This window comes from Chelonus insularis, unplaced genomic scaffold (assembly GCF_013357705.1).
Source record: "Chelonus insularis isolate UGA/USDA-ARS -01 unplaced genomic scaffold, ASM1335770v1 contig_25_pilon, whole genome shotgun sequence".
NCBI classification, from domain to species: Eukaryota; Metazoa; Arthropoda; class Insecta; order Hymenoptera; family Braconidae; genus Chelonus; species Chelonus insularis.
In genome coordinates, this window is record NW_023276451.1 from 25,274 (window position 1) to 158,381 (window position 133,108).

Below are 133,108 nucleotides of genomic sequence, written 5' to 3' on the forward strand. Positions count from 1 at the left end.
CTCTCACTTTCGCTGAATCCCGATAATTTTCTAGGGTTAACCTGAACCAATCTCTGAACTTCAAATTGTTGATTCCGCGCATCTTTCATACTGTTACTGCGTTTTAGCATCCAGGGATCTTTTGATGGCAGTGGCGGTAATGGTTTGTTAGCATCATAATCGATATCGTAAATGTGTTGTTGTTGTTGTTGTTGAAGAGAACAAACACTTACATTTCCATAAATATTGATATTGTTCTGATCCTCGGCATGAAAACGAGGATTTTGAACACCAGCTTCAGGAAGAATTTTCTCTTCAGTTCGATGTTTACGTGTCGGTGGTTCTGGCGCCATGCCGTGTTTAGTCGGCCAGTTGCCAGACCCAATTTCTGGTGAATTTGACTGATTTGAAAAACTCACTCGCTTTGGTCCCATTGTATTATACTCGACAGAGCTACTAGAGTTACTGATAAGACTGCCACGTTTAAAGATTGGTGGCGGTTGTTTCTTATCTATATCGGTGTCATCATAAATCGAAGACGTTGATGATTTTCTAGTATCGTCTAAAGTACTTCCTGACTTTCGTGGGATCTGAAGGCTACGTCTTTCATCATTTCTGACAAAATAAGGTGAAAGGTTTTTAGATTTAGATGAATCTTTTGATTCCTGTTCGATAAACTGAACTTGATTTGATTCTCGAACAGCTTGTTGAGGCCTCACTACTAGAACCGGTTGATTCTGACCTTTCTGACCAGCAAGAGGTGGTTTTCCTGACGGATTTACTACTGGAGATGATTTATTTCGCCAATAAATTTGCTCACAGCTCTCAGAATGATGTTCGATCTGTGCTTGAACTTGAGAACGATTAGGACTCGATAAACTTGGAGAATTCTGCTTCATCACTTGTGTAGTTGGAGAAGGTGATGAGCTCTGTATCTTTTTCTTCCAGTAGATAGGATCGGATTTTTCATCGAATTGATTCCTTTCATAAATTTTACGTTGTTGTTCTTCATCAAGTTTTTTAAGTTGCTGCCAATAAATGGCTTCTCTAACTTCAGGATTGGGAACGGAAATTTCTTGGCATTTATTTGGTGAATTTCCAGAATTTTTCTGTGCTTCCAAAGCCTTCTGTTGCCAATAAAAAGCTTCTAAATGTTGCATCATTTGCTTTTTCGAAGGAGACAATTGTTTATTTTGTCCATAAATTGGCTCAGTAACTGTTTGACCATAAATTTTTTCTTGATTCTGATTTCTCTGAATATTTCCCTCAGGCATTGACTGACGTCCATAAATTGGTTCTTGGTTTGGACCACAAATCTCTTGCTTAGTTACATAAATTTGCTGACGAGGTTGCTCGAGACGTGCTCCTTGATGTTGTTGACTAACTACCTGATGTTTTTGAGGATGCTGATAAATCGGAGTCATCATGTGGTCTGGAACAGGTGATGGTTGAACTCTTTTGACATAAATTGGTTCATTAACTGTATTCTTTTCTCTAATTAAATTATTTTGCTCATCATAGATAGCTTGTGGTCTTTCATGATAATAATTACTATCTTTTTTTCTGAGCTGAAGTTTCTCTGCTTGTTCTGGAGAAGAATTAATCAATTCTTTGTGTACTTGTGGGCTCATTGGCTTTGGAGATTGAACACGATGTTGTTCTTGAGTACTATTAACACCTTGTAAATTTTTTGCAGCCAAGTTTTCTAGAAGTTTTGATGGAGATAATGAAATTGAATTGACGTTGTCAGGTCTCGCAGGAATCAATAGCATATTGGCTTTGCCTCCAGCTAAAGATGTAGTCCTTTGATCAGATTTTATTGCTAGAGGTGATATTGCCCTCTGGGGACTTCGAGTACAATAAATCGGTTCGGGTCTTTGAATTCCCTTCTCGGGGATTTTTTCACTTATTCGAGGGGACATTGGTCGATTAGATTGCATCGGAATCCTCTGTGGCTGATCTTGAAATGCCTGCGGCGGTGGATGCTCACACATTTCCATGATAGGAGATTTAGCGCGGTCTAATTCAGCAATATTTTGTCTAAAATTAGGTCGGGGGCTTGATATACGGCATGGAGAATCTGCCATAGGCACTGGAGAATCGGGGCATCCAGCTTCCAAACGACTTGGTGGTCGATGAGGTTGAGTATCATAAATTAATTCTCTCTTAGGAGAAGCAATCAAAATTTGATCTGTTGGTTGAGCTTTCCTAGGTTGAAATGTGGACATTGAATTACTCGTCACTTGGTTAATTGTTGAAGGTGATATTGTAAGACGAGAAGTTTCTTGACTTAGTGTTAATATCCTTGCTGGTGACATAGACCCGGAAGGTGTAGCGGATCTGCTTCTGTTTATTCCGTTTGGTGACATGGTATTAATACAAGTCGTCGGACTTACTGGTGTAACGACAGTCAATGGAGAAGTTACTCTCGGAGCATTTGATAGTGGAGACTTTGCTAAGTCTCTTTGGCTTGGCGATTGAATTGACAAAGTCGAAACTTTACTACTAGCTACAGGCGAAGGTATTTGCGAACTCTGTCCTGCCCTTCCATCAAAGTTTCTTGGAGACTCTGAACGCGATGAATTTTCAACGTTAGCGCGAAGTTTAGCTAAATTGGATGATAAAGGGATATTGGGAGATCCTCGTTGTCCATAAACTGCTTCTGGATTGTTGTTTTGTACTTTAGAAATCCCTGAAGATTTGTCTTCTTCAAAAGGTGACCTCGGTGTTTCATCGTAGACATGTTCATCTTTATTCTGAACTCTAATACTTGAAGGTACTTGATAATTTCCATTTTTCATTGGCTCATGATCAATTTCATCTCTTTGATCATTGAAATTATCATCAGGTGACATTCTACTACTGGTTCTAGGAGAATTTAAGTAATATTCTCCACTTTTTGAACTACCTGGTGAAAATTCACTTTTCTGACTTGAATTAGGTGTATAACTGGAATCAGCATAATCTCCAGATTTTTGACTGGAACTGGGTGAATATTTGGGAGACCTTCCATGATTAGAGGGTGTTTTTTGACCATTGTTATTATTCATATTATTATTCTGATTAATTACATGATTACGATTCATTTTCATTTGTCCTGATACAGGTGTGAGATTAAATCCTGAATCAATGCTGTAATTCTTATTAACTTCTGCCTTCTCAATGTGATTTCCATTTTCAAATAACTCTGCTTCATTAGCATAATTTTGATTATTTGGATAATATCCTCCCATCTGATAATTAGTAACCTCTTGTCCAGTATAATTATTTGGAACCTGGTGAATTTCAGGATGATTTTCATAATTAACGTACTCGACTTTTTGTGGAATAGCAGGCAAAGGTCGATCGATAGGATGAACTGCACGAGGTCTGATTAAATATCGTTCAGACGGTGGAGCAGAAATTCTACCAGATGGTCCATGATTTCTTAAAAATCGTGGTTGGGATTCTTGAAGACTATGCTTTCTCTCTAAACTACATTTACTCTCATTATCATTTCTGATGTGTGCTTTGAGCTTTCTCATATCAGGAGATCCACTGATAATATTTTGATCGATCCATTTGTCTTCTACTGCAATAGAGCTGAGTGAAGAATTGGCTGTATAAATTTTCGGAGCTCTCTGACCTTGCATATGATTACGATCATTTTGAATAAAATGATCTGGAGTACTAGTTGTCATTCCAGGTTCTGGAAAGAGCTCTTGTTTTATTTCATTTAATCTCTCTTCAATAATAGTTCCATTTAGACTTGTATCTAAATTGACATTTCTTCGAATATCTTCATTTAAATGCATCGTATCGGGTGACCTCGTATAAATTCCATTTTGTTGATATTGACTGAAATGCCGCTCGTCACGTTTCTTTCTTTCCTTCTGTTCTTTTTTATAATCTTTACGAGAATCTTTTGGAGAAAATAATCCAGGAAGAAGTCGACGAAGTCCACCTTTCTTCTTCTTTTCATCTTTACTCTTTGACGACCCCGGATCCATCGTAATTTCTTTTATTAATTCAGCGTAGCCGTCACTTTGCATACATTCACCTTCTTTCTCTGTAACTATTACCCTCTCAACCTCTGTACATTCCCTTTCTTCATCTATAAAGTTCGACTGATCATCCGTTTCACAGTCTTCTTCTTCAGTTTCTTCGTTTATAAAAACTCTTTTCAATTCTATTTTCTCACAGTCATTCGATTGCTTTTTATTTGTTTCAATATTGACCTGTACTTCTTCAATTTGATAACACGTATCAGTAGATGATGATTTCTTTAATGTACTGTCTCTTGATTCACTTTCATCATGATTTTTTTCAAGTTTAATTGATTGATTGATATCTTCATCAATTGCTTTAATACGATCTTCTAAGCATGACGTTGAATCAACTGTACTAACAGTATCTTCAAGAATTTCATCGATTTCTGATTTTTTCAAGTCTTCATTCTTTTTTCTCACATGCAATTCTGATCGTTGATTGCTGTTTGCATGAGAATCTTCAATAAAACTACCATGAGATGAAATACTTCCAATCTCTTCAATATAAGAAGATTTAGACGAACCTGAAGAATTTTCAAATTGATTTTCTAAAAATTCTCCAGACCATCTTTTCTCAACTTCTGATACTTCTCTGCTGTACTTCGGTTTATTAAACTTACTATAATTAAGTTTTTCTCCATCTGGTGCATAGTCGAAATCAGTCTCTAACAATGTTTTATCTTCTACTTTAAAATTTTTATTAAAATCATGCTGAGGTAAAAGATTTTTATCAAACACAACTCGTGTGATATTTTCATTAAGATCTAGATCTGGACTAGTTGAGGTCTTCAACACATGTGGATGTAAAATTGGTAATTTCTGTTTGAAAGATTCAATTGTAGCTGAATTAACCTTCACTAAATTTTTCTGAAGCTTCTCAATTTCATTGTGCGTCTTTTGTGTAATTTCGCGACATTTTTGAATCACAGGTTCGGTTTTATTGTCCCGTACATCTTCGATTAAAATGTCTTGAATAAGCTTTTGTGAATTGTTTGTTAAATCCGCTTGATTATTAAAATCCTCTCCTGAAGCTGATCCTTTTTTATTTGTATTAGCTTTAATCTTCTTTAAAGGCTCTGGAGAGATTGTTGGGGAAACTTTGCAAATTTTCAAAGGATTTAGAATTGAAGAATGAGAATTTAATTGACTTTCTTCAACTAAACTTTTATCGAACTTAACTGATTTAGTTCTTATTTCATTGCCAATATTAGGACTCTTTATTTTAGGCGATCTCCAAACTGGTAATTTTGAAAAAGATATCTTTTTCTTGCAATTATCTGCATTCTTCAATTCCTCAGTTGATTTTCCACTACATTTAAGATCTTCATTAAAATTAGAATTAGTTAGATCTTTTTTATTTTTAAAATCTTGCAACTTATTAAAATTTATTTTTGTAGGAAACGTCTTTGTCGACTCAGATAACTTCTTGGAGCTTTCACTCTTTGTAAAGAGTACTTCTTGTGAGCCAGCTTTCTCCAAAACTATCTTCTCAACTGTAAGTTTATCCACGGATAGTATCCGTACATCTTTCTCGTCTGTTGTAATGACTCCCTCAATAGTTTCATCTGTTCTCCTGTTAACTGGACTTTCATTATTTGAATCACCAGTGTCCTTGAATGGCTCCTCCATCCTTCTCAAACCATTGGCCGCTTTGAGACGCCTGCAATAGTTATAAAAATTATTTTAAAACTTGAAAAATAAATTGCATACTTTATAGAGTAATATAATATATATATGTAAATTTTAAACTACATGTTGTCGACTAATTAACACTTCAAAGACAACACATGGAGAAGTGTTTATTTATAATTAAACTTGTTTTTATACATCTAAAAAATGAAATTTGCTAATCTAAAAGCTTTTTCATCAAAACAAAATAAAATAATCAATTTTACATAAAAGGAAATGAGACGTTTAAACACCATAAATTAACAGTAAAAAATTTTTTAATTGTAAATAAATCTACTCAGTGAAAAAAAATTTATTATGGAAATAACCGTTTTAGCTTATTTGATTCTTCATAAAAATAATTAACTCTATTTATGACTTTCATACTCAGCTTCGTTCCATTTTTCATCCTTGATTGAAATCTATACATTTTATCGTTATTGGAATGCAAAGTTTTTTATTGTTATGATCCAGATATTTCATTATTAACGTCAGCCAGAAGAATTTTGTATTTTTATCCAATTTTTAAAAAAAATACTCGATATATTTGAAACTCCCTAGAGGATTTAAAAAAAATTTTTACCTTTTTTGTCAATGCTCAATTTACACATAACAATGCTTTTAACATACATATACTTTTTGATCAAGCAACAAATTTGAAATTTTTTAATATTACGTAGTTTTATAAAAGAAAAAAAATATTCTATTATAAAAATAGTATTTTCAGTAAAAAAATAAAATCCTAATAGAGATGAACGATGTTAGTAGTGAACAGATTTTTTTGAAATCACTCATCGGTAAGAAACACATGCGTGTAATGATTGAGTAATTAGATGAGGGACATGTGGCGTCTTGTGGTTATGGTGTAGTAAACTAGAAACTGAGAAGTCTTGTAATTTATGTGTTCGTTAACTTTCAAGCCAGTAATATAATACGAATCCACACTGCTTAATCTTTATGTGATATATTTTTTATCATTATATAATATTATTTAATTTTTGTATACTCAATTTATTTATTAGTAACCCCAGAAAAGCAATGTATTTTATACTTCAAAAGAATGCATGAATGAACTAACTTCCGTTTGATAATGCAATAATGTATTACGTGATGACATGTGTAGATGTAGTGTAAATATGGTAATTTCGTATAAACATGTACAAAAAAATTCTTTTTATCGTAAAGATAAAAAGTGTGTCGAGATTTGCTCTTTAACATGCATGTGTGAAAGCATCCAAGTACCGAAAAAAAATCTTTGGCACGTAAAATGCAGCAATTGATGCGAGAATGTAACGGCGCTTTTCGCGAAAGTTCAACAAAATAACGAGAGCGAATCGCCGGTTGTATTCAGATTAATGGAATCGTGTAGCATTAGGAAAAAAGTAGAGTTTGCCAATCAATTTTTATGCATGGGTCATTAATTGATTTATCACAATCATAACAATTGCTTCACATAAAAAACATTGTCTGAAAAATTTCAATAAAATACGTTTAGTGCAAGGATATATTTCCGTTAGTAAATAAAATATCTTCTGATAAAAGCACTTTTTATTCGAGACGAAGGCAAGTTCTGAAGTTAAGTTAATAATATATAATATTTATCGATATATGAACTGAGAGTTAAAATAAATATACAAAAATAGCAAATAATAACCTTATGACATTCAATTTTTTGCTCTGTTTCGTATAATTCATCATGACCTGAGTCCATTTTAACACAACAACCATTGTATAATAAAAAATTTTTTTAATGATAATTATAAATATGAAAATTCTTCTCTTGTAGTTATTTTCAGAGACAAATATTAGTGACAAAACATTATAAAGAATAAAAAAAAAATATTCTCATCAATTATTTTAAAGCTCACTGAAAAAATTTAATGGATTTTATTACAATGTACCATCACATATAAATTGGTAACAATGTAATTATTAAAAAAAATCTTGTATGATATGTCATTGTCCTCTATATGACTTGTACTTTTCTTTTCGTTGTCTTGTTATTCTTTCATTCATTCATTAATCTCCAGACTAAACAACTTTGTATGCTTCAATTCTTAAGACATATGAGCATCACTGAAATTAAAACCCGATTTTTTGCCTCAATACTCTTTAAATTAATTACCAATTAAAACTTTTTGTACCAAAAAACACTCTAATGACATCATTTTTTAATGAATAAATAATTAAAAATTGAAACGATAAAAAAAAATTATTCAAATATTTTTCGATTCAAGAATTTTTTCTCTCACATTCGCCATTGATTCTATTAAAATTTTTTAGACTTTGGCGCGCGATCAAACTATCGACATTTACAATCTTCCGACTAAGATACAATCTCGCAAAAAATGTGACCTTTTTAGAGGCCAATGCACCGTAATTTTTAATTTATAATATATTTACTAAATTTTTTGTGACAAATCACTTCAATGACTCGTTTGAATGCTACTTTTGAAAAACTCATTAATTCAAGGATTACTCAAACCAGATAGCCGATAATTAATATTCAATTAAAATACTAAGTTTCAAATATTTCAATGATTAAAATATTTGTCTCTATAATTATCAACTTAACTCTGCAAAATGATAAAAATCATCAAGAGCAATGTATAATTTTTTTTGTGTTTACCACGTGGCATGATTTAATGCTCACGGATGACTTATTCTGAGAAATGCAATATTCATAAAAATAACTAAGCTACAAGTATTGCCTTACCTGTATTCTGTCTACATTATATTTTCTAGAATAACTATAACCAAGAACTAAACACATATTATGTAAATCACGTTCCATTTTTACGAGTGAAAGAATAAAAAATTACAAAGAATGGTCATTATATTTAATCAATGTGTCATTGCTCGTGTGTTGGAGAACAAGGTGAGGATGTTAATTACGAATGAAGTACTAGGTCGTCAAAGTAAATTGACGTTTCAGATAAATGCTACAATAAAACTCTATTAATTTTATCAACTGTCACTATCAGAAATTAAATAAATACTCAAAAATCATGCACACTTGATTCAAGCTCAACAAGTACAGACGTTTAATTGAAATAAAATTTCTGCAAAAATAAAAATAAAGGACGATGCAAATTACCGAACTTTTGATCCTAAAACACCACTTTACCATCTGCAGATAATTCCAGGAGATTATTTCTTATTAATTAATCCAATTGCACATCTTCTTATGATCACAATTTTGCAGTTAATCTGAATTAAAATCAATCACACGATCATTCAACGTTTCTCTCAAGTTTCTTTGTCCGTATCAAAGAAAGTCATTGAAAAAACTTCACGATTTCTGTGAATTAATTGGAAAAAATATCACCATTACCTTAAGAATGAGTATAAGTATGAAACTTTTTCGTATAATTAAAAAAGAAAATAAAAAAGCGAAAAGTGACAGAGGGAGACACGTGTTGTGAACGAAGTCTCTGTACTGACTGCGCGAACAGTTCGTATAATCGCGCTTCGCGAGTATAAGAGTGAGAGAGAGAGGGTCCTGTGGAAAGTAGAAGGGGTCGCAGAAGACAGAAATGTAAGTGAAACAAATACAAACAAAGTATAAATATATAAGAGGAAGTGAGAAAAAGACAAGTTGAATGTTAGTTTCGATTGTGTGAGGGTGTTAACGCTGATAACGAGTTACAGGTATGACGGGATGTCTAACCGCGGTTCTCAACATCATGTATCTATGTGTTTAGAACTGTTTTTGTATAATAAACTTGGAGAAAATTTCATAAACTGGAAAATGGATATTATTATTCATCATCTATTCAATTTAAAGTACCAGAAGTAGTTTGAGTGCATACTACATTTGTAATAATATTTATTAAATAGTTTTCAAATAATAATGTTATATGTGTTTTCATGATTGTATCGAATCTATTGTGAATTTTAGAATATATTCCTTCTATTAATTTTATGATTTTTTGAATGAATTTTTTTTTCAATTAATCACAAAGATGTATGTTTATTTGTATTGTATTACCTGAATTATTTATGTATTTTTGAAAATTTATTTATAATAGCAATGAAAATACACGTTATCAATATCTGCTATTAAATTTATTACGGAAATATTATTTTATGAATATTTATTACCAATGAAATTTATTTTTTGGTCCACATAAAAATCAGTTATAAATTATTTCAAAATTTTATAACCTTTTTCTGTAAAATATTTTTTGCCATATACTTTATTGTCTTTGAAACAACAATATAAAATGTCTAAATTAATAATTTTGTTCCAATTAGTCTCTGAACTCTTTTAATTATCCGGAATATTTTCAATAATCCAGTTTTCACTAATGATTGGTAAAGTTTATGATCAGTATGTTTAGCTTATCACAGTAATATGCAAAAATTTTATGAGTCAGAGATAAGAGAATATCGTTACTATACAGGAGTAATCGATACTTATTGTAATATTAAATTCCAAAGAAAGAGTTTTTTTACGATGAAGGACACGGAATAAAAGCTTCGGCCTAGAAATTAATACACAAATACTTTAGTATTTAAATGTAAAAATAAATTTAAAGTACGAGAATTATGAGCAAAACAAAAATGAAAAGATCATTACGTAAAAAGACGTTGGAGATATTATCGAGAATCAATGGCATAACTGTGTACCACTATTACTCAAGGAATTCAAGTCTATTTTGCACTTCATTGTTCTATACGTATTTTCTGTTTTCCCTCTGTTAAAGCGCTCCGAGCAATGAACGATTGTCCTTCATCCCATTGATTCGTGATACAGCTCAGTGTCCTATCACACCAACAACTTTGATAAGCTACATTATCAAAAAGGAAATAAAACAGAAGATACAATGTTTACCTTATGTCAATGTATCTTTACTGTTTCCAAAAATACTTGAGAATTTTTTCTTGTCTCCTGATAAGAACAGAATATTATCTGAACTCAAGTGTTCAATTGAATATTTTTTTCTTTTTTTTTACCATAAACTTTCTTCTAATATTCATATCAATAAATAACCTATCTAAATACAATACTTCTTTTAATACGATGATAACTATTAAGTGATCTTATTTATTAATGTGAATCATCATATTTATCGTTTTTTGAGTTGAAAAAATGAATACCAACAATAGTTTATTAAAACCATCAATTAATTGAGAATTGATGAAAAAAAATTTTTCAAGTGAAAATCATCATCTGGAGACACGCCCACATTATATCACCATCAGCTAATTAATTGACTTTCAATGTAAAAATAAAAAACACAATTCTCGGACACAAATTAAAAGCAGATGTATCGTTGGTAATAATAATTATAATAATTGATGCAAAATATAATATAATAATAACATATTCATCATGATAATTGAAGTAACATATTATATAAAATAATAATAAATTATAGTTCATAAAAGCTTCAATTATAACTTGCTCATTTAATAATTATATTGCATATTACATACATCAAAGACTATGCCATAGTTCTCAGGATTTTAATGATATACATAACTCAAAAAAGTTACAAAATTATAATGGTAATTTGTTATTAATTTCAAACTAATGTGGATGTTTTTAACAATAAGTTACTTTGAATAAATACAAAAAAATAATATCACTCAGTAGAAATATAAAAAAAGCAGACCGAAAAAAACGATAAAAGATAAGAATACTACAGTTAAAACAATGGAAATTGGAACAAGTTGAAAGAGGGATGAATACCAACAGAAGTGGATGTTTCTAATGAGCCGTACAGTATACAAATACCACAAATTTTTATAAAAAACAATGATTTTGAAAAAGTGGTAAATTTATTCTAAAGTGCTTTTCCAATTTATCTGAGTTGTTTTGTAAATAAAAAAATTACTATCAATTTCTTCAAGGCTCAAGGAGTTTCATTAATGTGTAATAACATTTTACTTTCACGTTGTTTTTAAATCACTATAGAAAAAGAATTTTATCTTATTTGACTAACAAAAAGAGTTGACTGCATTGAAGAAACAGGATGAATAGCTAATTTAAAGGTTGTACTAGGGAATAACCAATTGAATGGTCAGGGATAAAGGGTTCAAGATAATTAAAGTATTTTTTTTCAATCTTTCGCAGACCAATAGTTGGGTTGTAATAAAAACTACACATTTTATGTTCAATTTTTTTGTGTAATAACGATTAGAAGTTAATTGGAGCATATGTATGTTGGAGTACATGTGTAAGGTATATGATTTAAAATTATCTTTATCAAAAGACATTATAATTTTTCAGAAGGATGTGACTATCAGAATGTTCTTGGACCATCTTTTATATGTTTCTTATCATATGTCGTTTAGTAGACGCAGCTTACCGACTAGACTAAACGTTATGTGTTTACTAGTTCATACTGTAAAAGTAGAAGCAGCTGGGTGTTACGTTCACACCAAAGAGAACTACTGATAGAGTTGATATTTATCGATAACCTAGGGAGCATACGATCTCTATAAAATGAACGCTATAAACTAAAACTTGCATTTAAATTGAAAATTACACTCATTAATTACACGATTATTGCATGCAAATTATTCACAATATATTTGTTGCTTTTTGCAGCTTATCGAGTGTGTTTTGAAGAAGTAAATATTTGCATTTGAGGAAAAATTGAAGTATCAAGGGAATTAGAAATAATATTTACCTCATCTTCGTAATGACTTCAGCTGAATACAGATATCTTTTGTGCAAATAATTAAATACTTGAATAATTTTTCATCTTAACTAGAAATTTATTTTGCTAAAATTTTTTTTTTCTGTCTTGAGATGATTTTATCTAGATTATCCTACATTGCTCTATATTAACTGCTGACCTTTTTTCTTTCACTCATTCCTTAGATAATTAACATTTTACAAAAATAAATAATTAAAAGTACCAAGTAAAACATTAAAAAATAAGCAAGCAAAACCTCCTCAATATTCCTAAGTGCTTTATAAGATCCTGTTACATCTACTAATCTCAGAAAAGTTGTATAAAGTTTCAGCACGTCTGCAAACTTAAATTCTAGTCCAATTCCTTTCAGATTCTGGTCAGTACGCTAGCTATGATAAATTGTAACTCTTCTGTATACGAGGCTTGATGTAAACTTAAAATCCCTGGACTTAACTTTGGAGCAGCTGAATCATTTCTTCTGACGTGTTTTGTGCTAGAGATGCATAAAATAACATATTGAGAGAGCTGTTATAAGGTCACGTATCTGTAAAAATGAATCTACACGAATTTCAACATATCGTCATGAAATCTTCTTCAGCAAAGAATTCTCACGAAGAAGTTTAAGATCATGTACATATATAAATGTAGAGATATCAAGTACTCAGAGATTTTAGGATAAATTTTCGAGGACTTCTGGAAGTAACGTTTTGAAGCTCAGTGTCACATCTCTGTTTTATGAGAGTTGAAAGAGATATGAGACCTCGTTTCTTGTCAGTAGAAATAAAACGACATTATCCGGGTTCGTTAGGGGAGTCAATACAAAACTGCTTTCTCTTTTGAACGTGAATGTTCTTAAGAATTATACCGAATTATACGGGTTTATACAACATTTCTTTGTTTCTCTTAAAGACATCTTTTTTTTTAATTGGAACAAAATTTCTTTTTTATAATTATTATCTTTTTTTATAGATTATAAAGAACTGAAGATTTTGACATCGATAAAAGAAGAGATATTGGGAAGTAGTGATAATTTTAATTGCCTAACGTTTCATTAAAAGTAGCTATGAACGTGGAATTATGCAAAAAAATAAAGGACACTAATGTGAAGTACTATTATTTGGCTGAGAAATTTTTTAACCATTTCCATCAAAAGATATAATTGAATAGTTGATTTAAATAGGAAAAAAACGTAACAAAGAGTTCCAGTACAAAAGAGGCTTGAATGCTAAAAATATATTAGAGTTTAATGCACTTTCTTCGAACCTAGACATAAAAATTTCAACTAAAATATTTCATTTAAAGTGTAAATAACAAATCACATGATGAATAAGAATTGATTCATGTTACAGTAAGTCAATAATTTATCGTTTAAAAAAAAATAAGCTTTTTGAATTGAAAATATATCCTACTGGTACTGTTGCATAATTCAAATAACGAATTCTTTCTCTTGCAGAAATATTTTTTTCCCCGAGTATTTCATAAAATATTTATACAGTGAGTCTAATGTGTATCATTTACTAAGTGTTATTTATTAGACATTTCTGCATAGACTTTAGAAAAATATAAACTGGTGGGTAGACCACAATGACAAAGGCGTTTAGATGAAACTGACCTTAATCCTGAAGAATGAAACTTCAGTATATTGAAGCAATGCGGAAATTCCTGTACACTGAAACGGCCCGGATACTTTTACGACTTTTAACTTTATATATCTTTCTTGCTAGTACTTCTAACGAATTCCACCGATGATTACTTTCCTGCTGTTTTCAAGATATTCTCAATCTGAGTATCAGCGAGATAGTTCAATGACTTTTGACCTAGTATTAAAGTCACGAATGAAAAAAAATCGTAAGCATACAGAAAATGTTGTGACAGCTTGTTGTGCTACACAATTGCTCTCGAGAGAAATGCACGAGAATCTCCAGGTATCTATAGCACTAGACAGCTTGTCAATAAAAACAAAAAGTTACTTTATATGCTTTTATATATTTGTTTTCCAGAGTTAAGTCATTAACATATTTTTTTTAAGCCACCAACTGGAGTAGTTTGACCAAGTTTTATACAGAAAAAATACAAATATACTTTATGACCAAGTTTCAAAAATATTACAAATAGTTCAATCTATTTTTTATTTCATTTATAGTCTATACAGTTAAAAACAGGATCTCTTTATTAGTCATAAACTGATTTATTAGTTGAAAATATGCAGGAATATAATATATTTGCTATTAACATAATTTAGTGATATGCTACAAATGTTGCTTGACTTGAAGAAAAATAGAATTTATTTCAGCTGACTTTTTTTTCCAAGAAATAATTCATTTTCCGCTAATAAATCATTGTTGAGAAAGTCTCATTTATGCACGGAGAAAAAATTCCGTTAATTTTTATTTAAAAATCCATACAAAAATTACCGTGCTGCTCAAGAATGTGAGTTCAAACTTACTGAAAAGTAAAAAGTAATGATCAACATACAAAAATTATAAGTTACATAAGAAAATGTATCATTCAGTTTTTTGAAAATTACTTTGGCAGCACCAGAAAATTTAGTGTTCCACAGCACCTGAAAATTTAGTAACGTTAGCTGTGATAACTACGTAACCGACAAACAATTTTATTTAAGTTTAGTGATAATTTTTTTGGTTATATAAACAAATAAATAAATAAATTAGGTTCATTGATAATTAACTTTCTTAACTAATTAATTCGTTGGAATGAAATACGGCACACGTTTTACAATACTGCCCCCCCCCTATCCCTACGATCGGGATCTTACGCAGAAAACCTGTGTCGTCGATACAACCACCCGGCTCTCCGAAGAAATCTTCTTCTCCCGCTCACGGTGGCCCGAGAAAAATCATATAAATGACTTTTGTCTCGGCCGGGACTCGAACCCGCGACCCATCGTGTGTCAAGCTGACGCTTACCCATGAGTCCACCGCGTCAATCCGTTTAAGCTTATCATAAATTGTTAAGATATAACGTGTTGCCGCCAATATTGAATCGTAACGAAAAATATGAATGTCATCTTTGTTTACAATATGGAAAAAGTAACTATAGCACTGAGGGTGTTCACACAATCAAAAACAAAAGCCGTAAGATGTACGCATGCGTACAAACCAATTTTTAACTTATTATGATGTTAGTATGCACGCGTACGTCTTAAATTGTACGTTTTACGGCTTATGTTTTTGATTGTGTGAACGGTCTTACAATACAAAGAAAGATTGTGTTGGACCGATAATTCGAAGATTCCCGACCCAGCACGGAAACTCTCGAGAATAGAAAAAATTATAGGAGAGCACCCGAATTTTTCCTACCACACGGATCATAATAAATTATATACAGATTCTCATTTTTTTCTAGTCACTTACTAATTTTTGTTTAAAGTTTGAATAAAAATTAATATTTATCGAATATTACCGTGCTGCATAAGAATTTTTACTTTTACTCTTCTTAATAAATATTGAATCTATAATAAAAATTTTAAAAGGATTACTAATTTTTCTTTGAAGGTTGTCTTAATTTTTTAGGGAATTGACATTTGCGCGTGGATTGTTGTGCTGAGCACGGTAATTTTTATTGGAATTTTTTCTCCGTGTGTTTACTATAAATACCAACGTAATTTTCTTGAACGAATCATGACAATTGACGCAACAATAAATTATTTTTAGATTTTCTGATCCAAGTAACATAACTTAATTAAGAAGTCATTACTTTAATATTCTCATTTTATTTGACTTTCGTTGTCGTTATTACGTAGTAGTCTATCTTGATATTTCATTTCGAGTCATCAAATCTAATAGAAATCTTTTATTTAATTTACACTTTCATTATTATTTTAATAAACTGTGATAGTTGATAGGTCTAATTTATTTGTTATTATTTACAGCTCGTAAAAGTGATGCGAAATTAAAGAGGATGGAGAATTCACAACGAATAAATTGGCTCATTAGAGTTTAATGAGACATTATTGCCGCTACAAGATTAATTTACTCAAGTCTGAGACATTACAAAAGTACTGAGATAATAAGATGCATCCTTTTCTAACCTTCTACGCTATCATCCCTTTAGCAATATTACATCATAATTTATTATATTTAAAAAATTAAATACTTTATGGCAATATTAAAATTATCGATCATTCATAAAAAAAATATCGTTGGCATTTTTTACAGACTAAATTATGTTATTGCATCATTGTTGGGTGTGAAGAAATTTTTGATGACCCTGAAAATAATTTAAACACTTTTTTAACCCACCTATAAAGATACTTGATTCCATTTGCTGAATTTAACGCAATTTTTTATTGGAATAGTCACTTCAAAGCGAAGGCTGCTTATTTTAACAATCACTAAGAAGAATTCAAAAATTCTAATGGCCATAATTTACCAAGAGAATATCATTAAAAAAAGAATTTTAAAATATCAAATACAAGTATTTGAACGACTAAAAAATCTATATGTTAATCTTTTTATGAACTATGTCCACATGGATGGATGAGTTTATTGAGAGGCTAAACCTTGCGCAATGGTTGTTGGAGCGAAAATCTGGGATCGGCTGTCTAGACTTTAACCCGTCTCTCTTACAACCGCTACACTAAAATCGTTAATATTTATGAAATTTCAATAAGCTAAATAAAAAAAAAAAATATTAAAGGGAAAAAAAATCAACAAAATTAAAAAATTTGCACGAATATAAATACATTGATAACAAGATATATTCAGTGTCAATGATGTAACAGAAAACAATGAATAAAATTATGTAACTAAAATCTATGATGTTTAAAAACAAGTATATAATGGAAATAAAAAAATAATTCTTATTTAATATCATGAGAATATAACATCTAAGGAAGTCATGGTCATTTTATACTAGTATATGTGTGTAAATGAATACTCAGTATGCCGACTCATGATTTTCTTGCTCTTCGTCTTCTCCTGACAGCAAAGGCACCGTCAATCGTCTCTGCAATAACTGAACTATGGATTATGGAAGTGTATGTTGTAAAAAATAGCTAATGCAACGGTATTCAATTACAGTTCGTCTAATGAATATTTTTAGACATAGATTTTATTACAAAGATAAATTCTACAGAAAAATTTATATTTACTTTAGACTCATTCTTTTCTGTCTTTATTCATTTTTAAATTAAAATAATTCATCCATTCTAATATTTACCCAAAAATTTCTTAAATACTAATATTCAAAAGTAAATAATTCAATTATTCCTTATTGACTCCAAAATTCAATTTACTTTTAACTTTTTTCCTCTACTTAAATTAATGTTATGTTATTTTACATAATAATCTAAACAACTATTTATTTAAAGATATCTTTCTTAAGAAAAAATACAATCTGATGTTATTCGACGCATTTAGCTTAATTAAAAAAACCAAAGAAAATGTGCGAAAACACCTGGATAAGAATTATGAAGTTCTTGCTAACTGGACAAACAGAACGACCACCTACGCGTGTAAACTATAGGATCGACGACCACGTGACTTGTTTACCGTGTAAGAATGAACTTTGATCCTACACTATGAAAGTTGTTCCATGTCTCAATTTTTTGACCTGTCTACCATCTGTTTTTGTTCTTCATCTCTTGACATTTTTCATCTGCTTTGCTTTTGTCTCGAATATTACATTCTCTATTCTTTAAGCTAAAACTGACCTGGTCTATTATAAGTTTTGTGACTTTGCCATTTTTCTTTGCTCTTTCTAGGTTCCAGATTTAACACTTATAATGAAGGGTAGTCATTTTTTCTGTTATAATCTGTTTTAATCTGCTGACAGTCGTGACGAAAATTACGAGATGAATCTTAAGATAACTATCAATGATTGATTAACTAGTTATCGTCTTAGAAAATGTTTTAAAAATTTAGTTAAATAAAAAATAAAATGATGTTGTTTTCAAAATAACTATATCAATAAAAAAATTTAACAAATTTATTTTTAATTTATTCTCAAAAAGTTTGTTTTTGAAGTTGTTAATTTTATTTATTTTCAGTAGCTATTAAAATAAATAGGGTGTCGATTTTTACTATGACTATTAATAGTTTCACAACTCTATTCCACAATGAATACAAAGTTGAAGATTACGTATTAAATGCTATTCAATCGAATGAAGAAAATGCAATAAAAGTGTGATGAGAAAGATTAAGTGAAATTTATGTTAAGATAAGTTAGAAAACAGGTTTCCGATACTAATTAACTTATTTAGCTCAGAATTATCTCTTTCAACAAAATAAAATCCTTCATAAATAAGTTGTTATTTATGATTATTGATTTAATTCATAATTGATAAATAAATCGCTTAGTTGCGTAGAAGAAAATGTTAATGTATTTTTTATTAGGTCACAAATCTTGAAATATCAATTTATCAAATACAGGCAAAACACCTAAAAAAATATTCTTCTATGAATATCATAGACTCTTCAATTACTCAAAAAAATATTAATAAAAACATTCCATTAATTTTTCTATTTATCTGTATTTCAGTACTTTCAATTTGACTCTATTTGAAATATTTGTCTTAAAAACTTAAAAAGGTATAAAAATAAAAAAATTTCCTTAGAGTTATTTAACAATCACGTAATTACTGTTCCAGGAATTTTAACAGCACATAAATTATTGAAAAACAAAAATAACATGTATTTTTAAATTTATATTTATGTACTACATCTCTGTATTTTTTTTTATAATTGAAACGTGTGTTACACATTGAGATCTGTATTAACCGGCTAAGCTTTCTTTGAAGCCGATTTACATGCCCTCTTCATCACATAAAAAATCTACGGAAGTAAACTGTTAGGTGTCAAATTAAAGGATATTATTTGGAGGAATGTTTTGGCATAAGTCGTATGTCATCTCTGAATTTACGAATAATAACGAGCAACATCCGCCGGCATGGAAACTATTCCACACTCCAAGTGTATGTTGACGATGCAATTCGGTAATTGCCGCGATAGATGTAGATTTACCGCCTGTAATCTCTTTGATAACGGCAACAATAATGTGATTTATGACTTTCGGATATTGCAACGATTTTCATCGGATATGCTACAATAAATTTCCTAGGGCTTATAAATATTTAAATGTTCATTTAATTCATTATGTATGCCGTGAAGATAAATATCTAACCCATTTGAAATTGTCACCCTTTAAACTCAAACCATTGAACTCCTTTAAAGAGATCCATTCATACTTGAATATCTCGGTTATCACTAATATTAAATTAGTAAAATTTCATTTGAAATAAAGATAAGTAAACGACAAAAGTTGTCATAAAAGTTTCTTGTAAAGCATTCGAATTTCAGGCCTTGACATTATGCTCTGTGAATGAATTAACAAGAAACGAGCTCTCCTCCTCTTACTCTCAACTGCCTATTTTAGTCCAGACGCAAACGGCTCTTTTCTAAAGGGGAGAAAATTATTTCGGGCACGTGCGTGGTTTTCCCACAAGAGTAAAGCGAGCAATTTGCCCCACGTTTAAGAGTGCATCGTTGTAAGCATTCATACCCGTTGGATCTCATGAACCCGCGTGTTTATATACTGACAGTTACAACCGGATATTATTTTTTTTGTATTTTTATCGCTTTATGTATTTAAGAAAATTTTTATTGAAGATAAATGCAGATTTCTTCACACCCTATTTGCAGTGATTTTAATTTAATTTAAAAGATCATTTTAATTCGTAAAATTATCATGAATCGTTCCTTAAAAAGATAAGAATTTAATTTCTATTAAAAATTATATAAAAATATGATTTCTAGTTTAGTTTACATATCAAATCTAAAAAAAGTTCTTTTATACTTAAAATTTTTGTAAATCACTACATAAAAATTTTGATATCAATTTTCGAAATCGCACACAGTTATTATTCAGTCACGATTCGATACAAATTATTCCCGCACCTGCATATACCTGAAAAAAACACCTATACCTGTATACACTTGAAAAGAAGAATCAAACAAAATAAAAATACGGTGATTACTACCCTTGAGTTAAATTTACGTATGAATTACGTGTAGGCGAGGGTGCTTTGAAATACTACATGAATACTGTTCGCGTAACGATCGCCGGAAGGCGTAAAAAAATTCATTCGCAGACCAAGAGTGGCTGCTGACAGTAAAGAACTGGTTTAGAACTCACGAGGCTCAGCAACACGTGAGAGGAAGGAACAAGAGAGTAACTGGTAAAAGTGCGAGAGGTATATGAAGATAAGAGAAACAAAAAAGAAATAGTGGCTGCGTGTGCAATCGCGTGGATCAAGAGAAGCGCGTCTTTGCGCGTGCAAGCGCAATCACCAGAGACTAATACAAGAGTACAGAGAGTCGACCCTTTGCACTTGGAGAGTCGCGTTGCAGAGAGAACAGCGGATGTGCTATGAATACGAAGAATGTTTAAACTTGTCTTTCACTTATTCTCTTCTTTGTTTCTTACCACAGTAACATAGGTATATTATGTATTATATACCAAATCTCAGATTGCATTTCATTTTTGTATTTTTCACTCTTCATTACTCATTGAAAAATTTTTTTAATATCTGGTTAACATGGCTTTAATAAGAATCTAGTGGTTTCATATTATTTTTAGATCAAATAACACTACTGAATGTTTACAACACGATTGCTATTACACATTTTCAAATTAAAAATTCAATTTTTATTTAAATCATTTTTCTCTTTTAAATATATCTCTCAGATTTTTTATCTTCTTTTAAAATCATTACCATTTTTTCATGCCAAGATCATACGAATTTATCTTCTGCTCAACTTTCCAGTAATTTATAAAATGTTACATTTTTTAAATAAGCTATATAATTTTATAGAAAATTGCATCGTAAGATTTATTTCCAGATAGGGGGAGAGTGATTTTTAGATCAACCGATATCATTGAAAATTCAATTAAGCGAAATCAACTGAAATAATTACTTTAATATTAAATGCTGGCAATCAATCTTTATTGGTTACGCCAATTCCTTAATAAGTTATTATATAAGCATTGAAAGTGAAAAAAATTTATTCTTAAAATATATATCCTATCGATCTACAACCGTAAAAATTGGAACAAAAAAAAATAACTTCAATAAATCGCAGACAAAAAATAATAAAAATGGATTATGTATTTTTAAATTGAATTTTTTTTCTTAGTAGGTATTTTTGTAGTTGTAACGGACGAAAATTTTGAATCGAAGAATGGTAGAGGATATAATTTGCCACAGGTATCCTACAACTTATAGCAATACACGCAAACAACAGATGCACGAAGAAGCTCACCTTGTTCATATACTTATTCTTTTGCTTCTCCCTGTCAGTACCTACAATTCATACCTGCGATACACCGTTAAGGAAACTTTGTGGGATTTCGGAGCACAAAAGATTGCTCTGTACAGTGAGGACCAACCGACTTATATACGAGCAAAAAGAACTAATGTAAGTTGGATACTATATAATACATCGAACACCAAAGCCGAGAATTTTTTACGTTGATTTATAAAAATTTGTCTTGTATTTTTAGCTCGGTTCGTAAAGTCTTTCCACTCAATCGCATTTTTAAGATGAATACCTTCATTACTCTGAAAAATGCCTAGTAGCTATTACTGAATTTAATAAGAAACAAACAAACTACAATTTTTTTTTGCTACTGTCCTTGATCGAATTTTCGTGTGTCATAATAAAGAAACGAGTATTTCTTAACGGCTGAACTAAATAAACACAAGGAGGCTTTAGAAAAAATTGATCCAAATGTCAAAAATTATTTAAAATTTTAAAAAATATTTACTCACCATGATGTTTATAGTATAGGCAACAAATTTCAGGTGATACAGGATCCTTAAATAAAATCCTTCAACTTCAAAAACACGATCACAATCACTTAAAACACCAAAAAATTCACTAAAAATATTCACATTCACTAAACACTCACACAATTGACTGGTTGATTATTACATTTATTCCGATATGATAAATTCATTCGCGAAAAAATATAAACTTTAACGCGATTTGTACTTAATAACAATATTTCTTGCCGCAACTCGATTTGCCGGACGACAGGACGGCGGCAGCGCAACAAGTGATCCATGGGGACAAATTTAAGTTTGTAGTTCTTTGGTAAGCCGTGTCCCTTCATATCGATGGCGCTAAAATCACAGTTCATTGTCTGTGAGACGCTTCGTTTCACCATTGTTTGTTTTATGAAAATTTCTCAGATTTCTATGTACATTTTTTTGAAAATATTTGTAAGAAATATTCTAATAAATAGCTACCCAATTTCCAGAAAAATTCAGCTGTTACATTTGTACTTAATTTACTTTATAGTTAAACCTAAGGACGCTATGTCATTACTCATAGTCCCTTAGCGTTAAATTTGACAATGTCTTACCGAATTGAAGATAAATGGCTATTTTTCTCTGATTTGTGAAATTATTTATAACAATTCATATGCCGTAAAATGACCTTTCATAAAATCATTAATAAGTCATAGTTATGAATCATTATTATTAAAAATATCTTGTTTTATTTGGAAGGACAGTAGAGATGTAATTTCTCGATGGATGGCGTCCGACTGAATGAGCAGTTCTTCATTTCGAGAAGTGAGGGAGCCACTGATTAACTTCTCCGGTGGCGCGAAAAAGACTGATTACGTTCTCTGACGTATTTTTATCGAAGTAAAAATTAAAAAACTGTTTCACTCTCTTATTGATAAAATAGATGTTCTTCAAAGTCCTTGTTTATCCATGACAATAGTTCGTTTATTTTCGTGTTATGCGGGTAATAAATACACGTAAAAAATGTATTTACGCAATGTTAAGTGTTTTATTTCAATAATAATCACTATATTAATGACTAATTACGTCAAATCAACATGTATTGAAAGTAAATCAGTGTGCACTTGCATTCGGTCTGATGGAAAAGGTTATGATTTATCGCCCTTAAAACATGAAAGGTCAATATTACAACATTTTAAAGACAATATAAATCATAAATAATCTTATTAACTACAATATTTTTATATAATTTACTTATCTAATAAACATTGAATTTATTTTTCACAGTCCTATTTTTAGTGCTCTAAATAATTTTGTGTTCCAACCTTGTAAAAATATTGATTTGACGTTCAAAGGTTCAGTTAAAAGCGACTGTAAATCTTCTTCAGTAAGTTCAATTGTCATTTTTATGATAATTTATTTTGTTTTTGTGTACATTACAATATGTCTATATGTGACACATTATTATAATAATTGACTTCTTTATTATTTCCAGGTGTGTATGAATAACAAAACTGAATCTGTAAATCTAGGAACAATTGAAGAGTCAGAATGGGAATTATCTAATGATAATGACGTATATTTAGTATTCAAACATGGAAAATATATCACAAAAATAAATTTAGTATATTGCCATAATTGTAGTTCTACGTTAATTGTTCAAAATTCTTCTCTCTCAACTTATGTAAGCTCATTAGCTTATCTCTAAATAAGATTGATTATGTACTATCATAACACGTCTATCATCGTTTCATAAAAGTAAATTAAAACTTAATATAGATACTTATAAAATTAATTTTTTCTTTCGCAGAAACTTGTTCTTGTATCGCCAAAATGCGGTTTAGTCATGTTAAGACCCAGAGGACTTTCTACAGGTTCAGTTCTGGTTATTTTATTCCTTGTATTTAGCAGTCTATATTTCATTGGAGGTGCAATGGCACTTAAGTTTTTCCGAGGTGCTGTCGGCTGGGAGTTAATTCCGAATTATGACTTTTGGTCTGATCTTCCTGTACTCGTGAGGGTAATTTTATGATTTTACCAAACAATTTGTTATATTCAAATCAAATTTAATTCAAAGAGAGTCATAGGTTAATTAACGTCAATAGCTCAATTATTACTTTTATCAATATAAATTTTATTCATGCAATAACAAGCTATTGAAAGTCGGGTTATTGCATTTTGTTTCACAACAGGAATATTGAAAATTATATTTTTCTTCCAGGACGGCGTAACTTTTACTCTTAGCGGTTGTACAGCTGTGAGTTATGAAAGAATATAATTATATATTTAAAAAAAACATTGGAGATATTAACGTAAGTTCCAATAATTATTTTTTTAATTTTTCAAAAATATTTTATAATATGTAAAACTGTTACTTTATTTTATGTCGTTAATAGATTTGATACATTATATTGAGAAGTAATTAATTTTTATTATACTGGTTTATTAGTGTTTCTCTCAAGTCTTCTTTGAAGTTTAAATGAAATTTTCTCTTCTGATCAGAGCTGTTTTAATTTAAATCACATGGATTAAATACTTTTGATAAACACACAGAGGCCTTCTTTTTCATATACTCAACAGTAATTATAGCTCGTATAAATGTGTGAAACTATCGATAAAAGATAGGAGAAATTGAAAGCTATCTTTGAAGGGTATAATTATCGAATATCGTATTCAATAATGTGACTTTCGTACTAATCGTTTGGAGTGTATGATACTCTTGGAAGTAGTTAAATAAAAATGAAAGTAAAAAAAAGAAATAGAGCACATAATTATTAAGTTGAGTTACTTGATGTTTCATTATTTGTAATGAAATTATTTTTAACAAATTATCGTTGTAAAAGTCGTTTATTATAATGTTTATATGAAATTTTTATAAAAAATAAACTAATTACAATGTATATGAGTTCATAGACATATTATATATATATATATATATATATATCTTTTTATGAATATTTTTTCTCTTTGTATTTTATACAAAAGTTGAAAAATATATTATTTTTAAATTTTCATTGAAGTACAATTAATAGATTATTCTAAAAACTTACAAAACAACATATATTTGTGTTTATTAAATTCTGAAATACTGAGCAACAAAAGTATCATTTTTTGCACTTATTGATTCTAATTATAAATTCATAAGATTTTACTTTTTTAACTTTTAAGTTGACAACAATTATAATATTTAACTTTTCATGTATAAAAATTATCTTTAATTTATAAATCTTAATAACCCTGAATATTTTCAATTAAAATTTCTATCTCTTCATTTGTTTCAATTACTAGCCAATTATTGCTCACATTTAAACTATTTATATGGATTCCTTTAGTGGAAAATGCACTGACTATTGTGGCAAGGTCCTGAGGTCCATTTGTATGGTAAAGTGAAATGTAGTTTCTCAAAACAATACCATTGTTGAATACAGCATCATCAATGGATAACAATAGATGTTCATCGTTTCGAACTGTCCCTAAAAAACAAAAAAAAACGCACATTGTATTGTATAAGAAATATATTTTTGTTAAGAGTCTAACTGTCATGAATATATAAAGTACTAGATAATAAGTAAATATATCAGTAACTAAAATTATATCAAGTCTTACAAGATTTTACATTTTCAATGTAATAAAAAATTAGTGTCGGGTTCAAGCCTTATAAATCTTATTTTTTCTATACAAACATTTAAGAAAAAAATTTTTAATTCATAATAAGGTGATAAGTATATATTAGAATCTGATAAACCATAAATTAATAAATTTAATGTAGTCAATTATAATTGAATTAAAAGACCACATCTTTGTTCATTAAAAAATGTAATCACTTGTAGAATATTTTTCAGTATATAGTAATATATATAATCTATGACATGACATAATTCTATTTTTTAGTTTAGTAACTTACCTTTAATTTGGTGTGTACCAACTCTAACAACAACTGCATCATATTCTCCATCTCTATGACTTTCTGTTATTTGAATACCAGCGTCTTTGGCTAGTGTAGGGGCATTAACTAAGTTCAATCCATTTTTAGTTTGTCCTGCAAGTACTCCTAGAAGTACTGCGGTATGTAAAAACTTCTTATTTAACATTCCAGTTCCGATAGTTTGACTTTCCATGGAAGCAGTCATGTTTTTCTTGAAAAATCTGGCACCTATTTGACCTAATTTTTTCGCCAGTTCTATCCATATTCCGTTGTCGCCCGACATAGTTGCTGCTAGTATGGGTGCATTCACGATGCCTGTTACAGTGAATTTATCCGTAATTCCTGAGATAGCAAGAAATTGCTCGGCTATTTCAACTGCTACTCGTTCTTGCGCTTCTGCCGTACTAGCCCCTGAAGAATAATAAATTGTAATGATTACCATATGAATCTTTTTGAAAATTCTACTACCAAAATTTTATTTCAGTTAAAAAAATTTAACTCTCAATGGAATTGGTAGAAAATTTTATTACAGTTTCTTATCAAAATAATTTGTATTGTTTAAACAAATTTATGAAGCAAGCATGATTTTAGTATTAATCTTTTACAAAGGTCTTGGCATTGATTAGAATAATTTTTTATTTCAATAAATATGTATTGGTTCTCATAAATAATTCAAAGGGTACTTTAAAATAGTTCAGTGACCTGCAATATAATTGTATTTATTGAGTTTAAAATAAAACATTACAAATTTTTACTTTATTGTCACTGCCAAGACTTCAGAAAGTCAATGTTAGTGATAAAAATAAAATACTATTTCTTTCGTTTAAATTTAATTTCTTTTAATTAGTCGAATTTATTTTAATAAATTAAATTATTGCTCATGTTTCAATTAACAAAAGACTCATGAATTAAAGCTTGTTTCAATAATTGTGCTTTTCTTTTCCGCTTTTTTTTTATCTTTGAATTAATTTTCTTTCCTTGGTGGCAAGAAATTACTACTTCCTTTTTTTCGATTTTTCTCAAATGAACTATAGACAATTAAAATTTATTAATGTTGAAAATAATTAAACCTTTAATAATGAATATTGTTGTAATGTAATGTACGTAGTTATTTTCAATTTTATTAGGATTAAAAGCTTACCTAAATGAGGAGTAGCAATAACTTTAGGGTGTTGAATGAGTTCGACGGTAACAGGATGTTTAGGTGGCTCTTCTATAAATACATCCAAAGCTGCACCTGCACAGTGACCTGACTTGAGAGATTGAAGGAGTGCTTCTTCATCAATAATTCCACCACGAGCTACATTAACTATCCTCACACCTTTCTTGCATTTTGCTAATGTAGCAGTATTTACGAGGTCTGTAAAAGAATAATAAATATCATTAATTGATGAGTTTATTATGTTTGTTATAAGGATCCCAAAATACTTTATAGATAAAATACTCACTTCTTGTTTGTGGAATAAGTGGAGTATGTACTGTAATGTAATCAGCAATAGGCCAAATTTCATCTAGTTCCAGTTTAGTAGCACCAATACTAGCAGCTGCTTCAGCAGTAATAATTGGATCGAAACAGACAATCTTCATTCCGAATGACTGCATTCGGGTGGCTACTTCACGTCCAATACGTCCAAAGCCAAGAACAGCTAAGGTTTTACCATGAAGCTCGAAACCAGAATACAATTTACGATCCCAGCGTCCTTCTTTCATTGATTGAGTTGCTTGAGGTACATGTCTTGCGAGGGCTGAGATCAGTGCACATGTCAATTCACATGCACTTATACTGTTACCACCGGGGGTACTAGAAAAAAAATGGAATCAAATGATGATCTCTTTCTTCATAGCTCTATTCAATTTCTACATTCTATCCTTACTTTGACAAACACTTCAAAATATCATTCCCTTTCATACTTCAGTTCATTACTTTAACGGTTTTTTCTCTGAATGAAAATGATATGAAGTTCAGTGTGAAATAGTTCCACTGATCTTTTAAAAAACTTTTTTATCTATTAGGAAGAATTAATTTTCGATAAGCATTTATTCTAGTGATGATTAAAATTTGATTTTTCTTTCTTATAAAGAAAACAATTTTTCCTCTTTCTTTCTTCCCGTGGGTGAATTCATAATATCTTATAAAATTGAATTCAAAATTGAAGATTTCGATAGAGACCGATAAAAAGAATAATTGCTTTCTTTATTCGATGAATTTACAATTCTAATAATCCTCTTCCTAAATGATAAATATATCAGAAAGATTTACTAATTTCATTAACATTTTTAAACATGTTTTTTATCTCTTGAAATGGCAAACTACTCCAACTAAATAAACTACAAAAACTGATAAGATAGTATTGGCATTCATTTTTGAATTGATATTCCACTTTGATTAAATCTCTCCATCTATTAAAATTTCAATTTTTTAACTAAAAATAGTAGTTGTACTGTGGAGATTAGTCTTCATTATTTTTGACTAAAATAATATTCCATTAAAAGAGGAATTGTTTACACAGAAACTATGATTTTAATTAATCTATCCAGAAATTAAATTCCATCCTTTCTAAGAGGTTTTAACAGAAGCACTATCATATTTTTTAACATTCAATACATCAGTTTTTATTGATATAAATTCAAGCTATATAGATTTATTACTTATTGTGATGAATTCTTATAAAAATGAAAAAATTTCTGAAATTAAAATGTTAAAATACTTACTTAAGAACAACAACTCCATTTCTCGTAGCAGCTTGAAGGTCAATATTATCTACACCAGTACCTGCTCGACCAACAATTCGAAGATTAGGAGCCGACGCAAGTATTTCCTTCGTAACTTTGGTCTCTGAGCGTACAATTAAACCGTCGTGTTTCTGCACAAATTAATTGTTTCGTAATGCAAACTGTTGTGAAAAGTTTCTTGATAAAATAAATATTACTAGATATGATGTTTCATATTAATTTAGCAAAGATAATTAGAAAATCTAATATAGGTACCGGAGTATTCAAATATGGTTTAATATTAATGACTGTTGTATTTTTTATTAATTTATAAATTATTATTAAATTCCTTACAATAAGTTAAAAGCTTCTCACGTTAATTGAAACTCATTATCTATAGCTTTAGCTATTATTTTTTTAAGATCAATAGGTTCAATTATAAAAAAATATAGTGGATCAATGAAACACACCAAGAACATCTTCAAATAAATATGAGATTAAAATTGTTAAATTTTTTGAAAGATAAAATTGACTTGATAATTATTCTTTAGTTGGTATTATTTTACAAATATGTTAATAAATTGAAAATGTTTAAAAATTTACTTCTACATAATAATGATATTTACATATTTATTTTATTTGTTAAATCAGATAATATTTTAATTTCAGCAGTTTAATTAAATAAAAAGAATAAATTTACAAATAAAAACAAATATTAATTACTTTAATGATAAATATTTACGCAATTTCATATTTATTCGTTAAAATTTAACTCCAAATTATGAAACAATAAAAAATTTAACATAAACATCACTAAATTTCCATTTATATTGACATTCATATCACAATATGACGTCATATTTTTAATACTTTATCATTCATAAAAATACTTTTTTTTCCTTATTTATTGATCAATGACAATATATCAATGCTTTATGAATTTTAATTAAATTTTCTCATCTTGAATTATTTTTAAAATTTCCTCTTGATATACAACTGTCTCGTTTAATGTAAAATTATGATTCCATGACCAAAAAAAATATTGTGACCGGAATCGATGGGGAAAACTGGTAAAACGAGGTGGTAAATGTATAGGGAGTTGCAAAACTGGTTACCACTGTTTCACTGCAGACAAGCAAAACAGCTTTAGTGCAATATTAAATGAAAAAAATTGCTAGCCAGTACTCGAGACTTGCTTACAAAGCTTTTATAGGCAGGCTAGTTATTTTATAGGAACCAAAATTTGTACCACATGTTTATTGCATAAATAAAAAAACTTGATAATGCTAAAAATAGTATAGCCTCTGTTAGACGACTTTTGACAATAATTTATTTGGTATGTCTTACTATTATACTGGTCAGAAGTTATATCAGCACTAAATATATTGACTTCCATTCTGCAGATATAATTAAATTTGAGATCAAATCAAATTTACCTGAATTTCCTGTATTAATTGATCTTTCGATAGCTTGTACTTGGTTGTCACTGGAACTCCATAGCTCGTCAATAAGTCAGCACACTTAGAATCGACAGGATCGCTGATAAGGACACTACTGAGTTTAATTGACATGATTATCTAAAAGAAAATAATTAGTATTAACATTTGAATTTAAACATATGTGTATAAATATCACCATTAATTCACTTTTGTAATTTAGGTTTGAGTGACGCTTCAACTTTAGAATTTTGTAGGATGATATATTATGTTACAGAGAAAGACAACAACTTTTACTCATGCTACTTCAGTGTCATATTACTAGCAAACTTTTGTATGAAATGAAAGATGAAACTTTATTTCAGATTTAATTGAATAAAACCGCATGTGAATGTAGTCGTAAAAGTATAAAGATGAATAATGTGAGTGAGTCTATATGCGTTCCATTTTATCATATAGTAACGAATTATAGAGTGATTTAGTGACTTCAAGATATCGAGTTATTATACATTGATATATAAGATAAAATGGTAATTTTGATTTTTTGCTTCATAAGCATGACATGAAGATTTTAATAGCAACTTTATTTTCGGAGTTTATTGGAAAATAATGAGAATCAACTTACTCACCGATTTCTTTTTCTTTGATATAGTAAGAGTTCTATAAATTATTAGAATGTCCACTACACACACACGGGTCGAGTGTTTCAATAAAACTGCTCGTTGGTGTCAGCGCTGCTATTCTTATAGAGTTGATTCTCATGCTCCCACTCTGCTGGTTGAACAACTCTTTCATCGCCTGATTCATGGATTCTCGTCACATGTATGAGATGTTTGTTGAATTTTGTTATTTGCAGTAGAATTCTTTTTCGAGACTGACTATTTAACATTTAAATACAAAGAGTTACAGAAGATATTTTTTAATCACTTTTAATTCATCCTCAATCGACAAAAACTTTTTTTGAATAAATTATCAATATTAAAAGTTTGTTATATTTCAATTTTTTGAAATAATTTATTCATTGGTTTCTATTCTACAAATTTTGAATTATTTAGATATTTTTATTTATTCAACTTCAACAGTTAGACTTGTTCTTCAAATTATGACTGTTACATAAACTTCTAATGTCATTGAGCACCTGTTGATACGCCTATCAAGTGCATTATATAAAAAAAATATTATAAAATTCAGTCAATTGAAGAAATAAGTAGTCTCATGATGATTGATAAATTATATTCAATAAATACTGTTTAATCATTCATGGCAGTAAATAAATGCATCAATAAATTTTTAAGAAGTTCATTAATTTAATATCCTTCAATAATTATTATTTGCTAATTTTTTTACTGTTCCAAATTAACATAGTAATTATGTAAATGTTCAAATTATTTGTTTGTTGAAATTTAATTATAAACTATTATTGAAATAACAAGTAAATGTTAATTTTGTTTTTAATTTTCTTATAGATGATAAAAAAATAGATTAACGCAGATAGTGATTATTTATTTCCAGTTAATGGAAAATATTGTTGATCAGGGGTCATGATGTTGAGTGACGCAAATTCTGCTGGGGGTCTGAGAACTAATACCGATTAACTATACCCACTAGATATTCATTCTCATTAGTTTTCCTTGCCCCTGATATTTTGCTTGAACTTTTGTGTATTTTTGTTGCACTTTTTGCCCCTTCAGCTTCCTATCATTCTACTGATGCAAACACTTCAACATATAGCGTTAGATATTGCTACATTTTCGTAGAACATGCAAATAACATGCAGTCCTCTCATGAGATTGGAAAACATGAGATACCTCCTGCAGACTCGGTTATCTAATCATTATCAGTGATGCAAATTCATCATCTTACAAATATTTGTTACATAACACAAACTTTTAATCAATCGACTTGTAGACTAAATCGAATATAATAAGTTTCTTGATGCGAGGATCTAAGTAGTTTTGAAAAGTTCATTTTTTTTTTTTTTTTTAGAATCTTCTTTTATCAATACGACTTTGTCACTGTTCTTTAACAATAAAAAGTTATTTCGAAAAAGTTATAACATAGCTTTAGGTCTTATTCCTATTGGCTTCATTCCTTTTGATTTGTGAACCCTATTTCAAGAATGATATTGCTGCAAAATATAAAAGTAAACAGGACAAATGGTTATGTATTTTACGCAAGGAAAATAGTTTAGGATAATGATATGGATTACTAAGTTTATCCTAAAAAATAAAAATTTAAATTTTTTTTTTTGAATACATTACTTGCAATCGTTATATAAAAAGCACAAAAATATTTTTATTATCAGAGTAAGATTGAAATTAATATCAGTCAGTAGATAATCAAGAGTTAAGAAAGAAAATAATTTATGTTACTGAAATACCACCAACGAACTTTGATAAATCTTCAAGTATTGCACTCGATTGCGGTTGAATAAAGTGTATTGATAATTGATAAAAACTTTCATAATTCATAAACAAGTCAGGAATATCTTGGAAAAATAATTATTTTTACAAGCGAGTGCCATGAATACAACTGATTGGTTTGGCAAAAAAAGCGTAATAAAAATTAGAGAAATAAAAAAAAGTCAATGTTAAAAGAGGAAATTGTGGAAATTTTTCGAAACAGAAATGAATATTTATTTAAAAATTTCTCTGGATATTTGGTTAGTTCAGAATAAATTTTTTTTCATTAATGAATCTAAACTTTTTCATGTGAACTCAAAAGTTGTTGGATAAAAAAAGACTAAAATTTTTTCTCTTTTTCGAATTGAAATAGTTTTTAGTTAGAATTAAAACATTTGTTCCAAACAATTTATAACTAAGGAAAAACAAGTGAATCGTCTGAGCCTTGGAGACTTAAAACTTTCTTGTTGAATATTTTTGGAATTTTTTTTAGATAACTTATGAGTTACTCAAAATATCTTACTCCAAATCTCATCAGTTAAACTCTAATCCAATGGTACAAATCATTTGAACTATTCTTAGAATATCTTGAGACAAATCTTAATGTAGTGTAATTAGAACTTTCCTAAGAAGTCAATATTAAGTAATAAAACTAAAATTAGCAAATGTTAATGGTGGAACATAATAAATGGCTTTATAAACGAATCGTGTCTGACTTGACCCCAACAAAGATCCCTTACAAGATATTCTGTTTTAGCAGAATATCAAAAATCACTTTGATTAGATCGATTGATCTTTGAAGACTACATTGGGTCAATATATTCCAGAAATATTATTAAACGAACTTTGTTTTGTAGAAAGCGAATTTAGGGGAAAAGTTATTGAATTGAAAAAATAGCTCTTTTTCAACCCCACATATATTTTATTGTGCAAAAAAAGTAAAATATTAAACAATATTCTAAATAATAGGTACTTTGAATGACTAAATATATCCACAACCTATCACTAAGTTAGCATATCATAGACGTAATTATTCTTGAAACAATACAGAAGATAATTATAAATAAACCATGTTACTGAAAAGTCCGGCATCTGAATTGATAAATGTGTTTTGTTGTAATTAGCTGATTGTAATTTTTAATACTTAAAACTGGTTCGACTCTATCATCTATGAGCAAACTAGTTATTGGCTGAATTTGTGAAGAAATTGATCTTCACTGGACTTTGTAAGTGCCACAAGCATTATATGTATTTTCTTTGTGATTCACTATTGTTTAAACATTTTTTAGGTCATCGCGATCGATGAAACTTTTCTTTGACACTATACATGATAATAAAAGAATTGTACTATCATGCATATGTTTATAACTAACAATAATGTGTAAGTTTTTCAGTTGATAATGGCTCTATTCTCCTTTTTTTCTATTTTGGCAAATGTGGTTTCACAATGCGTGTATGTGTAAGAGCTACTAGATGCATCGTCACGAATTTTCTGCTTTGCTATTCAGAATGTTTACTCTATTTATTTCAACATGAAAAATGTTGGTCCAATTATATTGGTAATTAAATTGCATTAATTTTTCCACGTGAAAATGGTGTTTTTTGGTAAATTAAATTGTAAGGATGATGAAAAAAAAAAAAGAAAAAAGGAAGAAAATGTTTTTACTCTGTCGTTCGTACAATCAGCTTGATGAGGATTTCGTAAACAATACGGAAAGGGTATCAGTATGGTGAACTGGTCAACTCTTGACTGTTGGTGGTAAAAAGAAAACATTGAGCTGGAATTAACTGGTTAGAAGACTAGTGAACCCAAGACCTCTACGATAGGGTCGATAAATAAAAACGTATATGGCTGATAAGAACAGTTCACGTGGTCTTGAGACATAACGCCCATGTATTGCAAATACATTTCGATCATTTCCAATTTTATTCTAAGTAAAATAAATGACGTAAAAGAAATATTGTTATAAAGATTAGCTGCTGTTCAAAAAACAAATAATTTTACAAACAATTAATTATTCCAATTATAAAAATGTGAGTTTTAGGCCATCTTGAAGAAAAGTAATAAAATTAACTTTTGAATGTCTGCAATTCTTGTTTTTGTATCTTAAAGTATAAATCCTTTGAAAACTTAGATTAAATTTCAGTTCATTAATTTAATTATCATTTACATTTTCTAAGGACTTCTGTCATAAATTTTCTCCCAACTACCAATTGTTCGTCTTTCATCTTTTCTTAATGTTAAAGTTTCAGTAATTTGCTAGTTGAATGAAACTAGAATTGATAGAGCTATGAGATCATTACATAATATGATTAAGACGAATAATCAACATAAGACTATGGTGTTAATTTAGCAATGGTTACGTTTATTAATGAATAGTTAAATTAAACTTCGCCACAAATGTTAACAGTGAGAGAAATTTATATAGTTGTGGTTGCTAGTTTATATTATCACTTTATTTGAAGACATCAACTACTGCAGCTTATTTGAAACTAGCTGTTTCCAAGTTTCAACGACTAGCAATTCTGTCTCTGACTCAACTTTGAAATCGATTCACTCTTTTCATCATAACTCTTATTGAATCAGTGTCTAGAAAAAAATACTTTCTGATTAATGTTTCATTTTCAACAGTCGAGTTGTATTAAACTAACTTGCAATATCAATTACTCAATTTGTAGAAACTAAAAATAGCAATATTTTTATTCTATAAGATTGAATACTTTGGAGCATGATTCGTATTTGTATACCTTAAAAAATCAATTATACAGCATTCGATGGATTTAGCATTCATTACATAATGTTTTCACATTCTTCAACCACACAGCGGTCCAAAACAAACATCAATGTACGCAGAAGTAAATAGCTACGTTTAAAGTAGGCTTTTTTTACAACAAAATAACTGGATCATCACACGTACTAGTATAAGCAGAGTGGCTTTATATGCTAGTTTTTACTAGCTGATGGTTGATCAGCAATTTACTTAAGCTTTAAAAAAGCATTTTATTTTTACCTCTACCATCCACATTCAATTTTTTTTACTTTCAAGCTGAATAATTATTCAATTAAATGATGGCTAAATATGTAGTTACATTTTATACAAGTGAAATTAAAGATTGAAGTATTCGACACTTAGGAAAGTATTCTATAGTATTTTTATCAGTGCCAAAAGGTGTGGGTATCATTTAATCAATTTCTGCAGGATTGTGGTGTCGGATTGAATTTACTTTAAAACCCAATCGAATTGGTTCAAGCCTCTAAAAGCTCTGTTTTTCCCTTGCTTATTCCAACGGTGAAGATTTATTAAATTTAATTCATTCGCATCAACTTTAATATTTAGACCAGGAGTGTCGTCTTTTACATAAAATTTCGAAGAGTTCAAAAACTTTCTAAATTTTTATGGTTATAGATATTTTTCTTCAACCACTGTAATATTTTCATATCGCTGAAACATCCCTATTTATACATTCGATTATATTTTCTCCCTTTTCTCATTCCTTCAAAGAATAGCATTAGAAAAAAGACCAAGGTAATTGGTATACTCGATCTGAGCACGCATTAAATAAATTTCCAGCAAGTTAATCATTCCACAGAGACTTGATGTCGATGCAAAGCATAGCATTATTCCCAGAGAGATATCTTCCGACTGCCTTTAAACTCTTGTTTGAATTTTCACCTCGGTCAACCACTAATATAGTGCGGTTTGTCGCTCTGGGACGATAAATCGAGATCGAATATCGGAGGAGCACAGATACAAGAGCTGGAGTTCAAGAGAACGAGAAAAAAAAAAAATAATAGGAAGAAAAACGACTGAGCTCTGGATCAATGCCAGACCAAGCGGAAACTCTTCTGGAATCATTCTAACAACTCGTGTTCTGATTTCTTGATTTTATCAAGCTCTTTAATTTTTTTTCATATTTATAACTCCATATTTATTCTTGCTGCAACTCGAATCGATTTTTATTTACTTTATGATTGTCTGCGCTCAGATATCATTGGAACAAATAGTGTATCGCCCGATTTTTATTGAAACGGATATATTCTCCAAACGTGCGGTTTTTATCTTTCGAATAATGCTTTGTAATTTTTCAATTCATTATTTTTTCTTTATCTTAGTAGTGTAAGGATACAGCTTTTAAGCACTCTTACTTTTTGGAAGAACAGACTTTTTTTTCACTCTCTTGATGTAATAAACTCACAAGTAGCTCTGAGGAAATATTCTTCTTCAATTTTTCATGCTCATTAGGTTTATTAATTAGTACTGGAATTCATGCATCAATGAAAATTGCATTGGAAGAAAAAATTAAAAAAAAAAATTCTAAGTGAGAAGATATTTGTGTTGGATCGTTACTCAATAGCAGATCTTTTTGAACAGCATGAGAATTATCGGGGATATACTTTAGGGAAAAATCGTCAGGGAAAAGAAGAATGATTACTATGCATTTTTCTTCTTTTCTTTCTAGAGCTCTAGAGCTGGATCAAGACATGTTAAATTGGTGAAATGAAAGACATTCCTGATAATATTACCAAGTCAACTGAAGTAAACTAAATTGCAATGGCAGAATTTTTCTCACAAACTTTCCTGAATGATATAAATACTCAGAGTGATCTTTGGTATTGACATGATGCCAAATAACAGTCAATGCCAAGTTTCAAATGATTCTCAAAGGTCTCTTGTCTCTACTGACCCTTTAATAGTGTAGTGTTTAATTACCTCAAGGGGTTTGAAATTTCCGAATTCATTAATTTAGCAGCGTAAATTATCAAGGGAGTTTGTATTCTGATGGACCTAATAGAAGTGATATTCTAAACTCTCGAAACTGAATGCAACATTTTCGGTATTCATTAAGTCTATTTATTACTTTCCATCGATTCATAACCACTTTGAAGACTCATCGCAATTCCGACACCAAACTCAAAACGTATGGATGAGAAACTTGTGACATTTTATCTAAATGTTTTGATTAAACTGAACAAGAGTTTTGGTGGATATAGAAGTAAGTTTCAGAGTTAATAAAAGAAAAATGTCTTCGACGTTTAGGTACAAATCCAGAACTTGTTACATTTTCCCTCTTGAGTTAAGAAAAGTTTATATAAGTATATTTGGGAATACCAAGTGCAAAAAAACTCATCTGCTCTTAAAATTTTTGCACTTGTGAGATTTCTTATGATGAAAGGTCACGTGTATATATTCACGTTCATGAGTAACAAGCTTGAAGTTTACGACAATAAATGTTCTTTTATGTTTGCAATGAGCATAAAGCAGTGGTTAATTAACTTGAAGCTAAAGCTGTCTTGGATTTATTAAATAACAGGTGTTACGCAGGGAATATTTTTTCTCAAGGTCAATCTTTTTCTGAACGAAAATACTTTTCATTATAGTTGTATATTTTTACATTTTTCTTTCTATTTCAATAAACCAGTTAATTTGAGGGTAAAAAAATTAGTTTTTGTTAACAAAACGTAAGTAGTTGAAAGAAGCTTTAGTTCTGAATATGTTTTACCTCGAAAACTTTAAGTTAGCATCATAATGTCACGACGAGCAACCATTTAGGATATGATGATTTTGCATACAAAGTTTGTATGTGAGTTGCAAAAGAAAAAATAAATGAAAAGTAATAGAGAATCTGAATATAATGAAAGACACTTGAAAGAATATGCACAGCGCTAAACTTTGTTCATCATTTCCGGAACTTCAAAAGATACGAATATTTATGCGGAAATAACAAGATGCTAAGTCACAGTGGCGTGAGTTGTTGAACCTTACTTTTATCTCATAAAGCTTTCTAATTTTGAAAGCCACTTCTATGAAATAATATGATTCTGCTAACTTTTAGAATTTGTTTACTATTTGTACTTCGTTTTTACCAAGCGCTTTTTCATATCCACATTGACTAGTAAATCATTAAAACTTTTTAAATGAAATTCATCAAATTCATATATTTAAAAATTTTAACAAGTCTCTACAGGAATAAAATTAAAAAATTACAATGAAAGACTGAGAATTTAAAAATAAAAAAAGTTGATGTTTAAATAAGCATTATAGATGTAAGCCATAATTAGTCTACATTATTATCTACTTAAATTATCGAAGGGCGTGTTGAAATAATAAATGTAGAAGCCGAGAGATAGCGAGCTATTTTCGGACGAAAATACTTGATGGTAATGAAAAGGATTTAATTAAAGCGATAACACCCTTAATTTAATAAAATTAAGATTACATATTTATTTAAATTGTTAGTCCCATCATTGTGGAATTGAAAAATAACTCTCATTGAGTTTTACAATTTAATATACATATTATTTTTATTTCATTTAACGGTGTGAAAATTATGTATTGACTGGAATTTACGGAGGTGAATGGATCCCATAATTTTCAGCTTTTTAGCCCAATAATGCTGTTGAATTATTCAAGGAGTCAAATTGTTCATACAAAAATTCATTCTTATATTTGCATGTATAATATTAGATATTCATAGCATGAAAAATTGTTTCGTATTTTGTTAAAGTTCAATTAAGTTTTAATAATTAGAATATTCACAATAATGAAAAGCATGAAAAAATAATCCATGATATCTTTAATTATTTAACATGCTGTTATTTTATTTCTTTAATGTATTAAATATGTATCTTGGCAATAGTAGATAAAATATGGGAAAGGATTTTCTACCCTGCTTTTCCTCAGGCTTTATATGTAAATCGGAAATACCACCATTTGAAATCTTTTATTTTCAGTCTAAATACATTTTTTAGTTCTATCGAAATATTGGCTTTTAAATTGTCTCCGTAAAAAAATGTTTAAAAAAAATTTTATCATAAAATTTTCATCCTCTTTTATTTAACAATTATATTTTAATTCCATTATTTTCATTCATTATTTACATATAAATAATTGATAATATTTTCTTTTATTTTTTTATCATTTATAAATATTTCTTCTTTATAAAAAATCATTTATTCCAATTGTTTTAACATACATTAATAAATTCTTAAAACCTAACATATACTGGCATATTCACTTAAATTTGCTTTCAAGTTATTCAAACGTATTTCCATTAGTAATATACATATTTTTTTACATTACAATAAATCATCATCTATAATATAATTAGCATTAATGAGTATTTTCAACTAGATAGTAAAATATTGAAAGCTTCGATTTATTTGCAATATTAAATTGTCGAAAAACATAGATAATTCAATTTTAAGGAATATATACACCCAGAACATGAAAAAATATACATTGCACAATAACTATTGTCTTTTTTAATGTTTGATAATAGTATTTGTAATATGAAAAAATGGATTAAAAAATAATTGCAAAACATTTAATGCAAGGAAATGTATTTATCAACTTTTCCAGGTGTATGTCACTCCTTAAGAAGCTTCTCATCCTTCAAACATCTATGTATACCATCATCATCATAATTAAATGTAAATAAAATATTTACATTTAATTTAGTTTAACATTGATAAAGTTTACTCTGTAGATTTGTATTAAGCTCTAAATAGTACCATAAAAATAGCTCTGAGTTAATAAATGAGCAATAATTAATTAGTGAAACAGATTTGCTAAAAAAACTAATAAACAAATAATATAGTTAACTAATCATTTATTGCTCATGTATTTCTTTAGTATAAATATTCTCTATTTAAAGCATCAATTTTTAATACGTGTAAATGGAATATTAAGTAAATGGCAAAATTTTTTAACTAACAATAAGACATTTAATGGAATGAAAAAGAAAAATCGTCACTGCCGTCAGTCAAGATTGTTCTTTGTTGATGTGCGTGCAAAGCAATGAATCTAAGAACAAGAAGCACGCTTTATTCAGCAAAAAAAGGAAAAATAAAAAACGTCTGGTACAATTCATCGAGTCCCATTCACCTTTTGAGGGAGGACTTTAGTAGTATTGTTACACTCTCGACTACAGTTGATGTTTTTTAGGAAAGAAAAGTTGCCCGCCGGTGAATAAAGGTCATTGGGAAGGTTGAAGATATTTTTCATCATGATAATTTATTAAGTTTTATCCTGACACCCTATCAAAACTGCGTCGAATAATACAATCTTGACATAAACTTTGTTGCAAGATGATATGTGAGCTAAGATGCTTGGATAAGGGGGTTAGGATTATAAAAATGTTTAACTTTATCAAACGATCCATTGTTGCTTTGACTTTTTATGAGAGGTAGATTGACTTTTTATGAGAGGCAAATATTTTGCTATGATCACATGTGAATACTAGATATCTTGGTATCATTATTGTACCAATAATTTCACACACAGCAAAAAATTTAATGCACACAATTGTTAAAAACGGTCCACATTTACACAAGTGTTTATCTTCTTAATTATTTTTTAATTCTACTGGCTTTTTAAGTACATGCGATTTTATATAGATATATCGTGCTTTTATGAAACAAATTTGGAAATTTTTCAACACTTACATCCTGGAAATGAACACATTTTCATATATGCATAATAATAATAATCTTATTTTTATTTTCAAATGCATCATGAATACTAAATATTTTAAATAACATTAATCTATCAAATTAATATATTGCCAGCAATATTTTAATATTTTTTTGGATCAACCAAATTCACGTTAAGTTAGAGAGAGTTCTTACACGAGACATTAATAAATATTAATCAATATCGCACATGTAGAAATAAAAATATATTGAATCACTTAAATTTTACAGATCTTCATAAATGTACTGTATACAGTACGAATCCTATTTTTTTAACATATTTTTTAAAGAAAACTGAGTCACGTAATTTTCTGACATCCTTATAGATCATAAAAATGATTTTTGTCCAAACTAAAGGACCGTTTTCAACATTCTTACTGCATAATTAAATCCACAGTATTTATTTCCTGTGTATTGTAAATACGTATTTCATATGTCGACTGTATCTTTGAGGATACTGAGAGGAATAAGATCGGCCGGTGGGCCGGATAGTGAAGTTCACGAAGGTTTAACGTACGTGCTTTGCCTGGTAATAGTATGAGTAGTACAAGGACTGTCATGGGCTGAGCTCAAACGTACAACAGAGCTATGAGGAACATGGGCATTATTGCCACTTTCTAAGCGTGCCGCACCACCAGCAGTAAATGCTCGAGCAAGACCTGGGCCTTGACTGCGAGTGCGGCAAACAAATAACTCGCACATAGCTTTGCGAAAATTGTGTGAAAGGAAAGCGTACAGTAGTGGGTTTAGACAGGAATTTATATAAGAAATGAGGAACGTTGAAACTGTGAAAATTGTACTAAAATCAGAGCTACGATCATAGTTTGGATCCCAGTGACGCCAGAGGATTCGTGCTTGTTGTGGAAGGTTACACACAGCAAACATAACAACTACAGCAATGAGCATCCTATAAATAAATAGTATTGATAATTTATCGTCTGAGAAAAAGGGAAAAATTTTAAACTTACCTGATAACTCCACGACGTGCTCGAAGAACATTTCTACTAGAAGCACGTACATGATTGACTGTTCCGTTTCTTGTCCTGGCAACTAGACCCGGTGCATTAAATGCAGCACCGCTCTTCCAAAGTCCCACAGCAATTCTCGTATAGAGACAACTCATGAGGAACAGTGGTATAAGATAAAGAAAGATTAAATTGATGGCATCTAGAACCTTTTTATTATGTTTCTCCATGTTTGCTGCACAAATGATGTCAACAGTTCCAGAATTCAGCACATTACTGATTGTTTCAACATAAACGAATCTCGGGGAAGCATAAACTGCTGCGAGAATCCAAACAATTACTACTATTGCCCTCAGTCGGCTTCTTGTGAGCATTGATTTGCATTTTATTGGATGAATTATCGCCAGATATCGTTCCACACACACCAGCACTAGTATCATGATACTTGCAGTGTAAGAAAGAGCGTACACAAACATGTAAGCTTTACACAGGAAATCACCCAAAGGCCAACTGCTCATTAGATAATTTGTCAGAGTTTGGTAAACACAAAATATCCCCACACAAAGATCAGCCACTGCCAAATTTGCCAGGAAGAAGTTTGTTATTCCTCTCATTTTTCGAGAGAACATGACCACGAAGATAACCATTAAATTACCTGCAAGCAAAAAGATAAAAGTGTGAATTTTCTGAGTTACTTATTTCATTACTTTTGTGGTGAAACACCTCTGTTTCGTTTTCAAAGTATCTCTGAATAATAAAGCCTGACTAAAATAAAAGATAACTCCTTAAATATAAACTTGAAGTAGTAAAAACTAATTGCTTTTTGAAGTAAATAGAAAGCAATGTATAAGCATTCTTAATAGTGTGAAATGCGGAAAATTCTAGTGGAAAAAATCTCTATGAAAAATTCTCACTCGAGAAAGAATTGCAATTATTTGCACATTATATATTTATGTTCATATCGTGTTGAAGGGAAAATTGAGAATAAAATAAAAATAGTTTTTGTTTCTTAAATAAATTTTTCAATCCTTTTATAGAAAAAATATTTTATATTCATACTTGAATATTTTCTATTTTATAGCTTGTACAAAAATAATCTTCAACAAAGATTTCTTATTTATGTTAAGCTCTAAAAGCTTTGGATCTTGTCCAGGAAATTGGAATAAACTTGTCTAATCAGGAAGCAGAGTGAAAAATAAATTTCCAAGGATGTATATTAATTTTGTTAACACAAGTGAAAATTAATTTTATCAGAAATTTAATTAGATTATTTATCATGAGTTTATAAGTTGAGTTCAAATTTATCGTGGTCGAGAGTACAATATTCCTTTTACTTCCAAACCATTACAAATTATCAGTGCATGATATTCATTGCGACCAAGTATCTGCAGTCATTTTTTACCCTCCAGAACTTCATAAAAAAATTTCACTCGTTAGCTCAATTGATTATTCTATGGACTAAAATTAATTTTCCAGGAATTAGACAATTATTTCGAAAGGGGATATTAAAGAAAAATCATGAGTGACATGAATTATTGAAAGAATTTCTTTTTTATTTATTTTGATAGAAACATCAGCGCTCTCATTTTTCAAGTTCAATTGAATACAGATAAATTTTTATTTTGCGTGTTTTCAACACATTTTGTTCACCACACTCATTACTAAGATTTATCAAACAATGTTTTTTGAAGTAGGAAAAAGATTATAGTGATGAAACGTATCTTTTTATACAATAAAAATAATCATAGTAAATTCCTATAAGATTCTTATATTTTAGATCTAAAATAACAAAGAAAAAGGATCAAGAATTCTTTGAAGTTTCACAAAACTTTTGCAAGCTACAATTTTTGAGCACAATAGATGTTCCATTTTGTACAATCTAATAACGAAAAGATAAACGTCTGCAGCTATTATACATTACATTCTTTGCATTATCTTTTCAATACTTGCATTTCAGATTCTCATAAAGTAAATTGAATTCATATGAGTAAAAAAAGCAGTTGGTATGTACTAATAGCATTAAAAAATTCAAATCACGTAATTGGATTCTAACAAATTAAATGATTCACAATCTTTGTCCGAGAAAATTTATCACATTATATGTAATTATCAGTTGATTAAATACATACGACTCTAACAAACGTATCAATGAAGAATGAAACATTTCATTTGTCTGTCCGAAAATAAAAAAACCATCAAGTTTAAACCATTTTCATTACATTATTAAAAGCAGGAAATTCTCGTTAAATTGAGTTAACCACTTCAAGGGTCCAAGGATTTCAAACTAATGTTATGTATATATTGGAGAAACTTCTTGGGTTTAGAAACACAGCTTTACACCATCAATAGAAGGTTTATTGGATTCCCTCTAGATCCCTTAATCATCAAGCCTCTAATTATCGCATGTTTATTATTCAATTGACAATGGACTAATGTTAACAAAAATTATGAAATTTTTTTATGAAGAATTGTCAAGTACTTTTTCTGATCTAAATTGTCTGTTAATCAAACTTTTTACTTGCTATAACTACTTAGAAATTTTTAGCACCAAAGTTTCTCAAAATTCGTCAGGTTTACTTTCTAATAGAAGTTAAAATCTGTTTATTTGAATATTGGCAAGATTTCAATTTATTTGACATTAGCATTGCTTTAAAGATAAATGTAAGTTTCTCCTTCAAATGTTACATTTTATGCCTACATATTTTTACCTCACATTTACTAAAAATAATCGTACATTTCATTAATAAAATAGAAACGAGTAGAGCATTATGAAACGATAGACCATTTTGAAGTTTTCTTTTTTATTCTCGAGCAATACTTGATACAAGTAATGAATAAAAAGTTAGTGTTCAATGAAAAAAAGTAAAATACTCTTGCTATATTGAAGAAACCTGGCTATCTACCTTATAAGAGTTATATTTATCTGCCAATAAAATATTGATTGACTCATAGAAACCTTATCTATCAAAAAATCTTGATTATCTGATTCCTGTAGAGATTACTAAATATTAACTGAGATCTATAACGAAGGATAAACCCTATATGTATATTCGGTCAGAGAATAGACGAAAGCCTTTGAGATACTCTAAGAGTAATGAAGAGCATAAACTTCATGTAGATGTAATTTCAGTTTCCATAAAACATAGTAGATGTGCTTGGGTAATTATTTTATGAAATCAATTTGACAACGAAACAGTTCAAAAGTTAATCGAACAATTTAGTTCTGAATAGGATAGTCTTCATCATTGTGAATACAGCAATTAAGTCGAACAAACAAATAAAAGTAAAAAAAATTTCTTTATTTTAAGTATACCACTACTCATAAATTTCATTTCATTCGAATCGATCTTTGACAAAAATTTCCAACTGATTCATCTGTGGTAGAAACTTTGTTCCATTGTTCGTTGTAAGTTGTGGAACGGGTGTTGTTCGTTGAATTTTACTGAGCTTAATTTAGACTTGCAGTTTGTATCTGAATGTGCACATTAAAATAAAAAATTGTGTTGATGAATTGTGATTTTCTTGGCTTAAATTGATTCAATAATTTAAAAAAAACAACCTATAATTTTGTCAGTCTGTAAAATTATGTGATGTTCTAGGTTTATTTATGAAATTTTTTTTCTCTTTTAAACAGTAGTAAATGTCATTTTGCTTTGTCTCCATATTTTTTAACTGTGCTGGCATGAATATTTTATTTAACAAATAATTAAAATTTATTACTATGTATCCCTCGCTAGATATGCAGTAGAAAAGTTTCTCATCGTTATTTATGATTCCAATTAGCTAAATATGGTTACAAAAATTTTAATATACAGTAAATAGTTTTGAGACAGAAAAATTCACAATAAAAATATTTTTATTACAATAACATATTTATGAAAAATTTAAACGATGCAGTGATGGTAGATATAATGAATTCAAAACTTGAATTAAATGAAAAAATTTCATTAAAGATGTGATTTTAAAAAGAGCATGCCATGTCATAGAAAATTAAAAAAACCATTAATTGATTGTCAATCACTACTACTGAGTTCAATACCTTCAAAAAGATCAGTTACTTAGAAAGCTTTTAAGTTTGAATAAAAAATAAATTTTCCCTTGACAGCATTTATTTTCGCTTGAATGAATTTTTGATTATCTCGAGATAATATAAAATAAAATGTACAAAATTGACGAAGTTTCATCTTGCCTTGGGTAACTGGTCAGCACAGATTGTAGTAAAATTTCCTTCAGCATCGATATTTCAATACCTAACAAACTTAGTTAAACAAAAATTTTCCATTGAAAATTTTATCATAATTAGTTAGAAAATTAACACCGTCCGACGTTAATAAATTATTCGATTCTTTTTAAAAATTTCGTTTAAATAAACAAATAGAAACCATAGAAAAACTTCAAACACATTACCGATAAAACAAAACAAAAATCATTCAGAAGTAATTTTTGAAAATTTGCCAAAATCGTTCTCAGAAGACAGAGTGTATTGACATTAGCAATAAAATCGAAAAAATCAATCACAGTCTTAACACTTTACCAAAACAAAGACTTTATTTTTAGCTTTAGTTTAAAATAGAACAACTTTTGAGTCTTCATTACAAATTTACTTAAAATTAATAGAACATCGAGGGAAAAACTTCTATATAATAAATTAGTTGTCAATTAATTCGTCAAATCCCAATCGGTTTATGGGATTGAAAATTTTTCAACGTTTCAATATTGAGGTATGGATAAACGTATCAATTAGGACGACCTTGTATCGATTAAGGACTATTATAAACTACATGAAAATGTCCTTAATGAGGTCCATGTTCTTACTATTGATGAAAGGATTAGATCCAAGGCCATTGGAGATAGGTATTAATTCATTTATTATACAACGGTTAGCTTATTAACTGATGCTTATGTCATTATAATTTTGTTAAGATTTCTTTTCTTTGAATGAAAAATATTGATCTGAATTAACATTCAGATAATCACGTCAAATAAACATCGATTTATCAAACAACTTTATTAAATATTTTTTTATATTTACTGAAAAAAGTCATTCATTACAAATCATATGAAGATCATGATAAATTTTATCATCACGTATCAGCTCAGCGGAATAGAATCGAAATCATAGATGTCACACCTCGAAGGCAGAAAGGATATGTGACTATTGTGAGTTACCGAGTGAATTTTTTATTTTCTTATCTATAGATATTTTGATTTATACAATCTGGAATTTTATTACTTTATTGTTAACGGAAAAGGAGATAAAGCGGAACACAATACATTAAGCGTTATATTAACAAATGTTAATAATTTTAAATGCATTAATAAATTGAAAAATTGATAAATAAAAAGTGCAATAAGCGTTTTTAAACTTATTTTAATATAGATTAGTACATTGTCTCGAGTGTTTCATTTTGTCCACCTTTCCCCTATATGTTCTAAAAACATTCTTGCAGTAGCTTATATGGTTTTTATCTCATGATCATGTTGATAGCTTAATAAAATTACTGTATATAAATGTGAAACATTATCTATGATGCTATGAAACTGTATCACTCAATCAGATTCTCCATACTGTCTAGTATTCTTGTTCACAGCGCAAATTTTTACCAGTTTCTGAAGTAAATTTGGGGATGAGATCTTATAAGAATAATGTCAAAATATATCTTCATATTTTCATCTTCCCTTAGAAATCTGTTTGAAACTTTAACTCAAAATTAGAGTATTCATTGAAAAAAACTTTGATAAAAATTATTTGAAAATTTTTATGAATATTAATCTACTTTTTCTTTTGCTGTTATCTCTTTTTTATTCATTCACATGTGCAAATTTATTAGTTCATGGTAATTCCCGGGCACTCATTTTTTTCTCAATTTTTATGCGTGATGTTGCTGATATTCAATTCTTTTCACTCTTACTTTGTTGATATTTGATTTTCATAACAATTCAGATCAGTACAAAATGGTAAAACAATTATTCTCAATTACAAATACAAGAGAAAATTAATTAAATTTACTGCACGTGAAAAATGGTTTTTGATACTGTCGTCAGTCCGATAAATATATTTAAAAAATTACTGTTCATATGTTGATTTCCATAGAACAAAAAAAAGCACATAAATATCAATTTTATTGAAAAGTATTAAGTGATTTTATAAAATTCTACTTTTTTCGAAATATTACAATACTTCATCTCAAATTTTTTGATATTCGTGATACAAGTAAAGTGTAATATCATGTTGATAAAAAAAATTGAAAAATATATTTAAAAAAATCCATTACTTGTTTTACAAACATAATAAAAATGAACGGAGAGAATAGAATTTCCTGATCTCTGAGCAAACAGATTTAGAATCCTGCCTTGAATATTTTTATTCTCGTTTAAATTTTATCAAACAAAATTTTATTGTATGTAAACAAATTTCTCGTCGACGATAATATCTAGAGAACACTTAAAAATATTTTTATTCGATAAATGTCTTCTTCAACATGTCTGGAAGTAACTCAGTATTGAGTTAAATTTCTCAAGATATTTCTAATTTTATTTAATAAAATAAATGTAACTCAATATCACTGCAAATCGTAGTATTTAATTTAAAACACTTAAAGTGTTTTAAAATGACGATACCCATTTGATTAACATTATAGTCACTTTTAATGTACTTGGAAGTGTTTGGGATTTGCAGTGATTATCACTGGAATATCACTTTTTAAAAAATAAGGGACAAAAATTATATTATTTTAAGACAGTGATCCTTTAATACACAAAGAGTTTAATTTTTGATAAATAAAATGACTTCTATTCATAATACAGTTTTTCATAACTTTTATAATTAGGAATTAAAGCAAAGTAACTTGATTACTTTTGTAATGAACTCATTTCTCGAAGTCCAGTAAACTGTTTCCAACATTCCAAATGTTAATTCATAACAAAAATCCTTATTAGTATCAATGAAATTATATTTATAGTCTATTACAAGTTTAAATTTAAATGAAATTTTTGAATATTTTTCAGCATAAAATTTTAATCATTCAACATATGTTACACAAATAAGTGAAATGTTACTTTTCATGTGGATGCATTAATTTTCACGGGATGTTTTTTTCCCGCTTTCCTGCTTTTTTGTTTCCGGTAAAATTAAAATATCATCTCCATCCAAATTTCAATCCAGCGTGAGAAAGAGATAAAGTTCATAAAGGTCGAATTTAAATATATGTATCTAAAGTAAAACTGAGCTATGAGAAACTCTTTTCGCAAATGGGTTTCATATTTGGGTTCCATTCGACTAACAAGGCTTCAAATTACTTTTACGAAATCTCAGGACGCCAGAAATATGTCTGATGTTCATGATTATGAATCATTTGACTTCTTTTATTATTTATTTATCTTCATTGATAATATCTCAAGAAATGAAACAATTGTTTTACAATTTACTTATTACTAATGCAAAACAATTGGATCGTTTGTTTCATAATACAGTAATTGATGAATATGTTGATGATTTAATTCAAGTGTGCGCTATATGTTGATATTTTTAAGCCTTTTTCTCTAACGAGTAGATATTGAGCTCTCGTAACACGTTTAGGGATTATTACTACATGGATAAATTCGTCCTCAATCCAATTTAATTGGCATTATATCAATTAGTATTAGTTGATAAAATAAAAATTTTGACATCCCAAACTAAAAGAATATAAGCTATTTCGTAATCTTACGTATTAATTAGATTTCATCTATTTTTTAAACTATTCTCATTAAAACATTCAAGAATAAAAAACTTTTTATATTCCATTTATTATTTTTGAAATTTAGTAAATGACAGCCACTGAATTAATAGGCTGTTTAAAAAGATTATAACAGATAATTAATCACGCAATTAATTTCCTGTCGAATATTTCATGGTAAAATTTCCGATCAATATTTATTAAAAAGAAAATAAGAACATATGTTGTTGTTTTATTTATTAACTATGATTACACTTTAAATTGATAAATTGTTCATACAAATATTTTCATACATCAAATCATACAATTGCGGATTATTGTTTTCAGAAATTTTTTCATCAAATTTAACTATGTTAGTTGGATATCCAAAATAATAATAGTAATTTTTAAATTCACGATAGCAAGAATTTAATTTTAGAAAATGAACGTTGAAATTTCAGTCACTTATCGCAAATCATGCTTAGTACAACCACTAGTGAATATATTTGCAACATTCCATAGATACCAGTTACTCGGTCAACTTGACATCGAACCGTTTAGGAAATGCTTCATTATTATTTGAATATAATAGCTCTCTTGGCCACTTACACTATTAAATTAGAGCTGTCGAAACTTGAGTATTTATTCCTTCATAACAACATCATCAAAAATATACATTATCCCAAGAGGAGATGAATTATATTTTTTGTGTAACAAACACTCGAATAGTAGTGGTAAAAGCCGAAAGATGAACAATAATGATAAGAATATGGTTTTTTGTTAATTATAAATAACAAACAATCTTAGTATATATTACTTTTAGCTGTTCATTAAGCAAAATCCGTATAACCTTCACTTGTATTTAAAGTGTAACTTGAATCTCTATCAAAGCAAGATGCTCTAACAATCCCCAATCAAGTTTAATGAGACCAAGTATGAAAAAGAATAAAAAAAGTTTTAGTTCACAGTGTTTTTTCCAATTTCATTAAAATTAATTTTATGCATCATTCAAGAATTTATATTCAACACTATCAACAATTCAAAATATAGTTCTCTCGAATTAATATTAAAATTTATTTATTTTGATTCAAAGTAACTTCGAAACGGAAATTCATTAAACTATTGAAAAAATGATCTGAACAAACCTGACATTTGTAGCAGATGCTTACAACATACACTGCAAATGAAGATATGAAAATAATGGTGAATAAATAGGTAGAGGAAGGTGGGGTAAAGTGGAACGCCAAGAAAAAATTTAAATCAACCAATTAACCACTATGTCAACAAATGTTAATAATTTTAAATGCATTAATAAATTGAAAAATTGATAAATAAAAAATGCAATAAGCGTTTTCAAACTGATTTTTATAAATTAGTACATTGTCTCGAGTGTTTCATTTTGCCTCTGCGTTCCACTTTACCCTCCTTTCCCTTCAGTAGCTCTAAGTGGTTTTATCAGTGAATTTTGATAGGAATTTCATTTCCTGTCCAATTTTATCCTCCATATTACTCATCAATCCATTAATATGAGTTCTTCATCTACTGAAATATTGATTTTATTAAATAGAACATCAATTTCATACTTGCATTCCAGATTTATTATAAAATCTGAATTATTATACATGGTTATTCATTATAATACAATTATCAAAGTCATGTTATGTTCAATCTATTTGCAACCAAGAAGGAAATCATTTGCCTCTATTTGCATTAATAAAAGTGTTTCATTGGGTGAATGAATATTAACTAGGCTTCATTGAAGTATTTTGTAATCGTGGAATTTATATCATCCATTTTTTGCCTTATTGAAAATAATTTTTTGGATCAAAAGAGCAGAGACATGAAATATAAAAATAAAAGCATAAAGGCAAAGCGTATGAGACTTGATGGTAAGACGATGACGCAAATGAAGATGACGTGACGATACTAACGAAAAGCCGCGAGCATGAATGGTAAGGGGTTAGTCTTTGACAAACGACTCATTAAGACATACGTGTCTCGAATTGAGCTTTTGAATATTCTTATGCTGTCCTTTTATGTTGTTAACACATATGCCACTAGACTTGCCATGAATATTTAATTTCCATTTTTTTCAGTGTATTTTAAGAAATATAATATAATTTTTCATAATTACAATTTTTTATTGATCAAATATGGCAAGTACTCGATTGAAATATTGATAAAAACTTTCAAATTGAAATATCTAAGGAAGGAACAACTGCTAGTCAATCACTTTCTGGCAAAAAAAAGATGTATTTCCATCTTTGCATTCTTTTTTATCTTGAATATGAATATTTTCGGATTATTTTAAAAAGATTAAATGCACGTGGATTTTTTATACAATTTCAACATTCTAAGCTCAAGTAAAAGTGCAAAAATAAACGCTAGAGGTCTTAGGTAATGAAGTGTTTCTGGCAGGACAATTTGCATAACAATAGAGAGAACTTATTTCAGTATTTAATTTTAACTCTTACAATATTCAATTTATTTTTTTCATTTACTTCCTTTATTTTATCTATTTTTGTTTGTATTAAAAATATTCAGTTTACAAAGATATCAAAGCTTTCCACAATTTCAAATTTATCCAATCATACCGCATTTCTAGATTAACTTTCGTCCGTTTCTAGAAATGAGGGATGTTTATAGCATTATCGTTTAATGAAACAGCTCATCTATAAAAACCAGCAAACTTTTTCCCTTCAACTTAACTTTTACATTTGAGGGAATTGTGGCGTCATAGACTGCCTTTCTAGATTTTATTAAACAAATTTCTATTTCCGTCTTTAATACTTAAGTGCAATTATTATCATCCCTCTTATATCGATAAAAAATTTTTACAAAAAGTTAATTGATTTATTTTATTTGGGATTTTGATTAAATATTGAAAAAAAAACATTCCTCAAAGTATTTGTCTCAATAAAACTGTCACTGCAAAGCTCACAATTTAATCTACAAAAAATAAAATGTAATATCGTGATAACAAAAAATACAAAAAAAAATTTTTTTTCATTATTTGAGCAAAGTTTCGAATAGGAACAGTCTGGAGGACAAAATCTGCAGTTTCCGAGAGCGCTTTTCACTATCCCAGTGGCATCTGATCCTTTCATGAGACTTATCCACAGAGAATTGAATCTAAAGGCTTTCAAAATTCTGTACTGGAGGATGTCTACATTGAAATGAATTTATTGGAAACTGTTGAAGTCCACAAGCACATTCGTTGCAGTAAGGTCATAAACTTTTCTTCAATATTTATATTTATAAATTATTATCTTGTTTTATTCATTCTACGAGCTTTGGTGAATTTATATTATCTCCCTAGAGGGTAGAGTAAAAAATTTTTTTTTACAGAATAAAATAAGAGAATATCTGCATAACGATAAGTAGTTGAATTTCTTTGCATAATCCAAATATTTTGTTCTAGTTACTAGACCATTTTACTAACTCGTGAACCGCAAATGATGCCTATATTCTTATTCGTCTTCTGCTTGGTTTGGTGAATTGAGAAGAACTTGTCATTTTCTTAAATTTAGTTGGGGATTCTCTTGAAAATGCTAATGTTAAGTAATATTTTTTATTAAAATATATATCGTAAGTCGTAGAATATAAATCTTCTCAAAATTATAGTATTTTGGGAAAATGATCTATGTTATTACTCTAAGAGAAACAAAACCAAGTGAAAAGCATAAATTTATTGTAGATATGAAATTCCATTTCCCATAATTTTACTTCTAGAAAACTTGAAATGTATCGTAAAACGTAAGATTTATTGAAGAGTTAGACTGATTAAATGTCGTTTGAATCACATGAATACATAAAATACAAAATGATAACAGAATTTAAAACGAATTTGGAACATTTGGTTGACGACTATAATAAAGATTCTAGATTCAGATGATTTTAAGTTGTTGATGGCTCAAATTAGTTAGGAAGTTTGAATTTCAACTGTCATAAATGAATATAATATGCATACTTAGATTTATTGTACAGAAATACTTGTAAGTGATAAGAAATTTTTGTAAACTTGAATTTGCAATCAGCTTAGATTTAATATTACTTGATAGTTCAAACATGTTTGATTTGTCCTTGTGTTATAATTGCTTATAGCTTTTCGTTTTACCAGAAAAATTTATTGTTGTATTTATCATGAATGCTTCTTTGAAAATAACAATAATTACCAATACATCAAAAAATCTTGGAGGAAATTTATTTAGAAGATAATTTTTATACAAGATAATTATCTCATGAAGATATTAATTTATAACAACTTGACTACATTTAAAATTAATTTAAATTTAGTTGACTCCAAATATAACTGTGCTTTTGTATTAGGAATTGAGTGTCTATTTCAACATTATTTAAATGAGAAAAGCATGAATATTGTCTTCTAGATAATAAAAAGGAATAAAACTAGAAAATGAAATTTCTTGAAAATAGTGTCAAGTAAACTAGAACATCACGCCGAAATTATTTTTACCTTCAATAGCTGTTTTTAGATTATATAACAACATCATACACCAATTCACTCAATTCTGGCATTCTATCAAGGATTAAAATTGTATCCCTAATAAGTTGTAAGATCTTTAGTAACTATTTTGTCAGTTTAATAGCTGGATAACTTTTTTTTGTAAATGTTAAAAGAATTTTGAACACTCTACAAAATTATTAATTTAATAAAAAATGAAAAAAAATCGTAGAGTCATTATTTTTATACAATTCATTAAAGGAAACATTTCAATCTAACTTGATTGATTGATACATCTTAGATCAATCTAAAGTATATAAATGTTAAACAAAAATTTGAGTAAAAATCGAAGATCGTTTTGCTGTTTCCAATTGAAAAAAAAATTCTCTAGTTAAATCCATTTTTACAGAACTCGTAAAGTAATTATAGTCCTTTTAAATTCATGCATCAGTTTAATACAATGGAAGTTTATTTGTAATTGAGTTTTTTATTGCTTTTACTACAGTTAAAACTAGTGATAGATTACTACGTTGTAGTGAATATATTTTCTTTTCAATCATTCTTAATTTCGAATTTGGAAAATTTATTAGACAAGTTGAATATTTTTCTAGATATAAATTTTGTATTTATTAAAAAAACAACTCTCACTAAATAAAATAAATTCTGGAATTTACGTAAAATATTCTTACTAGATAGAGAGATTGTAGTTATTTTCAACGATCGATAGTAACCCTGGAGGTGAAACTGATCTAATTTAAAACAAAAGTTTATAAACAACTATTGATCAAGAATTAGCTTATCAAAAAACATAAATTTATCCAAGATAGATATTTGATTTTCTAATCTAATTCTTCGATTTCAAAATATCTTAATGGAAGTAACAATGCTATTATTGGTAAAATAACTGATGTATAAATAATCCATGTAAATGTATTTAACATGATGCTTGAAATGTATCTTTATCTACTTATTTACTTGGCAAGAGCTATTAGTCTCAAAATATTACTAGGGATTTAGCATTCCAGTTTATCACATCTGTTGTTGACAGTTGTTTACTGTCAAGGATCCTTCTAATTTGTGATTATTAATTTACATATTATCATTATTAACACTTAAATTAAGTTAAAATTACCAGCTTGAATTAAATTGTTTTTTCTTAGAAAAATGAATGTTAATTTCAGCCTGAAAATGTATCCACTTAAAATAGAACCTTCTTAAAACAATTATGATCGGCTTAAAGATAGTAAAGGCTGCCTGTAGTCGATAAATTCATTATGAAATGCTGATGGAATATAACTTTTTCTTTATTGGCTTATGTTTTACTTACCAACATTCAAAAACTCATTTAACATGTAATACGCTTGATACTTTTTCCATAAATTTATAAGATAATTACTTTGCACTCGTAATATTTTGAAGATGATTTTATACTTTCATTAACTGAAAATAACAAAGAATGTAAAGAAACTAAGAAGAAAGACAAACAAGTAGTAAAGTACAAAAAAGATTAGTTTATTAATCAGCTTCAAGGTAAACGATTTGTCCATTTTTCTTGATCTCTTCAAGAACATTAAAAGTCAGAAGAGTTTGGTTAGTATAAAAAATTGTAACTTAAACTTCAGTTTAATATAAAAATCAATCATTTATAACAAATTAGTACTTCTGGATTTTTTAATCTACAGAAAATTATTAACTGATTTTTTTTTATCAATAAATTTAAAATAAGAAAGAAGAATCTACATCTTTGAACTCAATCAAAAGATATAAGCACGCTACAGTAGTTAAAGTTCTTCCCTATTGTTGATGTTGAGTTATACCTGATGAATATCTTTAGCCGATAAAGTTAAAGGAACACTATGACGTCAACAAAAAATAGAGGAAATCTCATAGTCCCTCTATACTACTATATATTACTAATATAGTTCTACTCAAGATATGTATATACTACGTGACACCATAAAAAGTTACAAGGTGATTTTGTATCTTTAGTAATTCATCATTTATATCTCTCAATATTCCCCTACATGCATATGTATGTGCCAAATAGCAGAAGAATTTATTTTTATCTGAAAAATTGTAAAGCAAATTTGTGTCAGGTCATTTATCAGTTGTGACAGTTTGCTAGTTTTCAACATACATGTTAACTGTTGGGAAGAATTTCAATGTGAGTTAAGCCATTGTGAATTGAAAACAAGATATGGATGAAATCTAATTCAAATCATGAAGGATAAAACATTTAAGTATACATTATATATCGATAAATTTGATTGATTCCTAGGAAATAGATTTACTTTTTAATATATGAAATACTAGAGTAAATTTAAAAAAATATCAGTACTCTTCACTGGTCTGGGTACGACTTAAAAGGTCCACACTACTAGCTTCCCAGTAGAAAGAATGATAAAATTTAGCTAGTGTACTATTTCTTTCTCGTTGTTGATTTTCCATAAAGAAGGGCTCGACTGATTTTTCTGATGACCTAATCAGTTCTAAGTTACATAACTATGTGTCGAATGCAATTGATCTCACGTCGATATCATTTTTTGTTCTCGAGATAATTGAGGCGAAAAATAATTCCGAACGCACATACGAAGATACAAACACACAGACGTCCACTCAAAAACTATTGTATTCCACTCTGAGAACCTTGAAACGTGAAGATTTTTCAAAATTTGGAATTGGCAAAATCGGACCCATTACGATAACTTCTCACTGAGAAGTTAAAATGAGATGTTTTTTTTTTGAAACATTAATGTCTATCAAGAGAAAATACAGTGAAATTGATCAAGTGTCTACATGAATATTTAATTCAACGGGAACAGCTCTTTAATCTCATAATTAGACGTTCAACTGGCAACTCATTAGTATTTTGAAATTGTATCTCTAATCTTATACCAATTATGTCTTTCAAAATGTGACAGTCTTTTTATAAACTCATCATAGACCTGTGTTCTACGGTAATTATGGCTGGTTTCCATTCATCCCCCAACCATCAGGTGGGTTGAGAAAAAAATATCCTGCAATAGACACATCTATTTTCTACCAAAAATCTTCCTTCAAAAATTGAGACTAAAAATCTAGGGAAATTCCTTGGAATTATACCACATGAAAAATATTATCTGAGATTCAGGGTTATGATACAGATGACACTCAACTACATCAATGAATAACGATTGTCTTTCTCACAGTTGATATTAATAATTCAATAAACTGAAGATTCACTTTATTGACTACTGGCTCTTTATTTTTGTAGGGTGAACTGCTATCAACAGTAGTACTTTGGTTTAATATTATTTACTTCAATCATCTGATTGTCGACAACTTGAAAATTTTTTTTATTGAAAACTCTAGAAAGTTTTCGTATATTTATGATGTTGTTGGAGTAATCACATTTATTGATGTACAGAAAGAAGTAGAACTGTATGAGAGAAATAATCTTAATAATAGCAATAAATTACCCACGGAACTTAGACAAAATAATTTGGCATTCACAAACTTTATACTAGCATTGTTTAAAAGTTACTTGAAATATGTAATAAGATAAGACTTGGCGATACATATGAATGTACATCTTGGTGTGTAGAAAATTAAAGCTCTTTCAAACTATTCTCTTTACTGTCTAAATATATTGGAGGCTTGTATATATTTTGATGTAACCGAAGACTAATTAAAAGCACGAGAAAAATAATTTATGAACCACGCTTTAATTTTTATTTGATAATCGAAAATACCAGTTAGGTATAGGTATTGTGAATAAATCATCTGAAATTAATTAAGGTAAATGTCTCAATTAGTAACCCAGTGAATTTATTTTCTCTTGACAAAAGTCAACTTTAGCTTTTAATTGAACAGTCAATCATTATTTCATCAATTCAATCCCTCTTTTAATATTTTCGATAAAATTCGTAGGTATTTGATTCAAAAAATTCACTTCCTGATACTGAAATTGAATCAAAATAAGTTTGGAAATAGAGTGTATCCATAAATAATAGGTTAATGTGATAATTAGAGTACAAAAGTATAATCAATAAACGCACTAACCCTGGCTTATTTTTACAGCGTGATATATCAAAGTCAGAGCTGTATACTGCAGAACCTGATATTCGCACTGAGTGTGAAGAGTGTAGAAGCTTCCAAGTTACTGTTAAGTTAATGTATTCGAGGCATAAAATACAGCCATATCCAAGCTGCACTTCCGATTACTTGAATATACTAAGGTCCAATTTCTCTTGAAATTAGTGAAAATGTTTGTCTGGCAATTTTCGTTAGAAGAAAAAGATCTCTTGGAATAAAAGTGGAAGGAATTTATCTTTTCTTTTGACTCAAAAACTAACAGATTGCTGAATTGATTTAGCTGTATTTTTTTATTACGCCCACATATGTAGAAAATAAAAATAGAAAAAGATTTTCCGAAATGACAAAATACCTGGTGAAAACATCTCTTAAGTGTCGTAGACAGACGTCAAGTTATATAAGATACATCGAAAGGGTTGGATATTTATTGGCATATTTTTATTGGGAGACATTCTGTAGAATATTTTACAAAAATATCTTTTAAGCTTCAGATACTTTTTTTGTGTCAAAAATCAAACGTTATATTTTATAGCATCTTCGAATTCTTTTTCATGCAATCAATAAATAAAAAAGAAAGTAAAGTTTCTTTTTAGTCTTGATAAATGAATGTCTATAAAATAGAAAGTAATACTTGTTTTTATTGATTTTTTAATAAAAATTGACACAATTATGACAAGATAATTTAATCATCATATTTCAGGTACATAGAATATGATGGAACAAAAACAAAAACATTTTAATTTTCATTTGCAAATATTTATCTCTCGAATTTTCCTTAAGGAACCTTTGGCCATAAAGTTTTTAATCTTTTGATCGGACAAGCAGGGGCTTTAACTTGAAAACCAATTTTAGTCTGCACAGAAATTCACGGTAAATCTTTATTATATTTTTCACAGTTTTCCTATCATGACGTTCATGTATATCTTTCAATAGTATTGTTTTAGTATATTAACTTCTTATTACTGAGACAATAAGGCAAGTAAAGGAAAAAAGAGATCTAGTCTGAGGTACTTGAAAAAATTTTTGAAACAATCATTAAAATTATTTAATTACTGAAGAGATAGACAGATTTTAGGACTTGTGTTTTATGTTTGAAACTAACTGGAATAACAATTTAATCTTAGAACTTGCAAACATCTGACATTGGATGAGAGTTGAAAGGGTAATGGTCACCTTATAGTTAGTAATTAAAACTATTTTCAAACTTTTCTACTTAACTTTTACAAAAAAAGTTTTATGATCTAATTAAACCAATTATCCTCTAGTTGATTGATTAATAAGATTAATATTAATATCATTATCTACTGCTTTCCTATCTCATATTTAGAACTTTTTTTCATCAAGATTGAAAAAAAAATTATTTCTAAAAAATGTCTAGCCTCTTCTAGATAATTATCGTATGGACTTAGCATTTTGAAATGAGCTTATGAAAGTAATGATTTGATAGTGGTTTAATTTAACACAATCTCTATTCTTTTTAGAATATCAGAAATTTTCTTAATTACGTGTCTATCTCCGAAAATTGACCAATAAAAAAATCTACTGATTCAAAAGAAAATTTACTAGCATTTATTTAAAGTAAAGTTCATAATATTAAATTAAAATATTTTTAGATGAAGTTTATGCAAAGTATACAGACATTTGAATATATTTAATTGCATATTTATGATTTATTCACAATATTTAATATGTGAAGCAACATTTTAAAAACTGAATATTCCGGAAGTAATTAAATCTATTCTTTTGCTCTAAAATTATAACGAGAACTGAATTAAAAATAATTTATTTCGTTTTATTACTAAATAACTGCTAAATACGTCCTATAAACCGAATACTCTCATAAGAATATGTCAAATTAAATAAAACTTCCCGTATTTAGCATTCCAAAGGAATTCCACTAGGTTGTAGAGCAAAAGTCTTGCGTGATTTCCAGCTGAGTGGTGAGACTTGCCAAGACTTATTTGTATAGTATGTCACGATTCCTTTGTTCCATTATTCAGGAACAGTGAATAACAAAATAGCAAAACTGCCTTAGAACTGCATAATCGGACATAGCTATTAACGATTAATTTACGTAACAAGCAAGACTTCCGTCATTTATAATATATTTTTCCATTTCAACAAAAAGCTCTTCAATATTTCTTTGGAAAGTTTTATGTGGACTGAACACTCGAAGTAGTTTGATTGTCAAGCTCATGTTCTTACTCCTTGAAACAGAAAGTCGTAATATTGAACTTGACCCTGAGATTGCGTATTTTATGTTCTACGTCAGCTTGTATTTTTCTTTTTATTGAGATCATGAAGGGATAGACACAGACCTAAGAGTGAAAAATATAACGTGTTTATGGATTATCACGCGAGTGAGATTTATCGGTGTATTGTCGAGACGGGAATCAACCAATGAGCATGCGATGATAAATGAGAAATAAAAATAAGTATAATATTTCAGATGATAGAATTATAGTTACCAGCAGATTTTGGTTCTGACAATGAACTTGGTCGAATCTGTTCTTGATTAGACAGATTAGTTACTATGTTTTTGCAAGATTAGTAGCTTTTCTGAGCTCTAATGAAAAGCACAATAACAAATTTGTCGAATCTTTTATTATATTAGACAAAATTATTATAAGTACATGTAATAAATTTATTCAGGCAATATTGTTATTCGAAATTTGTTATTCAAGCAATTATAAAATTCAGAAAAAATGATTGGTATCATAAAATATCAAATTTATCGTACGTATAAATAAATAACTGAAATATTCCATTTTCAATTAATTAATATGGTAATAGAAATTTAATTATTAATTGAATCAAAAATTCATTAAAATATGTCCCATTATCAATTTATATTTTAATAGTATATGTGACCTATAAAATATACTGATCATAAGAGTATGATGTGTTTTACTGAATAATTACCATCTTCATTAATGACTGAATATAAGATGGATTTTTATCATCATAGTCACAAAATATGATTATTGTTGGCTAAATTAGTTTATCATCGTTTCAATACTGCTGTCAGAATGAAATGGACAGTCTTTCGAATGTAGCAAGTTCAAGCTGTATTATCAGTCCACAGGGTAGCTTGTGATCATAACCATATTCACACACGCCTCAGCTTAATCTTCATTTATTTGCTAATTCATGAATAACTATTGTTATGACCGGTATTACTGTCTCATGTTGATAATTGGTCTTTGTTGAATAATCTCAATATCCCTTTTCATACAAGTCAACATAATGTTATTTCATTATGTTTTCAACAATCATTTTATATGTAAAATATCTATCTCAACATTCAGCATTAAAAATTTTTACATTTACTTTTGTAAATATTTTACTTTACTAAAAAAAGCCAGAAGTTTCTTAATTTAATATCATTTTGATTCTGAACTTTCTTGATAATTTTTTCTAACTAAAAAAACTAGAGAAAAAAGAGTATATACAATTATGTAATTTTTTTATTGAAAAACTTCACAAAAAGTTTAATGGTGCATTTTAAATGATGTTGAGTTAAAGAATAAGCTTTTAAGTACTTAACTAAATTTTAAAAACAGAAAAATTATTGTAATGTAATTTTTTCATGAATAATACATTAAGAATTTGTTATTTCAAAAGAGAATGAAAAATATTTTTATGAAGTTGTTAAATAAATTGATAATTTTCGAAGCAGTTAAAAAACAGTTTAATTCTTCATTAGGATAATAATTATATTAACAATATGAAGTTCCACTAATTAGAACAATCAACGAGGGTTATTTTATTGAAATTCTATGATGTATAGCACAGTATTTTATTATTCTTTTTCTTACTTCAGTACGTGACTACGAGAAAAGTGCTGATTTTTTGAAACCCTTTTGTTATACACAATATCCGATAAGAATAATTGATGAAATATTAGAAACTCTTTTAGAAAATCAATTATCCTCATTGGGATTTTAAATGCAGGAGCAATTAACATTAATAATTATATGGATATAAAAGTTCCAATAACTGACCTTTAAACTATCTATTTATTTGTCTCACGTTTAGCCAAGGAAATATTCTATCGAGCTTGAGCTCTAAAGCAATGCGGGCTATGAATGAATATCAGAATGCAATAAGGCTTCATAGGGTCATTGAAAGCTCATTATTTGCATCAATTATTATACTGATTCATTAATTTTACAGCTAACCAAGTAGAAATTTTCGTCAGGTATGCCTAAAGACCATTGATATTGATTCTGATGATGATTTTATTATCCAATTAAAGCTTCATGTGAGCCCAGCAGTTTTAACAAAAATTCATACTAGTCAATTTGATGAATTCAAGACCATGTGGTATTTCATCATAAATATAATACAACTGTTCTCTACGTGAATCATTTTTGCTCAGTCAAAAATTCTGTCGAAGCGATTTATTATTTTTAGTATTCTAAATATTCTATTCACGTGCGCTCTATATTATATTAACCGATGGAAACTCATTCATTTTTGGAGAAAGTATAAAAATGAACAAAGCAAAATTTATTTTCACACGCAAGAAAAGGTAACGACGCAACGAAAAAATCGTTGTGGACGTATAAACTATTAATATTTTTTTACTTCCATTATTTTTTTCCCCTAATCTTGAAAGATACCCGTAGATCAGAATGATATTTTTTTTACACTTGAGTTGATTTTTTTATTTTTTGGTGATTGAAAGTGGAAAAATTTATATTTATGATGTAAATAAATCCATTAATTATTAGTGTGGAAAATATAGGTGTAACAAAGTAGTGTAATAATTTTATTTTTACGGAAATAAGTGAGTTACAAAAATGAATTTAAGAGATTTATTAAAACTATTTTTGAAGTTATAAAATAAAACCTGGAAACACGGATTTTTTCACCCAAAAATAGTGAGTCAATATATTGATTATTATTTCAAAACTTTATTATTCAGAATTAAAAATTTTTTTAGCTCGGAATTTTGATAATCCATTATAATTTGTTATAAATATTTTCAACAGACACAACAAGCTGCTCTTACAAGCCAGTGCATTTAAAGATTTTACAGTGAAAAAATGCAAATAGCTGGAAATTTGAGGGTCTGTTGAGGAGTTCAGCAGAAATCATTCCTCTAAAAGAAAAGGCGCTCCAACGCTGGCAAAGGATAGAAACAACCCCTTAAAAACTTGTTTCTTAAATATCTCGCGAACTATTAGAAATAGAGGAAAAATTATGAGACGTACGTGTAGATTTGAAAACAAACAGGCAGGAATACATGTATAAGAAAGAAAAAAAACATAAAATAATATTTAGGCAAAAAAGGAAGTCGCAGACGGCATAAAATTGACGTTTTCCTCTATTCACTAATAGATTATTTTATTTTTACAATTGAGGATAATTAAAGAACCATTTGAAGATCCAAATGATTGAATTTGTGTTTAAAAAATATCTCGCAACTCAGCATAAAAGAATGAGTTGATTGAAATATACAATTTTTTCTCTTTTTTGAAAAGTGACACACGAGTGAATGAGGGTTTACAGTAATTTATATAAAAAAAAGTATTTTAAATTATATATATTTCGGTTCAGCATGAAAAAATGAGTCGATTAATGTATAAAATTTTTTCCTTTTTTTTAACAAGTTACACAGTGATGACGGGGGCCCGGAGGAGGGGAGCTTACAATAATTTATATTATTAAAATTTCAATTCGAATATCACGTTGTTTTACTCTTGCAACAATAAAAAATTATCAAAGAAATTATATTTTTTATTAATAACCTCCATCAAAGGCATTCTGGTTTTTCCCTATCTCGTGACGTTCAGCCTGTAGTAATAAATTTCGCTTTGCAATCAAGGTGTTTGCTAATCGACGTATATTTATCACAAGTTTTTAAAATTGAAATTTTATTATTAAATTGTAATTCAAAAATGAAGTATTTCATACTATGTATAGTTATAATATATACTTATGTATTGTAAGCCTTCAGTTATCAGGAATTATGACTGGTGAACTCTTAAACAGACCCTTAAATTCCCAGCTATTTGCATTTTTTCACTGTAAAATCTCTCAATTCACTGGACTATAAGTTCGCCAATAATAATTTTAACATCATCACAAATGTCTGAGAATTTATTTGAAAATAAAAGAATAGTTGTGAACGTTTTTGCTAATACGGAAATGTTAAGCTCACAGATGGAGAGTATCAATAAAACAGAATTCAAGATTTAGAACAGATTAAGAGTTAATTGACTCGTTTAAATATTTCAACTTAATGTATCAAGTAATGGTATAGAATTGAAAATAGTGGGTAAAGAGTTCATACATAAATCTTGACTCAGAAATGTTCATTTTTTATCTCAATTGTAATTAAATCAAAAGACATATGAAGGTCACAAGTTGGTAAGAAAGTTGTTAATTCGGATGATTATTATTGATCACCGGATTCACGAGTAGGTCCTTGAGACAGGAAGGAGTAAAGAAATGTGAGAGTTTTATTCGTGGGAATTTTCGCAGCAGGGAAACGTGTCGTTCAATAATAAAGAAACAAACAATTCTTCAATAATCCGATCTAAATTGATATAGAATATTCTTGATAATATATAGGATAGATATAGCTAAGTTTTTCGGAGTTACTTCTTGGGATTAATCAAAAACTAGGATATTTATTTTTTCATGATATAATATTACTAGACGCTTTCATTAATTAGATCATCTGACGAGAATCTGTAGAAGTATATGATATATCAACTTGATATAATGATAACATTTTTTTTACAAATGTGAAAAATTTTTTCACTCTATTCTTTGGAAGTAAAGAAATATGGAAACGAAGATTACTGTAGGTGAATCTTTTGAATATTTTTAGACTTCAAAATGACATTAGAATTTCAACGACACGTTAAAACGATTGGAAACTTTTAAAAGGTTATAATAATTCAATATTATTAAAAAAAAGACTATTATGCTGAATTGAAATATCTTTATTATCAAGTAATGGATCAGAATTTAAAAAAATGGTGACATAATCAATAAATCAATTGCCAGAATTTCCAACGTGTAAAATTAAGTACAATTAAATGTGCGTTTAATAACTGAAAAATTATTAGAATTATTGAAATGTGAAGTTAGTTGATTGAGTTCGTATGACTTTGACTAGTATAGTTTTAAATTTTTATCATCAAAAGAGTGGCAGATTAATTTGCTCACATTTAAAAATTTATTTTAATGACAACATCAATTAGACATCTACTTCCAATATGTCCAGTTAATTCAATTAACATGCATCAATCACAATGAGTATTCGCGAAATGTTTGTTTCGTACTTTTCATCGTAAATAATTGAAGTGATATCAATAATTACCATCATGATATAGATCATGGTGATAAACAATTTATCAATAAAAAAGTGTTAACTATTTATGATACATCCAATATCCCAATCTTTGTATTTTATTCATGGATAATTAATTTCACAGTACTATCACTTCATGTTAGCATTTAACCACAGGTTAACAAGCTCCTATTTGGTATGGTGTTCTCTCATTTGGCAAATCGTTTTGAGCTTGATAACTGATGCAGGTGATGCATCATGTGATTCACAAACTGACTAATTTGACACTGATTATTTGCGGTCATTTAGAACATTCAGTTGAGTTCTAAAATTTCTGTGTTTATAATTTTCTGTGAGAGTATAGTAGGCTATAAGTTGGCTAGACACAAGAGAGAATGTTAAAGATACCTCCGAAGCGAATAATCATTAAGAGTAATTAGCATTAATTGAGCTTCAAGTTAAGTTGACTATTTAGGTTTTCATTGCAGCATGTGACTTACCAAAAAAACAGAAGAAAAAGACTATTGAGTAGAGCGTGATGAAGATGACTTTGATGTCAGTCCTGTCAAAAGTGTAGGTTTCATAGTTTGTTGAATTGGAAAAGAACCTGTAACTTTCGTTGAAGTCATTGATGGTATCATTTCTGCCAAACATTTCACGTTCTTGAAGCATTCTGAAAAAATTCAAAGTGTCTTTATATTAGAATTGAACAGTCTACTTGGAATTTGAAATGAATTTCCAACAATATCAATTTAAATATAAAACGAAGTTATTAATATAATATTAGATCATTTTTCTTCATTGCAAACTATATATCCAGTTCATAAAATGGAAGAATGATTGGTTCTTTCATTCTGAGACGTTTGATCACGTGTATAAATGTACATATATGTACGTCTGTCTGACTACATTACTTGGTAAAATGAAAGTAAAAATAAAACAACCTAGAGCAATTTTTTGAGCTTATACATGGGGAAAAATTTTTTTTTACAGCCTAAAGCTACAATCTCCAGACGCTCAACAGCTCTTTCAAACTTTAATTACGACCAGTCAGTAAAAAATTTCAAATTCTTTCAAACTTTTTAATTTTTTATCGTCTTTAATTTATCGTGTACAGTCAATACCATATTTACTTCAACTTACAAAAGAAGAAAGCAGTTTTTCTCAGTAGTAATTTAAGTATTCTTGTCGTGTAACAATGCTTAATCGGATTTCATGGTAATCCAAATGCACTACACCACTAGTACGGGTTGCACTATTCGCGAGAGAATCGTCACTCGCTTTCAAGAATTAACATTCGTCCGATATTTACTGGTGAGATAGTAGGTAAATTTGTATTTAAAAGCATCGAGAGAAACCTGAGAATATGTTTACTGATAAGCTACTACAATAGTATCAACTTCTATTATGTACTCTAAAACTTATTCTAATAAACGAGCACGGAATCTTCACTGATAAACTATGTAAACATATTACCAATTATAACAACGGTTGGGTTTACTTTTGAATTAGTATGCTATTATAATATTAGGAATATTCATAAGTATCAATATACTGATGATTTAGACTAAATAACAAAAAGTTATCATCTTAACTAAAATTGTTATTATTATATCTCGATATGACCATTATATTTAACATGATGTCAAGGCAATATTTTTCACGTTCATAAATACGGATAATTATCTATTTATTACTATCATATGAAGAATTTTCTGCTAGACAGAAATGAAACAGTTTTAAACTGCATTTTTTATTAAAATTTTTAGGAGTTCTAAATAAAAGTTTATTAAATGCTGCAATCATTTATTTACTATCGACGTAGTTTTATTAGTTCTCTAAAGTCTTTTTTTTACTTTCGCTACAGTCTGAATTTATTCGGTTTTGTCAGACAACGGTGAATACACGTCAGGAAATACTCAAGTAGTACGACTCAAGTAAGGGTGATAGCGAAAAAACACAAACCACTGATTGACAGATTCTCAATTTGAATTTATTTCTGATGTAAGAAAGATTTCAGTTTAAATGAAATAAAAAAAATTAGGTAAAGTTTGTTATAGTAAATTAGAAATATCTTTTATGAAGAGAGTTTAATTATAAAATAATTTCATGTCATTCATTATTTATAATCAGTCATCTATCTCTTATTATTAAAAAATTACTAAAAATGGTTTCGTACTCAGCGAGTGTATTCGTATACTCAAACCCCAGACCGCACTAATTCGCCAATGCCGAGTACAAAATTTTTTTTCATTAAAATTTAATAACTCGTTGTGAACAATTTTAATTAAACTTATAAAAGACAAGGAACCATAAACAGAAAAAATACAAAAGCCAAAATTCGTTTAATCATTTTCATTTATTTCTTATAAAATAATATATATTTAATACAATAAATATTTGTGATAATGTGTTTATAACATTAGAAATTTTTTCAATCATTCATCTCTAGGAATACATAAACCTGGATGGTATTCATCGTAAAAACAAGAAAAACACAAATTTTGTCGACAACTTCGTTTATTTTCATAAATATTTCTTGATGTTCAGATAATGAACGCATACCAAGCATATTTGATCATTTTTGAAAAAATTTGGAAATAGAGCTGATGATAAAGAATTATTTGAATTTTAATACTATGTTTACGGAAATGAATTACCCGGTTTTCTTCAATTAATTGCGAACAATTTTATATTTTTTAAATTAAATTTTTGACTTGTCTGTATAAGTAAATATTGTATGGATGTATTAGTTGAGTACAATTGAAAGGTATTACTTTGATAGTACAAGTAAGCATTTCCTCATTATCTTGGAAAACTTCATCATACATTTCGAGCCTCGTTTGTCCTTTCCAAGAATCAATGAGAAAAATAAATTTTTCTTTGCCCACATCAGATTTTAGGTATTTTGTGAGAAAGGTATAATATAAAGACGTTGTGAGTTTTCCATTTGCGTTTAACTTATAAATCATTATGCATACCTGTTTGATCCGTATTTATTAGAAATTCTGCGTTGAAATTTTGTATCAAGCGTAGTTTGTATAAAGAAAGTTTCCGCGGAAGCTAACTCTTCTTCAATAGACAGGGGTTTCTTTTTAGATACGTATTTCTTAGCGATCTTACGTATTTATTAGTGATCTTACGCGAACGAATTCCATGTTTCTGTTTGAAATTTGTCACTTAACGCTTTGAGACTTTAAAATCAAAATCTTCAAATTGTGCAGCAGCAGTCAATGCCTATTGTTGTAAATTTTTAGCTGTAACTTATTGAGAGTTTAAGTTTTTTATACGATTATTAATTCATTCATTAATCATTGCATATTAGATAGTTCTTCCTTTTTAATATCCTCCTTTTATTTTAAAAGATACTTTCTTTTTATAAACGACTGCATCGTTTTTTCGGTAGAATTGCCAAACTTCATGAAGGTTGTGCCTGAGCAAATACGGTCGCATGAATTAATTTTTTATCGTGAATTAATTGTTTTTCGTTCAGAATTTCCAACATCTTATTGTACAATACTTGGCGAATTCATATTGCATTTTCAAGAATTGTAGGTGAAGACTCCGATGCAATTAAATTATTTTCAAAATGAAGACTTTTACAATAGATTACTGTATTCTTCAATAATAATTTTAACTTATCACTGAAAAATAAAATGTTATGAATACAAGAATTTGTATTTTGTAACTTGAGTTTATTTTAAAAATGTTTATTTACACGTGAATGTTACAAGAGTTGATACATTTGTCATTATAATTAAGTGAAGGTGTTCAGGTTGTCTTGAATCTAACCCCGGAAAACTTCGGCTCGTCTTTTCCGAGCTCAAAGAAAGCTCGCATCTTTTCCCTTGGGACTCATCTTTACGGCCCAATTTCGGCGTCTGGGTTTCAGATATAGGGACAACTCTAGTGTTTATATGGTCCCCAATCGTCGGGAAAACCTTCTTGTAAACCTTATCTGACCCAAATCTTCCCGAGTACGTTCTTTACATGTTTTTTTTATTTCTAACACATTAAATTCTGTGTGATAGGAACCACATGCAAATTTTAAATTTCCATGTGTTTAATGTTAAAAAGTTACAAATTACTAAATTTGCGATTTAATAATTTATAAAAGTTTAAAAGAAATTGTTTACAACGAATTATTAAATTAAGAAAACTAAAGAATTGTTTTTCTTGACAATGACAAAGTAGTGCGCTCGAGGGTTCGAGTATATGAATACATTCACTAAGTACTAACTACACGCGGAATCTCCGTTCGATTTGAGAACCCCACACCCTTGCCATCTCCGTGTAAGTCCTTTCGTGTGGTTTATTACTAAGTTGTTGAGATTAATTCAGAAAAGGGGCAGACGAAATGACTAATCTTCCAATGAATCAAACTTGCAGGTTTTTATCTGCAAAAGAAAATACTAGAGAAGTATTTTTATGTTTATTTATCAGTGCCACGATACTTTATATGAAAGTAAATCAAAATTCTTTGGAGCTTTTGGAAAATAGATGATTCAATCAAAGTGTATTGAATTAGATTAATATCTGAAGAAGTTATTTTAGGCTACATGCCTGTGCATACCTATCAGTAGATGAATATAAAACCATTGAAATATAAAAACTGTTTTCATTTGAATCCAAGAGTACGAAAAAATTAAAACAACATTATACCCGGCGTATTTACTTTCTATTTTCAATCGATCGAGAACGTACTACAAAAAATAGCATAAATTCATCAACAGAATACTACGCTAAACAATCAGTTAACTGAAAATTTATTAAAAAAAATTCTATTCTATGAATTTAAATTATTATCATAGATATTAAAATAATAAACTTGTCATTTTTCTCTGCAATACTTTGAATATAAAAACTGTAAGAATGAACAAGCCAGCAATAATTCCAACGATTCTAATTAAAGTTTCAGTAGCTGGGTAGTTTATTCTTTAAATAATATTACAAACAATATAATTTAAAAGGGTTATGTTACAAAAGAACTTAGTTAAGACAATGACATTGGAATTAAATAATTTATGGATATAAAATAAAAAACCAAAATAATTAAATATCTAACTTTTATAATGAGAGATAATGATCATTATTACATTATTAAATGAATCGTATTAGATTTAAATACATAGGCAAACAATTCTAGTATAATAATGTTTGACCTGGTCGAACGACTGAGTTTCAGTGATACGAAAAAGCAATTCAACTTCACGGAAACAACAATCAATACTATTACAATTCAACAGCGTTTTCAGTAACTTTTAAGTCTAATTTGATACATCACAATGATTAATGTTATTCAGTAAATTTCAAGTAATAATAAAGGAAGGAAAATTAAAAAACTACTGTAGATTTTTAACTAAAGTGTAGATGTTGATTGAAAATTAAATTCTTTGACAATGAAATGGTAAAAAAACTGTAAACGATCGTAATTTTATTGGTTTTATTTTTATCTTACCATTCTACCTATTGAAGCACGTAATTGCAATTCAGACAACGTTGATTGTTTCTTCCAATTAATTTACTCCGAAGCCATCTCGATTTTACTAAAGAGAATCATGATTGTTGATTCTATGAGACATTATTAAAGTCCAACCTTTGTCACCGGGTAAAGTAATTAAGATTATCAATTAAACGTAATTAGAAACTCTTTGTTAAATAGTTAAATATATATTCGATATCGAAAGAATATTCATTATATATTATTCATAATCATTCAATTCATTACATTATGGGTCTGGAATTTAACCTTCTTTCTTGTGTATACTAAAAAGAATAAATTGAAAATAATTTATTCAACTAACTATAAGCATGAACATATTATTGAATTATTACTGAATAATTTAATCGTTAAGATAATTGGAAAATATTAAAGAAAATTAGTTAATGATTAGTAAAACTTTCAGAAATTTATTAAATGACACTCATAAATATATGGAATTGTTTTTCCCGTTATTTTTTTACAATTTTAATTTTCAGTTTTTGAATAATTAATCGAGTATAAAATTATTTGTTTTTAATGTAAATTTTCACTGAATTTGAAATTCAGAGAAGCATTTTACTTTCTTAATAACTGCGTAAAGTAAAAGTATTCTTATTAAATTGAACACAATTTTTTTATAGATCCATTCAAATTTAAGAATATTTTGAATTACCATAAATTTATCTTCTTTGTAAAACTCGCTAATTTTATCCAGAATTGTTAATATCTTACTCGAATAATGGCGCAAATTGTTTGACGATCGTTCTAATGAAAATTGTCTTTAACGCTTTCACTCATTATCTTCATTATTTCCAACAATTGCCAAGAACGTCCATTTACAAGATGATTTCCCCCTTAACAAACACTACTTCTTACTACGGTATCCCAGAGTTTTTTAATTCTCTAACAGCTTAGTTGATGACTCGATTAATTTTCAAGTCTTAAACTAAAGAATACATCTGTTCAATATTTCGAAAACATCAACAATATTAATTGAATCTTTTATGCTTACTTTCTAAAAGATTATATAAATTGTGATTACAAATTGTGTAGTTTTGAGCAATTATGACAAGTTTTTTGTACCAGTAGACGTTGAGTACTGGTAAAATTATTACATAAATTGCTCTTTAAGATATTAAATTTGCTAGGTTATTTTTTACTATTTTATTATTCTATAAAAAGAAAGCAATAAAAAAAAATCTCCAAAGTGTTATAGAAATGTAAGAGAACAATTTATCATTTTATTTTTACGGAAAGCAATGTATAACGATTAATAGTACTATATACCCGCAGGGATAGAGATAAAAATTCGTGCAGACATGTTGGTTAGAGTGGTGGGTACTTTGAATCTTCTTCCAGTTTATGTGAGAAATATTACTCTTGATAATTCTATACATTATTTCCATCCACAAAGACTACTACTTTATTAAATTGTCTGAGGCTTTGCTAATTATATAAGCTTAAAATTGTTATTAAATAAGTTTCGGTAAGCCTATGAAGAAATCTCTAATACTGTATTTTTAATAATTATCTTTTAAAAAGTCTAAATTCTTTATTTCTACAAGTGAATTGTTTTGTGACATAGTTTGGGAATTTTACAAAAGGTTTAGTGACTTGTGAAATTTTATATAGTTAAATATTGATTGAAATTGTTAGCAAGTAAAAAAGTGATTAAGTGAACGATAATTAAATGTTAAACTCACTTAATAATAAATAATTTTAATGAACGATTCTTCTGTAGGATTTTTAGAGATAATAAATTAAATGTTTTTTATTTAAGGTTTTTTATCCTTCTTATTAAACATTATTAATATAAGACTTATACATCAGTGGTAGAGCCTCTTTGTACTTTCCCTATGTTCTTCTTTCTTTTGTCTTTGTAAACTCGACTTTGAGAGTGATAAAAAAAATTTATTTTCTAAAACGAAGATAGAAAAAAAATGACGATTCTTTTCATATTTCTTTATTTTTAGCAAAGACTAAGCATCTTACTTTTATGTGAAAATGTTGTACATGCATAATATGAAAAACATGTGATCCACACCATTTTAGACATCGCTATTTATTTTTTAGTCTTTTTTATCCACTATACATTCAGTTCAAATGTGTGAGCATGATAAAGAAAAAATGTCATCTGTCAGATTTAAGGAAATGACAAAAAACTGAAAAATAAATATTTTTCTTTTATAGTTGTCATGAAATACTTCTACTTTCATCATACAAATTATTGATTTGACATTTAAGTTATAAAAATCAATTCATTATGCTGTAATATAATGTGTTGACCCATTTACATCAGATCATTTTATATACCAAAAATGTCAATAAAAATCAAAAAATTTCAAAATATGAAGTGTTCACTACGACTTTTTTTTTACATAAATTTTCTATGACGTGTAAATTTTTACAAATAACACTGTATAGAACTGTGTTTGTGTAAACTTGTGCAGACAGGTGTGAAAATAAAAAAAAATTGGCACGTTGGTATTATTGTATGCAGTAAATATAAACCAGAGAAAAACTAATGTAAATAGTACAATTTATAGTACAATGAATTTGAAAATACAATTTAATGATACCAAATCTGTCACTTCTTTATGAGACCAAAAACACTTCCAACTTTAGAAGTAACTTGAAAGGATTTTTGTCTTTGATATCATATTTATCAAGTAATGTACACCAGGATTTCTTTAACCCATTTTGTTTTGCGATTCTGACAATTTTTGCTAACCGATAGTAAAGGAAGATTTCTAGATTTAATATCTACACCTTGGATATATCTTCAGTCGAAGGTACATCACTTGATTCTTAATTATTCTCGGTCACATTCGATCATTTAAATGCTATCTTCAGTTACTTAAATGCTATCTAAAATTCGGCTAGTAATTTTAGTGAAGCTAATGTAGTTCTCGTTGGGTTAAAAACTTATCAGTCAAAAAAACGGGCAGATTTTATGTTTTGTGGTTTTTTACTTTTTCTTTTTTAACTCACTCTCAATGGCAATTTTGAAACTTTAGCTCGACCAGATTGCTTTCCTCTGTGGCGCAGGACATTCCATCGAATCATTCGTTATCTACTCGAGAGTAATTATTCGATTGAATCCCCGTGGGTGAAAAAAGACATAATACGAAATAAAGGCGCATTTCCGACGAAGCGAGTAATCACCTGCCAAAGTACTTTTAATCGAATACATGTCAGTTTAAAAAATTCAACATTTTGAGAGAATAAAATAATATTTTATTGTCTAGAAATTTTTTAGAAGAATATTTTTAATATTCTGAGCTAATTTCACTAGTTGTTCGATTTAAAAAAAATATATCTACATATTTTTAGGGTAAAATGTTGCTTAGATGATTCTTCTCTACCTGTCTGTAGAATTCCATCACAATCAGTTCGTCTGCTTTGAGGATTAAAAATAACAAATAAAACAAATAAAAATAACTTCCCACTGGGAAGTTAATAACTCTCTGAACTCAATAGATGACAATTATTCCAACATTACAGCTAGAAACATTCATTATATTTATGTGTACAGATTTAAAAAACTAATGCTGTGACGTTTTTTTTTTTAGTATTATATATGTACATCTATATTCTAAGTGCACATAAGAGCATAATCCCAAATTATAGCTACGATGAAACTTCTAACCGTTCCAAATTTCCATTACAATTTATTTTTACGCCGAATGTCTTTTCTGTATATCGACTCAACTATTATTTGCAAACTTACACTTGTCTTCCGTTTATCATCATACAAAACAACTTTAAATTAATATAATGAAACAAATTATGTTTCAGAAAAGTTTTCAGCGATTGAGGCATGTAAGCACTGCAAATCCAAATGTTTAACATTGTAAACACTTAAAGTAACTAATGTGTTATAATTATAGCTATAGCTAAAACAAAAAATTGCTCCAGAGAAAGTACTTGTAAGGAGATGTATATCATAGTGCGATATTTTATAATATAAAATGAGACTTGTAAAAATATTCCACTTTGATAATGATATATATTATTTTGGAGTAGAGTAGAAGAAAAAGATGGGAAACATATTTGAAGAGTAGAAATATATTACTGCATCTTTTCAATTGCATTCCAATTCAAAGATATGTTAAGAGATACTTTACAGTGTCAACATCTGATCTTTTGCTTCAGACAATCCGTGAAGAATAGAAAATAGTAAAGATAAAGTAGGCAATTGAATTTTCTTAAGAATTTCATCCATATATCAAACACCGAAAATAAATTGCTCGTAGAAGAAAACTTCATATCTTATTGAAGGGTTGCTTCCTAGTTATTTCTATATTTCATTTTTATTTTGTTAAACGCGTTGTCAAACTACATCTGGGACCTTAAAACAGTTGAATTTTTCATGAACATGCCGAAATCAATTTTAGTTTTTACTGTTTTCACTTGCGAATGATTATATTTTTTATTTTAATGAGACTTTTAACATTTTCTCATAATCTGAAGTATATTGTCAACACATTAATAATTATGGCAAATATAAGAGTGTCTTAGAAGCTTCCTCGAAGAGAGTACCTTTGGAGTGGAGAGAAGTAGAGACGTTTCAACTAAAGAGATGTCTCAATTACAAAATGGGCTGAAGCTTGTACATACACTAAAGGCTTTTGATAGAAAATTATGCACCAATGGGTACAAAATACTTACTTTTTGCATTGATTTAAATTATATTTTAATTTAATTCACTTCGATAAATATGATCTTTAATATTTCAATTCACTCCCATATGTCATATTCGATGTTTTTAAGCCAATCTCCTATTTAATAAAATAACAACTGATTTTTTGTGGTTTAACCATAAAAAATATCACTACCACTGTATTCAAACAAATCGGATAAGTGATGTTTCATGTGATGCACCATTTAAACATAATGCTTCAATGATCTGTAACAGCTAGGAATTAATGACTACTCGTGTACAATAATTCAATAAATTCAATCTCTGTTTTACGATCAAATTTCAAATATATAAAGACTGGATGTCACATGAAAAATTTTTTTAATCATAAAGATAAAGCTATCGATAAATCGCAAGAAGTGAAAAATCATTTTACACACAAGCTATTTAATGTCAACTAAAAATAATAATCATGAATCTAATAACAGTAACAATAATAATTATAAAGATAAATGTTATAATTTAAAATTTCAATATCAAACTTCCACCTATTATCATATTACTTGCATTATAAAATATCGCACTATGATACTGGCAAAATATCCGAGTAATTGCAATGGGAACTGACGTCAACCGGGAATGTGAAATAATGTCCGAAGTGATAGGAATCCGCCCACATTGTTATTTTCTCTCAGATTAATACTATTATTGAAAATAAAAACAAGCTAGTTTTCAAATTGAAGAATAATTGAATATATAATTGAAATTTTTCTGTTTGCATTCATTTAAACTGAATTAGAATACAAATTATATAATAAAAGTCCTTTTTAAACAATATTTTTCACCGAAATATTATTAAATTAAACTGCCAAGAAAATTTCATTGCACATATGCTGAAAAACTTAGTGCTCTAAAATAACAAAACAAAGATGCAAGTTTTATCTTTCGTCCTTCATGGTCATATTTTTGTAGATAAATGTTCTAATATTTTTCTGAATTTTTTCATCTTCATGAAAAATAAATTTTTGCCCATGAAAAGGGTCATAATGTAGATATTTTAATTTTAAAGCTGCTTAGGATTTGTTAGACTCAACATTTACCGTCTGCTTCATTTGAGAGGCGTGTTCTGAAAGCATCACTTATATCGATCAAAATAAATTTCAACATTTTATTTCCGGTACATGGTGGAAAAGTTAATCACACTATTGTTAACGTCTTATAAGATAAATCAGACTGATTACCATGTCTGAGCCGAAAACGTGTCTCACTAGGTCTTAATTATGTTAATTATACTTTATTACATCAACTACTTGTTATTATACTAATTTGACTTTCGTTTGTACAAAAAGAATAAACCCAAATGAATTATCCTAGAATTTTCGTGAGGGTTTATGCGAGTATTCATTTATTTAACAAATTATAAGACATGTATATTTAATTTAATTTTAGTTCAGGTATTTCCAGCTTTAAAAATGTAGAAGATGAAGACTGAATTCCTGTCTTGGTAGAGTATTTATCCTAAAGTCAGTATCTCCAGAATTAGCTGAACAATTTCAAGGTTGTTCGGAGTTAAGTACATGTGACTTAAACTGTAACTTAAAGTCACGATAGATTACGTGACTGCGTGCATCTATATCTAAGGTAAAAGTGATTAATGCTTCGTCAAATGTTATTTCCACCAAACGCTGATCATGATTAAATGTTTCTATAGAGTTTAGCTTTCATAAATCTTTTTAATTAAATTAGAAGGCTTCTACAAAACGTTTCTTTAGTCTATTCGATTATTCGCTGGGTAGAAATTTCTATAAAAATTTTTTGCTAATTTTTTTATGGGATTAGTGATGAATTTAGAGAAGTCATTGCTAATTTGAAACTTCTTATAATTTCTTCATGAGTAATCATAGAATTATAAACGTGGTAAGATTATAAGCTTAGATTATAAGGTAAGATTAAGTATTTCATTCAACTGCATTTATCAGATTATACAAAAAAAAATATCTTTTCGATTTAATTCTAATGCATGCAGAGTTCTATTAAGTCTTAAATTAGATTTCAATTTAAATTACGGTAGATTATATTCTGGATAAAATATATCATGCTAAATTATAGAGAAAGTGCTACAGATTTAGAGTGCTGCAGGTAATATGAAACACAATAGTTTTCTGAAAGCTCTATCAAATAGTGGAATTTCAGGACAGTTTCTAGTAGAAATAAAATATCCCATAACAAAGAAATTCCAAACTAAAAATCATAAAAAAAAGTCCCCTATGTAGGAAGATTATTTTTATATTTTCCTAGCAATCAAAATTTGGTAATAAAAAGTTTCCACTGCGATCAAAGATTTATGTTACAACCCCAAGAGTATTTCCAAAAACTAAAAATAATCACCCCGACTAACATCCCGGTGAGTGTTAATAGATCAATAGTTATAATAAAAACAAAAATTTCCAAGATCCATGTAAATAGCAGTAGTCTAAATGATGAAATAATCATTTAGACCAAGTATTTTAACATTTTCTTGATGTCCCAAAAACTCTAGAGAATGTTATCAAGCTACTTTGGTATGTCAATTGAATTAAAGTATCAAGTGTAAGATAAGGTCAACTCTGTAAATAATAGAATTACACTATCATCATCTTATTTAGATGAAAGTGATGAATAGGATGATGAACAATAGATGATGTCAGATATTGATTACGCATGTAATAGATGTTAACACAATGTGATTCTATACCACAAATATATCCGTAGATTAGAACCAAACCTATACAATGAATTCTGAGATAATTGTTACAAAAGAAGAACCGGAGGTCTCCCTGGATGATAAATATAACGTATCAGGAAAAGAGACATAATGTATAGAGAATCCAAGATATAAACAAGTGTATTATATTGTATCATGGTATAAAAGATATAATTGATGTGTTCAAAGAGTTGTTAATTTAACCATTTCTGATGTGTCAATGAGACAGAATGATTACCCAACTACTCATTTCTCATCTGATGTGCTCTGTTGCATATGGTGACATGAAACAGATACACATTAGATTACAAACATGCGGGATCGGATTGCACATCAGTACGTCTAGTTCATCAGTTAATGTTTACTTTAATGACGCAGTACAACCTAGAATACCAAAGCAATTATTCAAAATGATCAAACTTATGTCTTCAAGAAGAATGACATGTAGTTTGGAGCGACATTATTTAAATTAAAGTCAAGTAGATCAGGGAAGAAAGGTTCCATTTAAATTATACCATGTGTTTAGGAGCTTCATACAAACATACATGTAGATTTAAATTCCTTTATAGCTCTAGGAAAACTGGATGAGTGAATTAAAAGAGCAAATAAGACTTGCATGTGGGGCTAATTCGATTTTCAGATCTTTCCAAGAAACTAATGAGTACACGTACAGGATTATTAATAATTGATGAATATGCAGCTGTGGCAGTACCGAATGAAATGAAACTCAATGAAACTTGACAGATGCATACATAATATCATTATCTCTATGTATGCAAACAACGAATGAGTTTTTTAAAATTTTTAGATGCTGAAGGATCCAAAAAATAACTAATTTGATGATTCGAAATTAACATTATTCTATTTAATCTGTTTTTTGTTTGAACAATCAATTGGTTCTATTGTAAATAATACTCATGTTTAGATTTAACAATGAATAATATATTTTTGTGGGAATATTATTATTGATAAAACTTGTTCAACTTGTTAAACAGCATTGATAAATCTAACAAGCTCATTTATGAATTATCGCAAAACATATTTCCGTTAAATTTAATTGTATTATTAATTAATAACTTTTATAATAAAAATTTGATTATGTTTGTGATTATGGAATCCTTGAAAAAATACAGAAAAATAACATTAAATATACGGATTTACAGTGAAATTATTTTTTATAAAGTTCGAGGAAAAAATATCAATATTCTAATTATCTTTTGTCCCTCATTAGAAGAATAATAAGTAGGAATTTTTGATAAAGAGTTTTATGAGTCTTATAGTATTAGGCTTTAAAGTAGAAGAAAATTCTATAGAAATAATAAATATTTAAATACGTAATTTTCTAAACCATTTCAAACTATAAATATACCGATGGTATTTATAATAAAAATAGTCAAGGACACAGGCTTTTAGGCAATTGATTAATCAATTGATGCCACTAATTATTTAAGATTGAATTTAATTAAATATTTATATTAATAAATACCAATATTTTTACATCCATTTTTCTATTTTCAACATGAGAAAGCTTTTGATTACATCATGTTTTAAATGAATGAGATTGTTTCTATTAATAATTATACATTATTATCCATTATAGCACAATTTATTTCTATTAAAAGAGATTTTTAAAGAAACATCATCACATCAATGTTTGTTTAAAATATATTTCTCTAAAAGCTACGGCGTATCAACGACGTTTTGATAGAAAAATAAATCATGTTTTTTTTTTTAAATTTTCATTTTTATTTACGTTCGTCGCAGCATAAAAAGCAACGCTGGCTATAACAATATCTCTGTAGCTATTATATATAAAATATCCATCTTTAAACATTCGCGCTAAAAGATGTCAGTTGAGATCGACAGATATTCAATTTCAAAGATGACCGCTTGATATGAATGCGTGAATTGTGTTTTGGAGCAGACAAGTGCAAGACTCATTTACAACTCAACAATGTTGGTGTAACCAGTCAAGCATTAATATGAGAAGTACATCAATACGTAATATACTAGTGTGTGTAGCAGAGAAAAAAGCATGTAATTAATTCATGTATTTCATGTAGGATTTGCATCAGGCGGCTTAACTTCAGCTTAAACGTTGGGAAGTTAAGTGTCACGTGGATACAAATGTGAAACATAATCTGCCACAGACTTCATATGAAAAAAGTGTAGTAGTAAGAGAAGAGAGACTGGTAACGTATGAAATTATTCTCAATCATGATTATTACTAATAATCATCATAAATAACACTGTAAGTAAAAAATTCCAATAATCCTTCCATCTTTAATTACAATAATTTAACTTAATGGTCGTGGGTAACAAATATTTATCAAAATAACATTTTTATTGAGAATATAATTTTATTCCAATTTGTACTTATACATTAGTTGTAATATTATTTAACAATTATAATCAACGAAATAAGAATTATTGTAGTGAATAATCATAAAAATAGATTACTTTCAAGTTACAAGTAATTACTTATGTCTAATTAATTTTACTTATGTCTAGTTAACTTATGTCTAAATCATCATTGAAATACAATATATAGAGTTTACGTAACTAAGAATTATAACAAACATTGACATCACTTGAATCACTCTCAGATATAAGGTTTATTTACTCTTAGAATGTGATTAGCATCATTGAAATAATAATTAGAATAAACATTCGATTTACTATAATATCACAGATAGTTTAATAAAAATTATCAATTAATTTGTCTATTCTTAGCTAGTACACGATAATACGAATAACATACTTTATAACTCATATATTTATTAATTATGCCGCACATTAAAACATATTATTTTGTACTACTATTGTTATTAATAAAACTACTTAATAATAGTGCTACAGCTCCAGGAGCCACTGGACAAGCTACTGGGGTAATTCAAAGTATTTAATATTCATATTATAAAGAACTCGCACGAACTTTTGATCGATAAATATCTAAATTAGATTTAACTAGTCTGTACACAGCTAGTAACTTCCGCGTAGTCGTACTTCGAGATGAACAACTTGCTATCTTCTCAGTCCGAGCAATTCCACCAACATCAATTACATCCATTTGATCAGAAGGATTGTTATGAATATCATGTGAACTTATACTTATATCTGTAGAATTTGAACTTTTATGAACTTATCTTTGTAATGTAGGAAAAAATAATTGAGTACATTAAAACCTTGGGTAAAAAAAAAAAAGCTAATAATCTCTCTTCTTTGCTTGTGGGTTTGGGTAGCTTGAAGTTTAGCTGAACCATCTTCGGCAGACATTAGGGTACCACAAGTTTATGACGGATTATCCTTTTTTAACTACTACTGCCAAAGACACTTGTCAGGAGCAACAAATAATAATTTCTTATGTAGGAAAATAATTAATTCTGGCATACGACGTATTATTTTTCATTTGTATCAAAGAACTGTATTATGCATAAAATCATTTGATTAGAATGTTGACATGGTTGATTGTACGTTCATTCTAAAAAATTACTAGTTGATTCCCATACTTGGATTTACAATCCTGTTGATTTCTCATTTAATATAAAATAGTTAAGTTATTTTAGAACTAATAATAGGAAATGAAACTGTTTGTTTTTCTCAGTGTTCTTGCAAACTATCCGACAATTGAAGTAATAAAATGTGACAAGTTCATTAATAAATCTTGACGTGTATATTTGCTTATGATTATATAATTGGTTCATAATAATGTTGATTATTACCAATACGTAATAATACTTAATAATAATAATAATAATACAGATTGTAATAAAGTATAATTTAAACTCGGCTAACACTTAGTCCGGATAACATGCGTAAGGAACTGGACTAACAACAGTTAGCCATCATACTTTTTTGATATTTACAATAAAATTTATACTGTTGTTATAATTTTAATTAAAAATATATAAATATACAACTAAAAATAAGTTATATTTAATGTTTTTAGTTAAATAAGTGCAATTTAATTTAACAACAAAGATTAAAAGTTAGAAATTAATATGAAATTTTACCCTACTTCCTTATTTACGCATGCGCTTTGAAATTTGGGGGCGTGTCGACGATCAATTTTCCGAAGCGACAACTAGCGGTCAGAGAACATAAGTTTTAGGATTTACCGACACGTTAGCTGAAACTAAGTCCGGATTTTTAACCCAGGATTGAGCTTTTATACTTGTCTCTCTTCTCTGGTAGAAGTGATTAAGTGATTTTAATATCAAGTAATGCGAAAAATTGTATGCTTTTTGGAAATTGTGTTTTGAAAAAAAAAACATCCGGTAATAAACGGGAAATTTAATCTGGAAAATTCATTATGCAGACAAGTATGTTATATATTTTATTAGAAATTTGATAGCGGATTAGTTTTTATTGCAATTTTAATTGTTCTGAATTGATTTTAATCATTTCAAGTTTTCTTTAATTACGAACAGGCTATTTTTCTCATTTTTATGGAGTTTATGTCTAACTATTATTTTTATTTCCTTTATTTTTATGGACGAAATTTATTTATAATAATGAGCACATAAAGACGATAGATATAATAATATTAAATTCATAGACACGAAGAAATTGACAGGAAATTTCGATTAATGGTAATTCGGAAGAAGCACCGAAATAGATAAATGTGAAGATGTTTGTTTTTATTGCGTTTCGATAGGCTTAATAGATAGAAGTAAATTCATTGAGAAAAGTCTTTGAGGACCAATGATAAGGTCCTAAGTTTTATGGAGTTTTTTATTAAGATAAATGATAAAATTTGTAAATACGTATTTATGAAAACAGTAAAAAAAAAACTATGTGATAAAAAACTTTGATTTATAAATTTATTATTTATGAATAAAACATTGCAAATACTCATAAATATTTTATCATTTTTCATTGAGACGAAAGTAGCAACCACGTGACAAGAATGCGATAAATTTCATCAAAATCACAAAATTAAAAATATTTCAATGTAATAATCTTTTTTGTTTTGTTTATCTCAATTTTGAGACAACATTTATTTATCATTTACATTCAGACGTACATATTTATCAGCATATGATTATTCAGATGATTTTCTAACAATTATGACTTGATATGATGAATATATTTGTTGACTTAATTTATGTGAATTAATTTCAAAGTTAGATAATTTTAAAAGTGTCACTGGCGATTTTTCTATTATTTATCAAGAATTTGTATCTCAAGAGATAATGAAATCAGCCAAAGCATTTGGGAATGTTTAATCGTTTTTATACTTATTTACTCAAATTTAAATATGTATGTATATTTCATTCTAAATAAAAAGAAAAAAAAATGTCATAGATCGTCTGAGAATTTTAATTGAAGTTAAATTTGTCCTTATCAAGTTTTTCAAAGATATTATAATTCTAAAAAATTTTACGATAAATAAAAAATAGTACGATGATAAATCTCAATAAAGAATGTGTAGGTCGTCGAATTCATTTTTGTATGAAATGTGGTTTGTATTTCTATGGACAGATGATTGTATCAATTCTCAATTCTTATATCTCTTCCGTGTTCTATCTTTCTTTCATGTCAGTTTTTAATGATTGATTCGTGACGAACAAAATAATTAATAAAAATAATGTTCATTTCATCAAGTTGCTAACGATTTAAAAAAAACGTTGTTCATTGATTTCTCTTAATAATATTTTAAATTATACATACATGTATAATTTATAGTAATACATAGTATTACGATATAGTATTATACATACATTCATATAATATTATGAATGTATGTCGATTGGGTTCTCATAGAATTGAGCTACTATTTATTTTTACTTTTTTTGCAATATATTCATAACTCAAACCGACCGATAAAAATCTACGATACATTTCTTGTTATGATAGCAATTTTTTTGAACTATGTACTTTCACTATAATTGTTAAATATGATACATCGATTGAAGAACGTTAAATCAATGATTGTTCTCTTTTTTACCTCTTAAATACTAAAATGCACAGTCAATTTTTTCCAAAGCCATTAGAAAAAATTTCTGTATGAAAAACAATGCTGTCTATAATTAATATGTTAAATTATTCATGAATAATATTTTACGATTAACAGAATTATATTAAATTGCTTCTAACAATAACAGAACAAAAAAAAAATTGATGAACAAAGCTAAAAAATTATGCCAATCATTGTGATTCTCTAAAAAAATTTATATTAATTCATACTAAGATTATCAAATCAATTATGTCTAGAAAAAAAACCATCTCTTAATCAATTTTTTCAATATAAACATCAGAAAAAATATCGTTCCGTTGATAAAATAAATAAGCCTCTGTCTATAATTAATCATTATCAGAGAAACACATTTTCTTTCCAATCACACTACGATTCGATTTCCATTTCTTAATTGATTTAACACTTTTAACCGTAAGATATTTTATAGAATCCTTCATCACTTAACTTGTTATCAAAACTTGAGTTTAAGGTCATTCCCGAGTGACTATGATTTATGAGAAAGGATTATACACTACACATTATAACAATCAAGCAGCAATTAATAATCGTTAAAGCATCATAATCATAAATAATAACCATGCCCATGTAATTTACATAAGTATTTCCTACGTTTGTTATCTCACCTGAAAATAGTGGAACTGTTATGTCCATGCATTACATGTGTCGTTGATTCCTCAAAAGGTTCTCTAGGCCAAATAACATCGACATTCGTTGACATTTCGTTTCTTCAATTATGTGGTTTAATTCAAATAATTTAAAAATCTTCTGAGCAAATATTTAAAATTGTATTTGCACTTTGCTTATTCATTTTTCACTTGACTTTACAAAATATTCACTATGCACTTCAGTTTACTGAATGTTCGTACTATTTTTTAAAATTTATTATTCAGTTCTCTCTGAATGTGGTACATTTATTTTTTAATAAACAATACAGCACAGTATTGCAATTATTGTCGAGTTCATTATAATTATTCGTTGTTTTTCATGCACTGGCTACTATGTTTATTTTGACTATATTCTAGGTAGATTAAATTCAATACACTAATTTCGTTTATTTGAGCTTTTTTTTTTAATTTTATTTGTAATTATTTTTTTTATGAATGGATCATATTTTAAGTTAATTACTTATCATTTAGCAGATATTAAAAAAGATAAAACTTTTTTTTCACATGAAACTGGTTAGTTTCAGAACTTGATGCTGAAGATGAACAAACACCTTGTAAAATAAGTATACAGAGCTTTGGCACACGTTCAACATTCCGTCGACACTTAAATTTCTTAATACTATGCAAGTCTTTAATAATCAATCAATGTTTCTGAATTGACATACTTTTAAACCCTTCAACATATCTTGATCCAATATGATCAGTTCCCACGATGTAACAAAACATTTTCACTTCTTGCAGTTTTTATAAACAAAAAAAAATCAAAAAAGCAATTCGTTAAAAAATATATTCGCTGGCACATTACATAGAAAATTTAAAGTGAAAAAATTCAATGAATTTTTAATGTAAAAAAATAATGAAATAATAAATCTTATGAATTCTTACTCAATAAGAATTATCGAAATTTCTGTTTGATCTGAATGACATTTTTCACAGGACCAGCCTTGCATTGGGTTCGCCGTTTCACGCGGCACTGTGATCTCCGCATGCTAACTCAATCTATTTCGAGGGAAACTTTGACTACGCGCATGCGTTTTCCATCTCTTACCTCTCTCTAACATTCACATACAGACACCTTTCAGACAAGCATATTTTTTTGTTAGACAAAAAACTCATAAATAAATTAGAAGAAATTATAAAGATAGAAATTAACTTGCATGTCATTCAAGAATATGAATATACAAACTTTGATAATTTGAGGATACGAGCATTTGACAAGGAGGAAGCTTTTATTAATAATCAGCTGAAAAAGTAGATTAGATCAATTTAACTTAAAATGATCGATGAAGATAAACGATAAGGTGAGAATGTCTAGAAAATAAGTTAAATTAATAAATAAAATATAATTGGAATTGTATAACTTATGTCAAAAAATAAGTCTTTTACATGAAAGAATAGATATCCTTTTCATTTCATCATTATTTCACGAACTGGCAAATCATGAGGTACTGGTAAACGACGAAAAAAATTAGGTTCAATTGATATTAATTAACTTCCCAGTGAGAAGTTATAGTTGGAATCGTAATTATAAGATTAGGGCAATTTAATTCTTCCAAGAATCAATATTGGTGTCAAATTATGGAAGAAAATAGCACTGTAACTGGGGTTATTCAACCGTTTTGATTATCTTGTAGTGCACAAACTTTTTGGTCTCTCTGAGTGGACCAAAGATATATACGAAGTAGATTTTGAATCTATACTAGGAATCTTCCTCCAAAATCGGTTGGCAAAAATCGACAGAATCGTAAAACAAAACTGGTCAAATCAAATAAGCTTCGGTTTACGATAAATTTTAGTTCATGAATGTTTGACATAATTTCACACACAAAAGTTTGTTTAATACTGTTGAATTGAATTAATGAATATTTACTGCAGATTAAATGCAGATAAATTTAAAAAAAGAAAACGAATTCATTAATAATAACTGATAAGAAAAATGCATAAATATTTTCTAGTATTCTTTTCTGTAAATTCTGATGATTATAGTAGAAATTGGATTAACGTGTTAGAAGTGTATCCAATAAAATAAAATTTTTATAAGATCATGATTCTAGCATGAATATAATGACATTTGAAGATTGGAATATAAAAAAACGATCCCAATTAAGCTTATGTTCGTAATAAAAAAAACTTGATAAGGAAATATTATATAAAGCTAAAGATAGATGGATAAATAGCGATGCGATTGTCAAGATAGTGATTATTAACGTTAAATCAGTCAACTGAAAGTAAAAGAAAGCCAATTGACGTGAGGAATCGGAGATTGAAAATTAATCGTTGAAAGTCACTGAAAAATCAATCTGTACAAGTAATAAATTTTTCAAAAAATTTACATATAGTGTTGAATAATAACTAATGAAATTTGAATGAAATATGATTGAATAACTTTACATAATGAAATCAATAAGTGCTCAAATTTGATGTGGAGTAGCATTAGAAAACTTATCTTTACTTTAAACTCCAATTAGCATAATTTCTTAACGGAAGATTGAATGTGAAATTTAAACTTAATAAAATGTTACAGTGAAGTGTGAAACCATCTCTGCTAAGACATATGTTAAACGTCGATTTCCTATTCTTGACTGGATTCCAAAATACAAACCGTCATGGTTGCTGCAAGATACTTTGGCTGGTATTACTGTTGGACTAACGGCTATACCACAAGGTATCGCTTACGGGGTCGTCGCCGGATTGGGTCCCGAGGTAAAAGCACTACCATGATAAAATAACTTTCGACATAAAATCGATTCCTATATTTATCATCATTTTTTCGTCGTTCAAACATTTCCTGGGTAGACTTAAAACTTAAAGGAATCTACCCATTTTTGTTAATCTTGTTTTAGAGAATAATTCTTACAGTTATAAAAGAAGTTTTAATGATATGAGTTCTTTGATCAAACATTTATTTAAAATCAATTAAATTCCATTTGCATTTCTGTGGACAAAATATCAGAATTTTTTTCTTCTAATATCGCTTTTTTATATTTCTTAAAACACATTTTTAAATATATATATTTAAGATCTAATTTATTTTTGTTTTACTATAAGAAAACTTATAACTCATCTAAAACGTTTCAACGGATCATTAATAAAAAGCTACTTTTCTTTGTCTATTTTGGAGTGTTTAAAAATAAATCATTTTTAAATAATCAATTAAGAAAAACAGAAATAAACAATTTCTTATTAAATATTTTGATAGAAAATTTTAAATTACTATCGTCTCTAAATAGTATTTATAAAAACCCACAAATATTTCCTACGGAATACTTAATTACTTTCTTTATTCCTCTTCAAATCAATATATATTTATATTTTGAAACGATAAATTAAAAGAAAATTATTAAAATATTATACATTCTTAAATAATTCCAATCTACAAACTTTAAGATTTAATACTCCCTATAAAGTCATAAAAATTCATTAATATCATTTATTTTAATATTTCTAGTATGGTCTATATTCAGCATTTATGGGATGTTTTATCTACGTCATCTTTGGATCCTGCAAAAATATTACGATTGGTCCTACAGCTATTATGGCTTTAATAGTTCAACCCTTAGTGATGAATTATGGTGCGGATATAGCTGTACTAATTTGCTTTCTCAAAGGATGCATCATCGCTCTCTTTAGTATTTTCCATTTGGGTAAGACAGTCAATTTTCTTCAAGGCTATTTTTTCTCGCATCAATTACATTCTTAAGTTCCCCAAAAAATTCTTTTCAAGCAAATAAAATTTGTATAAAATGCCTAAATCAATCAATAATTTATGAGCTATTGTTTTTCTAAATTTTTCAAATAAGTCACGTAACAATAGTAATTCAATATTTTATTAATGTAATTTTATTTATCACACATTCATGTTCAACTAATTTTTCACTAGTTGGCTACTTGCACTGTATCATAAGTTCTTATGACATTGATTTATTTCTCACCACCAGTCTATCAAAAAAAACATTACTTTTTCGATCAATCGATGAATTTCTTCCATAGCTAAAGTTTTAGTCATTTATCTTTCGATTTGTCTTATAGGTTTTTTGCTTGATTTTATATCACTGCCTGTCATCACGGGTTTCACATCAGCAGCAGCAATCAACATCGCAGCCTCACAGTTTAAATCTCTTTTAGGTATACCTGGTAGAAGTGAAGACCTTATTCGTGCCCTTACATCTATTTTCAAAGACTATGATAAAATGAATGTATACGACATCATCCTTGGCACTAGTACCTTAATTGGCCTTGTAATTCTCAAGGTAAATACCTTTTATCAGACTTATATATTTTTATTTCATCACTGATCGATAGAATAGGAGTTGTATTAAGAAGTCACTCCGCTATCATTATAACAACACATTCTACAAATAGCTAGATTAATTCATTAGAAGTTTTGGTAATTTTATACTATCGTGGTTCCCTCGTTATTTGGCTCTAGAAAATCGAAAAATCAGCATTTTGGAGTGATTTTTTTTAAAATCTTTGTTTTTACGGCGGATTTATGAAAAAAATTATGGAAATAGAAAAAAATAAAAATTTATATTGATTTCAGGGCTTTAAATGTTCATGTAAATGCACTCATTCACGTTTTTTCGGTATTAAACACGAAGTTTTAATACCAAAATAAATGTTGTGAACATTCCGAATAACTAATGAGAATTTTCTCATTTGTCCGGTTTCATCACTTTCAAGATTTCCTCAAAACTGATCATGTAATAAAGCTTTCAAAAGACGATTATGAATGGGCAATAAAAATTAGAAGGTTTGTAGAAACTACTCATGTAAAAACTATGTTTATATCTAGCAATGTTTCGTTCAATGCTTTTTAAATTTGTAAATTGGCAAAATATCAATTGATGGGTACAAATACTATTATCCTAAAATATAAAATAACTTGTAAAAAGAAACCAGAGCCAGTTTCAAATAATTTTATATTTTGACTACTTTTGACATTTATGAATAATGTAAATAATTGTAAGACATTAGTTAAGGAATACTAATAAAAAGCACCTGTGTATCATATTAATCCAACATAATCGCTTCTACTAATACCATCTTATTAGTAATCAATTCTAATGTTAAATCCTCAATTAATTCTATTATGAATACAAGATTTTTTATTCTAAATATTAATAGTGAGCTAAATTATGTTCATAATTTCATATCATATACTCACTTCTAGTACGAAAGAATAATTAATATTCAATAGTTGCAATAATAAATTATGTTTAATGTAGAACGTCCGTGGAAAAAGGACAGGATCAACACGTGAAAAGATTGGATGGACAATAGGTCTCACGAGAAATGCACTCGCAGTAATTGTTGGTGCAGTTGCAGCATATATTTTCCATGTGTATAATATGGAACCATTTCGACTTACAGGTATGTAGTTTAAAATTTTTTATTCTAATTCTCATAAGTAAATTAAAATTTAATATTTCATATAAAAAGTAAGCAATTTAACTGGATTTCAGGTTCAATGGACGCAGGATTACCTCCACTATCGCTACCACCTTTTTCAACAAACTTCAATAATAACACGTATCATTTTCTAGAGATGACAAAAAATATGGGCTCTACGTTGTTCACTATTCCAATTATTTCAACAATCGAACACATCGCAATAGCTAAAGCTTTTGGTACTGAATTTATATAAGCTTTAGTTCAATAGTCATCCACTCAAACTTTGAATTGATATTAAAAGTGAATGCTCAAAAAAATTTATAATATTATCTATATAAAATCCCGGAGTTGTTTATTATAATTAAATAAATTATTTTGTTACTTTATAGCCATGGGGAAAACACTAGATGCCACTCAAGAAATGCTAGCTCTCGGTATGTGCAATATATTTGGTTCTTTCGTAAGATCGATGCCAGTTACAGGATCGTTCACGAGAACAGCAGTAAATTATGCTTCCGGTGTAAGAACAACTTTAGGAGGAATATTTACTGGCAAGTAAATCTTTAATTAAATGATAAAATTGTAACTTTTAGAAAAAATGATCAAAGATTTGCTAAAGGAAAAACTTGAAGTCCATAAATTTCATTTACGCAGAATTCAAAAGACAGTAGAAGACTTTTTGCCAAGATGCAAATTAACTTGGAGCTAAGATTCGTTGACAAGTTAACGGGTTACAGTGTCCGTTGAAAAGTAATTATTCTACGAAAATCAAATAGAGTAAAATTAAGGGAAGGGAATGAATATGTGCATTTTGATACAGGTTTATCTCCACTGAGGCTAGAATTAATTAATCATCTTTACAAGCTGATGTTCATTAAAACTATTAAATTTAGTTGGCAATAGTAAAACATTTTTCAACTTTCATTAGCAACACTTAATTTGAATAATTTATAAGTTTTATCTCCATAATTAGTCATAAAGTTATCACAACTTTCCATCGAATCGCATATGATTGTTTTTGAACTAAATATGGCAAAATTTTTGCTTATAAATATTTTGTAAACATTCAAATTATTGGTTTTTTTTTTAAATGCGGATCAAATCGTTTATCAGATAAAACTCAGACTGACAGACAGATTGCGTTCGTTTTAATCAAAAACAAAACAACGCTTCTGTACCATTGTAATTAAATCAATAATCTCCAGATTCATTAGATTAAATTTAATTAATCATAGAGCTTAATTTTGTTCTTTTATTAAATTAATATTGAAACGAAGCTTTAAAATTTATTTTAAACAATTTACATCATATGAAATAAATTGACAGGTGGCTTAGTGCTTTTAGCAACTGGATTTTTGTCAAATGCATTCAAATTTATTCCAAAAGCTACTCTTGCAGGAATAATTATTTGCGCCATGTACTATATGCTTGATTTTGAGACTTATCGTTTGCTCTGGCATGCTAAAAGTAAGCAATCAAAATTTATGTTAATTAAAGACTTTAGATTAGGTTATTATAATCATTTAAGAATTTAATCGAACATGTTTTGAATCTTTTTCAGAGATGGACTTCTTTACGATGATGATTACATTATTATCATGCGTTTTTTTAGGTCTAGAAATTGGTATTGGCATTGGAGTAGCTTTAAACCTAGCTATTCTGCTATATTTTGTAGCTAGACCTTCAGTACAAATCTCTGTAAATCAGGTGAGAAGAAGAATAGTCAGTAAAAATACTTTACCCCTAGGTCCAGGTCTAAATGATGTGATCAATCGTTTTGCTGATGTATTTTGTTCTCCCTAAAGCTTATATAAGGTAATCCAGTCACGAGTAGAACTTTGTTGCAAGGTCGAAAACTTGTAGTATGATCCGCTTATCTTTAGATGATCGAAAATATATGTATGTACTCAGTACATATCCTAAAGGATTCGATAAATCGTGTTTTACGGTCGATTAAATTTATATCGAACCTATATAGAGGATTGATAATAAACAATTGTCTCCCAATAATACATGTTTACAAATATTGGTATATTATAATGGCAACAATTTAATCTGACATATTGTGAACAATAATAAGTGAACAATTAATTGTAGATTCTTTTCAAGGAGATATTAAAAACTAAAAGCTTTTCAGATAATTTCTTCATACTTTTTTTCCTTTACTACTCTGGCTATAATGTATAAAACCATTATAAATTGATGTAAAGCTCTTTGAAATCGAATGTAAGTAGTACAGTTAACAATATATTCACATTAGGGGAGTTTTGAATCATTTATTTATTGGATTTTACCAAGAATTTATATTTATGAACTAAGATTAATAAAAAGAAAAGATATAAAAAGTTGAAGTTAGTTTTCTAGTAAAGTTATTAACGAATTATTGTCACTAATTATAAAGTATTAACAAGGTTTGTAATTATTTATGAAACTTATAGAACTTTGAATAAGTTTTTAAAAATTTTTATCCTATAAGAGAATTAAAATAATTCATGCGAATTTTTATCTATTGACACAATATGAGGTATTCAAGTGATTGAAGTATACTTATGATTGCAAATTTCTTTTTGGTCATTTGAAAGTATCCGTAGAAATTTTTTCCAACAATTTGTTCGAAAGTTATGACCATCTAAAGTATGTACATATTCTATAGAAACTTTAACTTTAGTAACGGATAATTAAGAAACAAAAATCGCATATTAATGAAGAAAAAACTAAATTTAAATAAAATGTAAACTTAGAGTTGATATTAATAAAAGACAATACGAATTCTAGAATCAAACGTTAAAATAGTTTATTGATTTTATACATGACTTATTTTGTGCCATGAAATATCGTCGGTTGCTCTCTCGATATAAATTTATTTACTCGATTCTGTTCATATATTAGTCCTCTTCTTTAAGATCGATGGCTGTACTTCAATTCACGTCACACCGGAAGAAGCAGTGACATTTCCAGCAGCAGAAAATCTTCGTGTAAATATAATGAGACTTACTGAAGAAAACCTTGGAAACGCGATACTTGACTGCAAGAATTTGAAGCGGATCGACGTTACTGTTGCAAAGGTATAATGTTTTTAATTCCTTTCAGTTTTATTCTTATTTACATTCTACTTTCTTTGATAATACATCCTACTTTTATTTCAAACAATGGTAGCATAAAAATCATTATATGAATATTAATATTCATGAAAATTAACAGAAGCTTTGAAATATTCTTCATACAGTCTCGATGAAAATGATTGAATGATTTTGAATTCTTATGATAATAATCAACCGTACTGGGTTCAGACTTATCACTGAATTACTTATGAGATTTACCAACATTCATAGTACGATCTCTCAAAGACGTATATTCAATTTTACTTATGAACACCCGAACAGATGATAAAAGACATTTGGAATAATAAGAATGAATTGGTAAAAAATCTAGTTACTTTTGACTGATGTTTTACATAATAAGAATTGTTTGATTCATTTATTTACTCTTATAGAAGTTTATATCAATTCTTTATTTAAATATCCAATACTTTAGATTGTGGTCAAGGTTGATCGTAATCACTTTAGAGATCTAAACTCAAGTTAAATTCTTAAGTTTGATAGAAAACTTTTCAGACGAGATGAATTTACTTTTGTGATTCTGCAAATTTATTAGCTCGATGATAATAGCGAGACTACACGAAGAAAGATACCAGATTTTTTCTTAAAATACGGCAGATATTTTAGATATCTAGAGAATTTATTATCTACGATTTTAAATAATCAAAAATTTGTTAAAAAAATTTTAAGTTCCTTGACACAATATTTATGTTAGAATTAACAGAATATTTTCGACAATGTCTCTTGATTTTTTTAATTTATTAAGTAAAAGATATTTATTTTCTGGCATCTACAATCTTAGATTATTTAAGAATAAATTTACATTTCTCTAGATCACGGGTTTTATCTAAAGAATAAAGGATGAAGGAAGATCTTAGTGACAGTGATAGACTACAATTTTTTTGGTTTTTGTGTGTTGCAGAATATTAAACTCCTATCTCATGATCTAAAACTACGTGGACAGCAACTGACATTTGTCAACTGTACGACAGAAGTTAATTCTGTGCTTAATACGTTTGCACCTGAATTATCAAACAGTTTTAAGGACTCACGAGAATCTAATTCCCCAGCGGATGAGCCGTAGATGAATAAACTTGACAGAGGTAATGAATTATTTTTCAACATTAAATTAAATAGTTCTTACAACTAGTGAGTTAATCATATTTTTATAACATAGTCATATTTTTATAAATAAAATTTTGAATAGTTTCTAATTTATCTCTAGAAGAAGTTCCTTTGGTCTTTTTAATCTTTTATTTTAATGAATAATAATTTTTAACCGATTTTAATATCAATAATAAACTTTAAAAAACATTAATATTAAATTTATGCTAATTATAGTAAAATTTGATTGCAACTCATTGAATGCTTTTGTTCAACATGCTGCTTTATACTTTCGTTATTTTCCAATATCCAGTAGCACTTCTTGCAGAACTCTTTCAAGTGAAACTTAACGTGAGTCGAAAGTGAAAATAAAGTTGCAAGTGATTCGTGACAGAAGTTACACTCAAAGTTTAAACTTCGTTGTACAGGAAGTTGTAAATTAGTTTCCTATTATTAATTATTTTACTGAATAAGTTATATAGACTCCATCGATTAATAACAATTTTACCAATAATTCCCCGTCGTAGTTTCGTAATTCATTATTAATTGATACTTGGTGAGGAAACTGATAAATAACATCGGGTTTCATGGACTTTTGCGATGTCTGTTCAGTTGAGGATTTATTTTCGACCAATTCCATAAATAAATATAATAATAATTAATAATTTCGAAAAATAATCAAAAAATTGTTTCAATTAGTTCATCTAGTCTCGATTTGGATAACTGACTTCTATTGAATCGAATTAAACTATTTTATTTTTTAGTATTTACTACAAAATTTTAGAAAATAAAAATCAAAACTAGAAGAACTAATTAATTTCACGGAAATGAAAAAGCAATCATCTTAACCTTATAAAAAGAAAGTTGTGTAGATTTAATATCGTAAATGAAATCCTTCTTCATCATTTTTTCGCTAATACTTCGATTGCACCGTAAATTATACTTTGTTAAATCCATTTGTGATCAAATTAAATAAATAATAGTATAACTTAATGAAGCATTGACAACGACTATGTTCAAATGTTTCTGCAATAGTAGTCGATATTGATAGGAAACATTAGAATTGATAGACCGTCATATATTCATATAAAAAGTATTTAATTCATCATTCTAAATTACATTAAAACCCTTAGAGTGAATATTTTATCGTATTTGTATTTATAATTAATGGCTTGTATTTATGATTTAGTAGCTAAAAACGTATGTATTAGTAATTTCAGTCCATAATTGAGTGAACGAACTTTTTCACCGTATAAATCATTGCACAGAAATTCCATTTAAGCAATTTCAGACAAAAAATTATGACATATTTTTTGTTATTTATCAACTAGAACAACCTGTATGTAAATGAAATATTGTGATTTTTAAATCTAAAAGTTGTCGATGTATATAAAAGCATTACATTCTATTTTAATTAATTTGTTTAATGTATATTATATTTACATATGTGTAATGCATACTATCAACAATTATTCACTAGATAGCTGCATCGATTCAAAAATAAATTATCAACCTTCTCATTCAGAAAATTACATGAAGGTGTGACTAGAAACTTGGGACACTTATTTTATAATAAAATGCCATGATTTTGATGTAAGAACGAACATGCACACATTCATAATTTTCATATTAGCTTACTAAATAGCTATTTTTCGCCACACATTATAAAATTACATATCGAAGTAATACAATTCGACGCATTTTACACGAAATAATCTAAATTATATTTTGATCATTTTTTAGATAATTGGTATTTTTGTAAGTTCAAAAGACCTAAAGAATATAAATTTTTTACAATTCATTTATACAACAATAATTGTGAATTTTTTTGTTTTAAAAAAATAATAATCATTTATCAAATACGTTGTGTATAAGACAGCTAAACAAACTATCAATCTATTTTTTTACGTCTAAAAGTTTCTTTTTTTATAATTATTTTTACAAGATAAGAGTATATATAAACTTATTATCAATAAAAAATGTCAACATTTTTGTTAACGAACAAAATAATGTGAAAATATCATTTCACTTATATTTAATCATTTTACGTATCTTGCAATAATAAAAAAATTAAAAATAATTGATTTAAATAACTGACATGAATAGTGTAACAAGTCATATAAATTAAATAATTTTCTGATTGTGAATAAATTTTATTAATATCATCCTGTAATCCTTACCTCTTGTTGAAAAAAATTTTTTTATTTATAATAAATGATAAAGTTGTAATTAGATCAATGAAAATACTTTATTAATTTAAAGGGTCAATGATTGCACCAGTTCACTAGGCATTAATTGAATTAAACTAAATATTGATGCTAGGAGTCTCGGGCTGAGCGTATAGAAGAATCTTGATGTTGCAGTAAAGGTGCTCTTTCTTGTCTCACTTCCGGTAAAGTAGCTAACTCTTGAACGGGACTTCGCTGCCATATACTTCTCGTTGCCATTTCCTGGTATCCTCGTCGTCTTATCTAAAATCCAAAACAGCTTATTAAAATTTATAGTGTCATTATTTTAATCTATTTTTATATTTTATAAGAAGATAAATTGTTTCAATTCCATCTTTTTTATACATTTTTCTTTTAATATCGTTTTGACATTGAATAATCTCATTTATTTTTCACTAAAATGCGCTTCTTAAAATCTAATAATAACTAATTAATTGTTGAAAAAATAGTTGATATTATTAGATAAGAGTGATGAAAAATTTATCTGTTAATTTTCATCCAATGATCTTCATTAATAATTTGAGAAATATGACGTCTCTTAAATATTTAATAAATGAATTGAACTCACTTGTCTATGATGAAGTTCATGCAGGTACAAAGTAGATAAAGACATATCAGCAGCAGTAAATTCGACAGGAATTGATAAATCCGGTGTCATTTCCTGACCTGATCCAAACACGGAAGCACCAAGAGATTGATTAGATATACCTTGTTGCAAGCCATACAGAAGACCTCTTTCATTATGTAGTGGTCCTTCAGCTTTACTCATTCCGCGTCTCACAACACTTGATAATCCATCAGAATGATTACCTGATGCTTCGACAGCTGAGGTGCTTGCTACAGTCGATTGATTTGCGAATATATTGCTCATACTCGGTACACTCAGGTGGTTTACGACTGTATTACGAATAATGTTGGATACAATATCGTTATACTGAAATGAAAGCACGGATTCGAATCAATATCGTGATATATTGTAATAAAAAAGTCATTAAATTATACTCAAGTTAAAATATTGAATTCATCTTATTAAGTACTTAAAATTTATTATAATGAATAGTTTTTTTATACTGATCGGCAGAATTATAAATTTAATTAGATAACTTACACCAGGTCCAAGACTTGAGAGACTATTCAGACTAGTCATCAAAGGATTCATTATATCTGTGGGAACAGTATCAACTTCTCTTCGTGCTCGTTCTCGTAAAGCAGTAACAAATGACTCTGCATGGCTCGGAGGTTTCCACTCTGGATTAGTTAATGTAAAGTGAATTAATGAGAGCTCTGTTTTTCCATCCTCTGCTTGAGTATACTGGTTAGATGCTGGCACTTGTAAGGTTTGTGGTCCATCATACAAATTATAAAAGCCATCAGTTCGATCTTCTTCAGGTGTAATAGGAAGAGTTTGCCACATTGGATGACCATGTTTTCTGACATCCATTTGGGCAAAGCTACAAACGTCGCCAACTCCAGTAACTTCGATAGTAAAGTTCCGATAAAAGTCAACAATATCTAGGGCTCGATTACGCATCCGGAAACATAAGATAAATGGAGTAAGAAGGGGCGATAATAATTCTTCGAGAAGATGAACAGCTCTATATTGAAAAAGCTGAGCTACTTGAGCTCGTGTAGATTGGGTATGAGCATGACCTTTCCAGCTGTCTGGTCGGTAGTGAGTGTGTGCCAAAACTGCAGTGAGGAGAGTTTCTGGACACCAAACTAGATTTTCGTCAGGAATAAAAGCACGAGCAACTGCCACGAGAGCTCCTAGTACAGTCATGGTAGTGAGAACGTGTTCTACTGTTAAAACATCTTCATCGTAGACTGTCAGTATCAGAAGTACAGCAAGAATACTACCACAAATAAATGTAACATTTTTTGCAATTACTGTCATCACGGGTGAAGTAAATATACTCATATATTTTGAAGCTGGACGATAGGCACGATTTAATCGAGCATTTAATTCATGATCTAGCTCATTAAAATGACGGAGATAAAGTCTGCCATAGAGAGACCACATTCGAGTTCCTAGAGTTCCTGGTTCTCGTTTGATAATCTAGAATAACAAATAGAAAAATAAATGAGAAAATCAAAAACCGTGATTTTATAAAATCAAATATTTGTAAAAATTAAATCATAACAGATTTATCATATATTTGGAAATAATAAATAACTACCTCTCCATAATTAAAAAATGAATACAAAATTTGCCACAATAATATCAAAGGGCAAAGGATAAAATTAGCTATTCCAACCCATAAAATATGTTTAGACAATATTCGCGCGAGCTCTTGTCGCTTATTTAACTTCTTATAATCCTCTTTCAGGTGCCAATTATTTTCAAAAGGCGACCAAGGTCCCCCTGTAAAGAATAATTAATCATCAATTAAGAGGAAATTTTTTGTTGTGACGAAAGGATATTTTTTTCCAAAATAACTTCAATGGGATGTAAATAAGTCCATTAAAAAGTTAACTGTCTTTGACTGCGTATATATTCTCAATTCTAGGTAAAACATAATTAGAATTAATTTTAACGAGATAAAAATCATGTACTTACAAAACAATAACAGCTCCATGTTATATTTTAATCCTCTTGTCATAAAAATAAATTCTCCAAAAATAGGGACTTTAAGTCTCACAGGTAGAAGCGATTTATTGATCATAGCAACCATATAATTTTTGAACCTCAATATTCTATGATAAATATCTAATTCAGTTAATTCTCTTTTATGTATACACATTTCTTGATCTTTTTGCACTTCTCTAACGCGTTTCTGGACTTCATGCCAAGTTAGATTGTCAAGGTCGCTATCTTCGATTTTCAATGCAGTATTAAAAAACATTTTTATGTCCCAAAACTGTGTTAAATGATATAAAACTTTTACTAGACGTAAAATCCAAAAAATTATGGCTATTAAAATACATATACGCGTTAATACACCCATGGATGCTAAAACTTCACTTCTTGGTAGGATTGCGTCGCTTATTGATACTTTATGCGATTCATTACCTATTACTTTATCTCTGTAAAAATAATAATAAAAATAAAAAAAACTAAATTCTTCACGAGAAATAATTAAAAAAAGTTTATATCGAAATATTTCATTTAAGAACCAAAAATTTTCGAATAATTTTACTTACTTGAATAGTACTGAATAGTCAACGCAATGAAAGAGGAAAGTTGAAAATGTGACGACGAAAATGAATTGACCTAGTTCAAGAACTTCTTGCAGCATCATACAGGCAAATCCATGCTTCTGATGGTAATGGTACATTCTTGTAAAGAAAGAATCTAAATCTTCTATATGATTCCATCTCGCTTTTCCTCCCTCTGGTACCACATGAATCATGACACCAGATTCATGTGGTGTTTCGTCGGGGTCATCACCTCCTCCATCTCCATCCTCTCCTGAATAAGGATCGAGCTGTTGGTAGCTGCCATCCAGTACTGTTGTCATCTGAAATTCAGTTAATCTTAATTCATTTTTATCCAATAATTTAAATGTCAATGACAATCTTTTAAATTGATGCACAATTTTTTATACTTTGTCAACATTTCATACATTTACATAAAAGTTTTTAATAACTTTGATAAATATCGAATTGAGTATCAAATAATAATTTGCAATTATGAAAACATTTTAATGATTTATATTTATACTAATTACAGATTCTTCATAGATCAATCCAAAAATATGGAAAAAATTGTTTTCATAATTTTTACTCATGCTCACAGAAATTAATGAGCTATTTTAAGAGTGAGCTGTCCATTTAAACTGATGATATTTAGTTCTCGATATAAATAAGCATTTTTTAAATATTTTCATCTTTGAAAATATTCATTTCTAGTGAGTTCTTTTAAAAACACTCCAAAGCATTTCTAATCAGATTAAAGTGATTGTCTGTTACATCGTTTCTAGACAAACAACCTAAATGAATGCTCCCATTCATATTTTGATCAATTTTTGCAAGTATAATTACGAGTATCCATAAATACTCCGAATGAATAAAAGATTTGATTCGAAAGTTTATGTTGAATGTTTTGGACAGTCCACTCTATCACTAAATAAAAAAAAAATAAATTGAAAACGAAAATATTCCCTTTCTCTTTTATTTATTACTCGACAATAATAAATTGGAGTTAGAGAAAGAATGAACCAAATGAAAAAAAAAATTCATGCACTGTAAAGTTAATATAAGAAAGACATGCAAAAGAGATGGCTGAAGAAATGAAATATGATAGAATAAAATGAATTACTGTTGTACTTGAAAATCTGGAGCCTTACCGTTCTTGCTCTGTGATTTGGCTCCCCGCAGGTTATAATAGTGTCACGTTTCATTCTTTCATTTCATTCAATATCATTAACTACCAGTCAACATTTGCACTCCCAAAACAAGAGTAAAATGCAGATCATTTGTGAGGTCGAGATGACAACGCGATGTCGAATGGCCTGAGAAATGATAATACTCTCAAGGAATTGACCATGATAATTTTTCAAAAAAATCTATTGCGAATTGATTACATGAAAGAAATATTAAAATACACTTATTACACGTGACATTTGTCTCTATGTATGACGCGAGTATTCTATTCTCGTTGTTCTACCTTGACTCATATTTACTGATACATAATATTTTTTTTTTGAATACTGTTTCTAGTTATTCTATTACATTACCATACCACTTATTATGTTATTCATTACATGATGTTTTTTGTTTCCATCATGTTATAGTTATCCATTATTCGCAATTTTTTTTTCACATATTTAAAAATTTTCCTTTGTGTTAACACATTGTGCCAACAAAGAAATGCCATCGGATGATATAGAGAAAAAAAGTGACTCGAATGTTTGGCAATACAGCTGATTTTCATAAACAAAGCCTATTGACCTACCTTCGTCATCAATTTTCGCTCCCTTTCCGTGAGTGACACGTTATTATTTTAATCTTCGGGTCATTCGAACACGATTACTCACATATTGAACACTGTACGTGAATTTAATTACTACAAATTTAGACATTTATTTACTAAAAGAATCGAAACTGTTGCGTGTTTTTCACCATTTTGACTTTTTTTTGTCTTTGTGCTGTACGTATGAACGACAGTAGCGCAAGTAGTAATAATTCTTGAAACTAAAATGCGCAAAATTTCACTGAATCGGTCAAATCGTCCAGAACATCCTGCTGGTAAAACAGAAGTCTCTAAAATGGCGGAAATGGCGCGCGTCAGTAATGTGTTGTTCCGTGAAAGCCGGCAATGAAAATTTTTAAACTATTTGTTCAGTATTATTCGTTCAGTAAAATAAAATTTTTAACGTGTTTCACACTTTACGATAATTCTTCTTACATGGTATGTATTGCTATTCATTTAATACGTAATTAAAACTATTCTTTTGATTCAATGATGCCAATAAGTTTTTTCTACTAACTAATGTGATTGAAATTTGGAGCAATTGTCTTGTTGAGCTTCAGTGTAATGCATTTATTCGGGAGTTATGTTTGAATAAAAAATGATATCTATTATTTGGTAATTTAAAGTAAAATTGATTTATTTAATAAGTACATGATAAAAATATTTACATTATTTTTAAAGGAAATTAGACGGATATGTATAATATTATAACACATTTGAATGTGATCTTCTTCATTCGCTTTTGTAGCAAAGGTAATTAATGGCTATTGTATTTAATAATATAAGTATGTAACAACTGCGGTCTTATTACATAAGGTATAAGATCTTTAAGATAATATTAAATACAATTAAAACAAAAGAAAATATAAACTAAGTATTTAAAAATAAGTACAAATTATTAACACTCATTACTATCATCACACAGTTTAAAGGATTGTTGATATTCTTGATTTTATTGGATACAACAAGAATGAAGCCCAGCAAATGACTATTTGAGTTTACAGCTGGTACTTTATCAAATAGTTTTAAGGAGAACAATTATTTGCTTTTTCCCGTCTGAATAGAGTCAAGTAATCCAATTCTAAGTTATAGTTTGATTTTAGAAATTGAATTACTGAAAAAGTTTTTTTTATGTTTAAGAATTTTTCTTTACATAATATTTTTCTTTTGTTAATTCGACCTATCAATGTAATAATTACAGACCTAAAAGATTTTTAACATCTAACAATCAATTCAATTAAAACCAGTAGCTTCAATTAAAAGAATTACGTGCAAAACAAAATAATACTAAGACCAATTAAAAGAATTTCTAACTTAGTAGATCGAATCTGTCATGATACATAATTTGACGTTTTTTTATGATAACAAAAGATAAAAAACTTAAGTATTTATTTATTAACGAATAATTCTAGTATTTTTCCATTTAAAAGTATAAATTTACAATATCGTATCATAAACTTTCGTTGAATAATTTCGATTATTTACTTTTCTAAAAAAAAATTTAATTCAAGTTTATCTAGTATCCAGTTTTTATCAATATAGTATCCGATCATTTATGAACCCATCGTATTTCGTACCTAAATGACACTTTCAAAAATCTAAGAAGTGCACTTATATGAAGACTAGCTTACTGCCTGATGATTTGTTTGTCAATTTACTACTTTTGATTTTAATTAAACTCGACATTAATTAATCAGCTAATTGCACTTACTGATAAAAATCTATTGCTTTCAATTAAAATCCAAAGGGTTCAATACAAAATACAATTTTACTCTCGATTAAAAATTTGACCAGGACGTCGAGGTGTCAACCTACGTCTTGGAGCCAAGAGTCCATTGAGACTTCGTGTTTCTTCATGCTTTGTGCTGGCTGCTGTACTAGTTTCAGGTAATACAGCTTCAGTAACTTCGCCAGCTTCGGCTGCTACTTCACTACCTGTAGTTATTGTTTCTTCAGAACTAGCTTCTACAACTGGAGCTTCAGTTGTCCGGCGACGTGGTAATAAAGGCGACCTTCGTGGTGTAGCGGATATAGGTGAACGAGTAGTAGTTTTTGGTTGAACTTGAAGACGATTTTTAGATCGTAATTTGTTCAAGGGATTGACAGTTGTGGGTTTAGTTGGTAGGCTGGTTTCTGCTGGAGCCTAAGAAAGAGAAATTTGTATATTTTAATTCTGTTTAAATTTCTTATGAATTTATGGATAAAAAATTAAGTAACTTTGTATTGAATGGTTAGAAATGGAATGCCGTCGAAGAAAATACATAATTATTTATTTTCTATTATGATTATGATTTTATTCAGAATTATTTTGAATCATTTTTTTCAACTTTCGATTAATAATATTTAGTTATGATCAATATTTTACATATTGATGTAGGCTCAATAATCTGAATGATCGGTTACTTCATAAAATGACATTTCAAAAGGCCACCCAGTGAAAGTAAGAATAAGATTTTTACGAATGTGTCACTATCTGACTATTAGAAATACTTCTTTGGTGAAAGATTGGTATCTTCATAAATGGAAAGTTGTTAGAATGACAGAGCACTTTTTTACCTCATGTGTTTCTTCTTCTGTTCCTTCTCCAGCTGGTTCATCTACACTTTCAGACACTTCTGGTGCTGCTGTGGTGGTTGATTGTCCAGGTCTTCTAATGTTAACTCGTGGACCTGGCCTGACAGGTCTATTTCCAATGCCAGGTAATCTTGGACGTAGAGCAGATTTAGGAGTAGAGGTTTCTTGTGTTCCATCTACTTGTGGTGCATCGGAAGATTCGTGGTTTTCTTCACCTGTTGTTGGTGCTGCTGTGGTTGGTCTACCACGACGTCGATTGATATTTAATTTATTAAATGATGGACGAGCTGAACCAGATGAACTTCCTGATGGTGATGATCCAGACGGTGATGCTGTTGTGGAAGTGAGAGTTTTAGGGATTCCTCTATACCGATTGCGGCTTCCTACTGCTGGTTTCTCAGCATTAACAGGGCTTGAACCTTCTTTTTGAACATCTTCTTCATGAACTGGCTGTTTTGCTCCAGGCCTTGATCGTTTAAATCCAGTATTTGTTGATCCTCCATATCGAGTGCGTGGTTTTTGTGTCGACTCTGTTGGAGATGCTTCAGTTGTGCTTGCACTTGAGCCGTTAGATTTAAATCTGAAATAAATTTTAGATTACTTTCAATTAAAAAATTATACATAGAAGAATACTAAATCATTAATGAAAATTAAACGAATATTACCTATTTCGAGGTGTTCCACCTAGACCTGGAAGTCCTGGTCTTCTGAATTTTCCTCTTCCAACCGGAGCTGGAGTCGTAGTTGTTGGAGCTTCAGTGGTAGTTGTGGTTGTAGTAGTGGTAGTAGTAGTTGTCGTAGTGGTGGTAGTTGTCGGAGCATCAGAAGAAGCTAAGGTCACAGGGTCAGTGGTAGGATCAGCATTTTCAGTCGTTGTAGATACATCAGTTGCAGTAGATTCATCTGTTACAGTTGTACTTTCACTAGAATCTTCAGTGTCAGTAACACCATCGATTGAATTACTTCTTCCTTGTTGAAGGAATGCATAGAGATCGAGTGCCACTTTATCCATTGCTGATTGATACGTTGTTGTTGGTATTTCATAAGTTGTAGATTCAGTTGGTGTCTCATATTGTCTTTCACTAACGAAACTTGGTCTTTCCTCGCGATGAGCTGGAATTGATGTAGCTTCTGCAGGTCTTGAAGAATATCGTCCACCATTATATTCAACATCAGCCTATTGAAAAAAAAATAATAAATTCATTTTTTGTTCATTGATAGGATTTCTTTCTTTCATTATCTATGCGATGTAAAACGTATTTACTCTGTAACAGAACATACAACTCTTTGATATTTGAACCATGAAAAAATATAATTGATGTTGATTAATTTGTTCTTTCAGTTCTTTAAACGAGTTAATTTACTTTTTTAATGTACCTCCTCTTCAAAGTAGCCAATAATTATTTTATTTTATGGTTTTGAGCGTAAAGTTATGAAACGATGTTCTATAATAATTTCTAACACGATGAACTTACGTAAAAAAAAATTATATTTTAAATGAAATTACTTAAATTTTTATCTTAAAAGCCATCAAAGCAAATCAAAATGTATTATTCAAGTACTTACTGCAGTTTCTGCAGGAAGTCTTCTATTAACATATCCAGAGTCATTGAGAGGTTCAACTACTGGAGCTGGTTCGAGAACCTTATGTTGCCCACGATTTCTTACAGGTCTATCTTCGAAATTTTCATTTGGGGTTACTCCTAAAAATCTAACAGGACCTTTAGGCAACGTTTGAGGGAATTCTGGTCCCTCTTGATAAGTTCTAAAGCTATTGGAATCAACGAGATCTAGATTAGGTCTAGGACGATTTCCACGGTTACGTGTAGGCTCAGTAGTTCCTGTGTTATGGTTAGATCTAGACCTGTTTGTAAAAGAAATAATCATAACAACTGTTTTTTTCTGTAATTTGTTGTAATACTTGTTAATTCTATTGAGATAAAAATAAATTGAATATGGAGAAATAAAAATACCTCGGTGGGAATCTTGTATTTATCGGCAATCTTTCTTCAGAAACTTCCTCACTCTCTCCCAGTTGTCTTCCTCTATTTCCATTTTTAGGAATGATTTCATTGCTAGCAGGTTCTACTGTTGATGATCGTTCTACGGAATTATATTTGCTCCTGCTACTACTTCCACGTCTTGATGATGGTGCTGATCTAATATCTTCTTGATTGTTATTTGAAGCACTGGCCTTCGATTCATCTTCTTCATCATAGTAATAATATACATATTCATATTCATAATCTTTTCCATTTGGACCTTTTTTTATCTATAAATCAAAGTTTATATTTTTCTTCAGACTACACTCAAGCTAATCACAATAAGTAGTAAAATATTATTTCAAAAATGGTGTATATAATTTATTCCTCGTTATCTTCCATGACTTTGTGAATAAAAAAATAATGAGAAACAAATTACCTGGATTCTAGAGTTAGAGCCTGCTGGCACTAAACTGACGTCTCCAAGATCATCAAAGTTTCGATTGGAATATGGTGACCAAGAATTTTTTGTGTCTTCACGAATAATATTTACAGGAACAAAATCATAAGAGCCTCGAGAATAAGAGCGATCAGTTGTTAGAATTGGTCTCATTGTTGTAGGATATTCATTGCTAGATGATGAATAGTCTTTGATTAATTGAAAAAATATACAAATAAGCAAGAAATAAGAAATATATTTTACCTCACTTGGACACCAGGAATGATTGAATCTCGTTCTTCATCAATTCTAGTTTTGAAGTTACCAAATTTTCTAATTCCATCTTCTTGAATCACTCCAGTATCACTAAAATTTTCCAGCTCGACACGAGCTTGTCTTTTTGTATTTGAGATGACACCACTAATGTCATCGGAGTAAATTGGATCTAAATTTTGATCAACATTACGGATATCTTGAATTTTTTTGTCTGATTTCTGAATTCTTTGTATAACATCTTTTGTTAATTTCGCTCGTTCTTCAGAGCTTTCTGGTTCATCTTCAGGAATTATTATACCTTCAGGGATTTTGTGGGATGTGACAAAATCTTAAAGAGGCCAAAATAGAGTAAAGTTTACTTTTTTTGTTTCGATAATTATCATGAGAAAGTTTCACATGCATTTTTTTTAATCGCTGACGCAATTAAAGTAAAAGTATTTTTTCTCCAATGTTTAAAATGAATTATGAATATAGAGTTCAGTGTAGAGATTAGTAAAAATTTATTAAAGTCTCAAATAAAATTAGTTGGAAAAAAAGTGTTTGATTTTTCGTATATAAAATGTAAAATTCAATTTGAAATATTACCTCGTGATCCAGTTCGTAATTTTTCATTTAATTCCTGAATTTTCTCATTTTTCTGATCAGGTATTGCTAAATCATACTCATCAGCTATTACCAGTGATATAGCGTAAAATATTCTGTAAAAAAAAAATGTAAAAATCTTTTAAATTTAATGATAAACAAGAATAGTAGTGAAACTTCATACAGAGTCTAAGCACGCTAATGATATGAGCTAAGAAGTTCAGTTCATGAAAGAAGAGCTTCCATTCTGTCCGCGATACCTCAATACCTCCAATTATCATTAGAATTCATAAAATCGCTTTCCCATTTTATGAAAATAACCTCGAATCTAATTATTTATTTTCTACATGATTTTCAACACGTCATTTCGAAATGTCTGGAAATAATACGAGGTTAGCATGCAAAAAATTGAGGAAGGAATGCAGGTGAAAAAACCCAGAAGAAAAATCCATCAAGATCATTATAATTGGTAGAAGACGGGTGGCGAGGTCAAATCACCACCATGGGGAGAATTTACGACCTTACTCTTTTTCGGCCAAGGCTACCAAACACACTTCATTTTCTGAAGTTTTTAACATAATTATTTCCAATCATATTTTTTATCACCAGTTTTTCATTTTTTTTCTTGCTAACCATTTATTTATTAGTGAAACTCATGGTTCCAATGTGACAATTATTTTCTTTTTAATCGACATCTGTCAACTTCTTTCGTGACAAGCGGAAGAAATTATTCACACTCCTCTTTTAAATCACGGTTCGACGCAGCAAAGATCACGAAACGATTTTGGTTACTCTCAAGCCTTTATATACTTTCGCTTTTAAAAATGTTTTCACTTTTTAATTCTTTTCTCCGAAGGGTCTTCTAAAAATAAAAATAAAAAAAAACTTATCGTTTTTGTAGAAAATAAATTTTTTATATCTTAGAAGTGAACAAACATTTCCTACTTTTTCTATTGTTGAAATAAAAATTCAAAAAGTAGATCGATAGAAAAATTGAATGACTTAGCTTAACTTCATTGAAATTTCTCATCATGTATGTCACTAGGTTTCTAGATATAGCAAAAGATAGTCTGGATAGTTATCACCTTTTCTCTCGATAATTTGAATTTTTTTAATTCAACTAATATAAGTAATTGCACTATATCTAGTAGATTAAAAGAATTATTAAGCATTTTTTAGTGTGTTAGATGAGTTATCTGTGACTTTCGACTGAAAGTCATGGTTCATATCAATATAGTGATTTCATATATAACTAAAAATGCATACTGTGAATTTACAGCGAAACCATATGGAGAAAGCGGTCTTTCGCGAGAATTACTTATGCGTATACTTGTATATATTTCGTGTGGGCATAGCCCAACAGTCCAGACGACGGTTTATCTTATGTAAGTTCTAGATAATACCACAAAAGCCTCGAGCTAAGCCACGAATTTATTATATTGCATCTTTTTGCATAAACACGTGATAAAAATTTTTCAATCATTGCAGAAATTTTTTACATCGAATTTCTTCATCTAGATATCGATTATCAATTGATGTAATTCTCAATTGACTTAAACTATTTGGTAAGTAGTCATAAATTCATGGTAGATTTAACAACAGGTAAAAAATTGAATGAAAATTCTAAAGTAAGAAACGATATATTTACATAAATCTTTATTCTGTATCTTAGGAGCTTTGATAGTTAGATTTGGTAAAAACGAAGAATGACTTGAACAATTATAAGCCGTAGGCGATGAGCGAGTGACGTCAGTGAAATTGAAAGGGAAAGGTAAAACCGTTAGATAATCGTTAAAATACTCCATGTTTACATTAACATATATTTTTATAATCAAAGATAAAAGGTGAAAAGACTGTATTGAGCTCAATGGTAACTTAATGGTTGTTCTTAGTAAGAAAGTTGGACAGATCTTGTCAGATAAATTAATAAATTATTCTATGATGACCTTGGACTGGTAATACACGGTAGTAGATATATATTCACGCATGATCAAGTAAGGAAATGGTCACACATATGATATCAAACTCGATTTTATTATGGGTTGATTTTCTTCCAAAAATGTTGACATTCTGATACCGATTTTTGATCACATTAAATAAATTTACATTTCATTGACTTTTGAATCCGGATTATATCCCTTTCACAATCCTAATTTATTATAATAAATATTAACAGGTATTTTATTTCACTATTATATAAAAAAATTTATTCATTAAATTACACTATTGCAAAATTTATTATGCTTTTTTCTATGTTAATTTTAATTATTGTTAATTAATGAGTTAAATAATATTATACAGAGTTAGTATATTTTATTTATTGCATTTTAGCAAACTTCCTGAATAATTATTTCCAAATTATTCCAGTGTGGTGATTTTTTTTTACATCACATTCTTTTTTAAATTATGTATTTATGAATACGCTTTCTTTTGAAGAGGGCCATTAGATAAGGTTAAAAAAATTATTGATGAAAATAAAAAAATAAAATTATGGTAGAGATAAAATTAAAACAATCTGTTGTGATAAATTAGGCCATAAGATTCTTAGTTCGCTTGCAATTGGCGAAAGTATGAGTACCAAATGGGTGAAACATATAAGTGGTTCGAGTTGCCGCTCCAGGTGCTAGAGGAGTGGTATTAGGGAGCGGTGATGGTGATTAAGAGAAGACGAGTAGAGCGAAGGAGAAAGGTACCTGGACATGCAATGCGAAAGGAAAAAGGAAGAGCATACGGTAGTTTTGAAGAACAAACTCTGAGAAGATTTTTTTTTTCATTCCACACAATCATTATTAACTTTAACAAACTCTTCGGTTTCATTAACTTTCGTAATGATTCCTAATTATAAAAAGAAAAACAACTAACTTCAGTAGTAATGAATTTTTACTCACAAAAATCCAGTCTTCAGCCACATATCGGCACTGCACTTCCTCTACTTTAAATTCTTCTCACCCTCTTCTTCTTCTTCTCTTCCGTAAAATTTTTCTGAAGGTTTATAAATAGGTCATGAATGCTTGAAAACACTTAAAAAACCTTTTCTCTATAAAATTACAATAAATAACTAACCACTTGTCACAATAAGTTCATGATCATTCACAAGATATTATGAGAACTCTAGCATTGATATCTTAATAACCGGATAAAACTCAGTTTCAATTCTTGCCGGGTGTACGAGTTGTTTCTCTGACCTGATCACGATCTAGATGATCAGAAGACTAAGTAATAGTAAAAAAGTAAAAGTAAGAGGCAGCCGAAGGACGTGGTGAGGGTATGAGAACGCCGGCGAAGGCAGACCTCTACTTATACACCACCCACCATGACCACCAAGGCAGCACCCCACCAATATGTGAAAAGTGGTTGTCCACAGCTATTCGATTATGAGTGAAGCATATCCAGGGAACCTGAAAACCATCATCGTGTAAAAACACTTGAATTATCAAGAAATCGTTATGACAATTAACTTTTAGGAAGTTTGGGCGACTCAATTCTCTTTCTACATGTGAATATCATTATATTAGCTTAGTTGCAGAATATTATTTTATGGAGATACTTTAAATGAGCTTTATGGGAAAAATTGGCGATTCAGCTCTGAAGGACATGTGAACCTTCAATTCGTGCCCGAGGAGTAACATTGACCTGACTTTTCTTCTACCACAGAGATTTACAACTTAATTGATAGTTAATGACTACTTTTTTTTTTATTTTTTCTGGAGATATAATGACTTCTATTACAGAACATTCATTCAAGAAATTGGGAAGGTCCAAATATTCAATTACTTTCTAATACTCTGATTTGATTAAATATATTTGTAATTCCAATAAGCTCCAGAAAGCTTTTTATTTTTCAAAACTATCGAATCTTTTAAATTACAAATAATAAGTAGTTAGTTTATCTTCTCTTTATTACAATTAATTGATGATAAAAAAGTGTGTCATTATGGTACATAAATTTTTATTTCAGGCTTGCCTGCAAAATAAATATTTTTTTATTAAAATAAAAAATTTTTTATCGATATTTTATTGATTTATATCATTCATCAATTATCTAGTCTGAATAATAATAATGGATCAAGGAAAAAAATTGCCTAGGTTTAATAAATATTAGCAAGCTTAAAATTTGACTTTAAATAGAAAATGAATGAATCGTAAATAGATTATTGAAATTTATATCATTGTTTGAAGCGTGAAATGGCCTGATATCACTTAAAAAGATATTTTTGATCTTCAATGGAAACCAGTTTCGTTTCCAGGATCCAAGATAACCAGACCAGTTTGTCTGCAACTGACCTTGCAAGGTTTTCGTATGACTTTTAAAATATAAAGACATGGAGTCCATCTGAAATTCTCATTAATTATCTTAGAAACTTATAATCTTGACAAAAGAATCTCCAAAGAAATTTTGTAGAGCTTATCATTGGTATAAGAATCATAAATATCCCATTTTTAAAAATTATTATTCATTGAAAAATTTATTTCAAGCTACTGATGATCTGAAAAATCAGTGGCTGATGTAACCATATCATTTATCATTTCTTGAAAGTGATTAAGCATACAAAGAAGCTAATTCTTCTTTTTTGCATTCAAACCTTATTTAATACTATTATGAAATGAATAGAATATTTTCGAAATTTCCATGAAAAGTTAATCACTCATGTTATTGCAACAACCTTCATATTCTAGTATAATTTCTTTTTCATAACTTTACCTTATTTTCCAATCTCCAGCCAAAATTAATAATGTATTACTAAATTGTGGCAGAGAACAATGCATACTTTGCTGACATAACTAAAATCTATTTCCCACTCGCAATTATCACGTGAACATGTCAGGCGTTGATTTTGGAGAAGTTTATTATCATGATCATACATAACAACCCACGTTTTTTTCATTTCACTCATATGTGACTACGTAGAATTGATGATTTTCTTTTCAATATTCAAGGAGTGTCTCTATATCCGCTGCAGCTGAGCTTTTGTGTCGGTTTGGAAGCTAAATATGGATGGCCATTGACTGTCCTTATGAGTCAGGTGCATCAGTTAAGAAAAGTAACAATTGTTCAATGACCCCTAGAATAACAATGTAATTGTTAATTTATTTCTGCTATTAATCTTCTCCAACACCATTACCGTTAATACTGAATACCAGTTAGATATTTTAATCTTATTGTTAATATTATTATTGCTCTCTGATGTGAATTATTCTTCGACTAGACAGGACAAGGCATTTAATAGCCTCAGTGTGATAGATCACTATTGATAAAAGTAATTGATTGTTGCTTCTGTTTATCTCGGAGGCAAACTTCTCCACTGGGTGATTGTGGTGTTGGAATGTAGTTTGGAGAGACAAGTCATTACATACACTGACGTTTCTTCAATACTACCCGGATGTAATTCAAAAGTTATGTGTATAATAATAGTTTACAAGATAAGTTCTATAATACTCTAAAGTTGAAAGCTTTATTAGTATACCATAATTCAGAAACCCAGTAGTTCGTCTCTTTCATTAAATGTCAATTCATCGTTGTGTTCTGATATCTATAATTATTTATTGGTTATAATTATTGACATTATTGGATTTCTCCTGTACAAAAATTGGCTATGTTGTTAATTTTCATATTTAATGTTGTGTCAGAACATATCAATTAAAACTTTAGTTCAGTAATAAATAAATAGATTGTTTCTGATGAAACGAGTCCTATTACAGCTGTAATGGAAATTTTTCCGTTGATAATTAACATAATTTTAAAATTATTTGAAGAAGATTCTGCATAATTGAGAAAAATTTAGATTATTCGTTTTAAACTGTTTTAGACCTAATTTTAAGTTATAATAAGATTTTATTTTTCGACTCGGGAAATAAGCAATCAATGATAAAAATCTGCAAGTTTGTATGATGGGAGAATTTTCATTTTATCTAAATTGAAATTCAGTGTTAAAACTAACAAACATGATGTGTAGAATATGAAATAATTACTAATAAGACTGGAAAATATGGAGATAAGAGGATTCATAAATGTATTTATCTTCAGTAAAAATGGAAATGAAACGTTGGTTGTATCAGACAGTGGACCTTGGTTGCACTTTCGCGGAGGACACGGACTCGCACGTGGAATCCCAATGACTGGGACTCGATACCCTTGCTTACCTCTGGTTTTTTGTACTTTCAAAAACACTGGGCACGTATGCGGGACTTCTTCAGCACATGGTGAAACGTTTATTTCTTTTTTAGTACCTTACTGAAAACGAAGCAAACATACGAATTTAAATGATAGAATTAATAGAATCTATGACAGAAAAAAGAAATCGATACAAAGTTATTTCCTGTAGATAGTGTAAACTATGTAATATGGATAAGGAAAATAACTTTAAATTCTTTTTTTCTCTTCCTCTTTCTTACATTTGTTATCATCAGTGTGTCAGATCACACACGAGAGTAAATTAAAATTTGACTTTCTCCGTTTTCCTATACTCGAGTCTTCCTTTTGAGCTTCCTCAAGACATTTGCAAATAAATTGACTAGATAAAAGCCTCTTCGAAGAATCTTAATACAAAATTTCTATTAATTCACGTCTACGATTTAAGTTCCTGTGATTATTATTAATTACATTGGAATTTAGAGCAGGCTACTAAGGTCTAAAGATCACCTACTGTCAGTGAGAGTTGATAGACTTGTCTGATCTTAGATGTGATGGAGCTGAAGAAATTATTTATTGAATACAACTTGATCAGGCATAGAAAGAAATTTTACATTGTCCAATCAGGCGCCGTATCTGGCGTCACCTTAGCACGTGCAGACTCGATTTTTTTGCTCTTATATCTGCATATACTTCGCTTTCTCCACGGAATGTTCGAACTTTTGGAATATTTTTGAATAATACAACAGATGTAACATGAAATTTTTGTACTCAACCATCCAAAGTAATACTATTGAGAAAACAGACGACCTTGACATTTACATGCGAAATAACTAGAAACTATTATTTCGCAGTCAATGATGGATTACATTCAACAATAATTGAAATAATTGTTATAATCACACAAGAGTGAAAGGAACGAGATTTCTTCATTTTGGGAAATCCTTTCTTAGTCATGGTCACCATTAATTGAAGGAATTCTGAAGATAATCATATTTACATAAAAAATCAAATTAGTTATATAATATAAAATTAGCGAAAAAAATTATTGCATCATTTTGATAATATTAAGAAGTTTCTTAAAATCATAAAAATAATAAATGATTGTTATTTATTGATTGATATTAAATATAGTGCACAATTGATTGCTTAGTAATTTATTTGAGAAAAATTAGACAAATTAACAAATAGTTCCGGCTCGGACAAAACCGGATATTAACTTGACCCACTTAAAACACGTGAACGTGTTGCCATTCCTCCAGGCTATGGAGATAGTAACCTTCACATTGAACATCTTTTTCAAAGTATTGCGACATTTTCAAAATTAATTACATTTACACAATCTTAATTCACCAATATGATTTCTATGAATATAAAAGCACTTAATAATAATTCATCTGGTCTAAAAACTATCTCCAAGTTCCTGGATAAAAAAGAAAAGTTAATAAAATGATATAAGTAGGTGTTTATCACTTTGAATCAAGTTTATGTGAAAACTAGGTCGTTATCTATTCTGAAATGATAAATCAGAAAGTGAATAAAGGTTATTTTCCAACAACTTGATATGTATTATGGATTATGGAGATGTTTTCTCGCGATCGGTATTTCTTGACGCGTCTGCAAGGTATTGATTCTTATATTGGGTTGTTGGTGACAAACACAAACATCATGCATTCGTTCATATACATATGCGTGTATCAGGGAAAGCGAAATAAGGATCTCCGCCCCGGAGAAAGTCCTGGGCTTCTCTGCGACGTGCTATACATTTTATTTCATTTACAATCACCTTTTCTGGCATTAGCTTCGATCGATATTTTTTATATTTGTTTCAAAATCCAGCTGATTTTTTTGTTTTCTTAAATGTTTTTCTAACATTTGTCTTTCAAAATTTATTTGTCCCTCCAAACACTCATTTCTCTACTTTTTTTTTTATTTTTGGAAAAAATGAATTTTAATAATTTTTTGTGATAAATCTTTAATTTTGTTATTGTAATTATATAAACATCTATTCGTTGCTTTGAATGGTTGTTAAATGGACTGGAAATTTGTAGGCTGAAGAAAGTTATTAATATAAACTATAAATGAACTATATTTATGTTAATTCATGTTTAAATGAAAATAAAATCGTTCACTTTGAATATAATAGTATTATTGATTTATGATTAAAAATAATTTCACATTGAGATTTTATGTGATTAATTTAATCCTGTGAAAGGAGGATACAATTGAAAGAGCGATCTAGACCAAAGGAATGACAAGGTACATGCACGATGTTGTAGTTGGTGTAGCATCAAGTGAAATAATAGCCCCGTAATCTAGATCTCAACCGTGTACTCTACATTTTCATAATTATTTCCTTCTTTCGCAACGTTTTCGCTTACTAAATAAATTCCTGGTCATCATTGTGTGAGATGATTGTTAAATATAAACATAGAAATTATTTTAATAAATTATTAAAATAATAAAAAAAAGCTTGTTTTTTGTTCAATATTATAAAAGATGTTTCTGTGTCATTTTCGTGACGATGGAAGCAACGAGAATGCCTAACGCTGACATTAGTAAAAGGTCAGAGAAACTTGTGCGACGTTTCTTCTCGTACTATCACGAAGTAACTTGTATCAAAGATACTTGATGTCTTTTGCAGACAACATCGCAGATTAAGTTATGCAATCAAAGATGCAATTCACTGGCGATATTCAATGTAATGCTCAATACTTGTAACTATTTGTGACCTTACCACTTGTGGCATTTTCGACTTATTTATAATTACGATTGAGATTTATATATTTGTCCCAATATACAACAACAGATTTTTTTTCCAGATATTACTGTATATTTTAATTACATTCAAATGTTTTTTTTTTAATTTATTTATCAAAATTTAAATAATAACAGTAAACTAGAAATATTCAATTTAAAAATAGAATACAATTACCTTTTGAATTATTGATAGGATCAGAGTTTAAAAAAAATCATCAAACGGATAAATTGTAATAATGAATTGGTTTTTTAAAATTATATTTATGTATTAGAATATAGTTCTATTCTTAGTGTAGTTAATAATTAATTAAGTACTTTGATAAACAGAAAAACCGTTACATTAAGATGCATATGTAACGGAGCATTTCCTGCAAGAATGTAGTCGCCAAGGATGACCAGATAGATGTATAAGATTTTCATTTGAAGAATTGATAATGCATAAACCTAAAGTTTAATCATTTTTTTTAACAATTAATTACTTCATTTTATATAGGCAAAAATTATTTATTTCTTTACAAGAAATCAACATTATAAAAAGTATTACTATTTTTAATTACATAAATACAGATCTAATCGTGCTCACAGGTTCAGGGTTATTATTCTTTAGAAAAAAACTTATTAAAATTTTAAAATACTTTTTTGTCACTAATTTATCTTCCTCTTAAATTTAATTCATAATTAAAAAATATTTCTCTTCATATATTCAATTACTTTTGGAATCAAATTTATATGATCACATCATATCTTTTTCTGTTATCCAAAAGAAGAAGACTCCTTGTGTGAGTGCAAAATTTCTTGCTGATTCCTCAAGGCCATCCGGGTTGAATATTCTCACTTTCAAAAACTTGTGGCACTCTCTTTTGACTTGGGCTTGTCGAATTCTTCACATTTTTCGTTCTTGTTATTACATTGGAAACAACTTTGATAAAATTTTTTTTTAGCATATTTAATTTTTTCTATTTTCATTCAACTTTTTTTAAAAATTGCTTCAACTTTACATATATATATATATATATATACATATCACATGTGATTTATGATAATACCATCAACAATCTTGATTGTAAGTCAACCACCTCTCACTGTGACCTTCTGTTTAAACCCGAAGAAGGTCATTTAGCGTATAAAAGGTATAATGCCGTTAAAAAACAGATCACGACTCACAGGCATATGTTAGAATAGTTTGTTACAACACATGACATGTCTAAAAAAGCAAAACGATTAACAATATATGCTGGAGACTTTGGAAAGTAATGTAAATTGTGAAATTCGATCATTTAACTTGACCTGACCTATTCATTGTTCACAATCGCTTGCAAAATTAGCTCTGAAGATTCTTATTCTCATGATCTTTCATTCTAATTTATGTTGTTATCACGATCAAATTACTATGTGGCCTTTTACTTGGTTCTTTTAAAAAAAAAATCTATCAATAAAGATGCATCTCATGGTAACAACTATTTTCATTGTCTCCCACGACTAAAATATCACCAAGTCATATTTAAATTAGTAAACAATAATGAATGAGTAGTTTAAATGATGTTGAAATATCAGTAGGTTGATTGGAATTTTATTATTTATTTTTCTACGAAATATATTCAAGTCTCATGTAAAAATATTAACTGATGGAAAGTTCTTAGGAATTTCTTTTTTTGAATATGCAATGACTCTTCTGTGAAATAAATTTTTTTTTATTACTAATCAACATTTACACAGTATAAATCATAGTCATCAGACATCAATCTATTTACATTTTTTCATGTCCCACTAAATTGATGGGTAGTTGTATGCATTTTTCCTTAGTACTTTGGAAAATTCAGAAATATTTATCACATTGAGTTTTCTTGTGAAAGGACAAGAAAATGTTCAATCAACTTGTTAATTATATAAAGAAATATTTCTAAAGTATTTCATCAATTGATAAAAAAATTACTTATAAAAGTTTTCAAAATCTTGATAAGTTAGAATTAGTTATTTTTTTCTTGGCTTTCATCAAAATTTTTTTAATAAAAATTATCTTCATCTTTTGGTAATTAACCTCTGCGGAAAGGCTTGGCCTTTACTTGAATCTCATCTTGTTGACTTTCTTCTACTTCTTCTTGAACTTTTCCTCTACTGTTACCACCAAATCTGCCACGAGTTGCTGATTTTACTGATGAATCATTTGTTGTAGTACTTTTACTACGTCCTCCCAATGTTCTATTTATAGAAAAAAAAATTTTCATTGAAAAAATATAGCTCGTGTTCATCATTTTTATAAGGTAACAAAATTATTCCTTACTTGGATTTAGAAGTGGTAGATTCAGATGGTGAATGCGTTGTGTGTTCTTTAGTGAAGCTTCCCACTTGAGCTCGACGTCTCTTCAAAGCAGCTAAAAGATCTTCATTAGATCTGTGAAATACAAATAAAAGTTATTTACATTTCTTATATACATAATCAATATTTAAAGGCTTTAGAATACCTGAATGGCCTAACTCCTCCTGCTGTTCTCAGTTTCTTTGATGCTTCCGTTGTGGTAGTCTGTGGTTCTTCTTGATCAGGATTCTCATCAACAAACTCCTCTCCATTCTCTCCCTCTTCATCAACCACTGGTTCAACTTGTTTAGGTGTTGTTGAAGTTGGCTACATCCAAAGCAATTTTATTTTAAAACTTAACGATAATTATTTTGTCTTCACTCAATTTATTCAACATTTTTGTTTCAACTCTTCTTCATAAATAGTTTATTTCAATTCTCTATCAAAAATCAATAAAACTTACTGATGCAGATTTCCGACCACCAACGGGGGCTCTTCCTCTAGCAGACAATAGACTTCCTAATCTGCTAGCGGGTTTAGCAGCAGCTGGTGTTACTGGTGCTGGTGCAGGTTCATCTTCGTATTCATAATCATCTTCTGCTGCCTTAGAACTGGCTATCAAACAGCATGTCAGCAACCTAAAAAATATTAAATAATCATTGAAGGATCAAATTGATGTTATGGATAATTATTGAATCAAAACCAATTTCTGTAGTATAAAATCTTATTAAAACATTTTAAAAAGCTTCTATAACATGTATTTCGACCTGTGACATTCACGTATAGCGAGTCTTACTTTCTCTGGATATGTGATCGTACCATGTGATTATAGTAACATTACCTGTAATACTTGTAGAGAATCCATAACTGTAGAGTAAATGAAAAAATCCAAAACAATCATCACTAATATCTTCCGAAACTTAATTTATACTTGATTCCTCATGATACATTTAATGAATACTAATTATCTCTAATTTCTCTTCAAAAGCACACCTCCTAACTTACATATTTAATAGAAATGTTGAAGTTTAATTGCTGGAGCAGTGAAAGTGAACAATCGAAGATACAACCGGTTATATCTCGATAAATCAAATCATAAATCAATGGAAAATGTTGATAGCAAGTTAATAATGTAAAAATTTTAGTTTCAAATTAATCAATTGGCAATTAATTAAAATAATGAGTTATTTAATTAATCAATTCATCAGCTGAAGAAAGCTAGTTCTTTCCATTCTAGTTAATTAAAAGCTACTATATTAGTTGTCCATATATCACAATGCATCATCACTTCTACCTCTATCAGAATATTTCTGATAAAGCAATAAGTAAATACATCCTTAAGAATTATGCCTCCCCCCTCTATTCAATTATTATGATCCATTTGACAAATATTTCAAGGAAACAATTTCCGTTCTATAGATCGAATCACGTGGATTAATAAACCGGTAATAGACTCCAACCTTTTAAAGATATTATTTATCTCTTCACACTTTTCTTTATGACTTTTTTATCAATGATTAATTGTATTGTATAAATTTTATCATCAATGGTCAGAGAAAAGTAACAATGTGTCATAGTGCAAATTTCAAGGTAAAAAAACGGTAAAAATGATTTTTTTTTATTAGTTACTAATAATTGTTTTTAATGGGGCTATCAACAATTTATTGCCACATAACCACTTAAGGCTGAGAAAGTGCATAAATTTACATATTTCCGTATTTCCTGTTTTCCATAATAAAAAAGTCTATTTATTGAGATCATACAGACAATGTTATAATCTTCTCAATGAAATAAGTCATTATTACCAATGATCTGCATAAATCAATTAATCAATCATCCTTCAATAGCAAAAATTTTACCATTAATAGATTCAACTATTTAGAAGGTGGCCTTGTAACACTCATGCGTTATAATAATCTCACAAATTACATCAATCAGCAATTAGTAATTATATAAATATGTTGGTTAAAAAAAGAAGTACATTGACTTGACATAATAAGAAAAAGTCTATGAAATGATATATGTGTTATGATAAATATAGTTATGATTAAGAAAGTAATCATTTTTTAGCAATACTTTTTATGTAGCCCGGTAAAAAAAATAGCTAAAGAATCATGAAAATAGATTAGTTGGAACTACTTATAAGATTTATGAGTGTAAAAAATGGTTAAGCAGCCAAAAAAATTTTTATAATTAAGCTTTTAAGGACTGGACCTACACATTCTATAATATTATATTCTGGTTGTTACGTGAAGTAAGATTTTGAGTTAAAACCACTTTCCAATTTGCTATGTTATGAGACCATATGTTTTCACTCTCAACCGCTCACTAGCAACACAAGTTCGTTGATCGTCATGCAAATCACAAGGATTAATTAAATACTTTGTATAATCTAAAGTTTCCTACACATAATAGTACTAAAATGAATAATGAAAAAATTATTTAAATTTATATTGAGGATTTTTATAACCATAAAGATGATTTATTAGCACTAAATTTTAATTAATGAACTTTTATTTGAACGATTTTTATTGGATCAACGTGGATAAGTAGTGAAGTTGGTATAATTTAGAAAGCTATGAAAACTAAGATATAGAAGCGGTGAATAAAATGAAAGAATCAAATAACAAGTATATTAATAAAATATTGTAATTTATTATCAATAAAAAAATCTACTTACAAGAATATAATCGGACGCATGGTGCTCCTGAGTTCTCGGTTGAAACGGAAATGCTCTTTCAACGAAGCTCACGAGTCCTGGACGAGAAGGTGGAGGAGAAACGAATAGATAGAAGAGAAAGAACCTATCACACCACCAATGCAATCGCGGAGGCTGAGTACTTTCGAGTGCCGAGTCAAGTTTCCCCTTCTCTTTATATATATTGACTCACGTTCATTGTGTCACACGTAAGAATGTTCACCCAGTTGGTATCAGATACGTGTGTGTAAGCCTTTGATAGAGTCGTCCTGAAGGATATCTCATTTTTTGGCATTAATTTACTTCCTTCTTAGTAGAGTTCCTCTGCTTAATAGACTTTGTTGCCCACAAATCGACCTTTATCACTTACACTAAGTTCTTTTCCAACATTTATTGTCTCTTATTTGATTATAAAATGATAAATTTTTCATCAGTTTGTTTGTTTCTGCATACTCTTGTAGAGTGACAATGAATTTGATGAATTATGGGTTTTAAGAATTTTATTGTATATGTATATATCTTTTGTTCATGTTTTTCTGACTGTGATGATTGCTTCATGCTTTTGGAGGATACTTTTTTTTTAATTAAGCATCTCAGTTACAAAAAAATGACAAGTTATTTTATTTGATGGATTTAAATTTAATGAAAAGCTTTCTATTATTTTCTGTTATATTATTAAAATTATTCTAAAAAATTTTTCCTCTAATTAAAAATATGTAGAATGATATGAATTTACATCAGAATCATATATAATGTTGGACTCTCGACCTGCCTCAACTGTCAGATTGGTGATACGTCAAAGAGGACCAAAATCGCACTGTTTCGTAAGGCAAGGAAGATTTCACCAACTAATAAAAAACACAAATAATATCGAATGGAAGAATAATAATAACAACCATACTAATTTATTATTTAGAGAATATGATGGATGTTTTAAACACCTAAACTCATAGCAAATTAGTAATTAAAAAATCTCTATCACTGCTGTTTTATCTTTTTAATATTCCATTCGATGTTCGAATTTTTTCTTCTCATTTTTTTCTGATCCTCATTTACAAGCATAAATTTTGAAAAGTGATGAATCTTTGCTAAAATGTTATCAACAAACCAGAGGCAAAGGTTTCTCGGACATACGCCTCCCGGGGATCGAAAACGTAAGCAGTGAAAGTCCAAGATACAGACACGCTAAAGGCAAGAATGTTGGGCGCAGTGTTCCTCATCATTAGTTATTTTTATTTCGATTTTAATGACCTTACTGCAAATAAGCTCAATATTATAAAATTACACGCTTTTTTCATTTTAACTAATAAAAAATAATTATTTTTGCTATAAATATTATTATAACTTTTTGATCGAGATAAAAATAATTTTTTTAAAGTAATTATCTGTGTGATAAGACAAAAAGAATGTAGTCCTTTTTAATGATTCTGAATGACCTTCGCCATCGAATTATATGCCAAAGTTGTCTCACCAAAAACCAGAAAAACAGATCCAAGTTTAATAAATTTCACCCTCTTGTCGTCGTTATCGTTTCGTAGAATTCCAGGGCAGAAAGTGCGTGGGCGAGTTGACACTTTTTTAACTTTTACTATAATAAAAAAAACCTAGCTTTTTCTAATTTACACATGAGATATTTAATGTTACCCTTCTCTTAAAGTAAAATAGCAAAAACTGTTGCAGAATACTTAATATTTATCAATTCTGCAGTTATAGTAATATAATTGTCTCAAACAGTTCTGTTATATTCACTGTTTCTTTAGTCATTTTGAATAACTTCCATTATCAATGCAATATAATATTTAAACAACAAATAAAAAGTTACGATTATTACCTCTTTTAATTCACTACCTCATAACTTTTGACGCAGTAACAGAATTATTTGAAAGTAACAATAGAAATATTAACCAAAGGTTTCCTATTACTCAGGAAAATATTTCGATAAATAATTTTTTAACTTTTAGGCTGAGCTTAAGTCATGGAGCTAACTGATTCCTCCTTTTTTAATAAATTGGATCGTCTGTTTCTAATTTCTCCGCGAATTTATGTTTTTACTTAAAAATGTTGGTCCTAATTTATGCTGATTTCAATTTTTGCTCATCAAATTAAGTTTCCGCAATTCTTGCATCATTTTTGTACTTAAAAAAACATACTTCAAACGATAACATTCGATAATTACAAAGAAATTAGAAACATACGATTTCATACGGTCTTCGTTGGAATTCAGTTCCATAATATCTAATAGATGGCAGCATCATGCTATCCATTAACCCTGGTCGTCCATACTCGAAAAATGTTCGATCCGTATCAAGAACTGATGATGCCCTGCACTTTAACTTCTATTACAGTCAATATAAATGTAAATAATAATACTCGTTAATCATTGAGGAGTAAAATTCTTTGAAATAACTGAAGATACACATAGTTATCAATTGTTCTAACAGTGATCAGTTAAAAATATCACCAAGCAAGCTTAATTCCAAGTTTGCGTATCTAAGCGTAGAGTTTAAATCAAAAAATATGACCATTCAAATCATAGTATGCTGGCTCCGTGATCAGAACCCTAAACTTTTATTTGGCAGGGCAGGGTTTGATCCCGGTCCCTACCAATTTTTTTTTTTATCTGTTAAATTTGCACGTAATTATAAGTAAAAGTCAGCGAAAGAGTCAAAAAATCATCCAGCCTTTGCCTTTTGACCTCTATAACTCATAAAAAAATTGTCCGATAGTAATTGTTGAAAAGTATTTGCAAACTTCAGAAGCTGGGCTAAAGATACATATTCATGAAAACCATATAAAAAAATTCTTTCACCATTAAAATCGCCAAAATACTTAGCAAACTCCCTAAAAAATGCGACTTTTGTTCTATTTTTGCGATTTTAAGGGTGGAGGAATTTTTTGAACGGTTTTTATGGAGTTGTATGTTTAGCTTAGATTTTAAGAGTGCCAAAGGTGGTAATACAGCACTCTTAGGGCGGCGTTATGCCGGTGAATGCAGGCTGAGTGCGCTAATATCGAACAATCCGATAACATATGAAGTAGCGTCTTATCTACATCACCGTGGCAAACTCGGCATCTTGTATCCTCGAGTTGCTCGTGCATAACATCGCGCCGACAGGTGAGGGTGGAAAATACACCATCTTGGCAGGCCATAATGAATCCTTCGATCTCAGAGAACAAGCCAGCTAACTTAAGGTATTGGAAAGTCAGCTGGTGTGACAAGTCCTGTGTTTCGAGATGACGGTAAAACACACCATGTAAGGACTTTACCACATGTTCGTCGAGCACTAACCTGTCATCTAGACACTCTAAACCTAGTAGTCCACGCCCTCCCAGATCACGGGGAAAGTCTAGGCGTTGGACAGAAGATCGCGGGTGATGACTTCGATATAATGTCATCACTTTCCTCGTAATAATGTCCAGATCTTTAAGCTCTTTTCGGAGCCATTTAAGAACTCCGAATGAGTATAGCAAGACTGGGACAGCGAGCATATTCGTGGCAGCGACTTTGTTAGGGCCTGATAATTCAGAGCCCCATATTCTCTTAAGTCGCCACTTGTACCCACTGCGAAGAGCATCTTTGATAACAGACACGTCCTGTAAAAGACATTGTACGTGTCCAAGATATCGATATGACTCTCCAGCATCCAGATGTTTTATGATGCTCCCGTCTGTAAGCTCGACATTATCACTCCAGTTCGGCGATCTTCCTTTTACTAAGTGGGCTACTGCGTATTTGTCTAACCCAATCCCCATGCCGATTGCACTAGTATACTCGGACACAACTTCTAGGGCTGCTCGGAGTCTCTCAGGACTTGCCGCGTACACTTTCAAGTCATCCATATAAAATAGATGTGTGACTTTGTGTACGCGGTTGAAGACTCGTCCGGCTTTATACCCAGGCGTTCGATGTAGAGTGACAGATAATGGCAGCAGTGAGATGCAAAACAGAAGATGACTCAGGGTATCTCCCTGGTATACGCCTCTCTTAAATAGCACTGCTTTGGTAAACACTCTCGTTTCACTAGATGTTACGGTAAAACGTGTCCTCCAGAGCGGTATTAGATGTTTGATGCATCTCACTATTTGTGGGGGTACTGAACGGCATTCGAGCACGTAGAGGAGAAGCTCGTGCGATGTTGTATCGAATGCCTTTCTGTATTCCACCCAGGCCATTGACAAGTTGCGCTTGTAGTAGTATGCGTCCATTGTGACGCATCGGTCTACTAGCAAGTTTTCCTTGCAACCTGTCAAGCCACGCTTGCTGCCACGTTGTTCGTTCATCTGTCTCCATACAGGTTCTATTGCAGTCAAATTCCTCTCGTTCAAGATCTTCGTAAACAATTTGTAGAGAGTATTCAGACATGCAATAGGCCTGTAGTTTTTGGGGTTAGACAGATCACCACTTTTGGAGATCAGTACAGTACGCCCTTCAACAAGCCATCCAGGAATGGGTGTATCTCCTCCTAGATATTCTGAGAAGATACGAGCCAGATGCTGGTGGGATGAGGTCAATTTCTTCCACCAAAAGGTGGGGATTGTATCTGGCTCAGGGGCAGCCCAGTTCTTTGTGCCCCTTAGAGCATTCCTGATCTCATCAATGCTGACTCGTTGAAACTCTTCAGGAATTCGTGATAAATGTTCGTCACAGAATTCTCTGAAAAGTTGAAGGGCTGGAGTGTCTACATCTAGCGCACTAGTGCGACCATATATTTCGGTCTAGTAGGTTTCGAATCTTTCTGCACTTGAAGGCCCATAAGTGACAGGGGCTTGCGGCTTAATAAAGTGCGAAGGGTCGGATTGGAACGATCTGTTGTCCCTTTGCCGCTTGTACCGCTTTGCTAATGACTTTTTAATGGCCATTAGCAATCTTATTTTGCCTGTGTACCTTCCCTTTAGGATCAGTAACACGGCCGTATTCAAAGTGTGATGTTCACGTCTAATACTCGCCACGATACGCCGAATTCTTGGCGTATAAGGCCTGCGAGTATTTAACTGATCCATCACACTTTCAATACGAGATGCAACCTGTCGTACCTTTTTGATCTTATTTGCAGTCTGTTCGATGCGTCTTTTCAGGCTTAACTCAGGATTGACAGGTGTTCATCTGCCCTGAGTAAACCCTCGAGCCACATCATAGACTGCATTATTCAGTGCAAAAAGGTCTACACCACCTGGTACCCGATGGTCGAGATCTTCGTTGGCACTAGCTAGATGTCCTGCAGAGAGCGTAATGTTCCGGAGAAAATTACCCTCTTTGCTGGTAAAGTCCTGTTGAGGAGGGCGGAACGGGAGTATGCTCTACCTCGGGTGTTAGTGAGACTTCGTCCTCAGTCTCTGAAGCGTTTGACATTGAAGAGTCAGAGTCTGACTCTTCTTCGATCCGCTGTCGAGACTGAGTGTACCGCACCTGTGATGCGAGCGCCGCTTACGTCAGATGTAGCTCTGGGTGCATTTCGCACCACAGAGTATGCAGGCGCCTGGCATAGCCTGAGGTCTGTGGCTCGCATCTTTGCCAACACTGCATTAAATCCCGTCTCAGCTCCTCTGTTCACCTGAGACGCTGTAGGGGTGGTCCATGGTCGTTTAAAGTGGAACGTATCGTAAGGCCCTTCCCAACTGTTCCATGGCCCTCATCCGAAGAAGGCCGGTTGTGGGGATCGTTGCAGGTACATTTTTCGGAACCTGGTGGAATCCTTTGCAAGGGTGGTTAGCCCACTGCAAAGGTGGTGATGTTTAACGAAACCGACATAGATAGTTTTGTTCCTCACGCCCAGAAGGCCATGGGGTGAAGAGGAAAAACTGGCTGTACGGACTTATTCCATTTCCGTAGCAAGAGGAGCACCCCTCGGCCAGACAATATTATTATTATTATTATTATTATTAGTAATAAGATTTCTTATCTCTCGGAATAAGTCTTGAGACTGCCTTCGACTTTTCTCGAAACGCTCCTCCAAACGAATTCCTATCGTTGAGTCCTGTCCAATGTATTCCTGAGAGCAAGAGCGTTCCATTACAATAATCAAAATTATGATCCGAGTATAATTTATGCTAAAATTAACAATTCCCGGTCTTACCTTATTTCAAAAGTTAAAAAATATATTTTTAGTATGTTCGATTTAAAATTACACTCTCCAACATCAAGACGAAGAGAATGAATAGTCGAACATCAATATCGGACCACTTCTATTCTTCAGCGAAAAAAAATTAATGGGGGGTCAAAAAATAAATTGCCTCTAATTGTGAATAATAGAAGTTCGACTACTTGTATCGACATCTTAAAATGTGGTCTCAGGTCAAACATACTGAAAATACATTTTTAAATTTTTGAAATAAAGTAAAACCGGGAATTGCTATAATTTTAGCATAAATTATGCTTGGATCATAATTTGGACTATTGCAATGAAAAGCTCTTGCTCTCAGGAAACCATTGATATGCTTATGTTGTATGTACGTCTCATAGATCGTAAGTCATTAGCGAAAAGTAAAATTATGCTGCAATGGAGCATAGAAAAACCTTTAAACGCTCATAACTCGGAAACTATGGGAGATACAGCATTTTTGACAGGGTTGTAAGAAAAGAGGATGCTGTTCTTTTTCTTAGGTCCAGATCTTTCATATGAGGCATCGATAGACTGTTACGTCCCGTAACTGGATATCAGTCTCATAGTTCAAGTTGCGAGAAAGCCCTTTTTCAACTTTGTTGAAAGCGGAGACCTCGCTTATATTCGGTGGTGATTACGAGATGGACTAGTTAGGGTACAAAATGAGATATGTCAAGATTTTCTACTACAGCAGTTGCATACTCGCACAACAGACAACATCAAGGTCAAAGACACAAATAGATAGGTGGTAAATAAATGAATTACTCACGTTTGCTCTTTTTGAATGCTGACACAACAACAGATGTTTATTGATCAATCAGATGTGAAGAGCAAATTGATACAAAGTTTTACATTCGATTGTTAAGATATTGGTTGCAGATGTACGAAGACTGAGCAAGCTTCGACCAACAAGGATCTGGTGTTCAAATCAGACTAACATTTTTGCTCAATTTTCGCATACCTTTTATACTGATTTTTCACCTATACGTTAACATTATTTCGCCGCTAACCCTGGCTATGTTAGCCCCACTCTTCAGACATTGCCTTCACACTCATTGCTCTCTCTCAGCTATCCACAATAAACTTGCCCTCTCTTAGCCATCTACAATAAACTTGTCCTCTCTTTGGTATCCCTCAATAATTTTACCCTCTCTTTGGCTACCCTCAATTAACTTTATCCTCTCTGTGGCAACCCCTAACTGAGGTTTACCTCACGCACGTCACGCATGTTCGTTCCCTCTTCATGCACACTTTTCACCCCTTTAAGAAGCTTCCTTTCCTCAGGCACTTTCCCTTTCTCTAGTTCTCATCATAATCCACTGGGTATTATCCCTTTCCTGGTTTTTATGGGCACTATACTCTCTTTTAGTTATATTAACGTATTTCATACAATCTTTCTACCCCGTTTTTTTATTACAAATCAATACAACAAAAAATATTTAGATTGTAACTCAACTCTGTAGCATCATTAGCATAGAAGTTATTCATGTTTTCATGTACTACAGTTTTTCACAAATATCTTATAATTTCATCGATTGATTTTTAAATTTTTTTCTTCTTGTTGCCTAGGAATGTATTATCGGGTCAAAAATTTTGATAATTAATTTCTTAATTCTCAAAATGAGATGAAACCAGAAATTGATGTATTTTTAACTTAAATTATGCTCCGGTCATGATTTATAACTAATTTTGGAATGATAAAAGTGCAATTAAATGCAATTTGAATAAAAAAAAGTTTCCCCTGATTGGAATGAAACACTGTTCAATATAATAAAAGTCGAGCTCTCAGGCTACAGAGCCAGCATATCTTTATTTATGTTGTTGACATTTAATTATCATATAATAATTTACTTGAGTACGGCGGGTTGGGATTGCGCTTGCTCGCCAACACCTGAACTCGTAATCTTCTCTCTGATAATTTAGACGGAGATGGATAGGTATATTTTTTGCTCTGTCTTGCTTGGAACTGATGATTCGGAAATTTGTCAATTTCTTGGTGCCCTTATGCTCCCTTTTTTTAGTGCATCCCTAAAAATTATCATTCTTCGAATGATTTTCCTGTTACCCACTCAATTTCAGTTGACATCGAGCTTCGACTTTCCACCGCATAACGCGAGGGCATAAAGTCAACTTAGGGAAACTTTCTAACTTTAGCCCACCCTTAAGAAATTAGCTTACATTAACATCAACAATCTATCAAACGGAAGTATCACTTCATCGGTAATCGGTATAATATGCTTGAAGGCAGGTTACAATCCTATCGACAGTAGAATTTTTTCAAGTTTTCAACTTTCTAATTTCTGTTACGTAAATTCAAGCTATTGTACTCTTTAAATTGCGGAGTCATAAAATCAAACTAGTTTTTTATGATAATCAAATTTCATTTTGTTTATAAATTCAAACTCAAGTATTAAAATCATTTTTCAATTTCTATTTCCTTGTTAAGTATCATAAAATAAAAAATTATTTTCCTTATTAACAGACAAACATCAAATTATATCAGCAAATTTATATGATAAAACTACACGGAGAGAATTTTTTCACTAAATGTAAGTGCAAAAATGATAAGCCCACGTTTCGAAATTTGTAAGTGAAAATATTTCTGTTCAACAGTGAACTTTGGGTTGTCGTACGTAGTTCTTTTACTAAGATACCTTTTAAGTCACAAGTTTACTTACAAGAACTCAAAAGTTACTATCGAACAGAAATATTTTCACTTACAAATTTCGAAACGTGGGCTTGTCACTTTTTACACTTCCATTTAGTGAAAAAATTGTCTCCGTGTACTGTAAAAGTGTTGGAGATTTTTTGTATTTAATCTCTAAAATTCTATCTCTAAAAAAATCGTACGTAAATATTTTCATTTCAATTAATTACAACATTAAATAATAGACAACTTTACAAATAACAATTTTTATAAAAAACATAATTTATCATGTTAGTTTGTTCAGTGATTATTAATTTATTATTAAAATTATTCTCAGAGTAAAACAGCTTTCCTGTGTATTTACTCTCATTTGAAATTATTATTTTAAAGAAAAGAATGAGATTGTTAAAATCGTACTATTCTCTATCCAGTGACTTTAGTCTCTATCAATTGATTTTCAGTGCTAATTAGGCTACTGATTTCCTCATCAACCCGATTGGCATTGAAAAATAAGTCAATAATCATTGATAGAATTTTAAAGAGTATCATTTCTATCTTTTTCTTGCACTTGAAGATAATTTTTATTGTTTAATATATAATTCATTAAAAATAATTTACGCATGAAACATAATGTAATGTGCAATAATTATTAGATTGTTCGAAATCACAAAAGAGCATTCTAAAAAACATAATGCTGAGTTAATATATCCAACAAAATATATTTATCACTCTATAAAATTCATGTCTACCTTTATTGTTATTATTATTTCCCTTTCAAATGCAATTATTCAAGACGTGTCAGCATCTTCCAATGCTGATGATAAACAGGTGTGGTTCTGTTATTGTTCGATGAAAATCCATCGGTGAAGCAACATGCAGAAACAATAAATTTCCGGGAAAAGTTATCAAGCCTTTAATTTAAAAATCATTCCATCAACAGTTTAAAGTTTCTGGCAACGTTATAGGGCACACCTATAACGGAACGAGAAGCGTGTTATAAATACTAAGCCTTAGGGTAAAAATTTGATATTTTAGAACAATAAATAAACGATTCTTCATTCTGCGTCATTTCTTTGAATAAAAGTGTACGATACACTCTAGATTCTGTAACCTATGAAGGCATATTTTGTTTCATTAAAAACCGGTTTCTGTAAGATGATTTTTTAGATTCGAAAACATCTTAAAACTCGTAACTCATTGAAAAATTTTATCATTTCTCCATCTGAAATTCAGAAGAATTTTAATGTGTAATTAAAGATTTAAACACATTCCTTTGTAATTTATACATATTTTCATTATATAATAGCCGTATTTATTTATTAATAAATTTAAACAAGCCATAAAATATTTCTTACATAAAATTTAAACAATTTTAATTACTTATAACATATATTTGAAGAAATAAAATTAGTTCCATCTCATTTCTTCATAAAATTGTCTTTCTTGTTTTTAAAAACACATTTCAGCTCAATTGAAAGGAAAAAATAAATTAATACAATCAGGTGTATCCGTTCAAATGATTGAAAAAAGCATTGAAAATCGGTTAATTTAATTTCAAATAATTAGAGATACTTGGAGAGTCTTTAATTCATTTTATGTAGAGTCGTAAATAATTTTTTTCCTGAATAACAATTTTTTTTATTTCACGATGAAATGATGGAATTAGTATCTAAGGAAAAACCGAATTAATTCATCTACTGCGTGACAAGTAAACAATTTAAGTGACGACTTGATTGGATTAATTATTCGTTAATCTCAATAGAGTCTTATTGCAACAACTTGCACGTAGGTGTAATTGGTTGAATGCTGGGTCACTGACATGTAAGACAACCTTATCATTAATCATGAATACAGTATTTTATGTTTTTCCTTAATAAAAATAAAATTAAGTTTTACAACCATATCAATCTAGGATTGGGTTAGTCGAACAGAGTATGATACAGAGTTTATCTGAAGATGTAAACTAGTTTCGCTTCACTTTAATGACCACAGATACGCATAATCTTTACCTTCTAATCAGCAACAATACAGAAACAGGTAGTAAGTTCGGTAAATAAAATTGACCCATTTGTGTACGATTAACGGGTAAATTATAATTTACATTTAGATGACATTGAACTTTGCTTAAGCTACATTTTAATGGGAAAAAAAGTCAAGTGTCTTGTCCAATGCACTGTTCAAATAAGAAATTATTTAATTTTTTTTAAAATAACTAATATTCATCATATTTCTCGACACTTAATAAAAAATAAATTATTGATTGCAATGAAAATTTCCAATGATAGTTTTTCTGAAGAATTTGGATGAACACAATTTTATAAAATTTTTCAAATACCAGGAAATAAATCAAAATAATATCACAAAATGTACGGAAGCAATTTCATAAAAAGGTAGAAGCACTTTTCTTTTATCTTATCAATATAAAGTGATGCTTCACAGTTGCTTCTTCAAGTGATTTATCTTTTTAACGAGTCGTTGACTCTACTCTCTTCAAATAAATTAGTTAAAATCACGGTGAATCAGTGAATTTATAGCAACTCTTACTAATCGAAATTAAAACAATGAGTTTTCTTCTAAAAATAATCTTTAAAAGGCTCTAAATCAAATCCTACATCATTCAACAATGTTAACTGCTTCAATAAAAAAAAGTGTCATGTTTTCTTGCTTCTAAAAATGCACTTTAATAAATATGTATTATTGTCATGTTGATAAAAATAAGTAACAATAGTGGGTAATTCTCATTCTGTATACAAGTGTAAAAAAAAACTGCTAGGGAATTCAGAGCTAGTGTGGGCACTAACGGGAGTTAATTTTATAAAACTT

At 29.3% G+C, this 133,108-nt stretch overlaps 9 protein-coding genes across 20 annotated transcripts in view; 2 read left to right on the forward strand and 7 right to left on the reverse strand.

Moving 5' to 3' along the window:
- LOC118064810 (putative uncharacterized protein DDB_G0282133) overlaps nt 1–9,104 on the reverse strand; it is a 9,216-nt gene extending 112 nt beyond the window's left edge. The window contains exons 1-2 of the mRNA XM_035079684.1: nt 8,773–9,104; nt 1–5,667 (exon numbers count right to left, since the gene is read on the reverse strand). The exon at nt 1–5,667 is cut by the window's left edge and continues 112 nt beyond it. Coding sequence (XP_034935575.1) covers nt 1–5,636 — 5,636 coding nt within the window. The 5' untranslated portion in view covers nt 5,637–5,667; nt 8,773–9,104. The remainder of the gene's footprint in view (nt 5,668–8,772) is intronic.
- Nucleotides 9,105–23,032: 13,928 nt separating this feature from the next.
- On the forward strand, nt 23,033–24,856 carry LOC118064921 (uncharacterized). 3 transcript variants are annotated; one of them, XM_035079866.1, is made up of 6 exons: nt 23,033–23,275; nt 23,385–23,484; nt 23,593–23,781; nt 23,908–24,117; nt 24,319–24,409; nt 24,494–24,856. In XM_035079866.1, the coding sequence occupies exons 1-5, from the start codon at nt 23,121–23,123 to the stop codon at nt 24,373–24,375; spliced, it is 711 nt and encodes a 236-aa protein (XP_034935757.1). In that variant the 5' UTR covers nt 23,033–23,120; the 3' UTR covers nt 24,376–24,409; nt 24,494–24,856. The 3 variants fall into 3 exon arrangements, with proteins under 3 accessions (XP_034935757.1, XP_034935755.1, XP_034935754.1); XM_035079864.1 differs by having other exon boundaries at nt 24,547–24,856; XM_035079863.1 differs by having other exon boundaries at nt 24,319–24,856.
- Nucleotides 24,857–25,112: 256 nt separating this feature from the next.
- LOC118064920 (hydroxypyruvate reductase) lies at nt 25,113–30,882 on the reverse strand. 3 transcript variants are annotated; one of them, XM_035079861.1, is made up of 7 exons: nt 30,796–30,872; nt 30,171–30,311; nt 28,735–28,886; nt 27,471–27,823; nt 27,164–27,382; nt 26,002–26,433; nt 25,113–25,570 (listed from the first exon to the last, which is right to left on the reverse strand). In XM_035079861.1, the coding sequence occupies exons 2-7, from the start codon at nt 30,303–30,305 to the stop codon at nt 25,326–25,328; spliced, it is 1,536 nt and encodes a 511-aa protein (XP_034935752.1). In that variant the 5' UTR covers nt 30,306–30,311; nt 30,796–30,872; the 3' UTR covers nt 25,113–25,325. The 3 variants fall into 3 exon arrangements, with proteins under 3 accessions (XP_034935752.1, XP_034935753.1, XP_034935751.1); XM_035079862.1 differs by lacking the exon at nt 30,796–30,872 and adding an exon at nt 30,381–30,563; XM_035079860.1 differs by having other exon boundaries at nt 25,116–25,570; nt 30,800–30,882.
- Nucleotides 30,883–39,673: 8,791 nt separating this feature from the next.
- Nucleotides 39,674–86,136, reverse strand: LOC118064859 (trissin receptor-like). Of its 2 annotated transcripts, XM_035079758.1 has the most exons (5): nt 85,950–86,136; nt 85,023–85,798; nt 66,053–66,225; nt 42,014–42,665; nt 39,674–41,952 (listed from the first exon to the last, which is right to left on the reverse strand). In XM_035079758.1, the coding sequence occupies exons 2-5, from the start codon at nt 85,115–85,117 to the stop codon at nt 41,544–41,546; spliced, it is 1,329 nt and encodes a 442-aa protein (XP_034935649.1). In that variant the 5' UTR covers nt 85,118–85,798; nt 85,950–86,136; the 3' UTR covers nt 39,674–41,543. The 2 variants fall into 2 exon arrangements, with proteins under 2 accessions (XP_034935649.1, XP_034935648.1); XM_035079757.1 differs by having other exon boundaries at nt 85,023–86,136.
- On the forward strand, nt 82,463–95,524 carry LOC118064858 (sodium-independent sulfate anion transporter-like). Of its 5 annotated transcripts, XM_035079752.1 has the most exons (12): nt 82,464–82,741; nt 87,589–87,767; nt 88,513–88,708; nt 89,094–89,314; nt 90,293–90,437; nt 90,530–90,694; nt 90,848–91,009; nt 91,785–91,925; nt 92,020–92,165; nt 93,362–93,523; nt 94,479–94,659; nt 94,974–95,524. In XM_035079752.1, exons 1-11 carry the CDS (start codon nt 82,732–82,734, stop codon nt 94,638–94,640), a joined length of 1,689 nt encoding a protein of 562 aa, XP_034935643.1. In that variant the 5' UTR covers nt 82,464–82,731; the 3' UTR covers nt 94,641–94,659; nt 94,974–95,524. The 5 variants fall into 5 exon arrangements, with proteins under 5 accessions (XP_034935646.1, XP_034935647.1, XP_034935643.1 ...); XM_035079755.1 differs by lacking the exon at nt 94,974–95,524 and having other exon boundaries at nt 82,463–82,741; nt 89,190–89,314; nt 94,479–94,753; XM_035079756.1 differs by lacking the exon at nt 94,974–95,524 and having other exon boundaries at nt 82,463–82,741; nt 88,513–88,636; nt 89,190–89,314; nt 94,479–94,753.
- On the reverse strand, nt 94,892–95,646 carry LOC118064811 (uncharacterized). The gene is made up of 3 exons (XM_035079685.1): nt 95,510–95,646; nt 95,169–95,264; nt 94,892–95,107 (listed from the first exon to the last, which is right to left on the reverse strand). Exons 1-3 carry the CDS (start codon nt 95,615–95,617, stop codon nt 94,892–94,894), a joined length of 420 nt encoding a protein of 139 aa, XP_034935576.1. The 5' UTR covers nt 95,618–95,646.
- A 1,197-nt stretch (nt 95,647–96,843) lies between these two features.
- On the reverse strand, nt 96,844–101,969 carry Atg9 (autophagy-related protein 9). 2 transcript variants are annotated; one of them, XM_035079715.1, is made up of 8 exons: nt 101,783–101,969; nt 101,175–101,339; nt 100,030–100,346; nt 99,446–99,912; nt 99,066–99,250; nt 97,997–98,944; nt 97,457–97,822; nt 96,844–97,131 (listed from the first exon to the last, which is right to left on the reverse strand). In XM_035079715.1, exons 2-8 carry the CDS (start codon nt 101,226–101,228, stop codon nt 96,979–96,981), a joined length of 2,490 nt encoding a protein of 829 aa, XP_034935606.1. In that variant the 5' UTR covers nt 101,229–101,339; nt 101,783–101,969; the 3' UTR covers nt 96,844–96,978. The 2 variants fall into 2 exon arrangements, with proteins under 2 accessions (XP_034935606.1, XP_034935607.1); XM_035079716.1 differs by lacking the exon at nt 101,175–101,339.
- Nucleotides 101,970–102,408: 439 nt separating this feature from the next.
- Nucleotides 102,409–110,907, reverse strand: LOC118064836 (mucin-5AC-like). 2 transcript variants are annotated; one of them, XM_035079713.1, is made up of 10 exons: nt 110,717–110,907; nt 110,542–110,635; nt 107,657–107,769; nt 107,060–107,399; nt 106,796–106,988; nt 106,348–106,646; nt 105,941–106,238; nt 105,040–105,551; nt 104,357–104,954; nt 102,409–103,943 (listed from the first exon to the last, which is right to left on the reverse strand). In XM_035079713.1, exons 2-10 carry the CDS (start codon nt 110,562–110,564, stop codon nt 103,569–103,571), a joined length of 2,751 nt encoding a protein of 916 aa, XP_034935604.1. In that variant the 5' UTR covers nt 110,565–110,635; nt 110,717–110,907; the 3' UTR covers nt 102,409–103,568. The 2 variants fall into 2 exon arrangements, with proteins under 2 accessions (XP_034935604.1, XP_034935605.1); XM_035079714.1 differs by having other exon boundaries at nt 107,060–107,240; nt 110,542–110,907.
- A 7,306-nt stretch (nt 110,908–118,213) lies between these two features.
- On the reverse strand, nt 118,214–121,674 carry LOC118064849 (uncharacterized). Its single transcript, XM_035079738.1, has 5 exons — nt 121,520–121,674; nt 119,303–119,477; nt 119,006–119,166; nt 118,825–118,935; nt 118,214–118,742 (listed from the first exon to the last, which is right to left on the reverse strand). Exons 1-5 carry the CDS (start codon nt 121,537–121,539, stop codon nt 118,577–118,579), a joined length of 633 nt encoding a protein of 210 aa, XP_034935629.1. The 5' UTR covers nt 121,540–121,674; the 3' UTR covers nt 118,214–118,576.
- Nucleotides 121,675–133,108: the final 11,434 nt, after the last annotated feature.

Coding starts and splice junctions, on each gene's coding strand:
- Atg9 (XM_035079715.1), bottom strand. CDS start 101,228: ATGAAACGTGACACTATTATAACCTGCGGGGAGCCAAATCACAGAGCA. Junction 100,347..101,174: donor CAAATCACAGAGCAAGAACG/GTAAGGCTCCAG, acceptor ACTGAATTTCAG/ATGACAACAGTACTGGATGG. Junction 97,132..97,456: donor ATGAACTTCATCATAGACAA/GTGAGTTCAATT, acceptor TTTGGATTTTAG/ATAAGACGACGAGGATACCA.
- LOC118064849 (XM_035079738.1), bottom strand. CDS start 121,539: ATGCGTCCGATTATATTCTT. Junction 118,936..119,005: donor GGAGGAGTTAGGCCATTCAG/GTATTCTAAAGC, acceptor TGTATTTCACAG/ATCTAATGAAGATCTTTTAG. Junction 118,743..118,824: donor TCTACCACTTCTAAATCCAA/GTAAGGAATAAT, acceptor TTCTATAAATAG/AACATTGGGAGGACGTAGTA.
- LOC118064859 (XM_035079758.1), bottom strand. CDS start 85,117: ATGTCAACGAATGTCGATGTTATTTGGCCTAGAGAACCTTTTGAGGAA. Junction 66,226..85,022: donor AACAGTTCCACTATTTTCAG/GTGAGATAACAA, acceptor GAATTTTTTCAG/AATGCTTCAAGAACGTGAAA. Junction 41,953..42,013: donor GCACGTCGTGGAGTTATCAG/GTAAGTTTAAAA, acceptor ATTTATTTATAG/GATGCTCATTGCTGTAGTTG.
- LOC118064920 (XM_035079861.1), bottom strand. CDS start 30,305: ATGTCAATTAAACTCAGTAGTGTCCTTATCAGCGATCCTGTCGATTCT. Junction 27,383..27,470: donor ACTTATTCCACAAACAAGAA/GTGAGTATTTTA, acceptor ATTCTTTTACAG/ACCTCGTAAATACTGCTACA. Junction 25,571..26,001: donor TGGTACACACCAAATTAAAG/GTAAGTTACTAA, acceptor TTTGTTTTTTAG/GGACAGTTCGAAACGATGAA.
- LOC118064811 (XM_035079685.1), bottom strand. CDS start 95,617: ATGGATTTAACAAAGTATAATTTACGGTGCAATCGAAGTATTAGCGAA. Junction 95,265..95,509: donor CACAACTTTCTTTTTATAAG/GTTAAGATGATT, acceptor TCAACTGAACAG/ACATCGCAAAAGTCCATGAA. Junction 95,108..95,168: donor ACTACGACGGGGAATTATTG/GTAAAATTGTTA, acceptor AATTAATAATAG/GAAACTAATTTACAACTTCC.
- LOC118064921 (XM_035079863.1), top strand. CDS start 23,121: ATGTATTTACGCAATGTTAAGTGTTTTATTTCAATAATAATCACTATA. Junction 23,276..23,384: donor TCGCCCTTAAAACATGAAAG/GTCAATATTACA, acceptor TATTTTTCACAG/TCCTATTTTTAGTGCTCTAA. Junction 23,782..23,907: donor ATTCTTCTCTCTCAACTTAT/GTAAGCTCATTA, acceptor TTTCTTTCGCAG/AAACTTGTTCTTGTATCGCC.
- LOC118064858 (XM_035079752.1), top strand. Junction 90,695..90,847: donor CGCAATAGCTAAAGCTTTTG/GTACTGAATTTA, acceptor GTTACTTTATAG/CCATGGGGAAAACACTAGAT. Junction 91,926..92,019: donor TTTGCTCTGGCATGCTAAAA/GTAAGCAATCAA, acceptor AATCTTTTTCAG/AGATGGACTTCTTTACGATG.
- LOC118064836 (XM_035079713.1), bottom strand. CDS start 110,564: ATGTGGCTGAAGACTGGATTTTT. Junction 107,770..110,541: donor TGGCTGAAGACTGGATTTTT/GTGAGTAAAAAT, acceptor TTTTTTTTACAG/AATATTTTACGCTATATCAC. Junction 106,239..106,347: donor AATACAAGATTCCCACCGAG/GTATTTTTATTT, acceptor TTTTACAAACAG/GTCTAGATCTAACCATAACA.